This window comes from Miscanthus floridulus, chromosome 2 (assembly GCF_019320115.1).
Source record: "Miscanthus floridulus cultivar M001 chromosome 2, ASM1932011v1, whole genome shotgun sequence".
NCBI lineage: Eukaryota > Viridiplantae > Streptophyta > Magnoliopsida > Poales > Poaceae > Miscanthus > Miscanthus floridulus.
In genome coordinates this window covers 139104768-139240376 of record NC_089581.1, presented here as the reverse complement: position 1 = coordinate 139240376, position 135609 = coordinate 139104768, and the positions used below count along the sequence as shown (strand labels likewise).

At 45.8% G+C, this 135609-nt stretch overlaps 3 protein-coding genes, 1 long non-coding RNA gene and 1 pseudogene across 4 annotated transcripts; 1 reads left to right on the top strand and 4 right to left on the bottom strand.

The window, feature by feature from the left end:
- The first annotated feature begins 29053 nt into the window (after positions 1 to 29053).
- On the top strand, positions 29054 to 33068 carry LOC136539856 (U4/U6 small nuclear ribonucleoprotein PRP4-like protein). The gene is made up of 5 exons (XM_066531850.1): positions 29054 to 29904; positions 30835 to 31288; positions 31475 to 31672; positions 31756 to 31837; positions 32621 to 33068. The coding sequence occupies exons 1-5, from the start codon at positions 29165 to 29167 to the stop codon at positions 32713 to 32715; spliced, it is 1569 nt and encodes a 522-aa protein (XP_066387947.1). The 5' UTR covers positions 29054 to 29164; the 3' UTR covers positions 32716 to 33068.
- A 3189-nt stretch (positions 33069 to 36257) lies between these two features.
- Positions 36258 to 39590, bottom strand: LOC136539854 (uncharacterized). Its single transcript, XM_066531849.1, has 5 exons — positions 39018 to 39590; positions 38866 to 38937; positions 38247 to 38332; positions 37509 to 37586; positions 36258 to 37343 (listed from the first exon to the last, which is right to left on the bottom strand). Exons 1-5 carry the CDS (start codon positions 39260 to 39262, stop codon positions 36823 to 36825), a joined length of 1002 nt encoding a protein of 333 aa, XP_066387946.1. The 5' UTR covers positions 39263 to 39590; the 3' UTR covers positions 36258 to 36822.
- A 4766-nt stretch (positions 39591 to 44356) lies between these two features.
- On the bottom strand, positions 44357 to 75971 carry LOC136539853 (uncharacterized). Its single transcript, XR_010779776.1, has 3 exons — positions 75785 to 75971; positions 74778 to 74847; positions 44357 to 44553 (listed from the first exon to the last, which is right to left on the bottom strand). It is a non-coding gene; the product is annotated as an uncharacterized lncRNA (long non-coding RNA).
- A 22799-nt stretch (positions 75972 to 98770) lies between these two features.
- Positions 98771 to 107572, bottom strand: LOC136531111 (monocopper oxidase-like protein SKU5). Its single transcript, XM_066523830.1, has 14 exons — positions 107234 to 107572; positions 106633 to 107152; positions 106178 to 106544; positions 105719 to 106084; positions 105573 to 105651; positions 104647 to 104837; positions 101973 to 102069; positions 101001 to 101092; positions 100733 to 100906; positions 100203 to 100684; positions 100057 to 100127; positions 99691 to 99780; positions 99435 to 99602; positions 98771 to 99234 (listed from the first exon to the last, which is right to left on the bottom strand). Exons 1-13 carry the CDS (start codon positions 107366 to 107368, stop codon positions 99471 to 99473), a joined length of 2796 nt encoding a protein of 931 aa, XP_066379927.1. The 5' UTR covers positions 107369 to 107572; the 3' UTR covers positions 98771 to 99234; positions 99435 to 99470.
- A 2698-nt stretch (positions 107573 to 110270) lies between these two features.
- LOC136531103 (indole-2-monooxygenase-like) lies at positions 110271 to 112129 on the bottom strand (annotated as a pseudogene).
- Between the last annotated feature and the right edge of the window lie 23480 nt (positions 112130 to 135609).

Here is a 135609-nt window from a genome sequence, read left to right as displayed (position 1 = left end):
CTTGCTGATGTTGCCCAAAGCACTACGAATCTAGATGCCATTACCAAATTTATTACTTCAATTGACTAAACAGCACCAGTATGCTAGAAGAACCTAGTCAGCCACTATATCTCCCCAAATTTCGAAAACTAAATACTCAAACATCAAATCAAATATTCAAAACATCCAGTAAATTGTTGCTTCATTCTCAAACATAATGTGTAGTTGTTACCTCGGCCTAGACGCAGCAGGTTCCAAGTGAGGAGGTAGCGGCTGCAGCCCGTCTACGGCAACGGCGCCTCAGGCATGTTCACGAGCTCATGCTGGTTGGCCTCGTAGTCCACCACTCTGCACTCAAGGACATAGCCCGCATTGTGAAGAGCCCAGTAGGCCGCAGCTGTGAAGAGCCGGTGTAGTGTGAAGAGCCCGCAGCTGGGTGCCGTAGCCGGTGCGCGTGCCGAGAACCGCGGTCGGGCGGGTTGCGGCGGCGAGAGCGGCCGCCGTGGTCGGCAGGCGGGCGGGGGAGGAGGATGAGAAGGGGAGGGTCAGGGATCTAGGCCGCTACGTCGGGAGAGGTCCGATGGTGGTGCGGAGAGGGGGCGTGGGCGTCGGGACAGGTCTGGGAGGAGGCGTCGGCGGGGCGGCGGGAAAAAAGGGCAGCCTGACAGCGTCGGAGGAAGAAGAGAGCGCCCGACGTTAGGTTTTCACCCGTGTGCCCGTATTTATACTGAGGACTATTTCTAGGGACGGTTCTTGATCCAGCCGCCCCTACAAATGCATTTGTAGGGGCGGTTCCTGATCTAGCCGCCCCTACATTTGTAGGGGCGATTCGTGATCCAACCGCCCCTACAAATATTTTCTATTTTTTAAAATTATTAATTCTGTATTTTTTATATCACAAAAACATAAAGTAATATAAAAACAATTATATATATGTACAAATATAATATTTTATATTATTCTATATATGCAGAAATATATATAAAACAATTGTAGTCAAAGCAATATAGAAAACAAAAAAGAAATAAAAATTAAAAATTTGAATTTTAAAATTTTAACTACAATTTTATGACATTAAATGAAATAAATTGAAAATATTGTAAACATAAAAGTTGTATAACTCATCAACATGTACAACTTTTGTTTTGGTCATCTTGTCGTGTTACTTTGTTTTAACGATTCAAAATTTGAAATTCAAATAATTTTAACTTGAAACAATATTTTGAAAGTGTAAATGATTTCATATGAAAAACTCATGAATACCAAAGTTGTAGAACTCGTCAATATGTACAACTTTTATTTTGATCATATTTTTGTTTGACCAAATTTGAACAGTTGAAATTTTGAATTTCAATAAATAACAACTTCAAATAAGATTTTGAAACCTTAAATGATTTCAACAATAAAAGTTATGAACATAAAAGCTATTGAACACATCACTATCTACAACTTTTGTTTTGGTCACTTTTTCATGTGATAAAGTATTAGTAAACATTGTTCACAAATTCACATATGACTCATAGTTTCATGAACTATACGAGAAATATGTTGATTTGTCAACAATGTTTACTATCACTTTATCAGATGAAGAAATGATCAAAATAAAAATTGTAGATCTTGATGAGTTATACAACTTTGGTATTCATCACTTTTTCAGCTGAAATCATTTAATGGTTGAAAATCTCGTTCGAACTTGTTATTTTTTTAAATTTGAAAATTTGAAGTGCTCAAACTTTGTCAAATGAAAAGAATGACAAAATCGATGCACTAACTTGATAGGGCAAGATTTTAAAAAATTTTAGGAAAAAAGCATCATATTTGGAGTTAGTATGAGGAAGAGAGACTAGTTACAAATTTTACCCAGAGATTAAAAAGAAAAATCACAACTGTTTATGATGATCAATGATGAACAAGTGTGATTTCTCTTTTTAATCTGTGGCTGAAACTTGTAACTAGTTTTTCTTCCTCATACTAACTCCAAATGTGATGGTTTTTTTCCTAAAATTTTCTAAAATCATGCTCTATCATTTTAGTCAAGTCATCTATCTTTGTCACTAATTTTGAACAATTCAAATTTTAAATTTCAGAAAATGATAACTTTTAACCTGATTTTCAAACACTAAAAGATTTCAACTGTAAAGGTGATGAATACCAAAGTTGTATAACTCGTCAAGATCTTCTACTTTTATTTTGGTCATTTCTTCATTTCATAAAGTGTTAAGTGATTTCATAAAGTTTTAGTAGTAATAGAGTGGATGTTCAAATAGAGTCATCTAGATGTTGTAAAGGGTAGTCTCACACACATACATAAATGTAGTCTCACACATATACAAAATATGTAGTCTTACACACGTACATAAATATATAGTCTCACACGCATGCATCAATGAATTCTTACAAACACACACTTACACAAACACTCCACGTTCAACAACTAGCTAACCCATTGTAACGACTTTTCTCTTGACACCTTTCCGTTCCCATGGCATTATGTCTTTGGGGAGGTTCTTTTTCATAACACTGATCTTCTTAGGAAAGTCTGTGAATAGCGGCATCCCATCATAGTTATTGTAAGCTTCAACATCATCCACGCCATCAACTCCAATAATATGTTGTTTCCCGGAGGCAACCACGTGCTTTGTCTTCTTCTTTGGGGGAGGTTACTTTATGGGTCAGACATATAGAAAACTTGTGCGACGCATGAAGCGAGCACCCAAGGGTCATCTTGGTAGCCTAGATTCTCGAGGTCCAGGACTCTCAATCCAATCTCGTTCAGTTGGTGTTGTTTGATCTAGCGGCATCGAAACAGGGCCACCGTTATATCCCTTCCATAGTCAAGTTCACATATCTCTTCAATGATGCCAAAGTATTGGATCTTTCGCCCCAATCCATCGAGAGCCTCTATTCGAACGTCGCTGTTTTAGTTCACATATTTACTATCCTTTGCGTGGGTATAGTACGTATACCCATTGATGTTATAAGCATTCCAAGATGTCACTTGTCTCGATGGCCCGTCCGCCAACCTACTGATGGTAATAGAGTCTATGGTTTGTTCAACCGGTATGTTTTGGTCCTTCAACCATGTAGTTAGTCGTTGCTTGTGTTGTTTCATGACCCAATCATTCGAACGGCCATTTCTCTCCGCCATAATGATAGCCAAGTGTTCATCAATGTACGGTTGCATCAGTTGTGTACTCTGCAAGACAATGTAATGCGTCTGACTCACCTCTTTGTAATCATGGTCGATGAACACTTTTCTACCACTGGTGCCCTTCCCAGCCAGCCTACCCTTGTAACGAGAATCGGGTTTACCAATCCCTTTCTATACTTTTAGGTACTCTTGACAGCACTCGATGACTTCTTAAGTATTGTAACCCTCTATCATGGAGCTCTCTAGGTATGCTCGATTGTGCACGTATCAACTTAGAACCGACATGAACCGCTCGTAGGACCACATTTCATGAAAGTAGCAAGGGCCCAACGCCTGTATCTGATGAACCATGTGAATCATGAGATGTGGCATTATATCAAAAAAGTAGGACATAAACACATCTCCAGTTGGTTTTGTGTCTCCACCACAAATTCATGTAGGTCACTCAGTTCTTGCTTGCCGATCGTCTTTTGTGGGATCTTTGAAAAGAAGTAGAACATGCGGGTGATGGCCATTTTTAAGAACTCTGGCTTTATAGCCCTGATTATAATAGGTAGAAACACTGTCAGCATCACATGGCAATCGTGAGCCTTACAGTGTGTTATTGACAAGTCATTCATCGACACTAGCTTCTTCACATTTACTGAAAACCCAGTTGGGACTTTGATCCCCCTCAAGAAAGTGCATATAGTTCTCTTCTCGTCTGGTGTTAGGTTGAAGCACGTCACGGGCAGAGTGTATTTTTTATTAGTCTCAGGTACCGGGTGAAGTTGTGGCATCACGTTTAGCTGCACCATGTTTTTCTATGCTTTCAGACCATCCTTTGACTTGCCTGTGTCCATCAAGGTAGCATTGAGACTCTCAAAGACATTCTTCTACTAGTGCATAGCATCAATGGCATGGGGACCTCCAACTCTGGCCAATAAGGCAGATACTGAAAGAAGATCGATTGTTTCTTGAAAGGTACGCCTTCGATAGGAGGTGTGATTCTATCTTTGTTCATCCCATCTGGATTCTTCTTTCCATAGACGACGCATATGTTTTTTACCATTCTGTACACGTGTTCTCCATTATGACGTCTCTCCGGAGGGGGTTCAATCTCTGGGGCGTTGTCATAAAATCTAAAGAATAATTTGCAGCGGTACTTGTGACTTGTCTTTAAGAAGCGTTGGTTCCTTAGGTAAACTATCTTCTTGGATGCATCTAGGTACTCCCATGTAGTACCATCCAAGCAAACCAAGCATTTCGTCTTTCCTTTGATCTGTCTAGATAAAGCAAACAGCGTGAGATAGTCATTGGTAGTAACAAATATTATTGCTCTATATATGAAGTCCTCCTTTCGAAACGCATCATACATCTGCTCCCCATGCCTCTATAGCCTCTCCATTTCTTGCATCAAAGACTCGAGGAACATGTCTATATCAATGCCTGGTTGTTTAGGACCAGAAATAAGAATAGTGAGGAGAAGTTACTTTCTCTTCTAACACAACCATGTTGAGATGGTGTACATGGTCAAGATCACTAGCCATGTGCTATGGTCGCTCATCCTCTCATTGAAGGGATTCATTCCATCGGTGCTCAAGCCAAACCGTACATTCCTTGGGTCATCGTTGAATTCTTTGTGCTTCTCATCAAACCTTTGTCACTGACTACAATCAGCCGGGTGTGCAATCTTATCATCATCCCCCTTGTGCTCATCATCCCACCATGTCATGAGTGTGGCTTCTTTAGGGTTTAGGAAGATACGTCTTAAGTGGTCGGTCACTAGCAGGTATCACATTACCAAGGCAGGAATTCTTCTCTGCTTTGCATCATTGCCTAATGGAGTGTCCTCTAGGGGCTGAGATTCTTGTATCACCTTTTCTGTACCCTTCTTATTCCTCTTTTTCCCTGTGGAGGCGTTGTCCCCACCGCAAAGGTCATTGTTCTTGTACCGGCTGGCCCCACACCGGAGACATTTATCCAGTGACTTGAACGTTTCGCTACGAAAAAGTATACAATGGTTGGGGCATGCATGGATTTTTTTCAACCCCATTGTCAATGGACTTATGACCTTCTTCGCTTGGTATGTGTTGGCGGGAACTGAGTTTGGTTGTGGCAGCACCCATAACAGGAGATGCTATAGATCATTAAAACTACAGTCTGACTAGCCGTACTTAGCCTTCAGGATGAACAGCTCAAGCACAAAACATAGCAATGTCTAATGTGTCGGACAACCCTTTTCAACACCATACACAGTCTCCTTCGATGCTTTTGTCACCCTTTCTAAATTTTCTAGACTTTTCGGGCTATTTAGTAAAATCTCTGGTCCAAGTGCTTGAATCATGTCCTCTAAATCGTCTTCATCCCCGACACGTGCTCTACCATCATTATTAGCACCACCTTCGTCGTTACCATCCCAACCACCAGCATCACCACCTTGTTAATTGCCAAACTTAAAATCCAATCGTGCATCAAGCTCTGCTGAATATTGGGACAATGATTCTATGGTTTCGTCGTCGTATTCCTCCTTATCCTCGTCGTTAACAATAACCGTTTCACCACGATGAATCCACACTGTGTAATCCTCAACAAATCCCCGCATAATCAAATATGATCTGATGATAGTCATATCTGTCTATACCATACGGTTCTTACAATCTTTACGGGGGCAAATAATTATATCCTTATTCTCTTTCAATGTCGTTGCATACTTCTTTGCGGCTTCAATAAATTTATCCACCTCTTCACGGAAACCTGCCTTGAACCTTAACGAACCATAAATCCAAGAGTTCCTGTACTCCATCTTTTATAATAACAACAAAACAAACATTAAAGGACTACTTATTCAGATATATATAAAAATGAATCAAATTAATAATTACTTGAGAATAATTGTATATACTTCAGATATATATGAATATAAATCTAATATAATTACATGAAGCATACAAACACACCATGGTAGAGGAAAATTAATTAATTGCCCATTTATCCATAAATAATTAAAATACATATTTATTAATTACAATAAATAATTTCGAAGACAACAATTAGCAACAATTATACTTTACCCAATATCTTTCATACAAACCCTAGTCCAATTTCATCAAATATAAATTTACAAAAACGAAATTAATAAAAAAACCAAACCATAGATCTAGATCCACATGTATATGAAACATCCATAAAACTAACTAATTGTTCACTAAAATCAAGAAATATGGACCAAATAAGGGTATGATCTTGTTTCTCTCCCTAATTTACCCTAGTACATTTAAAAATTGGATCTAATTTGCTTCATAAGTAGCTCAAGCACCATAGAAGAGAGAGAAAAATAAAACTCTAATTACTCACTAACAAACCATTAAAACTTTAAAAAAAAGGTGTGGAATAACATTTTCTTACCTTCTACAACCTCTCCATAAAAGGATTTAAGACCAAAACCTTTCCCCTTAGTAGAGCAATTTTTAGGAGGTGACCAAGGCCTTCCCATCTTTCTTTTACGGGTTGGAGTGAGTGACCCGAGGAGAAAGAAGGTGATGCAGCTGTATTATATCTGGGTCATTTGTAGGGGCGGCTGGTGATTGAGCCGCCTCTACAAATCGGAGCTATATATACGGGGGCATTTGTAGGGGCGCCTCAATCACCAGCCACCCCAACAAATAGTAACTCCAGGGGCGGCTGGTGATTGAGCCGCCCCTACAAATCAGACCCCATTTGTAGGGGCGGCTCGTATCACCAGCCGCTCCAGCTGTTCTATTTGTTAGGGCGGCTTTATCACCAGCCGCCCCTACAAAAAATTCGAACCGTTGCTAAAAATCGTTTTTTACGTAGTGTCATGAATTTTGATGGAACCAATTCATTTCTCATGCATATTATTAGTTTGTGAAAAATGAGACGACGATGGATCCACCCATTCTATTTCACAAATCAAATAAAAAAAGTAAGAAACGAGAAGACGATAGACCACGTCCTTGCTCGAAACAAACACGCCCACAAGGAGTGGGTGCGACCCAACAATATGCCGTGATGGTTGTGTCACAACTTGGGGCGTGCCAATTGATCGATCGATATGATCAACTTGCATGCTTATCATTTTTATGGTTAAAAACGCATCACTATTGTTGAGTACAGCAGTACATTGCCGCTGGTCCACCAATTATAAAAAGCTACTAGTCTACAGCTAGAGAAATTGAGAACGACAAATACTACTATTAACCCGTGAGCCCTGCACCGCTGCACACCCTAGATAGGCCTACATCGCAGGATTTATTTGTCTGCTATTTCACGCAAGATTCCAGAGTTGGGACAATTATCTCGGCTGATCACAAGTCCGATTCGATGAAACCAGATCGCTAGGTGTTCTTGTGCTAAATTAAGCTCATCAAGTCATGATAATGTGACGTCTGTGTTCAGTTATGCATATCATCCGAGATGGACATGGACTCCGGGGTGCACCGGAGGGTGGTGCTCACGATGTTGCAGATGCAGGCCACCTCGACGCCGTTCCTGGGCTACGGCTCGCTCAACGCAGACAATGCTGAGTGCGGATCCAGTTGCGTCGGCAGACCCGGTGCGCCGTATCTGCCAGCGAGTCGACCGTGTGCAACGTACTATCAATGCCCGTCCACACCGTCTTAGGTGGCGCGGCTTTTCATCAAATTAAACATAATATATAGGTGAGAACATTCTATGATATTTTGTATCATGCATGTACGGTAGATCGTGTCCTCGTTCTTGTGAATCGAAGGAGACCACAATAATTATGTTACTTATTATGTATGTTAAGAATGAAAATTTGATATGTAGCAAATATATGTTCGTTTGTTGTAACGGGAGAAACCGAGATTTAATAAACGAGTATAGGTAATGCTCCCCCTATATATTGTAATTCTAATCTCTCGTGAAGTTGCTGATGTATTCCTTCCCAACATTTTAGAAACTGGTTCGTCTGCTAATGATTATGGTAGAAGTCTGTATTGACTTTCTATATGGCCGGTCCTTATGGAGAACTATTGCACTGGTGCTTGCTTATAGCTCAAGGACACGCTTGTTTATTTAGACCGAGCTAGATAACAAACTGCTCTAGATTTCAGTTCACATTTGGACGAGGCGCGTTCAGAAACGCGCTTCACCCGCTGACAAGCTGGCCCCGCGACGGGACCGGAGGCTCCTCTTGCCAGCTATTCCAAATGTTCGAAGGCCAGCCGGCGAACGACATGTGGCCGTCTCTGCAACAGGGGAAAAAGAGAGCGACAGGCACAACATGACTAGTCCACTAGCAGTCTTTAGCCCGAATGTGCGGAACAGCAAGGTCGTCACAACGTGCAGCCTGAGCCGATGAAGCCTGTCATCGAACCATCCAACGGGGGTGGGATACCGAGTGACGAGATGACCCCGAGCCAAGTTGCCGAATCCACGACAGGCTGGGTAAGCGGGATGCCTCACAGATGCTCAGAGCATGTAGTCCCTCGAAGGATTGGCCGGGACTACGCTCAAGCTTAAACGTTTTGAGCTCATCAAGGACGCTACCTGCTCAAGAAGTCATGATGGATTCCCTCATGTCCTTAGACGAACGTGAGATAGGAGTTTTCCACTCCAGCCGAGCGAGCGGTCGATGCACAAAAAGATCCCCTCACCACCATGCCGAGGATGGCTCGGGAGGCCGTGAGGGGCTCGGGGACACCTGTTGAGTACCAAATATAGGGGTAAATTAAACCCCCGGCCCCAAATTAGTGACATGATAGTCCGATTACCCCCCTAACTGATTCTTCTAATCAGCCAGGGGCTTGAGGGCTACACCCATCAAGTGCGCTCATGCGCACCCTCTAGCCCATTGATGCATGGCCATTCAGGCCTCATCAAAGGACCCATCCCTTGAAGAGAACCTAGGTGTTAAGTCCCCCGTTTGGGTCACCTACGCCCGGGGGCTCGGCTCGGCCAAGGAGGCTCCTGACCCTAGGGGACGACTGCTAAGAAAGCGCCGTCAGATATGTCCTGGCCTTAACTCAAATCAGTCTCCAATCCCGTTTGACGCCAAGAATATACCCCTAAATCTGTCAGGCTTTGCAGAGCTGTAGGCATCAAGCCCTGTCAGGGCCATTTTTCTCCATTTCCGTGAGGTCGTGTCGGCCACTCCCAGCGCAGGGTCATGCCAGGGCGTGACACGTCATGACAAGGGCTTCTATGCGCATGCAATGTGAACAACTCCTGGGCCGCGTGGCAACCTTCCTTTGCATGCGAGTGGGATCCTGGCGTACAAATGAAGCCACGAGAAGGTGACCCCAGGGAAGGCATAATGGCAGCAGAGAGCACCTGATGGCCAGCTCTAGGCATCGACAGAAGATGTTAGGGGGCAGTTGGGACATTGTCGGGCCCCCGCTACAAGACAAAGGATGACGCCCACTAGGGAAGTCAAAGCTTAGGACTCGAAACCCTAAGAAAACCCCTCGTATCGAACGCGGACACGTAGATATGATCTTCTTATCAAAACCGAATAGAACGTGGATGTGGGGCCTTTCTTATGGAGGTCAGGAGGATGATTTGAACATGGACCTAAAGAGGTATTGAGCAGGGACTTGCTAGTGACCGGACGTCCGATCCGGGTGCTAGCATCCGGACGCTGCCCACACAAGGAGCGAGCCAGCGCTAGCATGTCGGGCTCGCAACGAGCACGCCAATAGTGGGCCCATGCCACCCCTGGACGTCGTCCGTGCTGCCGGTCACTTCCCTTGCGCATCCATGCGTAACATCCGATCTACTTTTGAAACATCCAGATGCAATAGTTGCAACATACAAAAGAAGATAGATGAAACAACAAGTGCATGAAACACTCGCTAAAAAGCCTGAAACCACTTGAAAACCATTGCAAACATGCGCAATATCCAGTTGAAACACTTGAAAACATACGTATGAAGCACCTGAAAGCATTGAAACATATGCTTGCAACATGCATGTATATATGAATCAATATCCAGATCTACTTTTGCAACATCGAAATGAAACACCTACAACAATCGTCTTGAACAGATAAAACATTTCGAATATACACTTGAAATATACGTGTATAGCCATTATAACATTGCAGCATCTCGATCTACTTTTACAACATCTATTTCAAACACTTGAAACATACATATGAAACAACTAAAACATTTGAAACATAGTGATAAGATCCTAACATATAGGTATGTTAAGCCTTGGGTCCAATGGTTCTCGAACGAAGAAGACCCCCCGACCGACCCCTTCAGGATCGCTCGGGGGCTCAGAGGCTATTCCCATCGGGCACGCTCGCGCGCATCCTCTGGCAAAGAGACTCAACCAAGCCTAACTTGACTGCAGCTTCCGCCTAGGGCTCGAGGGCTTCCCCGAGCCTTGGGCTCCCGATCTACGGCACGACCAAGTGAAAAGCTCTAGTTTGGTTTTGGTGAATTGATGAAACCCTAAGTGCTAACCTAGTTTATCAAAGTGATTATGAGATAGGTAGCACCACTCCAAGTAATGAAGCAAATGAAGATCATGATGGCATGGTGATGATCAAGTGCTTGGACTTAGAAAAGAAGGGAAAGAAAAACAAAAAAAGCTCAAGGCAAAGGTGAAATTGATAGGAGCTTTTTGTTTTAGTGATCAAGACACTTAGAGAGTGTGATCACATTTAGGATCGATAGTCATACTATTAAGAGGGGTGAAACTTGTATCGAAATGCGGTTATCAAAGTGCCACTAGATGCTCTAACTCATTGCATATGCATTTAGGATCTAGTAGAAAGCTAACACCCTTGAAAATATTTATGAAAATATGCTAACACATGTGCACAAGGTCATACACTTGGTGGTTAGCTCATTTGAGCAAGGGTGAAAAAGTTGGTGAAATGAAGGAGGTGATAGTCACTAAGAAATAGTGACCAGACACTGGGGTCCTACGTCCGATCAGTGGCGTACAGTGAAGGCCGCCCTCAGTCTCTTGACTAGACATAGGCGATAGGACTCTGGCTGAACACTGTTTAGCGTCCGGTCGTGCTAATGTGGTGGCGCATAGAGGAGACAGTGAGTGACCGGACGCTGGGTGAGTCCGGTCACAAATGGAACCTTACTAGAAATGACCGGACACCAGTGATGGTGCGTTCGATCACTTTGAGCAGCACGTCCAGTCACAACTTAAATGTACTGATGATCGTTGAGATCGGACGATCAGCGTTTAAAGTAGGGGACATGTGGTAAAGATCTGAGGACCAGACGCTAGGGTCCTGCGTTCGATCGATACGACCGGCGTGTCTGGTCGCCCTGATTTTTTAGGGAACGGAGAGCCAAGGGCTCTATTCGTGAGGGCTCTCTATTTAAGCCCCATGGCCAGCTCAAGCTCACTCTCTTGGCCATTTGCATTGACATAGCAACCTTGTGAGCTTAGCCAAAACCGTCCCACTCATCTCCATCATTGATTCATAATCTTTGTGAGATTGGAAGAGAATCCAAGTGCATTGCTTGAGTGATTGCATCTAGAGGCACTTGGTGTTTATGTTTCGCTACCGGATTTGCTTGTTACTCTTGGTGGTTGCCACCACCTACACGGCTTGGAGCAACGGAGGAGGATTGGCACGAGTTGGTGATTATTCGTGGCCATCTCCCGGTGATTGTGAGGGGACTTGTGCCTTCCCTGGTGGAGCGCCGAAAGGTAACCCTAGTGCATTGCTCGTGTCATTGAGTTACCTCACCTGTGGATAGTGTCAGGTTCATAAATCCGGGGTCCCTCGGGGATCGCCTTCTATGCCAAGGCTCGGCCCAAGAGTCTAAAAACAATAGGGCAAAGGGGCGATCCAGCAACCGACCGGAAGGCCAGGCCCAAGAAGAGCAATGCCCGCTCGTCAGCTACTTTGGCCCACCTCTCCGACTGGAGCGCTCAATTCGGCCTTTAGCCGCCTTCGGGCGGCCTCTCCGATCGAAAGGCCTGCCCCGAGCCCTACTTCTGACTCTGACCCCATGTCCCTCCAACCGGGGCTCGTAGGAACCCTGCTCACCGCTCTTCTCTGACCAGCGCACTCAGAGCCGACTGGAGCCATCCGACCAGGGACACAGGCTCGGTAGGAACTAGAAGACGTGCGGAGAAAGGCAAGGCAAAGCTCATAAGTCAAAACCACTGTACCAGGGACCATACCCTGCACAGAACGGTACTCTGTAGCCACCTAACACAAACAGTATTGTAGGCGTCGACATCTCCCTCTATAGTATTGTAGGGGCCGCTAAAACTCCCATACGGTAAGACCCCCCGCGTGTCTCTGGACATCAATAGCGGTATGGGTACCAGGATTTACCGTACCGAGTGAACATAGCATGACTCCTCACACGCCTCTAGGCATCAAACAATATTTACAGGTACCGACGTCCACCATCCCTAAAAAAGGTAGCACGACCTCTCATGTGCATCTGACATTCTACAGCAACAACAACAGTATTGTAGGCGCCTACCACTATCTTGTACCCACCGGTGTGGGCAACAAGGCTCGATAGGCGTGGGCAACAAGGTTCGGCAGCATACGTACCCTCACCCTCTCACTTGTAAAGCCATCCCTTTCATCTATAAAAGGGGGTGCGCTTCCTCCAATAAGGGGGACCGATTCTAGTAGGCCAGAGTTCCTTAGATCGATAGCTCACAACCATAGAACCACCAGGTTTGGACCTCAAGCACCCGCTTGAACACTTAGCTCATAGCGAAGTTCTTGTCACTCTCGGCCCTTCCGGTCAAAGTCGACTAAACCTCTTGTACACCCCATCTTTCTCCCTCTTGTTTGTAACCCCACTACAAACTTTGAGCACCTGGGCTCAGGAATAAAGTCACCGACTGGACGTAGCGCACGTTGCCCGAACCAGTATAAATCCCGTGTCATTGAGTGCTAGGCCACCTCCGATCACAACGTACAGCAAAACTACAAATATTCACTAGTTGGTCACTTTCTGCACCGACAGTTGGCGCCGTCCGTGGGGAAGACGTTGTACGTTCAACACTTTTTGGTCATCGGATGGCCCATTTTTCTACCACCCCTGCCGTGGCGGGCTTGGGCGATATGATTCGCTTTGGCTCATTAGAGTTTCTCGCACTCTCGCCCGTGGGGATGTGGGTTCCACCCATCTTCGAGCCATCCCAAGCCTTCCTCTTTGGAAGCCTAGACTTTGTCACCGACCGACTCGGCGTACTCCACCTCCGCGAGGAGACTCGCGACCTGGCACCCGTCCTCCACCGACTCCGGGACGCATGACTTCGACGACGTGGCATCTGTGCTTCATTTTGAGCAAACTCTCTGCTTAAATCTCACTATAAGTAATATGCGTACTACCATTCGCTCTTTATTTACTATCTCCAACCAATCACCCCGAGGAAATGTACCGCCCATGCCACAAACACCGTATGATCGGTTCCCCTATGGCCTCACGTCCTCCGTGGACGCATATGCTCGGGGGCTCCAAACGATGCTGGCACCATCCCCCCTCACGTCTGAGTTCATGGGAATGGTAGGCTGCGCTCCTACCATTTCCCACGAACTCCTGGATGGTGAGGGCGAGAGCGACGGTTCTAGCATCGATGACATGGCGCCCTACCACCATCCGTCCCGAGAGTGCGCTATGGCGAACGCTCCGGGACAGCCACCGATGGTTGTAGAGTCTGCGTAAACTCACACCCCTCTAGACCCGCATGTAGGGGCCCTCGCATCTACGCAAGCACACGCCGAGGAATTACGACAATGATGGTAGAACCAGCTGCCACCTGTGCTGGCGCCGTCAGTACAGCCCGTTGCGCCCCATGTGCATAGCCCGACGGGTGGCACCCGGGGTCACGCCTGTCAGGTCCAACATGGCATCATTAATGAGGGGAACGATCTCCCTCAATTCACTCGGGCTGGCCAGAACATTACCGCTGTGGCAATGCTTCTGTGCGGCATTCCCGAGCCCATCGACCCCCAGGAGCAGGCAGTCTACCGGAACCTCTGGGTTCTAGTAGAAGCTGCCACCGTCCAACAGGCGGAAAGCTCCGCATCGTGACTCTGAACCGCACCCTCTCTCCCCATCGGAGGGGACGAGGACGCACCAGACGGATCGCTCCATTCGCTCACCGCCACAGCCGTCAGGCCCAGCTCGGGGTGCGGTAGTCGCACCACGGTCCAACCTAGCACCTGCTCCACACCAACCGCCGGTACACGAGTGGCCCAATCTACACCAGGACGCCCCCAGCGTCATCGGCAACCGGTGTCAGGCTCGACACGATAACGATGTCCACCATATGGCAACAAGTGACACAGACCCCGGCCAAACCATCGAGGCAACTGGTGAAACGCACCCTAGGCACGGTCACTGGCCAGACGACCGGAGCCCCAGCCCTGAGGGCCCGGGGCCATGGGCCTTTAGCCGGCGTATCCAAAGAGCACCGTTCTCGCAGCGTTTCCGGCCGCCCACCAACATCACCAAATACACTGGGGAGACCAACCCAGGCATTTGGCTCGAAGACTTCTGGCTCACCTATCGGGTCGGAGGAGTGGATGATGACTATTTCATCATTCAATACCTTCCCATTTGCGTGGGGGAACATGTTCGGGCATGGCTTAAATTCCTTCCACACGACAGCATCTACAACTAGGTGGACCTCAGGAGGGTCTTCGTCAGGAATTTCTAGGGGACGTACGTCTGCCCGGGAAACTCCTAGGATCTCAAGAGCTGCCAATAGGAGCCCAATGAGTCCCTGCGGGATTACATCTATAGGTTCTCCCAACGATGCAACTCCCTCCCCGATGTCGTCGACGTAGACGTCATCAGCGCGTTCCTCTCTAGGATGAACTGCGAGTCCCTAATCCACAAGCTGGGCTGCTTGAAACCTCGTACCACCCACGACCTGCTCGACGTCACCACCAACCACGCCTCTAGCAAGGAGGCGGTCGGAGCGGTCTTCAGCAGAGGCCAGGATAAGGTCAAAGCCAAGCGCATGGACCAGGACGAAGGCCCCTCCACGTAGAGGGGCAAGAAAAACAAAAAAGATCGATGCCGGTCGGATAGCTCCACGCTGGTCGCCGTGGTAGATCGCATGGCCAAGTAGCCCCGACAGGGACTGCCTGACCACTTCAACAAACTCATGCATGCACCAACCACACCTACCCCATCAAGCACCTCTACAAGGAATGCGAGCTCCTCAAACGCTTCCTCCGACAAGCCGGCTGGCCAAAGGAGGGAGACGGCAAAGAGGCAGCACCCAAGAAGGGGGGTGCAGCAGGCAAGGATGGAGATGGCTTCCCCAAGCCTAAAGAGTGCATCATGATCTTCGGTAGATCCAACACCATCTAGTCCAAGCACCAGCACAAGGTTCGCTATAGAGAGGCATGCGCCGCCGAGATGGCCATCCCCTCCTTCCTCAGCTGGTCGGAATCTCCGATCACCTTCAATCAGAGGGATCATCCCTCCCATATCGCAACACTAGGATGCTACCTGCTAGTCGTCGACCCCATCGTCCGCAAAAAGCGCCTTACCAAGGTGCTGATGGACGGAGGCAATGGCCTCAACATCCTATACGTCGACACCCTCGATGCCATGCGCATCCCCCGATCAGAGCTCCACCTGACGGGCTCCCCCTTTCATAGGGTAATCCCGGGGGTATAGGCATACCCGCTCGGATAGATCGATCTATCTATCATGTTCGGCAGCCGGACCAACTTCCGCTTGGAGATCCTCACCTTCGAGGTGGTGGACTTTCTAGGGTCCTACCATGCCATCTTGGGGCGGCCATGCTACGCAAGGTTCATGGTGATCCCCAACTACACCTACCTCAAGCTGAAGATGTCGGGACCAAACGACGTCATCACTGTGAGTAGCGCCTTTTTGCACGCCCTCACATGCAACCGTGAGTACTATGAGCTCGCCACCATGGTTGTCAACTCGTCCGAGCTCCCATAGCTCGGGGAGTCATCGGCTGCGGCAGTCCTAGACTACAACAAACCAACTTCCTCGACGGCCTTCCATCCGCTCAAAGAAGCCAAGGTAGTGGGAATCGACCCCGCAGACCCAACCAAGACGGTATGGGTCAGGACCCAGCTCCCAACCAAATAGGAATGCGAGCTCGTTGACTTCCTATGCGACAATCTCGATGTCTTCGCATGGCAGCCCTCTGACATGCCAAGGATACCATGGGGGGTCACCGAGCACGTGTTGCGCCTTATCCTAGGCTCAAAGCCCACCAAGCAGCGTTTGCGTCGCTTCGATGACGAGAGGCGTAGGGCCATAGGTGAGAGATTGCCAAACTCCTGGTAGTAAGATTTATCAGAGAGGTATTCCACTCTGACTGGCTTGCCAATTCTGTTCTTGTCAAAAAGAAGACTGGGAAGTGGAGGATGTGTGTTGATTATATTGGGCTCAACAAGGTGTGCCCAAAGGATCACTTTCCTTTGCCACGCATAGACCAGATAATTGACTCTACCTCGGGTTGCAAGATCCTCTCCTTTCTAGATGCCTACTCAGGCTACCACCAGATCGCAATGAAAGAATCCGATCAGCTCACAACCTCGTTCATCACCCCGTATGGTTCATACTGCTATGTGACCATGCCCTTCGGCCTAAAGAATGCTGGCACCACCTACCAAAGGTGCATGCAGTAATGCTTCACCGACCAAATCGACCCGCTCGATCAGCCTCATCAAGTTGAGCGGCCAAAACCGACAATTGCCGTCTATGTTGATGACATAGTGGTCAAAATAGCCAAAGCTCGCGACCTGATCGCAGACCTGGTCGCGACATTCGCGAACCTCCGAAGGTTCAACATCAAGCTAAACCTCGAGAAATGTACTTTTGGGGTCCCGAAGGGGAAGCTGCTCGGATACATCGTGTCCGAACGAGGCATCGAGGCCAACCCTGAAAAGATCATGGCCATCTCCAACATGGGCCCCATACGCAACGTCAAGGGCATACAAAGGCTCACCGGCTGTCTGGCTGCCCTAAGACGCTTCATCTCCTAGCTCGGCAAGGGGGATGCCACTCTACAAGCTCCTCAAAAGGACTTACGCCTTCATTTGGACGGAGGAAGCCCAGCAGGCTCTCAAAAGCTTCAAAACGTCCCTAACATTAGCCCCAATCCTCGTCGCTCCCAAATGGGGGAACCCCTCCTCCTTTACATCGCGGCAAGTAACCATGTGGTGAGTGCCGCCCAGGTTGTCGATAGGGAGGAGCCGAGACACTAGCTCAAGATACAGCAACCCATATACTTTGTCGGAGAAGTACTTACCGACCCCAAGGTCTGGTACCCCCAAATGCAGAAACTCCTATACGCAGCGGGATGAATCTCCAAGTGGGCGCTTGAACTCATGGGCCATGACATTAGGTATACCCCCTGCACCGCTATTAAGTCTCAAGCTCTCATGAACTTTGTCGTTGAATGGATGGAAGTCCAGCTACCGACCCTAGATGTCATCCACGAGTACTGGACAATGTACTTCGACGGGTTAGTAATGGCGTCCTGCTCAGGAGCTGGAGTGGTTCTGATCTCCCCGGATGGAAGTAGGCTCCGTTATGCCATCCACCTCCACTTTTTGGCTTCAAACAACGCTGCGGAATATGAGGCCCTTATCAACGGGCTCCACATCACCATCGAGCTCGGTGCCACGTGACTCTACGTCCGTGGTGCCTTAGAACTAGTCGTTGATCAGGTCATGAAGGAGTCCTCCTGCAAAATCCCCCTCATGATAGCATACTGCCAAGAGGTGTGCAAGCTCGAGGACAAATTCTAGGGAATCAAACTGCATCACATCGCTCGAAGGGACAACGATGTCATTGATTTCCTCGTGAAACTGGCTACCAGGCGGGATCCATCCCCAAGCGGGGTCTTCATCAACGACATCCATGAGTCGTCCACCCAAATTCTGGAAGGTCCGACCTGGACACACCTCAATTCCTAGCCGGTGCTCGGGGGCTCCGACCCCGACGCCCAGCCAGCACCCGGGGGCTCTGACCCTAGTACCTCTACGTCACCCGCAAACATCACCGTACTAGCACTCGATCAAACTGACTAGCAAGTACCGCTACTCGCCTACCTCCTCCAGGAGGTTCTCCCACCTGAAAGGACTAAAGCCCGATGAATTGCTCAATGTGCCAAGACCTTTGTCGTGCTTGATAACAAACTCTACAAACAGAGTCCGTCAGGGGTACTCATGAAGTGTGTCCCCACCAGCTGGGGAAGCAGATCCTCCTCGAGGTCCATGCTAGGATCTGTGGACATCACGTGGCCCCAAGATCTCTGGTAAGAAAAACCTTTTGTCAAGGTTTTTACTGGTCCACCGTGCTACAAGATGTAGAGGAGGTCATCCGCAGGTGCGAAGGATGCCAGTTCTATGCTCGGCAAACCCATTTATCGGCGTAGGAGCTCCAAACCATCCCAATCACCTGGCCATTTGCGGTGTGGGGTCTCAACATGGTGGGACCCCTCAAGAAGGGCCTGGGCGGCTTCACTCACCTACTCGTAGCGGTTGACAAATTCACCAAGTGGATAGAGGCCAAACCCATCACCAACATCCGGTCAGAGTAGGCAGTCAAATTCTTCCTCGACATCATCTACTGGTTCGATGTTCCTAACTGTATCATCACTGACCACGGGACTAACTTCACTGGAAAAAAGTTCCTAGACTTCAGTGATGGATACGGTATCAGGATCGACTAGGCTTCGGTTGGACATCCATGAACTAACGGTCAGGTTGAACGTGCCAATGGCATGGTCCTCCAAGGACTTAAGTCACGCATCTTCAATTGACTCAATAAGTACATTGGGCGATGGGTAGTAGAAGTTCTAGCGATCCTCTGGAGCCTAAGAATGACCCCAAACTTATCCATGAGATTCACACCCTTCTTCCTAGCCTACGAAGCTGAGGCAGTGTTGCCCTTCGACCTTGACCACGGCGCACCAAGAGTAAAGGCTTTCAACCACGACTGAGCCACCGAGGCTCAACAAGACGTGGTCGACCTACTCAAAGAGGCCAGTGAAACGACCATTATCCACTCTGCTCACTACCAACAAACCCTCCATAGGTACCATGAAAGGAAGATCAGGGGAAGGATACTCAAAGTCGACGATCTCATACTCCGGAGGACCCAATCAATGAAGGAAAAACACAAGCACTCTCCACCATGGGAAGGGCCCTATATGGTGATCGAAGTAATCCAACCAGGCACCTACCGATTGGAGGACAACAATGGCAATGCTCTCATCAACACTTAAAACATTAAACAGCTACATCATTTTTACCCTAAATTTGGTCTAACCGCCTTTTTTTAAAACACATGCTCCTATAAGAGCACCTCGGCCCGAACACTTTCAGCCCGGGTTGCTCGGGGGCTCCACTAGGATACACTACTATCATTATGCTTAATGACTACCTCCGTGTTTTGTTTACCTATGGTAGAATTCATTCCTACCCAACTAACGGGATAGTTTGTTCTTAGTTTTGCTTTACGTAGCTTTGCTTTAAAAACATTCCAACCGATCGCACTCCGCCTTTCCCTACGGTTACGAGCAACCGAGCCTCGCAGGCCACGCCTTGGGCTCCCAAGGTCGTGGCCTATGGGACAAATGGGCAGGTACAAGAAAGAAAGAATAAAAAACAAAATTATGCTAAGGGAAAACTAAGGAGCGAAAGGGAATAGGCCCCCCCCGAATGGAGCAATTCCATCATAGAAAACAAAAACCGACGGTAGTCATTAAACACACAGTAATATTTACACGGGGCTCCCCCACAAACTTCACTTTTACATTTTCTACTACTACAAATACTACTGCGACCGCAAGGGATCCGCTCGGTTCTGCTCCCTCGGCTTCGTCAAGCGCAACGAGTAGGAAGCGAAGGGACGCCCCATGTAGGCCATGCCGACTCCATCACGAACGACGAGCGTGGGTCCCGGTCGGACATTTCCGACTAAAGCTCTCTGAACCTCGTCACTCAGGTCATCAAGGTGAGCATGCATTCATTAATGCAAAAACTGTTCACATAAGGACTCACCCACGATTGACAAGCGTAGGCCCCGGTCAGACTTCTCCGACTGAAGCTTTTCAAACCTTGTCACTTTAGCCATCAAGGTGAGCAGTACCGAACCCCTCTATTTCCTTATAAATCATTTTATACATCCATACGCGCATCTCATTCCATACGCCCGCGCCTCTCGGACAATTCGGGCCCTGAACCGCCTGGGGGCTCGGAAACTAAGCATCGCACGTGCAGCAAAATGCATCAGAACACTCCATGTTGCGTCATGAAGTGGCAGTTGCCTCATTCGACATGAGTAACCAGCAGAGCCAGGGGAGAAAACTGTAGATGAGCACCATGCAGCCCTAGCCCAGTCTGGCAGACCGGGTCATCTCAACCTTCTTGTTCGATCATGAACCTCTCGCTAGGCCCACAGAATCTCCATCGAGGGGAGGTCGTTAGGCCACCCGGGTCGGTCTCCGGAATGACCTAGGCATCTACCAGGTTGTAGGTAAAGGAGTAGTGGAATGTCACAAGAGGGCTTTGCCGATCCTGTCATGAACGATGGACCTAGATTCTGCTCGATCACACCCATTAGCGAACTCACCGAGCTAGTCTTCGAGCCCAAGCGATCAGGACAAGCAACAAAACTTAGCCCCTCCGGTTTGGGAGGAACCAGATGGGGTAACGCACACAACTCACATCGACCCCTACGAAGGCCCGACAGGGCTCGAGGGCTCAAGACAAACGCTAAGGAAGCGACCTCGAACTCGCCAGATCCACGACTACGACTCGCCCGATCCCATGGCGCGCACCGATGCCAGGATCCGCGAGCACCGCCTTGTCCGATCTTTAACTAACTAACTACGCTTCATCTACACTCCAAAGACCCTAGGACCATGACTCCGAACTCGCGTCGATAGGATCTATGACATCTAGCTATGGCTTGGGACCGCGACTCTGAACTCATGTAATGGCTTCACTTCCGACTGTGCTCCAAAAAACCTTGGGACCGTGACTCCGAACTCGCGTAACGGCTGCACTTCCGACTGCGCTCCAAAAATCTAAGGACCACGACTCCAAACTCGCATGAAAACTAACTGAACTAACCACCTCAGCCACCCAGGTTGCGCCGAGGCCGGGATCCATGACTTTGGCCTGCTCGGTCCCACGGCGCGCACCGACTCTAGGACCCACAGTCTCGGTCTCATCCAACCCCTAAACTAACTATTTAGAAACCACGGCATGCATCGATGCCAGGGTTTGTCCAAACTAACTCCCTCACCTGATCCCATGGTGCGCATCTACGCTAGGATCAGTGAGCTCTCTCATGACCAAACTAACTGCCTCACCCGATCCCACGGCGCGCATCGACGCTAGGATCAGTGAGCTCCCTCATGACCGAACTTATTGCCTCACCCGATCCCACGACACGCATCGACGCCAGGATCCGTGAGATCTGTCTCATCCGAAACTAACTCGCTCACTCGATCCCATGGCGCGCATCGACACCAAGATCAGTGAGCTCTATCTTGTCCGAAACTAACTACCTCGCTCGATCCCACGGCGCGCATCAATGCTAGGATCAATGAGCTTTGTCTCGACCAAAACCCTTGACTGACTCCCTCGCTCGATCCCATGGCGCGCACCAACATCGGGATCCACAAGCTCCCTCTCACCCAATCTCTCAAAACAAACTAAAAAACCACCTCGGCTGCACAACGACGCCTTGGGCGACAAAATTCCATCTTAGACTAAAAACACACACACACGGCCACCAGAACAACACCCCCAGATGGTTTTACCTGAAGTGCCTAGGGGCTTAGGGGCTACACCCGTGGGTGCGCTCGCACGCACCCATCGGCAAAACAAAAAATCCCCTAAACGATTCGACCTGAATCGCTTGAGGGCTCAGGGGCTTCTGTCGGGTTCATAAACCGAGGCTCCCTCGGGGGCTGGCTTCTACACCAAGGCTCGGCCCAAGAGTATAAAAACAATAGGGCAAAGGGGTGATCTAGCAATCGACTGGAAGGCCAGGCCCAAGAAGAGCAACGCCCGCTCATCAGCTACTTTGGCCCACCTCTCCGACCGGAGCGCTCAATTTGGGCTTCAGCAGCCTCCGGACGGCCTTTCCGATCGAAAGGCCTGCCCTGAGTCCTACTTCTGACTCCGACCTCGCGTCCCTCCGACCAGGGCTCATAGGAACCCTACTCACCGCTCTTCTCCGACCGGCGCACTCAGAGCCGACTAGAGCCATCTGACCGGGGACGCCCGCTCGGTAGGAACCAGAAGACATGCGGAGAAAGGCAAGGCAAAGCTCACAAGTCAAAACCACTATACTAGGGACCATAGCCTACATAGAATAGTACTCTGCAGCCACCTGACATAAACAGTATTGTAGGCGCTGATATCTCCCTCTACAGTATTATAGGGGCCGCTAAAACTCCCATACGGTAAGACCCCCCGCGTGTCTCTGGACATCGATAGCGGTATGGGCACCAGGATTTACCATACCGGGTGAACATAGCGCGACTCCTCACACGCCTCTAGGCATCAAACAGTATTTATAGGTACCGACATCCACCATCCCTGAAAAAGCTAGCACAACCTCCCGTGTGCATCTAACATTCTATAGCGACAACAATAGTATTGTAGGCGCCTACCACTATCTTATACCCGCCGGTGTGAGCAACAAGGCTCAATAGGCGTGGGCAACAAGGCTCGATAGCATACGTACCCTCACCCTCTCACTTGTAAAGCCATCCCTTTCATCTATAAAAGGGGGTGTGCTTTCTCCAACAAGGGGGACCGATTCCAGTAGGCCAGAGTTCCTTAGATCGATAGCTCACAACCACAGAACCACCAGGTTCGGACCTCAAGTACCCGCTTGAACACTTAGCTCATAGTGAAGTTCCTGTCACTCTCGGCCCTTCCAGTTGGAGCCGACTGGACCTCTTGTACACCCCATCTTTCTCCCTCTCATTTGTAACCCTAGTGCAAACTTCGAGCACCTAGGCTCAGGAATAAAGTCACCAACCGACCCCAACTAGATGTAGGGCACGTTGCTCGAACCAGTATAAATCCTATGTCATTAAGTGCTAGGCCATCTCCGATCACAACGTATAGCAAAACTACAAATATTCACTAGTTGGTCACTTTCTGCACCAACAGATAGGTTCTTACGATGTCCAATTGTGTGGATGAGGTTCGTGCAACACCTCTTTGGCGCCAAACCACCAAGTGTTGGTCGACACAACGGGGACATAGCGTGTTGGTAAGCACGTGAACCTTGGGAGAAAATTAGTTGTTTCTTGCCCTTTGGTATTCTCCCGATGATTGATTTAGTGTTCATCTTGTGATTGGTTCACTCCTCTACACGGCGATATAATCACCCTACTCACTCATTTATATTCTCGTAAACTAGTTGTAGCAAGCTCTTTGGTGTAGTTAGAATTGAGAGCTTGCTTTGTTGTTTTGAGTTCATCTAGTGGAGCTCTTTAGTATAGCAAGTGTGAGAGCTCTTAGTGAGTAGTGACTTAGCAAATTGAGTGTGTAGTGATCATAGTAACTAGAATTATTGGCTAGGTGTCTTGCAACCCTTATAGAGCTAGAGTAAGTTTGCATATCGCTATTTGTTATAATAATCAAATTACTTTAGTTGGTTTATAGATTTTTAAATAGGCTATTCACCCCCTCTAGCCATATTAGGACCTTTCAAGTGATATCGGAGCCGTGGTCATCGTTTGATTGAAGGCTTAACAACCTCGATGTCAAATTATGGCTCAAGTTGTGTTCAACCATGTGGGGGACAAACCACCATTCTTTGATGGCATATGCTATGATTATTAGAAGAGAAAGATGAAGATGTATGTTGGTTCAATCAATGATCAAGTATGGCTTGTGACCGAGAGTGACTATGCTATCATTGATCCTGACAATCTCACCAACCAAGACTAGACCAACAAGCAATGCAATACAATGGCTCTTAATACCATATACAATGCCATTGATTCCAAGGTGTTTGATCAAATCAAGGATTGTGAGAGAGCTAATGAGGTGTGGAAGAGATTAGAGGAAACATATGAGGGCACACCAGAGGTGAAGAGTGCCAAGTTGTATATTCTCAAGGACAAGTTGACAAGCTTCAAGATGAAGGAAGATGAGAGTATTCTAGAGATGTTTCATCGATTGCAAGTGATTGTTAATGATTTGAAGGCATTGGGAGAGAAGATCAAGAATGATGATGTCTCTTATCGGTTCTTGATGTGCTTACCTTCAAGATTTGAGATGTTGAGATTACTTATCATAAGAGGAGGATTGAAGAAGATTACCCCTAATCAACTACTAGGTGAGGTCATGACACAAAAGACATACCATGTGGAAAGAGAAGGGGTCGACAAGGATGACAAGAAGGAAGACAAAGACAAGAAGAAGAAGAGTGTAGCATTCAAGGCTAGCTCATTATCCAAGAACAAGGGCAAGTCCAAGAAAGAATCAAGTGATGATGATGATCTTAGTGACATTGATGATGAGGCCATGGCTCTATTTGTGCGCAAGATGGGCAAATTCATGAAGAAGAAGGGATATGGTGCAAGAAAGAGAAGAGATCACATCAAAAGCAAAGAATATGTGAGAAGATGCTACAATTGCAAGAGCCCCGATCATGTTGTAGTGGATTGTCCCTACAATAGTGACAATGATGAGGATGAGAAGAAGAAGCACAAGAAGGACAAGAAGGAAAAGAAGGAGAAGGAGAAGAGAATGACCTTCCAAAAGAAGAAGGGTGGAGGCTAAGTGGTTACTTGAGATGGTGATGGCTCTTTGGATAGTGATGACTCTAGTGACGATGGCAAGAAATCTATCAAGAAAGCACTAGCAAGTATCACCATCAACAATAAGCCCTCCATCTTCGACACTCCATCGATATGCCTCATGGGAAAGCCTACCAAGGTAAAATATGATGTGAGTGATAATGATAAATGTGAAAGTGATGCTTGTAGGAGTGATGATGATGATGAGGAGTACACCAAGGAGGAGCTCATGGACATGTGTGAGCAAGTGCACATTTGCTTTGAGATGAAGAGAAAGGAGTGCAAAGAATTGCACAAGAAAGTCAAATTTCTTAAGCAATCTCTTGATGAGCTCAAAGCCACTCATGAGAGGCAATTAGAAGCCCATGAGAAGTTTGGCAAAGCTCACTCTAAGCTTGAAAAGGATCACTGCTCTCTCATTGTGCAAGTCAAAATGGAGTAAGCCAAGAAGTAGCAAGTGACTGTGTCTTGTGATGTGGGACTAACATGTGATATTTTTTATAAATATTTTTATAAGCCTAATGTTGTTACTCACACTAACCCTTCTTGTTGCACTTCTACTTCTACTTCACCTTTGAGTGATGGTTTCACTTGTGATGCCTCACTAATGGTGGAAAATGAGACCCTCAAGAAGGAGGTGAATGAGCTTACTCATGCCTTAGGCAATACCTATGGTGGAGATGCCCGCTTGCTAAAGTGCTTGGGTAGCCAAATGTTTTCTCTTAACAAAGAGGGATTAGGCTATAACCCCAAGAAAGGCAAGGCGGCCTTTATCACTCCCAAAGCTAGCTTTGTGAAGGGCAATGGTCAATTTTGCAAAAGATGCAAGCAAGTTGGGCATATAGAGCAATATTGCAAGACTAATAAGAATAAGCAACCTTATGTATCCTCAATTAGATTTGATTCTTGTTACATGCTTGTTAAGGGTGCCAATGGTGTAAAGGCTAAGTTCATTGGTACACCAATTGTGGGCCCAAAGAAGAAGGTCATTTGGGTACCAAAGACCTTGGTAACTAACCTTTAAGGACCCAAGCAAGTTTGGGTATCTAAAAGAAATTGATCTTCTTTTGTAGGTCAATTATAAAGCCGAAGGAAGGCATTGGGTGCTTGATAGTGGGTGCACACAATACATGATCGGTGATCCAAGAATGTTTAATTCAATTAATGAAAATAAGAGCAATGTGTTTGATAGTATCACATTTGGTGACAATGGCAAAGGTAAGGTCAAATGGTTTGGTAAGATTACAATATCTAATGACTTGGGCATTTCTAATATGCTACTAGTAGAGAGCTTGAACTTCAATCTATTATCGGTAGCTCAATTGTGTGATTTTGGTTTCAAGTGTATATTTGGTGTGGATGATGTAGAGATCATAAGTGTAGATGACTCTAACCTGATATTCAAAGGATTTAGATATGAGAATTTATACTTGGTTGATTTCAATGCTAGAGAAGCTCAATTGTCAACATGTTTGATCACTAAGTCTAGCATGGATTGGTTATGGCATAGAATGCTTGGTCATATTGGAATGAAACATTTGAACAAATTGATCAAGCATGACTCTATTTGTGGGGGCTATCTATTTGGGGAACAGAGAGCCAACGGCTCTATTCGTGGGGGCTCTCTATTTAAGCCCCATAACTGGCTCAAGCTCACTCTCTTGGCTATTTGCATTGACATAGCAACCTTGTGAGCTTAGCCAAAGCCCTCCCACTCATCTCCATCATCGATTCATAATCTTTGTGAGATTGGAAGAGAATCCAAGTGCATTGCTTGAGTGATTGTCTCTAGAGGCACTTGGTGTTTGTGTTTCACTACCGGATTTGCTTGTTACTCTTGGTGGTTGCCACCACCTAGATGGCTTGGAGCAGCGGAGGAGGATTGGCATGAGTTGATGATTGTTCGTGGCCATCCCTTGGTGATTGTGAGGGGACTTGTGCCTTCCCTGGCGGAACGCCGAAAGGTAACCCTAGTGGATTGCTCATATCATTGAGTTACCTCACTTGTGGATAGGTTGTTGCAGTGTCCAATTATGTGGACGAGGTTCATACAACACCTCTTAGCCACCGAACCCCCAAGTATTGGTCGACACAACAGAGACGTAGCGTGTTGGCAAGCACGTGAACATCGGGAGAAAATTGGTTGTTTCTTGCCCTTTGGTATTCTCTCGGTAATTGATTTAGTGTTCATCTTGTGATTGGTTCACTCCTCTACACGGTGGTATAATCACCCTACTTACTCATTTATATTCTCGCAAATTAGTTGTAGCAAGCTCTTTAGTGTAGTTAGAATTGAGAGCTTGTTTTGTTGTTTTGAGTTTATCTAGTGGAGCTCTTTAGTGTAGCAAGTGTGAGAGTTTTTAGTGAGTAGTGACTTAGCAAATTGAGTGTCTAGTGATCATAGTAACTAGAATTGTTGGATAGGTGACTTGCAACCCTTGTAGAGTTAGAACAAGTTTGTATATCGCTATTTGTTATACTAATCAAATTGCTCTAGTTGGTTTGTAGATTTTTAAATAGGCTATTCACCCCCTCTAGCCATATTAGGACATTTCACCAAGTCCTGACCTTGGCTCCTGTCCGGCTAACGATGCCAGCCAAGGCCTGGGCACAAGGAGACGAGTCCTAGGCTACCGATGCCCAGGGGCTCCTGGCGCCACTCCCTAGGCGTGCCCCTGCCAATTGCTCCTCCTATAGGGTCATGTCCGGGCATGACATAAGAAGACAAAAGCTTCCTGCGGTCTCCGGGGGCTCGGGGGACTTTCGGGACTGCATGTCAGCTCCTGGAGACGACCTCTTTCGCCACCAAGAAGACTTCAGAAGGTCTCACCCAGGGCAGACCGGTCCAAGCCGACATAACCTGACACGCAGAATGTCAGAACAGAGCAGACGGATGACATCTAGGCTTCTTCGACTCCAAGACACCTCGATGGTCCATGGCGCACCGCTGCAAGCCCCTCCTAGACACCGACGCACGTAGACCATAGACTAGAACTCCCCAACCGCTTTGTACCCATCCTATCTCATTATATAAGGGATAAGGTCAGACCTAGATGGGAGAGAAGGCGAGTTCGATCACCAAACACTCCATTCTATTCTATCTGCCTTCGCTCTGGACCGAGAGCAGGGCAACCCAGAGAAGGGCACCGAGAGCTCCTCCTCCACCGCATCCCGTCGTCTCCTTCCTCTTCGATGAGGGGGGACTCCACCGGCGACGAGGCAATAGGATTAGCACCGAACTAACTCCCTACCAAACTTCTCTTCCTCTATACTCGGTTGTAACCCTCCAGATTTTGGGTGCTCTTGAGTATAATGATCATCAGATGCTGGACGTAGGGATTGAATTGGCCTGAACTAGGATAAATCGTTGCGTCTTCTCTCCGTGATTCTTGTGTTTTTGAGTCCACCCGAGCCACCGGAGATCCCGTACTTTGACACCGACTCGAACAACATGTTTGTAGTGGTTTCGACCCTACGACATATAGGCTTTCAACATGTCTGAAAACGCCTGAAAACAATAAAAAAACACAGCATTATCGCGCGGCCACGACCTACCTGGTGGAGAACTACGGTGGCACATGCCTCTACTTCTTGCCGACAAAGCGAGGTACATAGAGGCACAGGCCCAAACGCAGGCGCATGCCTTCCCTGCCTTCCCTTCCGCAATGAGCGTGGTGGACAAGGGCGCGACGCTGGATTATGGTGCGCCGCGGGTGCACGGAACAACGAGGGAAGGGGTCGGGTGCCTCGCGAGAAAGAACAACGCTAGAAGGGCCGGGCATAAGGGAGATATGTCAGAACAAACATTTCATGCTGGGAGGGAGCGAGGAAAAGAGAGCACCCTGCTACTGGACCTAGTGGCGACGGGATCGGCCAAAGGTGCGGTGCGACTAGGGGCTTAGAACAGGTGAGGAGAACATCACAGTCGAAGTGGAGAATTTTTTTACAAAAAGGGTGGTCCGCTGCACAGGAGGAGACAAGACTGGGACGGACGCCCATGGGCTCTGGCCGAGCGTTCCTGGTATTGAGACCATCAGCCTGTTTATTTAGTCGTGGCTTATCGTAAACGATCATAAATTTTGAGCTGAAACGGTATTTTTCTCTCTTAACTTAAGACGTCGGTCTTTCTAGGTGCGGAGAAGAAAAAAAGAGGGTGCGGCCCGCCCGTCAATCGTCCTCCGTCGGCACCGCAAAGCCCGTCTTCGTGACCGCCACCGCTTCCCACGTCAAAACCCTAACCCTAAACCATCATCGCGGGAGCCCTCGCCCATGGAGAACCCCAGGCCCCAGCCCCCGGTCCCCACTCCTCCCATGGCTCCGCTCCCGGTCCCCGTCCACCCGCCAATCGCTCCCATCCCCGTCCCTCCGCCCCGCGCGCCCGCCGCCGCCGCCGCTGCTTCCATGGCCTCCACCTCGACCTCCTCGGCCGCGGGCGGAGGCGAGGCCGAGTACGAGGTCTCCGACGACCACCGTGCCGCGCGGGAGCGCCACGAGCGCGCGGTGCAGGAGCTCCTCCAGCGGCGCCGCGCCTACGCCATGGCCGTGCCCACCAACGACTCCGCCGTGCGGGCCCGCCTCCGCCGCCTCGGCGAGCCCATCACGCTCTTCGGCGAGCGTGAGATGGAGCGCCGCGACCGCCTCCGAGCCCTCATGGTCCGGCTCGAGGCCGATGGCCAGGTCGACCGTCTCCTCCGCGCGCAGGAGGACGACCAGGCCGCGCGTGCCGGGGAGGAGGAGGATGAGCAGATCCAGTACCCCTTCTTCACCGAGGGCACGCAGGAGCTTCTCAAGGCGCGCGTCGACATTGCACATTACTCGCTGCCCCGTGCCAAGGCCAGGATCGAGAGGGCCAAGCGCCGCCACGAGGATCCCGATGAGGACCCAGAGGCAGAGGCCGAATTCGTCGTGAAGCAGGCTGGGGAGTTTGTCCTCGAGTGCAGCGAGATTGGAGATGATCGCCCTCTCACCGGCTGTTCCTTCTCTCGTGATGCATCAATGCTGGCCACAAGGTACTTCCTCTTAATCATACGGAATTACATTGCTTTGTTCTTGTATGTCAACAAATGCTGTGAGGCAAGGATGCAGAGAACTGTTACCTATTAATTGTATTATGTGATTTCAGTTGTTAATTCTGGGTCTGGCAATAAGTCTGATCATTTTGACTAAGCATATCATAATAAGGGGTATTCAATATAGAAAAAGCTTTTACGTTGTGGACAATGATAGAAAATAATCTGAACTGCTGTAGTTTTTTGTTGGGAGTCCATGTTTAGTCAATTTATTATACTTTGTTGCATGGGTTCATGCACTTGTGCAGTCCTGCTTGAGCTTAATTGCGATGAGTTTTTCACCACAAGCGAACTGCAACTAGTAAGTTCAGATATGACATTCGAAAATGTCATCATCTGGTCACTTGGGAATTAACTAAATTAGCTGTATTTTAGATTTTGTGTCTGAAATCACTGGGCTGCTAGGAAGCCAGGATCAGATTTGCTTCTCTTCTAGTTGATAGAGAATGTCCAACATATTATCAATCCCATATTCTCATCTGGGGTTGGTTGGAACTTGTATCACTACCTAATGCACATAATCACCCCTATCCTGAAGAACCCTGGTAGAACATAAAGCTGAAGTTAGACATCTGTACTTTGGCTTTATTCAGGATTATTAAAATAACAGCAACAAGACCATCTTCAGCGATATTCACTTAGTCGTTAATTTAAATTAGTTAGTAGTTCATGTGCACAATAAATAAGATTGTTAACTGAAGTTAAACAACTTATCTATGTTACCAATATCATGTGCAACTAGTTGCTTTTTAAATGTCATGATAGCTATCATATCTTTACATTTGTTTTGAACTTTAACATGGAAGATTATGTTCTTGTACTCTTGCTTCCTTTTCAGGAAATAACCATTTGCTTATCCGCATTGTGTAGTTCCTGGAGTGGAATAATCAAAGTATGGAGCATGCCACAATTAACTAAGGTTGCAACCCTGAAAGGTCACATAGAACGTGCAAGTGATGTTGCCTTCTCTCCTGCTGATGACTGCTTAGCAACAGCTTCAGCTGATAGAACTGCAAAATTATGGAAACCAGATGGGTCACTTTTGATGTCTTTTGATGGCCACCTTGATCGTCTTGCTCGCCTTGCTTTTCATCCATCTGGAAAGTACCTTGGTACAGCTAGCTTTGACAAGACTTGGAGATTGTGGGACATCAATACTGGAAAGGAGCTGCTACTCCAAGAAGGGCACAGCAGAAGTGTGTATGGAGTTAGCTTTCACCCTGATGGTTCTTTGGTAGCATCTTGTGGTCTTGATGCATATGCTCGAGTATGGGATCTGAGATCAGGAAGATTGTTCTTTGCCCTTAAGGGCCATGTGAAACCTGTAAGTTCTTTCTTTTCTTCTGTTAAGTTTCTTTTCTTTTCTTTTTTTCCTTTTGCAGCATGGAACGATGGAACTTTAAAAGTACCTTCACAGTATTTTGTATGGGATTATACGTATGTTGTTGTGGAGCTGTAATTGTCTAGTGAACACCTCATTTGTATGACTTAATTTCATTTTCTATTTCAGGTCCTAGGAGTCAGCTTCTCTCCTAATGGTTATCTGGTTGCAACTGGAAGTGAAGATAATTTCTGTCGAATATGGGATTTGAGGAAAAGGCAAATGTTGTACTCTATACCAGCTCATAAGAGTCTTATTTCACATGTAAAATTTGAACCCCAAGAAGGGTATTATTTAGCGACTTGTTCCTACGACACCAAAGCAGCGGTAAGTTTTATGTAATTTATTTAATGTGTTTTCTTTATTATTCCCTCATTAGCCAGTTGTTCTCATGCATTCTATGTTTTCAGCTGTGGTCAGCTCGGGATTACAAACCAATCAAAAGTTTGGTGGGCCACGAGTCAAAGGTTACTAGTTTGGATATTAGTGGAGGTGAGATATTACTTATGGTTTTCTTTGTCCCTGTGTATATTATTACATTATTATAAATTCAGAAACCTTATTTAGGAGTAATCAATTCTGCCCCTCATCTGGTTCTGAAAATCAAGTTGGGTTATTAATAATTGAAATTGTTATTTCTGATTGTTCACTTAGTTTCTAGTTTCTTAACTAGCAGTGGCAATTTGAATGGGTATGCTATTGTATATTACTTCGCTAGGATTATTTTTTGTTGTGTGATAAGTAGAGTCGCGAGAGTACCATCTTGTAAACTTTATTGTGTACATTTAGGATCTTCAGATGTGGTGCTTTCTAATCATTTACATCTTTATTATGCCTTGCTTATCCTTTTGTCCCTTCTGCTGGACTTTCAATCTTCAGAAAATTCATTGTGTTACTTTGTATACTAGGTAATACTCCCTCCGTCCCAAAATAAATAACTTTATAAGGTTTAAAATTTGTCCCAAAAAGAATAACATTCTACAAAAACATGGGAACACTGCCTCCTAATGCGGAAGCTAATCATTAGTGCATGCAAACGATAACTGCCAAATCCAGGAGATACCCTCTAGGAAAGGAAATGAGATGAGGGTACATAAGTCTTTTGCCAGCGTCCTTAATCTGTCTAGAAAGTATATTTCGGGACAGAGGGAGTATATCTGATACCATTGACATGTTGGTGACCCTTTTTTTCTGTGTGATGTTTTTGTGAAATTCATACATAAGCTTAACATGTTTATAAACTTCTAATTGATAATGTATCTGTGGCTAATGCAGATGGACAGAAGATTGTGAGTGTGTCGCATGATCGTACAATAAAAATTTGGTCATGCAGAAGTATCACACAAGATAATGCAATGGAGTTGGATTGAGACATTGGCTTCATTGTTGTTAGCCCAGCTCTCTATCCATCAGTTATAAATAGATGTTCTCCATTTTTGCTGATCAGACATTCGAAATAGTCATTTTTGCTATTGCAGAGAGCTATTCCATAACATGTATAAACCCTTGGCTGAGAAATATGTTCAGCTTGCCGGTATGCCTTGTCATATGCTAACATGAATGGATCCCAGATAATAACAAACCATGTTATCCCACTGAAATGGTGAAGCCTCTCGCAGGCTTGCAGTAAACGACATCTTTATCCCTTTTTTGTCATTCACTGTGATAAGTTACTAGTGAGTTACCTTTGTACTAGAACTAGTATTAATGAGTAAAGAGGTGCAAATGATTATTGCAAATTTTGAGTTTCTGCATGGATATTCTAATAATTCTGGATGTTGAGCCAATGAACTCGAGGTCTGCTAGCTGGGATGTTTTATCCTGTTGCTCGTTTAGTTGACCGGTGGATGTCTAGTGGATATTGGAGAGTCGAAAGCTCGAATCTCTTACTGGACTGTTTTAAATCTTTTACTTGGAAATAATTATGAACTGGACCATTTTGTACTACTAAAAGCCCTTCAGGGTTGTCTCATTTTTTTTTTGAGTATTTGCAGCAGGCTGCCTAACACGCCCCCCCTACTCTATGTTGCAACGACAACAACGAAGCATTTAAATCCTAAATAAGTTGGGGTAGGCTAGAATTAAAATCCAGCAGAAGCAATTAAAGTTTAGGCACATAAATAACTGTTTTTCAAGCACTCCTATTTAAGGCTAAGTCTTTGGGTATATTCTATCCTTTCAAGTCTTCTTTTATTGTCTCTACTCAAGTCAACTTCGGTCTTTCTCTGTCTCTCTTCACGTTACTATCCTGACTTAGAATTTCACTACGCACCGGTGCCTCTGGAGGTCTCCGTTGGACATGTCCAGACCATCTCAACCGGTGTTGGATAAGTTTTTCTTTAATTGGTGTTACCCCTAATCTATCACGTATATCATCATTCCGAACTCGATCCCTTCTTGTATGACCGCAAATCCAACGTAACATACGCATTTTCATGACACTTATCTGTTGAACATGTCGTCTTTTCGTAGACCAACATTCTGCAGCATACAACATAGCAGGTCTAATCGTCGTTCTATAAAACTTGCCTTTTAGCTTCTGTGGTACCCTTTTGTCACATAGGACACCAGATGCTTGGCGCCACTTCATCCCCCTACTATGATTCTATGGCTAACATCTTCATCAATATCGTCGTCTCTCTGTAGCATTGATCCTAAATATCGAAAGGTATCCTTCCTAGGCACTACTTGACCTTCTAAACTAATATCTTCCTCCTTCTGGGTAGTAGTGTCGAAGTCTTATCTCATATACTCAGTTTTAGTTCTACTGAGTCTAAAACCTTTGGACTCCAAAGTCTCCCGCCATAACTCCAGTTCTGATTCACTCCTATCCGGTTTTTATCAACTAGCACTACATCGTCCGCAAAAAGCATACACCAAGGAATGTCTCCTTGTATGTCCCTCGTGACCTCATCCATCACTAAGGCAAACATATAAGGGTTCAAAGCTGATCTTTGATGTAGTCCTATCCTAATCGAAAAATCATTCGTGTCTCCATCACTTGTTCGAACACTAGTCACAACATTGTTGTATATATCATTAATGAGCTCGACGTATTTCGTTGGGACTTTATGTTTGTCCAAAGCCCACCACATAACATTCATTGGTATTTTATCATAAAACTTCTCCAAGTCAATAAAAACCATTTGTAGGTCCTTTTTCTTCTCCCTATACCGCTCCATAACTTGTCTTATTAAGAAAATGACTTACATGGTTGACCTTCCGGATATGAAACCAAATTGGTTCATAGAGATCTGCGTTATTTCTCTCAAGCGATGCTCGATAACTCTCTCACATAGCTTCATAGTATTGTTCATCAACTTAATTCTTCGGTAATTAGTACAACTTTAAATATCTTCTTTATTCTTGTAGATCGGTACCAATATACTTCTCCTCCACTCGTCAGACATCTTGTTCGATCGAAAAATATGGTTGAACAGTTTGGTTAGCCATACTATAGCTATGTCCCCGAGGCATCTCCACACCTCGATTGTGATACCATCCGGTCCCATCGTCTTACCCCCTTTCATCCTTTTTAACGTCTCTCTGACCTTAGATTCTTGGATTCTCCGCACAAAGCGCCTATTGGTGTCATCAAAAGAGTTATCCAACTGAAAGGTCGTGTCTGTATTCTCACCATTGAACAATTTGTCAAAATACTCTTGCCATCGATGTCGGATCTCATCCTCATTCACTAAGAGATGCTCTCTTTCATCGTTAATGCACTTAACTTGGTTGAAGTCCATCGTCTTTCTCTCACGAACCCTAGTCATCCTATAAATGTTCTTCTCTCCTTTCTTCGTACTCAAATGTTGGTAAAGATCCTCGTAAGAGCATCTCCAAGAGTTCTCTAAAACTTACTTTCTAAATTATCAATTGTAGTCATTTGCATAAAAATCGTTTTATATATATTTTCATTCTCCAATAATTTTTTTTATATTTTGTGTGCATTTTAGAGAGTTATTGTATTTTTTTTATCTTTGGCTAGCGAGAAATTCAGAATGAAAGATAGTTATGTTTAGATAATCATCTGTTGGAGAGTATTTTTTTTATAAAAAATCTCTATTCCTGCCAATTAGGAAGGGATTAGTTGGCTACCCAATTCTTACACACGCTATCCGTTGTTGGCTAACTATACCCATACCTAAATCACGGCTAAAGTAGCCTCGTATGTGTGATTTTTCTAAAAAAACAGAAAGAGTAAGAACTTAATGAAAATATTGAACATATAGAATACAAAATACAAATCAACTCATCTAATTTAGGTATATATTATTTCATATCTCCCCCCTAGAAAGTACTAGGCCCTAGAAAATAAAGGGGCTATCAAAACAAACAAACGAGGGGCTGTTTTAGTGGAGATGCTCTTAAAGGCACATCTCTCAAGAAAACAAAGGTGCTATATAATAAACAAATAAATAGGAGCATGTTTTAGGTATACCGCTGGAAATGCTCCTCTGACCTCTGCCTGCTAGGTAGGTTACCGTGCCTTAGCTCTAGGGCTGGTTTAGATTGAAGTTAGGAATCAGTAGTTGGCACTGTAGCACTTTTGTTTGTATTTAACAATTATTGTTCAATTATGGCTTAACTAGGCTCAAAAGATTCGTCTCGTAATTTACAATCAAACTGTGTAATTAGTTATTTTTTCATCTACATTTAATACTCTATGCATGTATCCAAAGATTTGATGTGATAGAGAAAGTGAAAAAACTTGCAATCTAAACAAGGCCCTAAGATCTTTACAAAATTTCAAGTTCGTACGATAAATTGAATACATTTAATCCAGAATAATAAAAAAAAAGATCAAATAAATGCCTTCAACTTGCTCACAGCTCAAATTTCTGTACCTAGGGACGGACAGCTCAAAAATTTCGTGAAGCTAGAGAACACTTAAAAGTCTCATGCTTACATGTGCATGGTAATATAGTTATTTTATTTTGAAAAGTAAGATTTGGACAGCACATTAAATCAAATACAAACATTTAACTTGAGGGTGCAAAATAAATCAAGACGACACCACAAATCCACCAAGTCATTCTTACATAGGTATAGTCAAAGGGAAAAAAAAATAACAGCATTGGATAACATCCTAGAGTAAACATATTGCAGCAACCTAGAGCGATATAACCAAAGTACAATACGAGCAACGAGGATCATTTTTCTTCCACTCTGGTGAAGCACTTCCACTTGGCTTGGCATGCCATGTGTATCCAGCAAGCTCTTTCCCCAACTGAGCTTGCCTTTCGAACCAGGGCCACATATCCTCTCTGGGTCCAATAATTAACATCCAACCAATAATCCTTTTCATCTGCTACCACATCACAAAAACCGTTTCACAGAGGTAGATGGCACAAACGAGCACCAACCATTGCAGGCTCATCCCACGGCATACGTATGATAGGACAGGAAGCTCAGTCGGAGCTTGCATTGGCAACTGGCAACCTTCTCCACTTATCCGCATTCTCAACTCCAGATCTTTACTTCGGTTTGGGCAGTGCACCATAACTTCCTCGAGCTGCAGACAGCCCCAGCGCATGTGCAAACATTCTTTTAGCTGCTCCAGTCTGCTCTTTCTTCAAGCTTTCAGCAGTAACAGCTCTAGCATTAGTTGTGTGGCACCTTTGGTTTGATGGAGTTTGATACGAGTTACTACCAGCTGAGTTTGGCTTCCCATTTCGAACTGCTTCTCTATTATCTGGTGTAACCGGGCAGAAGTTGTTCCTGCTATGTGTTGGAATATTTTTCCCATTCAACAGCTGTTTTCCTCTGCTTTCTGTGGAGGCAACTGTCTCTGTGGTATTTTGAACCTTTTGACCGAGTGCATGGGCAATCATCCGTTGAGCAACAACAGGAACCTGTCTACATTTCATATGTGACCTATCATTTCCCTTGGCATCATCCCCAGAGAAGATACGCTCACGAGCAGCTCGATAAGCAGCTTCCCTCTCCTTCAATGATGCTGCTGGAAGTACTGCTGGCTGCTTCAGAGGTTTCAGGTCTGAAAGATAAGGACAAACTGGTTACTGGTTGTACTTTTCATTTTTCAAACCCGCATGCTTCTATGTAAATTTATACGTTGAGATCCATGCAAATAATGTTTACCAAATTCCTATATGTAACCACAAGACTTCTGGATGAAAGGCAGAGTTCATATCCTGCATACCTGTATTGTCTTTCAGATGCGAGTTTTTAACAGAAACAGCTTCTTGGACAACATCTGCCTTCTGAGGTTTTTGAAAATCTGATTGAAGAATCACAACTTGTTACACAGGAGTGAGTACATGAGACCTTACACTGATATGCATAATAGTGGTTATAATAACATTACAAGGTGGTGATGTATTCAGAGTTTTCGGGGGCGACAATAGTTAGGCATCAAAACAAGTATGTCCTCTGAAGTATCAGAATATGTCCATACAAATAGCGAAAAGCACATATGCTGCAAGTGAACCAGATAATACGTATGTATTGGCTAACCACCCATGTAAAGCCCGCAAGAACATGGGTGTAGATTTATTTCTACAACCAGTTTTTTTTTTTACATCTCCTATTGCCAAATCTTGCTTACAAAGATATATATTGCTCATCTACAGCCCCTTATAGGTAGATTAAGACACTAAGGTGCCGTTTGGATCCCAAGAGATTTTGAGAATCCGGATAAAAAGAATCCCAACAGTTTTATGGGATTTCGAGATTCTAAAAGTCTGTGAGTTAAAATCCATTATAATCTAGCCCGTTTGAATAAGAATATAGGATTATGAGATTTTTTTTTCTATCCGGATTCTTAAAATTTGGAGGATCCAAACAGAGCCTAAGTATGTCCAAATACTAGATGCACATGATACGACAGATAAAATACCCCTCTTTATTTTATTATAAATGGGCAGAAAAAATGACTCACCTGTATCATTTCTGGTTAGCACAACAGACGTCAAATCATCACTGCAATCAAACTTCCATAACATATCACTAACAAGGACAGATGGGCTGCAACAAACGAGATAACTAATTCAGCCTAAAGGGAAAATACAACAGCTAAGTATTTACTCAATCAATAAGATATAGCATAGCTTTTGAGATAAATATAGTATAGAAAGAAAAGAGCAGGTGAGAGCAGCAACAAAAGGTAAATCCAACATGAAGAAAGCAAGAATTAATTAGGGTGCAACTGGCGTGGTCAGATTCAGATGTAGAGAAAAGAAGTGACCATATCTATTAATACCTCCAAACAGAATATCATACTACAAGGGATTACATATATCGAAATGCAACTTGCAAAGTTGTGTCTGAGTGTGTAGATGAATTGGCTGTAATTTGATTTCTCCTGCATTCATCCAAGCATCAAATGCTGGTTGAAAGATACTTGAAATATACTAACATTGTGGTACAATGGGGGTTCTGCTCTAATGTTAGAACATAGTCTATATAACAGAACAGCAAAGGCATAAAGATGACAGGCAACAAGTCAAGAAAACATGACATGGAGAGAGATTTTATTGGAAGCAAGCTTGGCAACATACATGGCTGTTTCAGGGCAGCGCTGGAGGACTAAATGTCGATCCTCGCCTTCACCAACCGATTCATGAGCGAACCTAGGTAGAAGCAGGCAAATTAGCTGTTAGTCACAGCACAGACACACAACATCACCCCAATTAAGCTAGCAGAGGTGTACCCATAAATTTCAGCAAGGCGATGCAAGAGAAGGCGGTGGTAGGCCCCGGCAGGCTGGAGCTCTATAGTATCCGCCGCGTCGTCGTCCTCTTCAAGGTCGCCGTCGCCGTCGCCGTCGCGGCAGTGCAGCTGCTGGAGGGCTGCGATGAGGGACTCCTCGGTGGAGAGGATGAGGTGCTTGCTGTGCAGGTTGTCCTTGATGAGCGAGGCCAGCTCCTCAACCATGGCGAACTGAGTGGTAGCCATCTCCCGATTGGATTGCCGACGGAAGCAGCGAGCCAATTCGATCTGCCAAGAGCCGAACGGCGGAAGTGCTGCTGAGGAAAGCCTAGCCTAGCCCTAGCCTAGCACAGCCGCAACTCCGACTGGGGAGGGGAGGCGGGCTGCTGAGGCTGGAAGAGGAGAGGATTCGTCGGAAAACCCTGGGCTGAAGCAAGCATCAATTAGCTAGGGCATGGACGCCGTCGCCGTGGAGGGAGCGGGGATTCAGCAACAGGTGTAGTAGGCCATGGGGTATCCGTACAGGTGTGGAGTCGGAACTTGGGTCCAACTCAATTTGGAATTGGAAGTGCAATTGGAACTTGGGTCCAACGCATGGAGGAGTTTATAAAGAAATTTTTTTCATTCATCGTACCTCACTTTTTTTTTTATAGTATGGACCACATTCTTTCTTCCCAAGCATATGTAGCTTCCGTAAGCCACTATACAAGTGTAGAGCATCTACTTTTTTTATTTGATCGTACATAGCACTTGGGGCTACCGGTGAAAAAGTAGCGTTGGGGAAACCCTCAGATCACGCTCTCTGTTCTCTTCTCCTCACTTTGTTTTAACGGTGAGGCTAGCGCTCCAATGTCTGGTTCAAGGCCCACGTCCCGCGCCTACTCCTTTCCGCACGTCTCATCCGCTCGGAATCTGCGCCGCTCGAATGACTCGCCCCCACTCACGCAGCCCGTCCCCATGTGGGTCCATGTCGTCCGAACATCACCAGCATCGAGAAGAGGAGGAGACACCGAGGCGAGACAGCTGAAGGCGAGAAAAGAAATGCAATACCCAATCTACTTTTGAAACATTCAAATGAAACTTTTGCAACGTACGTTCAAAAATAGTTGAAACACTTGCAACGTACATCTGAACACTTATAAAAACACCTGAAAAATACTTGAAAAGCCGTTGCAAAATATGTACAACATACAGATAAAACACATGCAACATATGTGCGAAACACGTGCAATATCCAGATAAACACACTTGCAACATAGTATGGAAAAACAACTAAAATATTGGAAACAAAAGCTTATAACATACGTGTACAACCATTGCAATATATGTAACATCCCGATCTACTTTTGCAACATCCACATAAAACACTTGCAATATTCAGATGAAACATCCAAAACACTTGAAATATACTCTTGCAACATGCATTTCCAGCGCGCAATGTCACCTTGCTGCTTGGACAAATCACGGAGCTCGACGCCACCGCAGCGCATGGAGCTCGCCGATGCGCCTCTGGGGCGAGGACTTGCTCGGTGGCCTGGGTGAGCACCTGCGCAAGGCGCGCGAGCACCCCTGGGCGAGCACCTGCTCTGCACCCTAGGCTAGCGCACATCGGGCGTGGCGGAGGATGGACTTGGCACGGCAGGGGATGGAGGCGCCACAGGGGATGGCGATAGCGGCGCGCCAAAGTGGTCTAGCAGGGTTGGCGGCTGAGGCGCAGGCGGTCAAGCGCCGCGCCTGGCTAGGGCAGCGTTCGAGTGTTAGAGACGATAGGCGAGCGGATAGGAGCAAGTGAGCGAATAGGGGGTACGTGGATGAGGTGATTTTTTTTATTTTGAAATGGAGGAGCGAGGGGTCTTGGGCTGACCACGCGTGGCCCACCAACGGTGCGTCTGCACGCCCGCATCCTAGCATTATCGTTGTTTTAAATTGAAAAGTTAGATGAGTTAAGTTGTGAATACTTTCAAGCTAGGAAGTAGGATAAGGGCATGTTTAGAAATGTTCTGTTCTATTCTTTTTCCACTTTCAACTTCGTCGGTCAATTAGAACAGCTCCATAAACTTCGCTCGTGGCAAAATACATAGTTGGAGACCAAATCTATACTTTTTTCAGAACTCCTCAAGAAGTACTCAAAAACTCAAAATTTGTAACTTTCTTGTGAACTTGCTAGAAAATTATGCACCACGACTAGAAGATGATATACGGAGACTACAAAGAGGAGTACAAAGTTGCAGCACTGTTCAATGCAATAAAAAAGGTTAATTAGAGTCGTGTGTTGAATGCATCTGCAAAGGGTAGGTGTTCGGACTGAAAAGCCTAGTGCCAATGGAACACAAAAGGCTTCTACACAAGTTGCAATGGTGAAATAAAGTAACGTAGAAAGGTCTTGTTTAGTTACTTCTTCTCAAGTTTATTTTTTGTTTTATCGAATATTTAGACATATATATAGAGTATTAAATATAAGCTAAAAAATAATTAATTACACAATTTACGACTAATTTGCAAGACGAATCTTTTAAGTCTAATTAGTTCATAATTTGACAATACAGTAACACATGTGCTAATGACAGATTAATTAGACTTAATAAATTCGTCTCGTGGATTACTGACGGATTCTGTAATTTATTTTTTTATTAGCAACGGAACACCTCATACGACACCCAATATGGTACCTCAAAACTTTACATCCTGAATTTAAACAATGTCAAAGTGTGCACTACGTGCATACTCCGTAGTCCGTACTAACACCATACGAAGTCCATACGCAATCCACAGTTCATACATAATCTACAGGCCCATAGAATAAACTAAGAACTCCCATCCTTAGTCATCACCGTCACCATCGTACAACAATTCGCCGTCGTCATCCTAATCCTCCACGTCCTCCGCTTGCTTGGTTGTATCCTGCCTTTTTTCCCTAGGCACTCTGCCTCCGTCCGATCTGCTGCTTGAGAATCAAATTTGTAGTCGAAGTCGTCGATCATAATCTTTTCTCTACAGGTCCTGTTTACTTATCTTGTAAACCGTACTATTTTAATAAATAAATAATATTTTTTTTTCTTAACAAATCAGCCAAACACTTTTAGTATCGTGGCTTTTCAGCATAGTACCCTGCCTGGACCGACCACTCTGTGCTCATCCACCTTCCTTTTCCCTTCCGCGAGCTCAGCGGCGTGGTCACTAGTAGACTAGTAGTACGTGCTTCACCTGCATGGAAGCCAAGAACAACTTTTTTTTGTTATGTACACACAGAAAACCAATACGTGAATCTAAAATTCATTCGTTGAAAACTCAACATGAATTCTAGGAAGGCCACCAACAAGATCCTTCATTGTCTCCATTACGGCTTGTTGCGCCTCAACCTTTCTCCATAACTCTGCTTTCTTGTCCTCTCGATCTTGCCCTGCTCTTTTGTCTTCTTCTTTCAGCAATGCACTTAGCATTCTCACGTTGCTTCTTGCGATTCTTAATGAAAGCCGCAGCGAGACCAGCGTAACATTGTAACCTCGCCTCAACCATTTCTTTGCCCTAGTAATCCTCGCAGTCACATTTTCTAGTTCTTTGCTCAAAGACAATATCAATTTTATGTGGCAAACACAATAATAACATAGAAACTTTAAAGGGATTGTAAACATGACTAACCTCATCGTGACCAACCATATGGCCACAATAGTGACCTACGCCAAGCTCCGAAGGTACAAGGCCATAGTTGGTTGGCACTCGACATGTTCCCAACACGGTGGTCTCTACTACCACCTTCTCCTCCCCTTTCATAAGCCAGTTTAGTCCCTGTCACATTGGATGTTCAGATGCTAATTAGAAGGACTAGACATAAACTAATTATAAAATTAATTGTACGGAGGGAGACTAATTTATGAGACGAATCTATTAAGCCTAATTAATCCATCATTAGCATATGTTACTGTAGCACCACATTGTCAAATCATGGACTAATTATGTTTAATAGACTAGTCTCATAAATTAGTCTTCATTTATGCAATTAGTTTTATAATTAATCTATGTTTAATACTTCAAATTAGTGTCTACACATCCGATGTGACAGGGACTAAAAATTAGTCACTGGAACCAAACGGGCCGGTTCACAAAGGAGCTAGGAGCTGTTCGGCTAATGGTTTTTACGGCTGATAAGCCGGCTGTATCTGTTTTGTTTTGTAAGAGAAACATTGTAGCATAGCTAATAAGACGGGCTAATAAGTTTAAGCGAACATCGCAAAAGCAGAAGGCTAAAAGAACAAAATCGGCTCTGTCGCGATTGTGTTCTTTATAGGGCACATCTCATATCTACTAGAAAAGATCGCGGCAACGTATGGCCAGTGGACGTGCCCATTGTATTATAGATGGTCCTTGTTTTGTGTACAAATAAAATCATGTGAAAACAGCAATTTTCTTACTTGATCAATGATTTAATATAAATATGGGACTATCATATACTCTCTGAATGCAGGGGCCTGATAAAACTATCCATATTAATAACTTCAGTAAAGGAAGGTGGAGTAGGGTGTTTTTAGGGTATTGGGGAGAATATATGCCTGTTTAAATGGAACTTATGAGTAAATCATGATTATTTGGTTCAACATTTTTCAGTCTGGGGCATATAACATAGAGAATATGAGGTTCTGATACTGGAACATGAGATGTTTCAGTGCAATTAACATCATTAGAAGGTTAGGATACCTGGCGACTAATCAATTTCAAATCTCTTAATAGGAATCCTGCTTATGCCATTAAGATGTATTAAGGACACATTTTGGAGAATTGAGTAACATAATACATAATATATTGGACACACATTATATCAAATACTTGGTGTGCATAAACTTTTGATTCTAAACAGGAAAAGAGCTGAGCAACCTAATCAAGCATGAGGTGGATCGGTTTCTTTCTAAAATTGTGTATCTACATCCAGTGGAACGTATTCTGTTCTAGCTCCAGCACTCTATGGCTGTCGTGGGCACCGTGGCCGGATCACCGTTCTTGCTGTCTAACAACGCCATCCTTCACTGCTTACGCAGTCGAGCACAGACTCTGGTGCACCTGTGACACCGACTGCAACATGAACTGGGCACGCTTGCCATTGAAGATGGTGTTGAGGAACCCTGCCATAGCAACAGCTCCTGGCACCTTGATGCCGCCATGGCCGGTGGGGTCGGCGACGTGGTGGACGCGGCAAGCCGCGTCGGGCAGGAGCTATTCCTGCTTCAGTTGCACTCCGTGGACCATGCTGGCCTTGAGGGTCACTGCCAATGGCTGCTGTAGCTGGTGGTGGCGGCATCCCTCGTCACGATCGCTGCCAGCACCGTCCTGCCAAGGAGCTTCGCCATGGCGGTGGTGCAGTCATCGTCGGTGCTGCTCTAGGGCATGTGGTTCATGGTTATGGGCACCGTGGCTCGGTCGGCAGTCTACCTGTGCGGCATGGTGTGCACGCGTGTGCGGTTGTGGTGCAGGAGTGCCTGCGTCCGTCTCAGCACTGCCCGAGATAGCTCGGCCAGGCAGCCGACGGCAACCTTGATCCATGGCAGCTGTAACAAACGAACAAAAAAAATAGTTGTGTTCTGTTCACGGAAGCATGTGGTCTGATTAAAAATCACTGATATGCTATCAAGAAAGTATCTAGTGACATGAAAAAACTTCACACAAAGAAAACGTGTTCATGTGTAAGAAACACATATATGGTATCAAGTATGTATATGATTATCTGAATGAGGAGCTTCCTACAACTGTTAGGCCCTGATTATAAAACTCAATCTGCACTCGAATATAGGATAGTAAATGATTCTAAGTTCAAGAATTCTAAGTTCGGAATGTTGTAGTCCAGAAAGTAGTCAGTCCAGAAAGAAGAGATAGATAGTGTCTAGTGTCTACCTTACCTACTTATCTGTCCTAATACATGTATATGACTTGACTGTCATTTAAAACACCAAAATTAACTTAGTAAATTTAAATCATTGATCATCACACTCACATTAAGTCATCACAGCAAGATCTTAGTTAATTTAAATCACAAGTCACAAGCAATAGATTACAAATCAGAATTGTCGGTGTTTCGAATAAACACCGGCTAGTAAATTTATAATTGATGCGCGTTAGGCCCAGATGGTGCGCTAAAGGACACAAGGTTTATACTAGTTCGGGCTGAATGTCCCTACGTCCAGTCTGTTGCTGCTTGTGTTATTAGCACTGAAAAAAGGTTCGTAACAGGGGGTACAAACGATCGAGAGAGGGACTGGTCCCAAGTCTCTGATGGAATGGTCAAAAGGGTTGTCGAGAGCTTAGGTCGCTGCTCAGCTGTCTGTGAAGTGTTGTGTGTTTAACTTATGCCTCAAGAGTCGATCCCCTTAGTGGGGGGCCCTGCCCTCCCTTTTATAGACCAAGGGGAAGCAGGGGTTACAGATGGGAGAAAGGAGAAAAACCAGAGGCCAAGAAGCTCCTCCGAAGGTGTTGAGCCCTCCTTTTCTACTGAGTCAGCCTTGCTGACACGGCTAGACGGTGTCAGGGAGTGGCACGTTCGCTGGGTGCCCATGTCCTGGCGATGCCATGCCCTTACCAGATCAACAAGTGGCCGCGTCCCATCCCACCCCTCCGGGCGGCGTGTCGGACAAGGGTGTTGGCCTGTGGCCCTATGGGGAGCGGACGGCGCGGTGATAGTATGTCCATCACCGTAGATGGCGCGAGTCTCTCCCTAGACCATAGTGGTTGTCGTATGCCTGTGTTAGTATCCGCACCCAGGGGCTGATGGCGACGCCTACAACACTATGGGACAAAAGTCAGTGCCTACAACACTATTTGAGCATTGTTAGGTTGGAAAGGGCTTAAAGCGCCCGTCCACATCGTATCCTGACAGTAGCTTCCCACAGGCGTGTAGGGCATGGTCCTTGGTATGGCGGTTGACTCGAATATCCTGTCGTACTCTGTGCTTGTCAGCATGAAGGTGCAGGGTGCAGTCATCGGGCGAGGCGGAGCCAGCCCTCAGCCATCGGTCGGGACGGAGCCTGTCTTCAGATGTCGGGCGAGGCGGAGCCCACCCTCGGATGTCGGGTGAGGCGGAGCCAGCCCTCGAGGGTCGGGCGAGGCAGAGCCAGCCCTTGGGGGTCGGGCGAGGCGGAGCCAATCTTTCATCGTTCGAGCAAGAAGCGTAGTAGCATTCTTGTCTGATCGGAAGCGTCAACGTTCGATGGTTATTAGTTCCACCTCATTGGGTACCCCGGTATTAGGTCCCCTATAGTAGCCCCCGAGCCCTTGGGTGATTCGAGCAGAATCGCTCGAGGGGTATTTTGATTTGCTAGAGGGTGCACGCGAGCGCACCCGAAGGGTGTAGCCCCCGGGTGATTTGGGTAGAATCACCCAGGGGGGTGCTTCGGACCCATCGCGGGTAAGGTTATGAGGTTTGGCTTCGTCAACCAGAAAGCTTTAAGGGAATCCTGGTGTCCCGTTCATGGGGATTTTGTCTAGGGTCAGCCTGGCTAGGGCTCGACTTCGGATCAAGGCCCTACTGTCGCTCGTGTACCTGGGTCCCAGTTGCTTACAGGCCCTTCCTCTGTTGGGTTAGTCATCGAGACTGTTGGGCCGATCCCTAGACGTTCCAGGCACAGGTGGGCCAGAGAAGAAGCATTCTGACCCATATCCCCTCTATGGGAAAGGAGTCTGGTCCGCTTGGGAAGGTGAACCATCCAGCACAGTTTTGGTGGGAAATGATAGGGATCGCGGGCGCGTATCCCATGAGGTGATGCGGTGGTGCGCATGGTAGGCTCAGAGATTGAGGTGGATAGTTCTTCTTCTTGCATCCGTCGCCCCTATAAAACCACGGGGTTCGCCCCTAGGGTTCCATATTCTGCCTCCTCGCCTTCGCGTCTGACTCTTCTACCATCAATCGCCTTAGCCTCCTGTGTCCGTACTGCCGCCATTGTCAGCCTCGCATCCGCATTATAGCTGCCATCAAGCTCGCGCCTGTGTCACAGCCATCGTCGAGCTCGCTCCCACCTTTTTTCCCGACGCCTCAATGGAGCTATGGGGCAGATCCGACATTACCCCTCGGTGTTTGGAGGGCCTCGTCCGCCGTGGCCTCCTCCGCCTGTTGGCCAGCGCTGAGGGGTGGCTGCTGCCTGGTGATGAGGACAAGCCATCACCGCCCAATGGGTATGTCGTGTCCTTTGCTATCTTCCATGAGTGGGGATTCACCATACCTACGCATAGATTTCTTCGGGGGCTGTTGGATTACTACCAAGTGGAGTTGCAGCATCTTACTCCTAATGGGGTCCAACATATGGTGGCATTTGTTGCCCTGTGTGAAGGTTTCCTGGGGATCAATCCCCACTTCGATTTGTGGTGGCACTTCTTCACCGTCAGCCTGTCGAAGAGGCGGGTTGGGGGGAAGGAGGTGAGTGTGCCGATGGGATGTGCCAGCATTCATCTACGCCATACCCGGGCAAATGGCTACCCATTGATGCGTCTGTCGACCTCCAACAAGGGGTGGCATTCACAGTGGTTTTATATCAGGGATGACGTGAATGCCCCCTTGCCGAAGTATTTAGGGTGCCTCATCGAAGAGGCCCCGGAGTCGTGGAAGTGGGGCGTCCTGACTAAGGAGAAGAAGCACATCACTGACCTTCTTGCTGCCCTCCACGCTCTGAAGGACCGGGGCGTGAAGGGGTTGAGGATCATTGGCACCTACCATGCGAGGAGGGTGGTGCCACTAATGGCGCGCGCGCTTCCCCTGCACCGAATGGTGCCTGGAGTGTCGTTTGTAGGGACAGTGCTCATCGATGAAGCGCTTCCTCCCTCCGAGGTGGCACAGCGCATCAAGGAGGCGATGGAGCCTTCAAAGGACTCCACCAATGTCGTCCTCGATCATGTGTATCCGGTGCTGGGGCATCCCCTAATGCTGCCGAAACTGGGTTTTTTTTGACTTCGTAAGCTTTCTTTCCCCATGCTTCTCTTTTCTCTTGAATTTCTGACCCCTTGATGCTAACTTTGGGATGGCGGGACCAGCTGAGGAGACTTTCCTTCAAGGAGAGTCTAGCCCTGGTGCCGAAGGACCGGGTCCTGGCGGTGGTGAATCGCACCAAGGCCGAGTGAGACAAGAGGACAAGGGAACTCAAGAAGAAGGAGATGATACGGAAGCAGCAGGCACGAGATCAAGGAGAGGAGGTAAGCAGTGATGACAATGACGATGATGACAACGACGACGATGATGAGGTAGCTGCCGACGTGGATTGGGACATCCTAGAGGACGAGGACACACTGACAAGTGCCCACCCATCCATGCAGGGGCCCTTCCTGTTCCACATAGAGGGAAGCGAGTCCGTGAGGTCGGCCGAGGTGGGCCAAACCTCCAGCCCGTCCTCGGGGCCGACGGGAGCCGGAGAGTTCGCTGCTTCACGTAGGGTGCCAGTGGAGGATCGATGGGCGGGTGGTGCTGTCGCCCTGCTCGAGGCATTGACGGAGAGGGGCGGCTCTGTTGTTGCACCCTTGGAGATAAGGGAGATGAGCTCCCCTGCCCAGAACCAGGGGGCAGGCTCAAAGTAGGCCCACCTAGACAAGTCAGGGGGGGGGGTCTGGGGGTTCATCCTCAAAACGTTCCCACCACCCAAAGGTGCCAGAGTAAGCCACTAATTCCCCTATTTTTCCTCCTTTTTATTTTCCCGCTTTGACCTTACGCCCTTTACCTTCGTGTAGATTCTTGTGGATGGGCTATTCTCTAGGGCTGGTGCCTAAGAAGAGCCTTGCCCTCCAGGTAGGATGGATCGCGCTGCCGACATCGCCCCTGTTTCGAGCAGGAGCGGCGCTGACACTGTGGCCTCAGTGGCCGATCCGGCGGTGCCCGCGCCCTCGGTGGTTGCCGAGCAAGCGGCGTCTTCCATGGCGGGCGCGACCCTGCCAGCCGAGAGTCCAGTATTGCCGGTAGATGTGGTCATGACTATGCCCAGCCAGGAGCTACCGGACGTAGCCATGGTGGCGTCCGAGGGGCCGGCATAGTTCATGCCTCCGATGGCTCAAACGACGGCGTTCGACGCGGGCTGGACGGAGAGGGACGCGGTCGAACGGTCCCCAACCTCGATGAGCTAGGTGCATCCGGATGCGGTCACAATGGCATCCATGGGAGCAGCGTAGTCCGTGCCACCGGAGACCCAGGCAGTGGTGCCCGCGACCGCGGTAAGCCCGGTGGGGCCGGACATCGCCATGGCGGCGCCCGAGGGAGCGGCGCAATCCGCGGCGCCCGAGGTGGGCCCAATGGAGGAGGACATGGTCGAAGGGTCTTCGGGCATGGTGATGGTGGTGGGGAGGACCAGAAGGGAGACGCCTTTGGCCCTGTTGTCAGGAGGCAACCGCTCCCCCACATGGGGCGAGCCACTGCTTCAGTGGATGGCCGCTCAGGACCCAACATCGGTTCTTTTTTCGCTTGACGATGCTGCCAAGAGCTTGGAGCTGGTAAATCTTGACTTTAGGTTCTCAACTGTGAGAGATGCCTTGAGCCAAGCCAGTGGTGCCCTACGCAAAATCATCATTCCTACTGGCCGAGTATCCGCTTGATCTTCTCCCTCGTTTTCTTCTTTCTTCACGTATTTTTGTGTTTTCGTGTTTTTTGATACCGGTCTACTTTTCAGTGTATTGTTGCTCATAGCTGGAACAAGTCCTGGTTCCTCCATGAGCAAAAGGCGGAATGGGACCGCCTTACCAAGGAGGCCCAGCTATGAGGAGATGTGGGAGCGTAGCTGGCTGCCGCCCAGCAGCGGGAGGCCAAGGCGCATCGGGATGCGGAAGAGATCCATGGGATGTTCGAGGACTTGTCAGCAAGGGTGAAACTGGATGGGGAGGAGGCTGCCAGGATCCAAAAGGAGCAGGATGAGCTGCTCCAGAAGGACGCCGCGGCCAGTGAGCAGGCCGTCGAGCTCCTGGCAGAGCTAGAGATGGAGCGGGACCTCAAGCTGAAGGCTGAGGAGAGGTCCATGGTGTTGCAGCAGAGGGTGGACCAGGATGCCGAGGTGATCGCCCGGTTGCATGAGGAGTGGGACGAGCTATGCCGGACCGAGAAAAGACTTCGTTCGGAGCACGACACAGCCCATGAGGATCGCAACCAAGCCATCCAGGAGCACGACGAGGAGCATCAGGTGGTTGACTCCCTCTGGGTAGATCTTGGAGCCACGGTGAACCAAAGGTTGGACGCCAAGAACATTGCTGCCAGGCTAGACAAGGAGCTTACTAAAGTGTGAGGGATCCTTCAGACCAAGAGTGACGAGCATGACCTTCTACAAGCCGCTATCGGGGTGGTCATTGATGCCCTGAGGGTGGCGTAGCCGGTGGAAACCAGCTCGCTCGCGGCTCATGCCATGGGTATCACGGCGTGGGTGGGCCAACTTGAGGAGGACGCCTTTCACGCTGGGATCACCCAAGCCTTCGCTGTCGCCCATTCCCATTATGATCGGGAGATCAACCTGGAGGTAATGAGCCAAGGCTTCGCGCCTGTCTATGAAGATGCTGAGCTAGACGAGATGGAGAAGGTGGTGACTCCCCTTGCGCGGGACCTAGCGAACAGGCTGAAAGAATTAGTTCTCCCTCCGTGGAAGTAGTTAGTTGAATAAGTTTGATAAACACTTATCTATAATATGTCAACAAGTGTCGGTACTTTTGTGTCCTAAAAACAGATTTGTGGCTTTTGTTTCGCAATTTGGTTTCGTTTGTTTGGTCTTACCTTCTTCTCTTTTTGCGATGAAAAGAGATTTACACGATCGACCCTTCCATTTGTTAAGACCGTAGGGCCCGAGGTGCTTAGGGGAAATTTTGATTGTGCTGGTGAGCAAAATTACCGTAGTCGTCTAGGCGTAGGCCTTTTGTAGTCTTACCAATCTATTCCCCCAAACTTTGCTGCTAGTCTTGGTGTGAGGAAGAGGTCTTCTGTAAAAACTTTTTTGAAAAAGGAAAGGAGGTACCCATACCTTTATTAGCCCCCAAGTGAGATCCGACCCCTTGTGGTTGCTGGGGTTGGATGTTACTAGAGACCAAAGCGAGGGAAGCAAACTTATGTTTTGTATTCACATGTTCCCCTTACTTGGCGATCGCTGCATGACCGTACGTTCGGTCTCATTGATGGTCCAGCCTTCCTCGAGCCCCCACACATGGTGGGGATTTAGTCAAGGGTCGGCTCGTTTTGTGACTGTCACCCCATCAATGGTTTTTCGCAACTAGAGGGGTTAAGGCGACGTCACTTGCCTCGATGGCTCGAGTGATGCGCTTTATGAGCTTGCTAATAGGGATGTTTGGACGAAATCCGATCCCATTGCTTTGCGACAGAGTCAGCAAAGCCCTCGGGTGGCATTCCATTGCTCCTTGCCCTGCCTCCCAATAAATTCTCCCTCAATGGGGTTTCTATAGGCTCGGCGAGGGGCTGGATTGAACTAGAAAGTTGAGATGACCCTATCCGCCTCAACACGGGTTAGGCAAAGGCCGCCGAGGCTCATCTATGTTTTCTCCCCTAGCTCTTGTTCGACGTAGGGTAGCTCTGGACCCTTCGCGGGTCAGCCTTCGAACCTCAGTCTCTCGGTCCGGCTCAAACCCCCAAGCCCTTTAGGGTCTGATAGGGGTCGGCCATGTTTTCACGCATTACCCTATCCTCAGTTTCTACAATCGGAGGGGCTGAGTTGACGACACTTGCCTCAATGGCTCGAGTGTCGCACTCAATGAGCTCGCCATCGGGTATGTTTGTGTGAAATCCGGGTCCATCATTCGCTGACGGGGTCAGTAGAGCCCTCATGTGGCATTTCACTATTTCTTAACCCACCTCCCGGTAGATGCCCAAGCCGTTCGATAGGCTTAGGTGGCCCGTTGGCCTCTCCTCAATGGAGATTCTGTGGGTTTGGCTCGGGGTTAGAATCGAATGAGAAAGGTCAAGACGTCCCAGTTCGCTTCTAAGTGGGGTCGGGCAAGGCCACTAGGGCTCATCTCTGTTTTTCTCCTCTTGCTCTGTTTGATGCAAGATGGCCTCAAGCCCTTTGTGGGCCAGCCTTCGAACCTCGGTTGATCGCCGCTCATATTGAATGAGGTAGCTGCCACTTCGTGATGCGACACGAAGCGTTGAGATGCAGAGATTTGCATATGCAATGCTTGGATGTATGTTTTTAATGTATCACTAAATTGAAACGAAAGTGGGGTTTGGTAATGTTACCTTTGTGATATGAGCGATGGGAAGCTCCTACTAGATGTGTCTATGCTGGGTTTGGGCCCGATGTTTGTGACGAGGTTGGCATAACCTGCATAAGAGTCGCTATTTTTTTTGTTTTTGTCTCTCGGCGGTAATTCGAGCCGCCCGATTGATTTAGTCGACCTGATAGCTTCTCCTCGAAGGAGGTTCTATAGGGGGACCCCTCCAAACCCTTCTCAGGAAGGCGAGAGTCAAGGCTTGCAGTGTGGTTAACTGTGAGTTTGATTTATGCTGGTGAACAAAAAACATTGTAGCCATCGAGACGTAGGGTCTGGCAGTTCGTCCAGTTGTATTCAAAGTTTTATACCCACACACCGCGTGTCCGGTTTTAAACATAAGGAGGGGTCGGGTGAAGAGGGCGATAGACACCCTCGATAGCCCCCAAGCAATGTCCATGCCTTTACTGTTGCTAGGGTCAAAGGCTCGGTAAAGAAATTAACACTCAAAGTAAGTAAACAGAGGTGTTTATCTTTCAATGGTCAATCATTCGTTGTTTTGCCTGGGCCACCCGATCGACCTAGGTGGCCTGTTGGGCTCCCCCTAGAGGGGGGTTGTGTTGTTGGGTCGTTCCACAGTCCTATCTGGGGAAGCGAAGAGTTGCCTGCATGTGAGCGTGCCCTGGTTCTTGCGCCTATGGTGCATTAGTGGCAGGCCACGCCTAGGCGATGTTTCGTCTGACCAGGCGACATCTTGTCAACTAGAGTGTGTCCCTCCAGCTTCATCGCGTCCCCTTAGATTTCTGTTAGCATTGATTTTGCATTTGCATTGAATAGGGGAAGGCAGGGAGTTTTTTGTCCCAACCTTTCGCCTTTCCTTAACTGCTGAGCCCCTTCTTTAAATGTGGGGGGAAGAGGAATTCTCATCCCACCTCCTCGCCAGCCTCTAAGCCACCACCTATTCTCCTTCCTTTCCATCGAATGCATCGGTTCCTAAGTAAGAGAGGGTAATGCCAGGGAGAAAAACTCACAGATCCACTCGTTAATCTGGAGCGTGATGTCGAGCTAGAGGTAATCCAACATAGATGAGATGGTGCGAGCCGCCCTTGCTATGGAGGGACCACCACTGCCGAAGGAGGAGGGGCACTAGAGGGTGCCGAGCATTGTCGACTTTGTCATCGTTCATTGCGGCCTTCCTTCAACGGGAGGCGCCTCCTGCCCCTACGCCGTTGTCAGGGTTGCGTCTGATGATGATGGCGTAGTCCCTAGATGCCCCAACGGAGGCGCCGCTGTTGGGGTTGCGGCTGATGACGATGGCGTAGTCCCTGGGCGCCCCGACAGAGGGGCACCACAGTCACCGGCGTGGTGCTCGACGTTGCAGATGACGGCGCCTTGGAGGATCCCATGAAGCGATAGGACATCACCGATAGAGAGCGTGGTGCGGCGGCCGCAGTAGACGAACTGGCCCGTGTACATGGCCGAACATTGCCGATGGAGAGCGTGGCGTGGCGGCCACAGTAGTACTTGTAGCAAAGCTAGGTAGAGACTGTAATTGAATAAGTTTGTGGGGGAGCCCCCGAGTGAACAGTCCTTTGAATTTTAAGAGTACATTAGTCCTTTTTGCGATGAAATCACTTTGTAAGAGGCAAATTTGTGCAAAGAATGAACAAATTTTCATCTTTTGTTACGACAAACAGTTTTTTAGCTTCCTCTTTTTGTAGAAGAGGTTTTGGTGCTCTCCAACCCTTCCCATGGCTCAAGTTGCAAAAAACTAGGAGTGCGGGTGAACTAATTTTGATTACGCTGGTGAGCAAGGAGGTCGTAGCTGCTAGGGTGTGGGTTTCCTGCAGCCCTACTAGTTGTACTCAGAATTTGCTCCCGAAATCCTAGCCCTTAGGACTTGTTATAGGAAGAGTGGAAAACTTAGAGAATGTTTGCAAAGGTAACATAGGAAGTGTTTGCAAGATAAACGTACTTGTATCATTTGTATCAGCCCCCGAGTGAGGTCCGCCCCCTCACAATTTGCGGGGGTCGGATGTCACTAAAGATCAAGGATTTGTAAAGATAAGAACTAATAAGAAGTATGCATTTATTTAAGGGTAAAAATGACGTAGCTGCTCGATATTCTAGACTTTGGAGAAGACCTCGTTGTTGATGGTTTTCAACTTGTAGGTGCCTGGGCAGAGTACTTCCGTGATGACGTACGGCCCCTCCCAGGGTGGGGAGAGCTTATGGCGGTCCTTGTTGCTCTACACGAGGCAGAGGACAAGGTCCCTGTCGATGGGGAACCCTATGCCCCCCCATAGACCATACTATAGGGAAGTGGGCCTTGGTAACAAGGCCCACAGCCCAATCACCAAGAAGAACACGGAGCAAAGCAACATGCAAGACTAAAACTCCAATTCGGACTATACAAGGAAAGGTGCCCGAAGCATAGCTTAGGACTCTGACCTTGTATCCGAGTAGAACACAAACAACTCCTCTCAACACCTGGACTATAAAGGGCTGGTGAGGATATCCCTTGTAAAGAACTGAACACACCCAATACTCAAAGCAACACGACACAAATAGGCTAACGCCAAACTAGACGTAAGGTTATTACTCGACCAAGTCGAGGGCCCGAACCAGTATAAATCGTGAGTCTCTTTGCGTAACCACCGAGTTCCACTATTTGTCGAAGCCCAAACAACTGTCCCAGGTACCCACGTGGCAGGCTATCGGTGGTAAAACATCGACAGCTGGCGCGCCAGGTAGGGGCTTTCGATGAATTTTTTCTCGAGAGCTCGACGGACCTCGACCTCAAGATGGCTTTTCCGGTGGGAACAACCTTCATCTTCGGATCCTGGATCTATGAGGCTAACGGCGATGGCAAGCTACATACCCATCTCCAAGAAGAAAAAGAACTCAACGACAAAGTTGAATATGAACTCGCCGAGAAGATGACGAAACTTTCAATTTCGGATCCAACTTGGAATGAAGAAGAAAGCGGATACGAAACCAACTTTGAGATAGAGATACAACCCGACTCCAAGACAATCTTCATAGCGAAAGAGCCAAGCCTAATTGGACTCGGAGATGCGATGACAATCGTGAAGGAATACAACCCATATGACTCCAAAAAGAACTCGGGAACATATGGACTATACAACACGTCATCAATCTACCAACACTTTACCCAAGACAAGATGAACTCAGCAAGAAAAATACTCCTAGAGGGAGCACAAGAAGGGATGATCATGATAGTTACCTCACAAGACTGTGTGGTGCATTGGCTGGGTTCTTTCACCTCAAGCAAAGCCCAAACTAGCACATACATTGAAGAACTACCTTATCAAGAGGGAAAAGAACTCAGATCCAGCTCAGAAACTACCGACAGCTCAACCAAACGAAGGATGAAGCACCATATAAGAAGAGCTCAGAAGAAGTACATTGTATACATGGTGGAGCAGTTAAAACAACCTTTGGAACCACCACAGATACCAGATATAAAATCTTCAGACGAATCAGAAGGCAACATCTCACCGGATGAGAAAAGCGACAGCAACGAAAATAATGAGCAAAGGCTAGCAAGACTAAAGAAGAATAAATTGAAGGCTAGAAGAAGGAATAGGGCTAAACAAAGGAAGCGAATCTAGAATAAGTACAAGGCGGAACTAACGGAATACAACAGAAAGAAGGCGGAAAGAGAAGCCGCAAAAAGTACAAAAAGGGAAAGAATTGAAGAATTAACAAAGGAGTTGCACACCCTCATGAATAACGGAAAAACAAAGGAAGATCAGAAGAAAGAAGTCGGGGGATCAGAAAACAACCCGGCGAAGAAGTTCCACAAGAGCCACAAGGAGAGCAACCACCCAAAAAATCAAGTTTTCAAAGGCTAGGACCAGTAGAGAGTGCTGATGTTAATGGAAGGCAGGAACATTACTCAAAGCAACAAGAAAGAGGCAAACCAGAATTGAGCCAACACTTCCAAGAAATATCAAGAAGATTTGACAAAGAAGATGACTACAGAGAGTCCGAGTTAAAAGAAGATAGGTCTTATTACAGAAGGGCAAGATCGCCAGACTATGGAAGAACGAAACCATACGACAGATTCCCTTGTTTCGCAGGAAGACTACAAACATTAAAGCTACCACACAAATTTAATCCAGCAAATCATTCCAAGTATGATGGCAAAGTAGAATCAAGACAATGGCTAAGAGTTTATTCCCAATCTATTGAGTTAGCCGGAGGAGATGATGACATCAAGGCTCTATTTTTCCCAATGGCCCTCAAAGCAATGCCACTACAATGGTTTGACAAATTGAGGCCAATATCAATAAGATATTGGGAAGACTTGCAATAAGCGTTCTGCAACAACTTTGCAGGCATTATTACCCATCCAATGACCGCAGCCGAGTAAAAAGGAGTAAGGCAAAGGAGAGGAGAAAGTCTAAGGGAATACTATAGAAGATTCAGAGAATTCAGGGCTCCAGTCCATGACATTATCGATAGAGAAGTGATAGAAGCCTTTGTGGAAGGAATCTTAGCAAACTGGCAAAAAAGACTATTTCAATGAGAACCCAAGAACAAATGAAGATTTCAAGAGGGTTGTTGAAAAGCTGATTTCATTAGAAGAAAGAACTCGGCATTGGTTTGCTAGGGACAACCTAGAAAATAGAAGACCTGATTACAGACAGCAAGACAAATGGCCGAGACAGGACAACATGGTGGCAACCACAGACAACAAGAGAAGATACAATGACAACAGCAATGGCGACAATTACAATGGCAACTACAACAATAACAACAACAGTAACAACAGTGGGTACAACAGTAATAGCAACTATCGGAGCAACAACTACTAAGGAAGAGCACCGGAAAACATAGAGAACATGCCATGTCACATACACCCAGGAACCAGACACAAGTTAGTTGAATGCAGCACTTTTCAGCGGCAATTCATGAAGAGAGAAAACAGGAATCAAAACAACTCGGAGCAAAAGCAAGAAGAATCCAAGATGGAGGAAAAGAAAGCTGAAGGAGATTATCTAGAATCCAAACACCAATTAACAGTTATATTTTCAGGTGTTCCTAACATACGAAGCAAAAGACAAGAAAAACTAGCTCACAGAGCCATCATGGCAGCTGAACCAGCCACCCCAAGATATCTAGATTGGTCAGAGTACCCCATCCACTTCATAAGAGAAGACCAATGGACTAGTACAGCAAACGCAGGATGCTACCTGCTGTACTGGGTCCAACTATCACAGGAGTGGCAGTAACTAAAGTACTCATCGATGGAGGAGCTGGGCTCAACATAATTTTTGTAGATACTCTCAGAAGGATGAATCTGGATTGTGAAGGACTAATAACACCAACAAGCACACCATTCTATGGAATAGTACCTGGCAGAGTAGCTATGCCACTCGGACAGATAACCCTACCAGTCACCTTTGGCACACCAGACAAATACCGGACGGAATTCATCAAATTCGAAGTTGCAGACTTTGAATCATGCTACCACGCAATACTTGGGAGACCAGCTTTAACAAAATACATGGCAGTGCCACACTATCCATACCTACTACTCAAGATGCCAACAACAAAGGGCATATTATCATTGAAAGGAGATCTAAAGAAAGCACATGATTGCGACGTACAAGCAGTACAAATATCCAAAAGATTACAAGACATAAAGGAAGGAAAGGAGATTGCAATACTAGCCAACGAAATGAACCCGGATGAGATTCAAATACCAGCTAAGAAGCCAAGCGACTTTGCACCACCAAAAGAAGCCACTACCAAGACTATTGACTTGTTGACTGGTGACCCAGAGAAGACGGCAATCATCAGTGCAAATCTCGATCCCAAATAGGAACTCGCGCTCACCAACTTTCTTTGGGACAACAAAGATATCTTCGCTTGGAAGCCGGCCGACATGCCAGGGGTCCCAAGAAAGTTGGCTGAGCACATAATTGATGTGAACAAAGGGTCCAAACCTATTAAGCAGAAGCTATGAAGATTCGCTCTAGACAGAAAAGCAGCAATCAAAAAAGAGATCACCAAGCTCATGGCAGCAGGATTCATCAGAGAAATAATCAACCCGGATTGGCTTGCCAACCCGGTCCTAGTTGAGAAGAAGAATTCAAAAGAATGGCGCATGTGCATTGACTACACAGACCTCAACAAACATTGCTCAAAAGATCCATATGTTCCACCAAGGATTGATCAAATCATCGACTCAACAGTAGGATCAACTCTATTATCCTTTCTGGATTGCTATTCAGGCTATCATCAAATATCTCTAAGAGAAGAAGACCAAAGTAAGACATCGTTCATTACACCATTTGGGGCATATTGCTACAAATCAATGCCTTTTGGGCTAAAGAATGTAGGAGCAACATATCAAAGAGCAATTCAAACTTGTTTGGAGAATCAAGTTGGAAGGAACACAGAAGCATACATTGACGATGTGGTAATCAAGACAAAAGAACTCGGATCATTGATAGAAGACCTCAAGGAGACTTTCAAGAATCTAAAAGCATGGCAGTGAAAGCTAAACCCCACAAAGTGTGTTTTTGGGGTCCCATCAGGACAACTACTTAGATTTCTAGTCAGCAACCGAGGAATTGAAGCAAGTACAAAGCAGGTTAAAGCCATCATGGATATGAAACCTCCAAAGAAAGTTAAAGACATACAGAAGCTTACAGGATGCATGGCAGCACTCAACAGATTCATCTCTCGACTAGGAGAAAAAGGGCTACCTTTTTTCAAATTATTGAAAAAGACAGGAAATTTTGAATGGACAGAAGAGGCAGAAGAAGCATTCCAAAAGTTAAAAGAATACCTGGCATCATCACTAGTAATGACACCACCAAAAGGCAAAGAGGACATGATGCTATACATTACAGCAACCAAGAGCGTTGTCAGCACAGCAATTGTGGTTGAGAGAGAAGAACCTGGACATGCTTACAAAGTGCAGAGACCAGTCTATTACATAAGCGAAGTACTAACAGAATAAAAAGTGAGATACCCACACATGCAAAAACTACTTTATGCAGTGTTGATATCATCAAGAAAGCTGAGACATTATTTCCATGAACACAAGATTATAGTGGTAACCAATTTTCCACTTCAAGACATTCTATGCAACAAAGATGCAACAGGTCGGATATCAAAATGGGCAGTAGAACTTAGTGCTCTCAACCTAGACTTCAAACCAAGAATAACAATCAAATCTCAAGCATTATCCGACTTCATTGCTGAATGGATAGAAATCAGTCAAAAAGAACCTAAACCAATACTTGATCATTGGAAAATGTATTTTAACGGTTCCCTAAAGTTAGGAGGAGCTAGAGCAGGAGTGCTATTCATATCACAAGAAGGAAGACAATTAAAGTATGTGCTACAAATACTTTGGCAGGCAACTAACAATGAAGCAGAATATGAGGCATTAATACATGGTCTAAGAGTTGCAAGCTCACTTGGAATCAAAAGGCTACTTGTCTATGGTGATTCAGCTATAGTAATCAATCAAGTCAACAAGGATTGGGATTGTACAAAAGACAATATGGATGCATACTATGCAGAAGTCAGAAAATTAGAGAAAATTTTCCAAGGGCTCAAAATCCATCATGTACTAAGGGATTCCAACATTGCAGCAGATGTGCTAGCCAAACTGGGATCAGATAGAGCAAAAGTACCACCTAGTATATTTGTAGAAGAACTCACAGCCCAATCTATCAAACAACCTAGGAACACAGAAAATGAGAAGGAGACAACAGATCCAATGGAAATAGATCAAGCAGAAGAACCAGACCAATCAAGACAGATCATGGTCATACAAAATGATTGGAGACAAACATACATTGATTTTATCAAAGAGAAGAAACTACCCGAAGACAAAGCAGAAGCAACCCGGGTTATACGAAGAGGCAAAAACTATGTTCTGGTGGGAGACAAACTATACAAAAGAGCAGCATCATCTGGAGTATTGCTTAAATGTGTTCCAACAGATAAAGGAAATGAAATCTTGGATGAAATCCACTCAGGATGTTGTGGAAATCATGCAGCCTCTAGGACACTGGTCGGGAAAGCATTCAGAACCAGGTTCTATTGGCCAATAGCACTCAAAGATGTAGAAGAACTCATCAAAACATGCAAGAATTGCCAAATGTTTGCCAGACAATCACATGTGCCCGCTCATAATTTGATATGCATACCACCAGCTTGGCCGTTCTCATGCTGGGGGCTAGATCAGGTAGACCACTCAAAAAAGCAAAAGGAGGCTTCGAATACATATTTGTGGCAATCGACAAATTTACAAAGTGGATTGAATATAAACCTTTGGTCAAATACAGTGCAAAAAGGTAGTAGAATTCATACAAGACATCATGCATAGGTTCAGCATGCCCAACAGAATAATCACAGATCTTGGTTCACCATTTACAGCAAGAGAATTTCAATACTAGGCAAAAGATTATGGGCTAGAAATCGACTTTGCATTAGTAGCACACCCACAGGCTAATGGACAAGTTGAAAGAGCAAATGGACTCATATTACAAGGCTTAAAACCAAGATTATATGAAGATTTGAAAGATTATGGTGGACAATGGATCGACGAACTACCAAAAGTAGTATGGGGTTTAAGAACCCAGATCAGCAGAGCCACCGGCTACTCACCTTTCTTTCTGGTCTATGGATCAAAAGTAGTACTACCAACCGACTTGATATGGCTATCTCCAAGAATAGAACAATACGAAGAAGGTGAAGCCAAAGAAACAAGGTGGTTATAAATTGATTCAATAGAAGAAATAAGAGACAGTGCAATAATCCAAAATGCAAGATATCAGCAAGGACTACGAAGACATTATGACAAAAGTACTCAGCCCCAATCACTAAAGCCAGGGGACTTAGTATTACGACTAATCCAGAAGAAAGATGGACGACACAAACTACTCAGTCCATGGGAAGGACCCTTCATCATGAAAAACACAATAGGACCCGGCACATACGAGTTAATGACTCCAGATGAAATACCAGTGAAGAATACTTGGCATATCAGCCAACTCCAAAGATTCTACAATTAGTACAACATATTGTACTCAAGCTTCAAGAGAAATAAAGCAGAAATTCTTCAAGAAGAATGACTTCAGATATAAGCCCTGTTGAACCGACAAACCAACCTGTAATTAGATTGGGGATAAAAGGGGCATCCCTGTTAACAGCCAACCCGGAAATGGTTGCGCTACATGGGCAATTTTGTCACTCAACCATATGGAGATGGTTTGACTGATGGCCAACGGCCAAATAGCTTCTTGGGTAAGGAGACCCAAGCTAGCATTTGTCACTCTACCATAAAAAGAGATGGTACGGCTGACAGCCCTGTCCAACAGACAGAACCAACCCGTAATCAAGTTGGGGGAAAAAGGGGAAGCCCTATAGATAGCTCAACTCGGAAATAGTTGTTGCTATACGGGCACAATCGCTTACCCCAAGAGCTGGTACGATTGCTTACTTACCCTGCAAATAGCCAACCCAGAAATGGTTGTGCTATATGGGTCTGATCGCTTACCTCAAGAGCTGGTACGATCGTTTACTACGCCCAACAAGCGGCGCTATCTACAAAAACAACTCGGTCGCCTACCCCAAGAGCGATACGATCGACTACCTTGCCCAACAAGCAGGCATCTACAAATATACAACTCGGTCGGCTACCCCAAGAGCGGTACGATCGACAACTTCACCCAACAAGGGGCACAATCAACAAAGAAAACTCGATCGCCTACCCTAAGAATGGTACAATCGACTACTTCACCCCAAGAGCGGTACAATCACTCCAACAACTCGGTCGCCTACCCCAAGAGCGGTATAATTGACTACTTCACCCAAAGAGCAGCACAATCACTCCAACAACTCGGTCACCTACCTCAAGAGCGATACGATCGACTACTTCGCCCAGCAAGCGGCATCTACAAATTTACAACTCGGTCGCCTACCCTAAGGGCAGTACGATTGACAAACTTCGCCCAACAAGTAGTCAACTTGGCTACATATTCCAAGAACAGCATGACCAACTGCCTCGGCCCAAGAGCAGTCGAAACAATTATACAATCTGGCAAGAATGGCCGACCAACTCGCCCCAAAAGCGGCAGGAAACAACCCTACAAGGATGGCTATCTACTCAAGAAAGCAGTATGATCAAATCCCACGCCCAAAAGGGTGGCAAAAAACAACTCTACAAACCAGATATCAACATGCAGTCGATTATTGTTATCCAAAGAGCGACAAAACTAGTCACACAAAGTAGAAGGACTACTCAGAAATTACACAAATGCAGTAAAAGAAAGACAGGTCAAAGCCTGCTCATAGCAGTCAAAGACAGATTCAAAAGCAGGGCAAAGCCTGATCATATTCACAGAAACAAGTATATATTACAAGAAACCACAAGTTCATTACTCAAAATGTCTAAGGAGCTAGAGGCGCAGCAGGAAGCACATTCATCTGTTCCAAGATTTGGTCTGATAGACCACTAAGCTCTACTTTGGCCTCCTCCCACTGTCTTGAAAACTCAGCCATTACAGAAGCTTCAGTAATCCGCTCAAGAGGGGCATCAGGAGCAACAACCCGGACATATGAAACCACATTGTTGATGCATCGGTGAAAGCCACCCCTTACAAAATCATAAAACCGGGAAGAAAGCACCGGTATTATGCCTCCAAGGCCCAGATCTCTGTCTTCTCGCTGATAGACTGAAGCAATGATTGGAGCGACGATAGCATAAAGAGCCCAGAATTGCTCATGGGTAGCCTTCAACTTCGCCTGCAGATCTCAAGCAGATTTTATGGCCTGAACAAGATCTCGATCAGCGCCAGATCGTATCAATTTTGCCTAAGCAAGAATATCTTGGGTTTCTTTCAGTTTTAAATCAGCAAGGGTACTTACAGACCCAGCTTGATTTTGTGAAGTACGGAGGGTGTCAGTCATCACCTCCCTATCCTTCAACCAGGCTTCTTTTTCACGAGCAAGAACTAAAAGGAAGCAAATCAACAACTCAGAAGAGAAAAAAAGAGCAAAACCAAGGGAAAATAGTCGATCAACAAAAGATCAACTTACCAGCCAGTTTCTCCTTCAAGTCAGAATTCTCAGCCTGAGCGGAGTTACACGCCTTCAAAGCCTCAAGCACCTTGGCATTAAGGGTGGCCTCCATCAGAGCACGCTGCTCCTTCTCATAAGTCAGGACAACTTTAGCCTGAGCCAGCTCATCTTCCTTTCTTTTCAAATTAGCCTCAGCAATGGCAGTAAATTGTGCCTCATGAGGACTGAACAAGACATCCTGATCTTGAAGTAAAGTCTGCAAAGCAAAAATATGTGAGACAGAAGTAGAAGAAACCAATATCAAAAGTCAAAAAAGAACTTGGATACCTTGAGCTCGGCGCCATAAGCACCATAAAAGGTTTCCTAAGAAGAAACCAACTTGGCCAACCATTCAACTTGGCCAAGCTGAGCCATTTCCTCTCCTGAAAGAGTTAGCAGAAGAGTACTCAGCCCAGATGCTGACAGCCGATAAGCATTAGCAGCAAAAGCAGGGGGAGGGTAGTTATTAGAACCCTCACCCACTGCCGCATCAACCCGAGCTACAGCCTCGAGAGTATCTAGAAGAGATGACCTAGACGGCAGACGAGCAGCAGCAAAAATCCTCGAAGGGCTATCCACAACTCGGCGTTCCTCATGGGAGGACACCAGGGCTCCAACATCCTGCTCCTCAACATGTGGCTCAACAGGAGCAGCACAAGGAGGAGAAGCTACAAAAAAAGAATTTGTTCAACAAAAAAGAGACTAAACAAAAGGCAAAAGCACAAAACAAAAAAGAAGCTGACCAGCAGCAGAATCTTGCAAATTATCCCCAGCATCAAGAGCCAGGGAGGAAGAAATACCTTCTGAAGGCCTGCATTTGAAAAAGAACCCAGGTTAATCAGAGATAGAAGCAAAAATTATCAGGACAAAGAGAAAAGAAGCCGGAGCTTACTTAATAACCTTCTTGAAGCTACCTACCACCCCCGAGAAGCCAAGATTCGGGAGTGGCACATTGAACAAATCATCCTCAACCACCTCAAAGGAGGGGATTGGGATGGCCTCCGGGACAGAAGCAGAAGCAATTGTCACATTTGGGACACAAGGAGCCCGTGCACGACTACAGAAAAAAGAACTCAGTCAGAGCAAATCTTACAAAACACAAGGGCACTCGAGAAGTAAAAACTTATGGATGAAGATTAAGGGGGACTTCATCATCAGTCACCTCCTCATCAATAGCGACAGACTGACCATCTATTAGAAGACAAGAAGAACTCGGATGAATACACAAAAGCAAGACAAATCAAAAGACAAAGCCAGGAAAACAACCCGAGAAAGGCTCAACACTAGCTCACCTATGAGAATATTACTTGTTGGAGGATGTTGATGAGCTGAATGTCGCCTCTTGGGCAATGACTGCTTAGAAGCAGCCTCAGTCCGCCGCTTCCTAGATAACATGATATATTGAGCAATCCAAGGATCAGGAACATACTCAACATAAGAGTGTTGACCCTCAAATAAGCCAGTAGACAACCTGGTGGAAGAAGAACCCAGCCTGGTGGCAGCAACTACCACAGGACCGGCAACAACATCATCATCTTCATCTCCTTCTTCGGCGGCCTCTTCAACAGCAGCCCCACCACCTCCAGCAACAGCTATCTCAAGCTTAAAAGCTTGGCCAAAACCCTACGATAAGAGATCAGGCAAAGTCAACAACAGATGCAAATTATAAACATTAAAAAAGAACTCGGCGGATCATACACATACCGCGGGAGGAGGATGAGCAGCATCATATTCATCAACCCGGACAAGCATCACAGAAACACCCCCAGAATACACCCTAGACGTTCAAGAATCATCTCCTTAGTCAACTCAGCATCAGCAACAAGCCAAGAAGGATCTGAGGGACCAGTATATTCAAAACCATAATGCACCCTCTGCATAAGAGGCTTCACCCAGCGACGCAAAAAACTAGAAACTATGCAGTTACCAGTTAAGCTCAACTGCTGCAAAACCTTAACTCGGGTGAGTATAGGCTTGAGGGCAGTAGTTTTAGCAGCAGAAAGCTTATCCTTCCAAATAGGAAGAGGACTCAGAGTCACAGAAAGATCAGAAGAAAAAGGAGCCAGTTTTGGGACATAAAACCATTTTTCAGCCCAATCTTTAACAGAATCAGAAAGAGTAAGAGAAGGAAAAGTCACCCCTTGACGGGTTTGGATGAGGCAGCAACCAAAGAAAGGAGGATTCTTAGAATCAGAGAGCCGCATGCGAAAGAAGTAGCAGAAAAGAAGAAGACAAGGTGGAATTCCAAGAAAAACTTCACAAAAATGTGTGAAGGCAGATAGAAAAAGAACCCCGTTTGGGGTAAGATGGTGAACTTGAATCTAATAAGATTCAATAAATTCTAACAAGAAATCAGATGGGGGATAATAGAGCCCCACCCGCACAAAAAGAATAAAAAGAATAGATTGATCAAGAGAAGGAGACGGAATCAAATGCTCACTAGGGGAAGAGAAATTAGAAAGAAATTTCTCTTGGATGAGCCCATGGGCAATGAGCAAGTCCAGCTCCGCCTCCTACGTCATCGGTTTCGAGAACTACTTTTGCATCCGCCTCATGGCCATGAACTCAGGATTGTCAATTTGCTTGAGAGTTTTCTCCTCGTCAACAAACTCACCCTTGCCCTTGTTCTTCTTCACCATCAATCGAAAGCAAGGGCTAAATGTAGTAGCAGCAGCAGCAAGAGATTTGAGGCGGTAGATGCAATGCTAGGGTTTTTCTCAGCAACAAGGATTGGGGAATTTTTCACCACAAAGGCAAGTGGAGCAACAGTAACAAGGCAATCATTTTTATAAAGGGAAAAATACACGGCCCACGCAACCCAAGTGAAAACGGTTACCAAAAATTACCGTTCCGCAATAAATGACATGCACAACGGAAAAAGAAAGTAATGGTCTGTTCAGATCTCAACGGTCAGATGCCAAAACCGTTCACAAGGAAGCAACATAGAAAAAGGATACAACAAGTCAGTAACAATACTACACTACAGCCAAAGCATGCAGATAAAGAGAAGAACTCGGATACAGTAATAGACAACTCGGCCTCCAGCAAAAACCATTTTATTAATTATTTATTTGACTGGAAGAACATGGAGATTACAACAGAGTACAAGATTTGATAAATTCAACAAAGAAAGCAAAGGAGATCATTCTAGAGTGGCAGCAAAGAACCTAGTGAAATTCGAGGTTGCAACCCTCTGCACCAAGATTCGATATAACTAGCAGAATAAACACAACCTAGATACATCACAACTATAGAGGATGAAGCAAATCCTGGGTTATGAACAGGGAGGCAACCACGTTCTGGACGAGCACACTGATATAGTTACCTCCAAACCAAGACCAGCAAACGACAAAGACCAAAGGAGTACAAATCAAGAACCTTCTACCGGCTTCTTCTCAACAGAGAAGAACCTGGAGAAGGCTCAGGGGCTACAACTACCCACCACAGAAAAGCACATTTTTAATTTTTTGACCCTCTAGCTTTTTTATACCAAAAAACAAGAGGCTCGGGGGCTACACTCAATGAGTGCAATTTTTTGCAAAATTACACTCGCTGCACTCAAAGGAAAAGAACTCGGAGGACATCAAGACAGAAAGACCCTCTAGTTTTTTGTGCCAAATAGCCAGAGGCTCGGGGGCTGCACTCAATGAGTGCACTTTTTTCAGCAAAAGTGCACATGAGTCAGAAGAAGAATCAAAGAAGACCATCTCAAGATTTCACTTCAAGAAGAACCTGGATTAAATCTACAACAACTCAGCCCTTAAAGCTCAATCATGAAATGCTCGGGGGCTTGTTAATGGGGAACCCTACAGGCCCCCCATAGACCATACTATAGGGAAGTGGGCCTTGGTAACAAGGCCCACAGCCCAATCGCCAAGAAGAACACGGAGCAAAGCAACGTGCAAGACCAAAACTCCAATTTGGACTATACAAGGAAAGGTGCCCGAAGCATAGCTTAGGACTCTGACCTTGTATCCGAGTAGAACACAAACAACTCCTCTCAGCACCTGGACTATAAAGGGCTGGTGAGGATATCCCTTGTAAAGAACTGAACACATCCAATATTCAAAGCAACACGACGCAAACAGGCTAACGCCAAACTGGACGTAAGGTTATTACTCGACCAAGTCGAGGGCCTGAACCAGTATAAATCGTGAGTCTCTTTGCGTAACCGCCAAGTTCCACTATTTATCGAAGCCCGAACAACTATCCCGGGTACCCTCATGGTAGGCTATTGGTGGTAAAACATCGACAGTCCCCGACGTTGAAGGCTCGGTCCCGCACCCGTCGGCCATGGTACCGTCGCAACGCCTGCTAGTATTTGGCTGAACGGAGGAGGGCAATGTTGCGGGCTTCGTCTAGGTGGCCCATGGCGTCTTGGTGGGATGCCTCAGCCCCCTGTTCGTCATATGCTCTGATTCTTGGTGCTCCATAGTTAAGGTCCGTTGGGAGAATGGCCTCAGAACCATAGACCATGAAGAAAGGTGTGTAGCTCGTGGCCCGGCTGGGAGTTGTCCTTAGGCTCCAGAGCACCGTCGGGAGCTTAGTGACCTAGCACGTGCTGAACTTGTTCAACCGTTGAAAATCCTAGGCTTGAGGCCCTGTAGGAGCATGCCGTTTGCGCGCTCGACCTGCCCGTTCATCCGGGGGTGCGCGACGGCCGCCCAATCGATCCAGATGTGTTGTTCATCGCAGAATTGAATGAATTTCCTGCCAATGAACTGCATGCCATTGTCTATGATGATGGAGTTTGGTACTCCAAAGCGATGGATGATGTCGAGGAAGAACAGTATGGCTTGCTCGAATTTGATCGTGGAGATCGGTCGAGCTTCGATCCATTTCGTAAACTTGTCTATGGTGACAAGCAGGTGGGTGAAGCCCCAGGGTGCCTTTTTGAGTGGCCCAATCTGGTCGAGCCCCCAGTCTACGAAGGGCCATGTGATGGGGATCATCTGGAGTGCCTAGGCTGGGAGGTGAGTCTGCCGAGCATAGTACTGACACCCTTCGCAGGTGTGTACGATTTGCTCGGCATCAGTTACTGTAGTGGGCCAGTAAAAGCCCTATCGGAATGCGTTTCCAACCAAGGTCCTCGACGTGGCATGGTGACCGCAGACCCCACTGCGGATGTTGCTCAGCAAAAATCTTCCCTGTTCACTAGGGATGTAGAGCTGCAGGATCCCGGTGTGGCTTCGTCTGTAGAGTTTGCCCTTTATAAGAACGAAGGACTTGGCGCGACATGTGAGCCGTCGGGCTTCTGTCTTGTCCATCAATAGTGTGTCGCGGAGGAGGTAGTCGAGGTAGGGCGTTCTCCAGTCGTCTAGAGGGTTGGGCTCTGGAGCCAGACCCTCTTCAAGCTCCATGACCTCAGGGTCGGATGGAGCAATCGGTGGGTCAGCCCTCAGGGCCAGATCAGATGGGCCATCCTTGGCCCGCTCTAACCCTTCGTAGCGCACCGAGGATTTGTGTTGATCGCTAGCAAAGATGCCCATTGACACTGGCTCTCGACCGGACGCCGCCTTCATGAGTGCGTCGACCGCCTCGTTGAGGCGCCTCAGGACATGATTAAGTTCGAGGCCGTCGAACTTGTCCTCTAGACGTTGGACTTCTTGGCAGTACGCAGCCATCTTGGCATTATGGCAGCTGGACTCCTTCATGACTTGGTTAACGACCAGCTGAGAGTCACCCTAAATGTCGAGGCCTCGGATGCCCAGCTCGATGGCGATGCGTAGGCCGTTAATGAGTGCCTCGTATTCGGCCACATTATTTGATGAGGGAAAATGGAGCCGAACCATGTACCTCATGCGGACCCTGAGGGGTGATACGAAGACCAGCCCCACATCGGCGCCCTTCTTCATCAGTGACCCATTGAAATACATCATCCAACACTCTTGATCAATGACCACTGGTGGCATCTGGACCTCGGTCCACTCCACGATGAAGTCAGCCAGCACCTAGGACTTGATCGCCCTTTGGGGGGCATACCCGATGCCTTGATCCATCAGCTCGAGTGCCCACTTTGTGGTTCTTCCTATGGCGTCCTATCTATGGACAACCTCACCAAGGGGGAACGACGTCACTACTGTCACAGGGTGTGACTCGAAGTAATGGCATAGCTTCCTTTTGGTGATGAGGATGGTGTATAGGAGCTTCTGGATTTAGGAGTAGCAGGTTTTGGAGTCAGATAGTACCTCGCTGATGAAGTACATCGGACGCTGTACCTTGAGGGCATGCCCCTCTTCTTCCTGTTCTACTACTAAGGCAGCGCTAACCACCTGCGTGGTGGCCTCTATGTATAGTAAGAGGGATTCTCTATCGCTTAGAGGGACTAGGACCGGGGGTTTTGTTAGAAGTAGCTTGACCATGTCAAGCACCTCCTGGGCCTCGGCTATCCACTCAAAGCGGTCGACTTTCTTCAGGAGTCAATAAAGGGGGAGTCCTCGTTCACCGAGGCATGAGATGAATCGGCTGAGGGCGGCGAGGCACCCTGTGACCCGTTGAACCCCCTTTATGTTCTAGATCGGACCCATCCTTGTGATGGCTGAGATTTTCTTAGGGTTGGCTTCGATGCCATGCTCAGAGATGATGAAGCCGAGCAGCATGCCCCTCGGGACCCCAAAAACATATTTCTCGGGATTGAGTTTGATGCAATTTGCCTGGAGTTTCACAAAGGTTTGCTCAAGATTGGCGACAAGGCAGTCAGCCCATTTGGACTTAACTACGATGTCGTCGATGTAGGCCACAACGGTCCACCCAATGAGGTCCCCAAAGCAATTGAGCATACAGCGCTGGTAAGTGGCCCCAGCGCTTTTTAGATCGAACGACATTAAGACGTAGCAGAACGATCCAAAGGGGGTGATAAAAGATGTCGCGAGTTGGTCAGACTCTTTCATTGTGATTTGGTGGTAGCTGGAGTACACGTCAAGGAAGCAGAGGGTTTCGCACCCTGAGGTGGAATTGACTATTTGGTCGATGTGTGGTAAAGGAAATTGGTCTTTTGGGCATGCCTTGTTGAGACCCATGTAGTCGACACACATCCTCCATTTCCTGCTCTTTTTTCGTACAAGAATGGGATTTGCTAACCACTCTGGGTGGTGTACTTCCCTGATGAATCTGGTGGCAAGTAGTTTTGCTATCTCTTCACCGATGGCCATGCGCTTTTCCTCATCGAAGCAGCACAGGCATTGCTTCACCGGCTTGGAGCCTGGGTGAATTTTCAAGGTATGCTCGGTGACCTCCCTCGGGATGCCTGGCATATCCGAGGGTTTCTACGCAAAGATGTCTTTGCTATCGTGGAGGAAGTTGATGAGCGCGCTTTCCTATTTAGAGGAGAGCGCGGTACCTATGTGTACCATTTTACCCTCGGAGCTGCTGGGGTCTATGAGGACCTCTTTGGAGCCCCTTGCCGATTCGAATGACCCGACCGATTTCTTTGTGTCAGGCACTTCTTCGATGACCTCCTCCCTAAGGGCGGCGAGTTCACCAGAGGCGACGATTGCTGTGGCGTGGCTGCAGCACTCGACTTCGCACTCATAGGCCCATTGGAAGGAGGTGCCGACGGTGATGACCCCGTGTGGGCCCGATATCTTTAGCTTGAGGTATGTGTAGTTGGGGTCGTCCCAAGATGGCGTGGAAGGTTTCGGGGAACCCTACCACATCGAAGGTGAGGGTCTCAGTCCTGTAATTGGACTGATCCCCAAAGGTAATGGGCAGATCAATTTGTCCGAGTGGCGTGGCCTACTTTCTAGGGATGGCACCGTGGAAAGGCGCTCAGACTAGGCAGAGGCGCATTTGGTCAACGCCCATCACATCGAGCGTCTTCGCGTACATGATGTTGAGGCCGCTGCCTCCATCCATCAGAACTTTGGTGAGGCACTTTGGGCCGATAATCAGGTCAACGACAAGCGGATACCTTCCTGGATGTGGGATGGCATTCGGATGGTCGGTCCGATCGAAGGTTATGGCGGACTCCGACCACCGGAGGAAGAGAGGGGTGGCCGGTTGGGCCATGTAGACTTGGCGGCGTGTGACCTTCTGACGACGTTTGGAGTCGGAGGCCATTGATCCTCCGAAGATCATGAGGCAACCGTTCGGCGTTGGAAAGTCGTCATCCTTCTCGGCGTCATTGGTGGCGGGGGCAGGTTCCTTCCCCTGCTCCCCCTTGTTGGCGCTTTAGGCCAAGAACTTGCACATGAGGCTGTAGTCCTTGAGAAGATGCTTTACGGGGAAGGTGTGGTTCGGGCACGACCCCTCGAGCATTTTCTTGAAGTGGTTTGGAGCGCCCTCTGCGGGCTTCCGACCACCCTTGCGGTCAGCAGTAGGCATGAGTGGGTCCTCATGCCATTGCTTCTTGTTTTTCCTTTTGGCAGAATGATTGGAGGTGACTTCGTAGGCACCCTCATCCTGCATTGCCTTGCCCTCGAGGCAATCAAAGATCGCTCCGACCGCCTCCCCTCCTAAGGCGTGGCTGGTGGCGATGTCTAGGAGCTCCTTGGTGGTTCACGGACCCTTGCATCCCAGCTTGTGGACCAGAGACTTGCAGGTTGTCCTGGAGAGGAAGGCTCCTATCACATCGGCATTGACGATGTTAGGGAGCTTGTTGCACTGTCGGGAGAAGCACCAGATGTACTCGTAGAGGGTTTCGCCGGCCTTCTGGCGATAGTTCTTGAGGTCCTAGGGGTTTCTAGGACGTTTGTACATGCCCTGGAAGTTCCCCACAAAGATCTCCCTCAGGTCCACCCAACCCTGGATGGCATCGGACAGAAGGTGCTCCAACCACGCTCGTGCTGAATCGGTGAGGAACAGTGGAAGGTTGCGGATAATGAAGTTGTCATTATCCGCACCACCGGCTTGACACACAAGCCGATAGTCTTCAAGCCAAAGTCTGGGGTTTGTCTCCCCAGAGTACTTAGGGATGTTGGTAGGTGGTCGATACCTTGGTGGGAATGCCGCATTGAGGATGTGACGGCTGAAGGCCTGAGGGCCTGGCAGGCCGGGGCTCGGGCTTTGGTCCTCGCCGCTGTCGTAGCGTCCGCCACGTCGAGGATGATAGCCGCGGTGGGCCCGTTCCCTCGGGTCACTGTAGGTGCGCCTATGGGCATCGATGGTGCTGTGCGCATCGTGGTTGTGGCCAAGACATTGATGTACTAGGATCGCAGCGCGCTGCCCGCTACCTTGTGGCGCTTGGTGGACCGACGCGTCCCCGGTGGGACGCACCGAGGGGGTACGCTGGCTGGCATCAGGCTCATGTCACTGAGACATCGAGCTTTCCGCCTGTTGTGCTGCCGCACGCTCAAGTAGCGTGCGAATCTCATGGTGGACCCGACGATCCTCGGGCGTCGCGGCCTCTGGAAGGCCATGAAGCAGGGCCGTCGCGGCGGCGATGTTCTGGCTTGCACAAGCAAAGTAGGGAAGGGTTTCATCATCGGTGATGATCCTTTGGTTCACGTCGTGGGCCACGGCGCATGCGTGCCCTCCATCTCCGTGGCACCTAATCTCCTCGTCGATCTTTTCATACTCCCGAACAAGCTGTTGTCCGGCCTCGTCAATTTCCCTCTTTTGGGCTTTTAGCTGCTCCACCCCTACGTGAGGTGAGGTGGCTGCTCCCCCTTTGGCTCCATCACCGAGGTTGCCTACCGGGGTGCCCTCCTCCTCGGAGGTGCTTTCGATGTGTCTCTCAGAGGTTTTCGTCATGAAGCATTCCCGGGAGGGATGATGGCTCCCCCTACTGGAGTCAGAACCAGAGTCCGACCCCAGGCCTTCTGTGAGGAGGCCATGGAGGGATTCAGTGACGCTTTTGATCATTCCCATGAACTCGTTGTTCGTGGGAAACGGGATCGCGCGCTAGGCCACAAGGTGGCTTACGGTCGCCGCGGCATTATGGAGACCGAACAAAAACGCCGTCGAGGCGCACCAAGTGGAGCATTCCGGAGAGAGGGTGATGCGGCATGGGGCCTCCCTAGATGGCTGGGGTCCAAGGGAGACGCCCGGCTAGCCCTCAAGCCTCTGGTAGCTAAAGTTGGCGGATGGAGAAGACTGGACGGCCGCGTGGGCTAGCGCCAACTCTCCTCCCAGTGTGATAATGAAGTCCAGGTCACCGAAACACATGTGTGCGCCTAGGACCTAGTTGATTACATGGTTAGCCATCCGAGGCTTGATTTGGAATGCACAAAGGTCCCCTACCTGGCGCGCCAACTATCGGTGTTTTGAACAAACACCGGCTAGTAAATTTATAATTGATGCATGTTGGGCCCAGATGGTGCGCTAAAGGACACAAGGTTTATACTAGTTTGGGCTGAATGTCTCTACATCCAGTCTGTTGCTGCTTGTGTTATTAGCACCGAAAAAAGGTTCATAATAGGGGGTACAAACGATCGAGAGAGGGACTGGTCCTAAGTCTCTGATGGAATGGTCGAAAGGGTTGCCGAGAGCTTAGGTCGTTGCTCAGCTGTCTGTGAAGTGTTGTGTGTTTAACTTATGCCTCAAGAGTTGATCCCCTTAGTGGGGGCCCTACCCTCCCTTTTATAGACCAAGGGGGGAGCAAGGGTTACAAATGGGAGAAATGAGAAAAACCAGGGGCCAAGAAGCCCCTCCGAAGGTGTTGAGCCCTCCTTTTCCATGGAGTCAGCCTTGCTGACATGGCCAGACGGTGTCAGGGAGTGGCACGTTCGCTAGGTGCCCGTGTCCTGGTGACACCATGACCTTACCGGATCAGCAAGTGGCCGCGTCCCGTCCTGCCCCTCCGGGCGGCGTGTCGGACAAGGGTGTTGGCCTGTGGCCCTGTGGGGAGCGGATGGCGCGGTGGCAGTACATCTGTCACCGTAGATGGCGCGAGTCTCTCCCTAGACCGTACTGGTTGTCGTATGCCTGTGTTAGTATCCGCACCCGGGGGCTGATGGCGGCGCCTACAACACTGTGGGACAAAAGTCGGTGCCTACAACACTATTTTAGCACTGTTAGGTTGGAAAGGGCTTAAAGCGCCCGTCCCATCGTATTCTGACGGTACCTTCCCACAGGCGTGCAGGGCATGGTCCTTGATATGGCGGTTGACTCGAATGTCCTATCGTACCTTGTGCTTGTCAGCATGAAGGTTCAGGGTGCAGTCATCGGGCGAGGCGGAGCCAGCCCTTGGGGGTCGGGCGAGGCGGAGCCAATCTTCCGTCGTTCGGACAAGACGCGTAGTAGCGTTCTTGTCTGATTAGAAGCGTCAACATTCGATGGTTATTAGTTCCACCTCATTGGGTACCCCGGTATTAGATCCCCGACAAGAGTATTTCTCATTAGACAGTAGAAGCATAGCATGCAAGAAACTCACAGTTAGAACTTAGAATGGAGTACTGGGTAAGCTATAAGGCAAGAATTTATCATGCCCGTACACCTATCTCGCAATGTAGCACTACAAGGTATGCAATATCTAACTTACACAATAAAAAAATTAAACATTAAGTTCTCAGCAATATACAATACAAAATCATGTTTGACAAGAGTCAGAGATATGACATACAGCAGCAGCAAACCAAATTGCAGGAAGCAACCATCAAGCAGTACTGCAGTGGGCACTTTATCATTGCATCCTATTGTATATCCAAGTTAGGTGTAGATCAAATTGTAGAAAGGAGTAGCAGGCGTAATCATGAAACCACAATATACCAAAATTGCACCTATTTAATTAAATATTTATCTGAATTAGTATAGACCACCTTAAAACTTTAGGAAAAAATAAATAGTAGAGAAACATATGAGTTGGGATAAGAACACACAGATCACTGATACTCTATATACTATTAGACAGATATTTTTTCCACAACTAATTCAACCAATTAGCATACTAGATTTATTCAACCATGTGTTGGGATAGCATTTATTAAACCTTAATGCCTACTTCTAATGCAGTTCAGAGGCAAGGATAATTCTTGTTTAGCTCAGTTCAAGCATATGTAATGGCTGGACAAATTTGAGGTTCAGAATCAATTGGGACATGGTTACTGGCATGAAAATTACAGACGTGCAACGGTATTAAAAAGATCACTTCTGAATTTGAGCTTTCTAGATTCTAACTAAAACAGTCCATGAAACAAACATCAGAATGTGCATATGCAGCAAGATAGGTCACATCCTCATTCACTAAACTACAGTATCCAGACAAACATGACTATTGTATCCAGGCACACATACACGTCTAACTCAGGAATAACAATTCATCTCTTGCCCTTAGATGCCAATCGATAGATCATCTCCATGCACACAGACAGTGACGAAGCCAGAAAAAAAATTTAGGAGGGGCTGAACAAAAGAATAGAGGTTTTTTTATCTTCTCTTAACCTTAGCCCCTCCTACCTAATACATATATGCATAAAATTTTAAAAGATGGCTTAGGGGGGCTCCACGTGCCTAGGATCGGTAGGGGGCTAGAGCCCCCCTAGCCCCACTGCTGGCTTCATCACTACGCACAGAAGCATCTCACGATGGCTCAAATCTAACACAAAAATTAATGGCTAGAGAAGAAGGCACCTCATCTAGGAGCGGGCGAAGGGGTGAGGTCAGAGGAGGAAGGCCTCCCGTCGACTGTAAATCGACGTCGCCTCAGGCCCCTTCGGTCTGAGAACCAACCCACTGAGGGACACCCGAGTGCGGTTGCAGCTGACCAAGGGACAAGCCGCTGATGCCGCGTTCGCTACAGTCTGGAAGGTGGATGGAGCCCCCCACCCGCGTCGGGGTGGACGCAACCGCCGTGTCTGCGCCCGCCGCCCGCTACGGGGTGGCCGGAGCCGCCATGCTCGCACAGCCGGCCGCGCCGGGGTCGCAGGGGCAGCTGGGCCCCCCACTCGCGCCGGGATGGCTAGGAACGCGGCGCCCGCTCCGGAAGGAGGAGGGAGGTGCGGGGGCGGCAGAGGGCAGCAGGAGCCTGTCTGGAGGAGAGGACCGCGCTGGGGAGAGGCTGAGTCGCTCGCTAACGGGATCACGACAATTCGCGACCATCCAGGTTAACTGCTTAACGGGTGATAGACCCGCTGCGCCCCGATCGGATGGTCCATATCGCGTCTAGGCCAGATCCGATGGATAACAGGTTTACGGGCGACACGGCCCTATCCGTTAGCCCGCTTTTGGTGCCGAATCGTATTTAGAGATACGCTCTTTCCCAAGTAGATTTTTCTTAATATACACATACTCTATCCCTATTGTGTCCTTTATGGCCCCGTTCGGATGGTATGGTTCTAGAGGAATTTGGATGGTTTGAAGGAATTTTGGAGGAATTTGTGAGAGGAAAACACTGTTCTGGATAAAAAAAGAAGCGGATCAAGCCAGGTTTAGCGTGCCCTTAAACCTGGCTTGATCCGCTTCTTTTTTCATCCGAAACAGTGTTTTCCTCTCACAAATTCCTCCAGATTCATTCAGATTCCTCTAGATTTCTCCAGAATTCCTCCAAGAGAACGGGGCTATATATATATATTATCATATAGAAAAAATTATAAATCGTATTCAGAACCACCACGCGCCACTAATAAATCGGTTCAGAGCTTTTCGGTGTAGGGCACGGCCCGTCATGAGCTTACACTGCATCCTTGTCCGTAAACCTTTCTGCGTTCATGATCGATCGATCGATCCATCGCTGCTGTGTACAAGGCCCGCGAACCGTGACTCACGACTCGCCCTCTCGGCCTCGCGACTCGCCTAGCGTCGCTGCCGCAGCCCCCCACTTTCCACCACCTATGGTCCTCCTCTCTTCTCCGACGAGACATCGGCAGAAAAAAATAGGGATCCATCGTTTTTAATAATTTTTTTAGTAGATCGAGTTCTTAGGGTTAGGGTCTCTCTATGCCAAGTTTGTTGGTATTGGAGATTTATCTCCTCCTCCTCCGGCAACGGCGCGGGGTAGGGTGGAATCGTCTTCTCCGTGATGGTGCTTTTGAAGATGAGGACGACAACTACGGCGTCAACAACTTTATCGGCACGATGACATGGAGACTTTTCTTTCCGGACGGCGACATCAAGGCGGAGATGATATCGCCGCCATAAATAATTTTCTCCGATATCTTCTCCGTTTTGTTGTGGTTAGATCTGACCACGATGAAGGACTAGAGAGAATAAATTTCACATCAGGCTTTCTCATTCTTCGATGGCAGAAAGAATAAGTTTCTCAACTCTGCAGGAATGTTGGTCGTCATTCGTTAGGTATTTGTTCTCAGGGCATTTGTCGAGTGTTTGCCTGTGTGGTTATTTATACGAAGTGTCATACATGTTTGGATTTGAGATCTTGAGTTATTCAGAACGTAGATATAATTTAGATGAAAATCAGTTTACGAGTGCTCGTAATATATTGATGTAAGCAGCTTTTATCTATTACCGTTCCTCTTTCGTCTAAAAAAAAATCCATCGCTGCTGTGTGCTCCTCTGTTAAGCACGTCCTACCCGGCTCAAGTTTACAGTGGTTTTATGTGCGGCATGCACAGTCTAAAAAAATCCATCGCTGCTGTGCGAAGCGAAGCATGGGCAGCTCAGCTTTTGCATTTACTCCGGCCATAAAACGCCTTGCAATCACGCAGCTGTCTTTAACGCCGCTGCAGCTGCACGAACTGCACCGCACTGGGACTACAGGGCCTCAGTGCTGACCTCATTTCGGGTACTCATGCACAGAGGTTGTCGCTTATGGGATGCATTCCATTGCATTTGAGTACTGCTTGTAAAAGTATACTAAGGGATGTAAGCAGACTATATATTGACGTGGAGAAAAAAAAAGAGAAAAAAAGGAGAAAAAACATGTCTAAACCGACTTAGGCATAAGAACCCAAATCTTGTGAGAGAGATAAGTATGTCATATATTAATTTAAAGAGACAACTACTATATGAGTGAGCTAAGAGATGACTGTAAGAATCATATATAGCTAGCAGTGGGCTGTATTATTAGCCTTGCTCTAATACTCCCTACGTCCCAGTATATAAGGCGTAACCACGTCTAGTTCAAAGACCAAGAAACATATTTAATTCTCTCTTTCAACACTAGTATTAGATATACCTAGGGATGAAAACGGTACGGATATTTTCCGACTGTATTCGAAACCGAATCCGTATAGAGGGGTTGAGATCTGTCCGTATCCGAGTCCGGATATCCAACATCCGATACCGTATCCGTATCTGAATACTCAAATCGCATATTTATGATGTCGATATCCAATCGTATCCTATCCGACATAGTTGACACTATCCGTATTCAAATCCGAATCCGGACAGAAATATGAAAACAAATGTAATATCGGTGATATCCGTCCGTATCTGATCCATTTTCATCCCTAGATATACCTGTGTTTAAAAAGAACACGTCTTATATTATGGGACATAAATAAAAATGGTTATGTCTATATATTAGGACGGAGGGAGCAACCGTCCATCTAAAAGTGACAAAGAATCTCATTCCACCTGTTAATTACTCCCCCGTTTTAAATTATAAATTGCTTTGATTTTTTTACATTAATATAGTAGACAATAAGACATACTTCATATGCCCCAAATTATAAGACGTTTTGGCATTTCTAAATTCATAACTTCTACGATGTATCTAGACATAATATATATCTAAGTGCAAAGTTATGAATCTAAAAAAGTCACATCGTCTTATAATTTGGAACAGATGAAGTATGTTACATCTAGATATGTAGCAAAATTATCTATACCTAATAATAAAGAGGTAAAATTTCTCTTTACCTATTTTTTGTTCGGCAATCCCTTAACTAACTTTGTGAATATGGAAAACCGCCTATAGCTCTTCTATTTATATAACTAGGAATCTTAATCTAATTACATCTCTCCGATTTTGGGTAAATAAGAATCTTAATCCAAATATGAAAAATATAATAATATAGACAACTAGAAATCTTAATCCAATTAGATTTCTCCAACTCCGAGTAACCGGGATAGGAATCTTAATCCAAATGCAAATCCTAATCCAACTAGATTTCTCCGATTTCAGGCCATCCCTTAGATAACTTTGTGAATATGGAAAGCCGCCTATAGCCCTTCTCTTTATATAACTAGGAATCCTAGTCCAACTAGATCTCTCAGATTTCGGGTGTGAAAGCATCTAGGTCCCTAGTTGGGTTTCTATGATTAATGACGACACGAGATTACTATGACTAACGTTTGTTTTGCAGAAGCAATTTTAGTTAGGTCATGGTAATGGAAATTGATTGGGCAATCATGGTTGTCATGCCCCTGTCGATGGAAATCGTTTCGGTTTTCAAAGGATAGACGACAAGGCTAAGGACGGACTAGTTCTAAGTGTCATTTGGTGTTGGAGAGACACTTAGAGTAGTTTAGAACTTTGTTTTTCCTTTGGCCATACTATTAAGAGGGGTATGGACTAGTAGCTTGACCTAGGTAAATCAAGTGGGTTAGGTGTGGTGCACACTTGTTAAACCTAGCACTAGGTAGCTCAGGAATAGCCCTAAGATCAATTGGATTCAACTTCATTCACATATGATTTCGAGTTGGAAGTGAATGGAGGGTCAAATGACTGACCAGACGCTGGAGGGTGAGTCCAGTCAGTTCATTTGATCAACTACAATCGTTTGGTTCTGACTGGATGTTGAGTGGAGGAGCACCGGACGCTGGGGTGCTTGCGTCCGGTCAACTCCAGAGAGGTTCTAGAAAGGCTTTTGCTTGACCGGACGCGTCCGGTAGGTACTGATCGGACGCTAGGGTGCCTGCATCCGGTCGACTCTAGTAAGGTTCCAGAAATGGTTTTTCTTGATCGGACGCGTCCGGTTGGTGCTGACCAGACGCTGGTTAGAGTCCGGTCAGAACTTAACAGCTCTTTCTGACACAGTGGCGGCATAACTGACCGGAGCGTTCGGTCACCCTAATTGGAGCATCTGGTCAGCCGTAGAGTGATGACTCAGCCTCCAAACATTATGTTTTGAATGAGGGGGTATAAATACTTACTCCACTCGTCCAAGGGAGGTCTCTTGCCCATTTGTTTAGCTGAGAAGCACCTTTGGAGTGGAAGGGAGAGCAAGAGCCTAGTGAGGTGATTGAGATTTAAGAATCCAAGGTTAAGGACCTCATTAGTGCATAGAGAGTAGCAAGTGTGCATCCACTTTTCTCGTTAGGCTTATCTTGGTCAAGTGAGAGTTTGTGCTTGTTACTCTTGGTGATCGCCATCACCTAGACGGCTTGGTGGTGGTTGGGAGCTTGGTGATCATCCGATAGAGCTTATGGATGACCCAAGTCACGTTGTGAGCAGTTATGGGCGATTCACCATGATGGAGTGTCAAAGAATCAACCCGTAGAGAGCACTTGATCCTTGCGTGGATCAAGGGGGAGCTACACCCTTGAGCGGTGCTCCAACGAGGACTAGTGGGGAGTGGCGACTCTCCGATACCTTAGGAAAACATCGCCGTGTTCCTTTCCCTCTCTTTACTTTGAGCATTTACATTTGAGCAATTCATTTTATGTCTTTACACTCCTAGAATTGCCATGCTATAGTAGGATTGGAACCTAGGGTGCAAAACTTTTGTGTGATAGAATAATAGCAACTCATTCTAGGCACAAGGGGTGAAGTAGGCTAAGTGTAGGACTTAATTATTGAAAAAATTAGAATTAGCCCAATTCACCCCCCTCTTGGGCGTCTTGATCCTTTCAATTGGTATCAGAGCCTCATGCTCCCTAAATTAGGTTTAACCGCCTAAAGCAAGATGTTCCACGAGGATGGACCCCCTCCTATCTTTGAGGGAGATGATTTTCCTTATTGAAAAACTTGCATGGAAGCATACCTTGAGGCTTTAAATGTTGGAGTTCTTAGAGCCGCCTCACAAGGCTTTCCAAAACCTAAGGATCCCGCCAACCTTCAAGGCGATGAGGTTAACTACGAGAAGTGGAATGCAAAGGCTAAAAACACCCTCTTTAGAGGCCTTTGCAAGGATGTCTTTAACCGTGTGCGGAACCATAAAGATGCCCATGCACTATGGTTGGACATTTGTGCGCTCCATGAAGGAACCAAGAGTGAGCGTGAAGAACGCTATCATCTTGTGATGAAAAAGCTTAATTCATTTGAGATGCCTCCTAGAGAAAGTGCCAATGAGATGTACTCATGCTTGAATGTTCTTGTAGAGGAAGTCAATGGGCTTGGACTCACACAAATGCAATCTTCTGATGTTGTGAGAAAGATCTTGAGTGTCCTCCCCATTGACAAATGTGGGCATATTGTGATGGTGCTTCATCAAGGTGATCTTTCCATCATTATACCAACTCAAATATTGGGGAAGATCAATGCACATGAGATGTACATGCACATCACTCCACAAGATGGCTCTTCTTCCACCAAGAAGAAAGATTTGGCATTTAAGGCTAGCCAAGAGAAGAGGGGCAAAGCAAGAATTGATCATGATTCCTCAAGTGAAGATGAGATTGATGATGCAAGTCTTGCTCTCATGGTGAGAAGAATCGTCAAGATATTAAAGAAGCTTAACAAGAATGGTATCAAGTTTGATGGCAAGAAGAAGAAATGCTTCACTAGTAGTATAAGGAAGCCCATCTCTGAAATGGATTGCTATAATTATGGAGAACTTGGTCATCTAGCTCATCAATGCCCCAAACTCAAGAAAGACAAGTACAAGAAGAAGTACAAGGGCAAGAAAGATGACTCAAGTGATGAAGATGATGATGAGAAGAAGAAGAACAATCCATACAAGAAAAAGGATGGCAAGAAGAAGGAATTTTATAAGAAGAAGAAGAATGACAAGGCATACATTGTTAGTGATTGGCTCACAGACATTGAATTATCAAGTGTCTTATCCGATGATGAAAGTGAGAATGAGAAGGAGAATGTGGCCGCTATTGTGATTGATTCTTCACTATCTTCATCGACACCGCCGCCATCATCCTCTACACACCTATGCCTTATGTCCAAGGGTGAACAAAAGGTACAAAATGATGATGATAGTAGTAGTGATGATAATGCTAGCAATGATGAAAGTGGTAGTGATAGTGATGAAGAATTTGAATCACCTTCTTATGATGATCTTGTCAAGTTGCTAAATCAATATACTAAAATTATTAAAAAGACAAGAGCTAAAAATGAAAAGCTAGAACTTGAGAAGGACTCACTCTTAGCAAAGTATAACATAGCCAAAAAAGCTAGTGTTGAGCTTAGAGAAGAAAATAAAATTGTGTCATCTAAACTCAAGGTGCTCAAAACCTCTAAAAAGGAGCTTAGAGAAAAATATGATAAACTTGAGGGGATACATAATGAGCTTATCACTAGTTACAATTTGCTAAAAGAAGAGTACACCAATCTCAAGATTAATCATGACAATCTTGTTATTTCTCATGAGTTATTATCAAATGAGCCACATGATGCTACTAACAATGTTGCTAAGATTGATATAGCTACATCATATGCTGACTTGATTGTTGAGAGCATTGAGCAAGGTTCTAGTAGCAAAGGCAAGAAAGTGGTTGAGTCCGACAACTATGATGATTATGTCAAGCTCAAGAATAAGAATGAAAAGCTTAAGAAAGATCTTGAAAAGCTATCAACCACCAATACAATTGTGACAGAGAATCTTGACAAAGATTATGATATGGCTCTTGAGAATGAGATGCTTAAAGAAGAAAATAAGAGACTCAAGATTGAGAAGAATCATGATGAACTTAGAGAAGAAAACAAGAAGCTCAAGTTAGAGAAAGAGCATCTCAAGACCGGTTTGAGCAAGTTTACAAGAGGCCAATATCTCCAAAGTGAGCTACTCATGAACACCGTGATGAAGATAGATAGAAGTGGTATTGGGTACTTGGCAAATCAAGAGAAGAAAGCCCAAGCTCAATATCAACAACAATACAAGTCAAAGCCCAAGCCAAAGAGATGTTTTGAGTGTGGATAAGAATGTCACTTTGCTCATGAGTGTCAAACTCTACCACCACAACCCTTGCCCAAGCATGCTAGACCCTTTGCCTTCAATGCTCACTACATGCTTAGAAAGGATTCTAGTGGAAAGATGAAAGTCATATTCTTAGGTTCATCCAACAAGAATAGGCCTAAGCAAATTTGGGTTGCAAAGTCACTAGTTGAGAAAGTCAAGGGCCCTCATCAGGTTTGGGTCCCTAAACAACAAGTTTGATCTCTTATGTGTAGGTGAACTACAAGACCAGTGAAAGTCATTGGGTTATTGATAGTAGTTGCACTCAACATATGACCAATGATCCTCGTATGTTCACCTCACTAGATGAAGAAGTTGATGGTCAAGAAAGGATTACATTTGGTGATAATTCAAAGGGCAAAGTTCAAGGATTGGGCAAAATTATAATATCAAACGATCATTCAATATCAAATGTCCTATATGTTGCTTCATTGAGTTTCAACTTGCTATCCATTGGTCAATTGTGTAATCTTAACTTTCAATGTTTGTTTACTAAGAAGGAAGTGGTTGTGTTAAAGAAATATAATGATCAAGTTATATTCAAGGGGTTTAGATACAACAACCTATATCTAGTGGATTTCACCTCCGAAGATACAAACTTGAAGACATGCTTATTCACCAAAACATCACTTGGGTGGATATGGCATAGAAGACTTGCATATGTTGGGATGAGCTCACTCAAGAAGTTAATGAAGAATGAATTAGGGAGAGGTTTGAAGGATGTGAAATTTGAGAAGGACAAGCTTTGTAGTGCATGTCAAGCCGGCAAGCAAGTTGCAAACACTCATCTAACCAAAGCTTACATGTCAACAACAAGACTACTAGAGCTTCTCCACATGGATCTATTTGGACCTACAACTTACAAGAGTTTGGGAGGCAATCTCTATTGTCTTGTGATAGTTGATGACTACTCTAGATATACTTGGTTGCTCTTCCTTCATGACAAGACCGAAGTGGCCGCATGTTTCAAGAAGTTTGCCAAGAGAGCACAAAATGAATTTGAAGTGAAGCTCAAGAATATAAGAAGTGACAATGGAAAAGAATTTGACAACACAAACATTGAAGCATATTGTGATGAAGTTGGGATCAAGCATGAGGTCTCTGCAATATACACTTCTCAATAAAATGGTGTAGTAGAGAGAAAGAACCGGACACTTATCGCTCTTGCAAGAACAATGCTTGATGAGTACAATACACCTGAAGCTCTATGGGTGGAAGCTATCAACACCGCATATTTTGCATCCAATCGCATATTTCTTCAAAAGTTTCTTGGCAAGACCCCTTATGAGTTGCTCAATGAGAAGAAGCCAGACGTCTTATTCTTTTGGGTGTTTGGTTGCAAATGCTACATCTACAAGAAGCAGCAACACCTAGGGAAGTTCCAAAGACGTTGTGATATTGATTTTCTTATTGGTTACTCATCAAAGTCCAAAGCATATCGAGTATTTAATCATGCCACCGGCTTGGTTGAAGAAACATATGATGTGAAATTTGATGAATCTAACGGCTCCTAAGGAGCACATGAGAATCTTGATGATGTAGGTGATGAACCATTGAGGGAGGCCATGAAGAACATTTCGGTTGGAGGCATCAAGCCCAAAGATGATGAAGATGATGTACAAGTGATTGATCCACCCTCTTCATCAAATGTGCCACAAGATGATGATAAAGATGGGAGAGTAGAAAATAAAGACACTCATATCTCCCGTGATCAAATGGTGGCGCAAGCTCAAGATGTTGATGCTCCACAACCTCCCCCTCAAGTGGTTGATAGAAGAAATTCACCCCTACTACAAGCACATCCACAAGATCTCATCATAGGGAGTCCTTCAAAGGGTGTAATGACACGCTCTCAAAAACTTGCTTCATTTATTGAACATCACTCATTTATTTCTTGCATTGAGCCTAAAAATATAGAAGAAAATCTTCAAGATCCGGATTGGATAAATGCCATGCATGAAGAGTTGAACAACTTCACTCAAAATGAAGTTTAGCCACTTGAAGAGCGACCACAAGATGCAAGAGTCATTGGAACAAAGTGGGTGTTCCACAATAAGCAAGATGATCAAGGCATTGTTGTGAGGAACAAGGCAAGGCTAGTTGCAAAGGGGTTCTCTTAAGTTGAAGGGTTGGATTTTGGAGAGACCTTTGCACCGGTTGCAAGACTTGAAGCCATTCGTATCCTTCTTGCATATGCTTCCCATCATGAAATGAAATTATATCAAATAGATGTTAAAAGTGTATTTTTAAATGGTTTCATAAATAAACTAGTCTATGTTGATCAACCTCCCGGGTTTAAAATACCCTAGATATCCTAATCATGTCTATAGGTTATCCAAGGCGGTATATGGGCTTAAGCAAGCCCTAAGAGCTTGGTATGAGCGCCTTCGGGATTTCCTCATTGAGAAGGGTTTTACCATTGGAAAGGTCGATACCACACTATTCACCAAGAAACTTGATGGAGAGATCTTCATTTGTCAAGTATATATTGATGATATCATATTTGACTAATCAAATGAAGATTATTGCAAAGACTTTGGTGAATTGATGTCAAAGGAGTTCGAGTAGTCTATTGATTAAAAAGCTTACATTCTTTCTTGGTTTTCAAGTCAAGCAAATGAGAGAGGAGATTTTCATCTCTCAAGAAAAATATACCACTCATCTAGCATATTTGTTGAACCCAACTGTCTATATATGCACTGATCTGTTAGGTACGTTGATCAATTTTCTCGAAGCCTGAGTGCTGAATACAAACAATATGGTGTAGACGTGCAATGCCAGGTACGTACGTATATAACAGTAATGTCGCCCTCTTAATTACTGTTTTTCAATCTGTAATGTCGATCATTCACTACGGGATACTGTGTATTTACCGAGTGTGAGTAACACTCGGCAAATAGTGCTACACACTCGGCAAACTCTTTACCGAGTGCCACACTCGGTAAAGTGGACTCGGCAAACAACGACTCGGTGAAGTTATTTTACCGAGTGTCTAATATCGGCACACTCGGAGAAGATAGTTACCGAGTGCTACAATGACACTCGGTAAACAATTATGACTTGACGGTCGTCAGCCTCCAAACTAATCCGTTAACGGCGACGTTTACCGAGTGTCACTAGCAGCACTCGGTAAATAAATTAGCATTTCGTGATTAAAACAATTCCGCAAATAAATTTTTTGAATAATGTTTACCGAGTGTAGCTCCTAACACTCGGTAAAATAATAACCATTTTCGTGATTAAAACAATTCCGCAAATAGTCTTCAGGAATAATGTTTACCGAGTGTTCCCACTCGGTAAAAAGTAGTCAAATATTTCCGAGTGGGGAAGCGGCACTCGGTACAAAATGGCACCCTCGGCAAAATTCACAGAATCAGAACCAATTTGGTTCTGTTCGCTGTTTTACCGAGTGCTACACTCGGTAAAACTGACAGAATCTCTGTTTTACCGAGTGCTACACTCGGTAAAATATGTCCACAGAATTTTTTTTTGTTTGTTTCAGTGCATATCTAGTCACAATAAGCAACAAAATCACAGGAAATTATAATAACATGACAGATATGCAATATATATCACATATATGTCCACAAATGTCACATTCACTCACAATAACAAACATATGTCGACAAGCACCATGCAAAGTCCACAAACACCATCAACATATGTCCAAAGTCCACAAAGTTCAACCAAGTCCACAGTTCAACATACAAAACTATCAAACAAGGTCGGATGGCCTGTCACATGGTCGGAGGCCTGCGGAGAAACGGAGTCAAGTCCAGGTCTTGATCACCCTGCATATCGTTGTTCGATCCAGCTGTAGAAGGTCCCTAGAATGAGATTGCACATGTGAGTTATCTAGGATCAAAGCAAATTCTAAGGTCTAAGCTTATGGTAGGTCAAACTAAGGTATAAGTCGAAGGTAGCTCTATATGACACGAAAGTGAAGAGTGCATCTAAGTGACTCACAGGAGTGCCGTCGCGCGGAGGTGGAGGCACCAACGGTATCATCGGCGGCGGCGGAGGCGGTGGAGGCTTGGCCCATGCTCTGAGAAAAACAGGCCATGTACTCGTACCAGTCCTTGTGCGCCTGCTGGAAGGCCTCAAGCTAGGTCTGCACTCGCGCCCTCTCCTAGTGCCAACTCGGCCTGGTGCGACAGCTCGAGGGCCTGAAGCTAGCTCTGTGAGGCCTGCTGTGACTCCTGCAGGGCTTCAATCTGGGCCTACAATTATTTATCACATAGTTAGAATGCAAATAAAGAACGAGTAGAAAATGAATGGACAACGAATGCAACAGAACTAACCTAGGAGTGCTACCACCTGGGGCTGTGAGCGTGGGCGTATGGCCGGACTCGAACTCGTGCTCCGGGCTCTAATCTGGGCGAGTGTCTGAGTGTTGGCTGTGTCTATGGTGCTTGTTGCCCATATAGTACCGCCCGTGTGGCTTACCTGGTCCCAACCTCATGACGATGTCACCCTCGAGGTCAGCGGTGCTCAGGATCAAATTCTGACCCATGGATCTCTCTCGCCATCGCCGTGTACTCGCTGAGGCGCCTGTGCACGCTCGGGTTGCTGTATGCCTCGGGCGGGTCCTCCGGGTTGTAGACGAGGTCGGGGTCCTTTGCCTTGCCCTTGTGTGCCAAGGCATATGCCTTGAACGAGGCGCACTCCTGGCCGGGGTGGAACCGCGTCTGCAGGAAGAAGCACAACAATAAGATATTATGCATTCAGAAGTTAGCATAGCAACAACGAAATGAAATCCGCGTACATATCTGGCTGCATATTCCTTGAGGGTAGTGGGGCCTTGTTTGTGCGAGGAACCCTGCATCATCGCACGGCAACGTGAGCGTACGGCGTGATATTGCTCGTACTCCTCACTCAACCACTTGTCCACAATGGCCTCCCAGCAGTTGTCCATCCCCGCACACCAAGCAGGAGGCACCTGCACGTACACGAGCACATGACAAATCATAAATCAATTTCAGTGCAATTAATCGCAGACTGATGTAATCTCATGTTTACCGTCAAGTATTGCTCCTTAGTCAGGGGCAGGTGCACTGCCTGCGCTCTGGTGACTCTGTGTCCTCTGTGGCCATGGTAAATTCTTCTGCACAGGAGCTTTGTCTCGTAGAAGAGGTCCTGCACTCGGTGAACACAGACTCTGTTCACCACGTCATCCGCGTCCTCCCTACGTACTCCCTCCGCCAAGGTGTAGTAATCCTACAAGCAAATACAGTCAGTAATATACAATTAATGTGATGTTATTATCAGCATAGTGCGATGAACATGTACCCACAGCTCTTTCATCACCCGGTCGGCCTTGCTGTTATAACACCTGCCAGCTCGATCAGTCTGATCGCTGGCGGCGTGCCAGTGGGACCACTTCATGGCGGGCTGCACAACACCATCGATCCTCACCATCCCAGGGGTAGTTTGCCCTGCACAGAAGACCCAGGATCCCGTTTACTCGGCGAGAGTGACTCCCTGGGATCACCATTTCCCAATCCCTCCACAAAGTTATTGAGATTGAATATTAGTTTCTGTTATAACTTAAAAACCTGTGAAGTAGTGTTAACATGCAAAAATTACTTACTTAGTTCCAGAGGGTCGAATCACTGGCCGTCTCTGTATGGGTAAGTCTAGGAGGCGCGACGACCCTCGCAGCCAAACCGTAGGCACCCCATTTTCCTCTGCCAGCAAGTCGGCATCCTCCTCGCGCTCAGCCCGCTCAGGCCTCATCCTCCCTCCGTGCCTCCTCCACCGCCTCCGCTATCTCCTCCCTGGTCTCCTCCTCCTCATCCTCCTCCATGGCCGCTACTGAACTCGTCGTCGTCGTCCTATGGAGGAGGTGTCGGCTCTCGACGCCCTCGTCGTCGCCGTCCTCCTCCTCCACCCTAGGCTCCTCCTCCACCCTGGGCTCCACCTCCACCCTGGGCTCCACCTCCCTGGGCATGCCCTCGTCAGTCGTCCTCCTCCTCCTCCCTGGGCACGCCCTCCACCCTCAGTCTGTGCACGCCCTCGTCCTCCACCCTGGCTGGACCCCTCGCCACCAGCCAGTAAGGTCATAACCGACCTAATCTTCCTGATTCCACCGCCCACCATCAATCACCTACAACAAAAGGAATAAACTATCAGTACGCATATACAAAAGTAAATGTATCATACATGTATAAAAGAGATGCAAAATAAGTAAATGTATCATACATGTATAAAAGAGATGCAAAATAAGTAAATGTATCATACATGTATAAAATTGCCATAAGTACTACAGATCTTACATGTACTAGAAATAATCATCAAGATCATCGATAGGTGGGCCAAAAATCTCATCATCGCTATTGTCGACGTAATTATGATCGTCTCTCAAAGTCTCATCACTAGCGACACTGCCTGAATGGTGTTGCTCAAGTAATAACAAGTCCTTCGCGTTGTGAACCTCCTCTCCATCATTCCCTGTCAACAATGACCGTATCATTGTCTACTTCCATTGCGAGATCTACATCTAAGACAATCTCAAAACTCCCTTCTAATCCTTCTTCTTGAAAGAACTCTCCGTCATATGTGTTTGCATCGATGTTATAATCATCATCGTTTGGGACGGGTACTTTACCATGCGGCGATACCTTGTACACAACATCATACGCCTTAAGACGGTCTTTGGTTTGGCACGGGTATGAGAGATAATAAACTTGCGTGGCCTATTGGGCCACAATGTACACGTCGTCTCCTAGCAAGACGGATGACTTTAGAACTTCGACTAACCCAAGCTCAGGGGTCTTTATCACTTCTTTGGGATCAAACCAATGGCATTTGAATATGACAGGACGAAGAGGTACACAACCAGGAAACTTGAGTTTGTATATTTCTTCAATTATTCCATAGTAGTCCAACCCATCTGTGCCTGGCGTGAAAACACCGGTATTTGTGGTTCTTCGATTCGGCCTGACTCTGCTCGTGCCGAGTTGTGTGAAAGCGATATCCATTGACATCGTACACAGAGAATGACTTGACCCTAAATTCAAATCCATTGGCAACTTGCCTCAACTCGGCACTCATAGACACGTCAGTTTTGGCCTGCTAGTTCAAGTAGGATGATTCAGTTATATATTTGTCGAGTTGAGAGTTAAGTACAAACAACCAATGAAATTGAACAGTACCTCCTCCTTGAACCAACAAATAAAAGTGGGATTTCGTTCTCCCGCGCCATGTCTTAGAAGGGTTTCAACTTCCGCTTCGGTGGGTTCCCTCCGTGATGGACGATGGTAGAGGAGAACAAATTTGCTTGTAACGGCCGTTAACAAGAGGGTTGGATGGGTGCATGCGAAATATTGACAAGAAAAGAAACAAGTTTGTGTAAAACTTATGCAATGTACGGGCCAACCTCTTCAAGGTTCCGCAACACATACAGCTGGATAGAGCGCCACTCTTCTAGGCTCAACATCTTCAAGGTAGGTTCACTTGCACTTCCGAGTTGCCCTCGGAAAAGGCTGAGGGTCGACTGATTGTCGGCAGCATTGTAACGAGGGGGTGGATTATGCACGTTAGGAAGGTTGTCGGCATAGTATCTTGTTGTGAAGTATGACACCTCCTCCACAACGGATGCCTCTGCACAGGAAGCTTCAATTTTGCATTTATTTTTGCATTTTGTTCTAAGAACCTTTAGGCATCGCTCAATTGGATAGCACCAACGGGCATGCACAGGGCCCCCCATTTTTGCCTCATATGGTAGGTGCAAGAGCAAATGTTGCATCGGATTGAAGAAGCCGGGGGGAAAGATCTTCTCCAACTTGCAGAGCAACACCGGGGCCATTCTTTCCATTTCTTCAATCTCGGTCCGAGATATCTCCTTAGCACATAGCTTGCGGAAGAACATGCTCAACTCTGCCATCACTCGCCAGATGTGATCAGAGAAATAGCCACGAACCATCACCGGAAGAAGGCGTTCAATCCATATGTGGTAATCATGACTCTTGAGCCCTGTGATTCGCATGGTACTTAAGTTCACACCCCTCCTCCAATTCGCTGCATACCCGTCAGGGAACATCAACGATTGGAACCATTGAAGAACTTCTTTCTTTTGGGCCCTCGTTAGGACAAAGTCGGCCTTAGGCTTCTTCCATGACTTCCCGCGTAAGGGAGGCAACATGTTTAGCTTTGGTCTATCGCACAGCGTTGCTTGATCCAATCTAGCCTTGACATTGTCCTTTGACTTTTCCCAGTCCATGATTGTGTGAAGGACCGCCTCGGCGAAATTCTTTTCAGTGTGCATTACATCAATGTTATGTGGAAGAAGGAGGTCCTTAAAGTAAGGAAGCTTCCACAAGCATGACTTGTGTGTCCAGGCATGCTCTTTTCCGTATCCCACGAAGCCCCCCTTTTCATTGTCGACCACAAGACCATCTAACATCTCAAGAACCTGGGCACCTGTCATCATTTCCGGTGCAGAGTCTTCCACTGTGACACCTTTTCGAAAGTTCTTCTTGTCTCTCCTGAATGGGTGGTCAAGAGGGAGGAATTGTCGATGTTTGTCAAACGAAGAAAACTTGCCCCCCTTCTCCAACCGAAAGAACTCCACAGCTGACTTGCATATCGGGCATGGCATCTTCGTGTGAACACACCAGCCACAAAATAACCCATAAGCCAGGAAGTCATGCATGGAATAATGGTACCAAATATGCATTCTGAAGTTTGTCTTTGTGAATCGGTCGTATGTCACTACCCCTTCGTCCCATGCACGGACCAAATCGTCTATCAAAGGCTCCATGTACACACTCATATTAGCCCCCGGGTGTCCTGGAATTATAAGTGACAAGAAAATATTTTGCCGTTGAAAGGCGACGCCAGGTGGGAGGTTGAGAGGGATGATGAATACGGGCCAACATGTGTATGGTGAAGAACCCATTCCATAAGGATTGAATCCATCAGTTGCCAGTGCAATGCGTACATTACGAGCCTCGTCAGCTTTGTCGGTATGCTTCCGATCGAAGCTTTTCCATGATTCACCATCGGACGGATGTATCATCTTGTCAGTGTATCGGCGTCCAGTTTTGTGCCACGTCATCTGTTTTGCGGATTCCTCGCTCATGAAAAGCCGTTGGATCCTCGGTATGAAAGGAAGGTACCTCAGGATCTTTGCGCCGACTTTTGTTTGCGTCTTCCGACCATCACCAGATTCTAACTCAATGTACCTAGATGCCTTACACTTCGGACAGTACTTATCGTCAGCATGTTCTCCCCTGAATAAGATGCATCCGTTCGGACAAGCATGTATCTGCTCGTACGACATCTTGAGTGCACGAAGGATTTTATTTGACTCATACGTGTTCTTTGGCAGAACGTGATCATCCGGAAGTAGGGTGCCAACTACTGTCAACAGTTGATCGAAGGATTCTCTACTCCAGCTAAACTGGGACTTCACAGCCATTAGACGTGCAATGGCATCCAGTTTAGAAACATTGGTGCGCCCGTGAAGGGGTTGTTGTGCCGCATCCAACATGGCGTAAAACGCCTTTGCAGTTTGCTCTGGCTCCTGCTCTGCACTTCCTTCATCGAAAGCCATGTCATGGTCATTTAACATTTCTGCCACCCCGGCTTCAGAATCAAACTCCTCGATCCGTTGTCTCACGACCTCTTCTCTCGCACGATGGCGTTCACCATGCATGGTCCACCGGGTATAGTTCTCTACAAATCCATTGTTGACAAGATCTTTACTCATCTCCTCATATGTTTTCATTGCCTTGTTCTTACACTTCCTACAGGGACACCAGGCATGTCGCCGTCCGTTTGCAAATGCCTTCGTCATGAAATCATTGGCCTTCTCAATCCATTCATTTGTGTATTGACCCCTCTTCTGATAGCCCGTGTACATCCACTGACGGTCATCCATCCTAACATATAGACGATATTGCAGTTTAGAGCAATAGAGTAGTAGTGCTAGAGAAAAACCATATGAGATGATAAAGAGACATTCATGTTCTTGGTCGATTCACATAGAAGATGTTTGCTAGATTGGATGATGAGATTTTACCTAAGGTTGAAAGGCCGCTATGTCACTTGTAGATGGAGGAATACATGGAACCAATTTTTTTGTAGCCACAACCATCACTAGCAAGATTTGTTCAAAAAGATTTGTACAGTATATATTATTTCTCTCCTTGCTTCACAACCATCAAGGCTATTGTGCAGGCATCACTATCAAAAAGATTTGTTCATATGGTCTCGTAGCCCATCATTTTTGTTCAAAAAGATTTGTACAGTATATATTATTTCTCTCCTTGCTTCACAACCAGATAATGGTGGGGGTTCCTTTTCTCAAATTGTTTCCTTGACTTTCCAAGGTTTTTTTTTGCCTCCTGATCACCTATAATTTCCAAGCTTATAACAAGGTGTGGGTACATTGGTCACTGGGATTTTAGGTGAAAGGCCTTCCAAGTTTTCAAGTACCATATTGCAGACAGAGCTAACTTGTATATATCGGACACAAATACAAGCTCAAAGTATTGATTGCTGTATAACAAACAATTGTCTACAGATAAATAGAATGAGATGGTTCTTCCATAACACTTCTAGCAACTGGTATTGACAAGCAAGCTATGATCAGTCCGAAGCATCCTTTTTACAATATGGCAACTACTGTTCAGCAGCATATATTGGAATATTTATCCGAAAACTAGACATGTCATGCAATCCAGTTGGAAGCTTTTGTGGCTAACACAGCACAGGTTTCAGTTCCGAGCTTTCAGCCAAGCATTGTTGGTTAACTATCTGGAAGTTACATTTAGCTTATTACTTTAGCATTCAGCAAAAAACAACTAATGCAGGAAAGAACAGACAATAAATATACAGCAAGCACTCACTCGCTATTATAACCTGAAACCTATGACCTGAATACAAACCGACATTGGTAGCAGAGTCAGACTACAAAAACAGAGTTCATTGCAATTCTGGGAACACCATAGATAGCATTTCATACTGACTTGAATGCAAACCAGCATAGTCCGGGAAACTTAGAAAACTACATTAATTAGGATAACTGGCTACTGGCATATATGTAACCTAGTACATGATGTCTCAGCTTCCTTGCAGTATTAATTGGACAAAAAGTCTAAGAAGCAGGGGACAAAAGGAGTAACACGGCTACACTCATGCTCAAGAGTGCCGAGAGCGCACACCTCTTTACTGTCCATGTCATATGAGATGAGTTGCCAGTTCCAATATTGAACAATGAACACCAAATTTCTGTCTGGATGAATGGCAACTACGCTGTACTCAGTGCCGGATTCGCCAAGCTTCCCGAACAAATGCATATAGTCATAACTCGAAAAAGGAAAATATGGTGACTTAGGGCATTTACCGGTGGCGGCGGCGGTGGAGGACCGCCCGGTGGCGGCGGTGGTGGAGGGGAGGAGGCGGCCGCGGCGCGGCAGTCCCGCGGTGGCGGCGGGTGGCCGCCCTCCCCCGGTGGCGGCGGCTGTGGGGGACCGCCCGGTGGCGGCGGTGGTGGAGGGGAGGAGGCAGCCGCGGCGGTGGGGAGGCGCCGGCGACAGCGGGGAGGCGCTGGCGACGGCGTGGAGGGGAGGAGGCAGGCCGCTGCTGCTTGGGGCCCACCCCACCCCACCTCGCGGGAACGGGAGCGAAGGAGGGAGCACGGGGCGGCGTCGGCGGAGGGGATCGTCGTCCGGTGCGCCGGTGCCGCTGTCTCTCTCTCCGTCTCTCCAGTGGCGGCGGCTGTGGGGGACCGCCCGGTGGCGGCGGTGGTGGAAGGGGAGGAGGCGGATGCGGCGGTGTGTGTGTGTGTGTCTGTGCACGATTTGAGGGAGGAACGGCTTAGTGTTGAATGCTTCTGTTTACCGAGTGCCTAGATGTACGGCACTCGGTAAACTCAAGCACCGCAGCCCAATGACATGTGGGCCTGGTACATGTTTACCGAGTGCCCAGATCTACGGCACTCGGTAAACAGAAGCATGGCAGCCCACTGTGCCAGACAGGTGGGCCGTGGCTAACCTTTACCGAGTGTTTGAGGTCACACTCGGTAAAAGTATCCATTATTTCATGCAAAACAAAAAAGAAAAAATGCCAATTTAATCCTAAAATTCACCAAACTTTCACATGAACTATTTCATGTCATCTATTTACTATCTAAAAAATTCCAAGTTCAAATCATAATGTTGAATTTCACTCTTAATAGAAATCCTACTCGTCAATGTGAATGTTTAACGTCTCTTTGGGAGATGTACCGGTTCGGCAGCGACGAATGTAAAAATACTTCCGAAACGTTATGAAAATTTTTCTATAACATAGATGTATGCTTCAATGTTAATTCTTCCAATCTCGTGATTTATCGAGTTCGATTTTAATTATTACAATTAAATTTACACGATATGTACCTAATTTTCATAAAGAATGAAAAGTTTGTGAAATATAGTAAATAAATCGAAATAAACACCATATTTTGGAATGGAGTACTAAATATCATATGTGGATAGAGGAAAAAGAATGAAGGAAAAACAAGAAATTTGGTTGAATTTTACCGAGTGCTGCGCCAATACACTCGGTAAAAGATAGTGTTTACCGAGTGTTGTGCACTTACACTCGGTAAAACTTTACGCTTAATGGGCGGAGCTGTTGTTACCGTGATATTTGCCGAGTGTATGCTCATAACACTCGGTAAACATGTCATGCCGTGACGCCGTTTGGCCCACGGTTGCTATCCTAGGTGACGTGGCACCTCAATACCGAGTGGTTGTTTTTACCGAGTGTGCCCGTTCGGTAAACTTGTAGTTTTCCCGAGTGTCTTAATTTACCGAGTGTGCTGACTCGGTAAAGCGGTCCACTACCGGGTGTTTATGTTTTCCGAGTGTTGGCACTCGGTAAATAATGTTTTCCGAGTGCCCCGACTTTTGACACTCGGTAATTGTCGGGGCACTCGGTAACTACACAGTCTCCGGTAGTGATTTTTGTGTGTGTGTGTGTTATATATTTATGACCTCTCATGGTTGTGAATTGTGATCCAGATCCCCCTGTATGTTGCTACAAAGATGTCGCTTGCGAAGGGTGCTTCTCCGTTCATACCATCGCCAGAGGAGTACGCCAGAGCCGCTCTTCGTTGCATTGGCTACGAGGCGAGGTGCGTCCCGTACTGGCGCCACTCGGTTCAGTGGTTCTTGGCGTCTCTAATGCCAGATGCTGCTCTGAATCACTGGCGCCTCCAAACTGGCATCCGGTAAAGAAATGAGATGAAAGCTCAGGCTCTGCTCGGAGAAAAAGAATGCAGTTAGATTGTTGTACAGATCGAGAGCAAATGGAGCGATGCGTTTAAACTGTGCTCTGTTTGGAATCCTAGCTGGTAGTAAAACCCAATAATTGGAGTATAGTCTTGCAAACAGTAGTACAGTCAGTCCAGTGAACTACGTAGAACTCTACTAGTGTGATATGTTGAGTGGAAACATACCGTCTTGAAGTATTCGTTGTTTATCTGAAATGCAAATATTGCTACATGGATCTATTTTAGCTAAGCGCCGTGGAACTGGTGATTAGATCATTCATTAAGTTATCTGTCAGCTTCATTTTATATATACTAGCGTAGGAATATAAGCTGCTTTATACAATCATACACGAGATGCCCACCTCACATATAGGAGGAAGCTAAGGACATGTACAACCCACGAACAAAATGTTGTTCAAGTTATTGTCAACTCATGCACAACAGCTAAACAACAACTTATATAATGGATTGTCTATTTAATTGCCAACAAACTGTTTAATACTTGAGTGCAACTATGATATGATTAGCTATGAATAAGATCTCTGTGTAGTACCATCTTGCTCTTTTTTTTTAAAGAGATCAAGAATAAATAAGATCAGTTGACAGGTCTCACACATGACAATAATTAAAAAAAATAACTCGAAGCTAGGTAGATAACACAAGTAAAATTGTGCAGGTAATCAAACACAAGTAAAATTGCAGTAGGAGATCTGGATAAGGGGTTGAGCAGGTAAATGATCAAGCCCTAGGTGGGATACAGCACCATCTGTGGCCCTCCATACTGTCGTAGCCGGCAATCGTGGCATTTAGACGGATCAAGGTGTTTTTGTGTTCACATGCTTTTGTCGGTGTCTTGGACCTACTCCAACACATTCCCCCGTCCCCACATGCCACAGCGATGCCGAATTGTCGACGGTGCCGGCACTTGGCTTCCTACAGTGTTCAGCAGCAGTGCTGCAACTTTCTGGTACAGTGCTTTGCTGAGAGCAAAGAAACACGAGAGAGAGAGAGAGAGAGAGAGAGAGTAAAGAGGCACAGCTGCTGCAGCGGCTGCTGCTTCTAGCTGGTTTTTATTTACTGATTTATTAAGCAAACTCATCAGTTCGGTAGAGTCAATAATAGCATACAAAAGCTTCATCTGACTCGCTCTAGCACGCAAGATGGTTTTGCTTGGAGCTCAGAATTTATGGAGGTCCATCTATGATGGGAGTTTTCAACCAAAAAAATCAGGTACCTGACATATAGGGGAAATGATATAATATAGAAGTATAGCATAATGGTTGTTGATAGGTCCCTGAGGTCAGCCAAAGGGAAACAATTGTTGTTTAGAATTGCAAGAAGTGTAAAACGCGTGAGGGCAAGGAAAGGGCACTTCTTCCTTTGTTGTCCCCATAGTTGCAAGCACCAGTTGCAGCTGCAAGCATCCTGATGCACATCCAGTGATGTACATCAAGACAGCACATGCCCGGCAAAATTTACTTTCTCGCACGATGAGAAACAAGCAGCCAGCAGGTTTGCGGCGGCCATGCCTTAGCCTTGCTATTGCGCTGCTGCTCTCCTTTTCCAGCTCGTGCACCGAGAAGGAGACCTCCCTGCTCCGGTCCCTCTCCGGGCTCTCGCGGGACGGTGGTCTCGCCCTGTCCTTTACCCTCTGGCCTCTGCAGGTGCTCCACAACGTCTCCAGCACCTTTTCACCGGTTCTTTTCCCTCCAACACATGAGAGAGGGCCACAAACCTGGTGGCGCTTAATGCGAATAACAACAGGATGTGATTTTGAGGGTATAAATACCTTAGCACTGCTCCATCCCAGTTCTATGGTGGAACCAGAGCTGTCAGTGGAAGTGTTTGGTTACCAGGTTCGCTCCAGCTGCTAGAATCAGTACTATGAATAAATGGTCAACGTCAATGATATGAAGGCGTTATCGCTTGAATACCATCATGTACAAATAAGTAGTGTTTGAGTGTTTGTTATTAATTCCTTTTCCTCGACACTTGCAGTTTAACTATTTTCAATGGGGAATATCATTATTTTCCAGATATAATTGTGCATGAAAACAATCAAGCATGACAATCTGAGAAGCAATAGGAATTCAGGCAATTTATTTATTATTGTACAGCTGTTTCTGCAGGAACTATGAAACGCTGAACCGAACGAATTGTAGAGATCAGCCATCATCGTCAAACATGGCACTCACTAGACAGGGCTCTTAAGCATATATGCACAGAGGGAAAATGGAAAATTGACTGTGAAAACATACAATGGATGGGACAAATTTCAGTTTATTAAAACTGATATTTGCTTCAAGATACGAACAAAGTTGGGGAAGCAATTCTAATCATCTATGTCAATTGGATTCATTCTGACCAAGCACCAGCTGAGTAATCAATCACAAATTCATGACACAATAGGATGCTAGTTGTGTATACTGTTCGTTTACAATGTGCTAGTGACTTGATGTAATGCTAGCTAGAAAATAAAAACTGGGTGTTGACTAGTGAATGAGTTATACCAGGAACATGGCGGAAGTCACCTCTGCAGCTTAAGGTGCAAGCGACAAGGACAATCTGCCTCTGTACAATTTTTGCTCCTTGTCTTGACAAATCTTCAGGGAGCACAGGACTATGAAAAGGGGAAATTTTCAAAAGATCCATCTATGCAGGATGTCAGGAAGGGTTGGGAATGAGTCAAAGTGGCTATGTCAGCTTTGCATCTAAAGCCTTGATCATCAAGGCTATCTTGACCTGCTTGAATGCTGCATTCCCTCAGCTCTTTCTATGTCAATTTCCCCCTGCAAAATTACACAAGATTCAGTCCTTGAGTCTAAATCAGAATTAAGGTACAAACAGAATAAGAAAAATTGAATGGAAGAAGAAAAGAATATTCCTAAATCACAAAAAATAATCATTTGTGGAAGAGAAATATTTTACTGCACTGAATACAAATATGAGTGTTGCATCAAGAGCTACTGAAAAAGAACAAATGCTGTACCATTTCATCAGGAACTCTATTAGGTCCGTTAGCATCTTAGATTCCTTGTCTAATTGGTTCTCTTCTCTTATGCAGAGAATCCATCACTGACCCTTCAGGCTGCTGACCAGTTCTATCAGATGGGTCCAGGCTGCTTAGACCCCAGGTATACATGACAAACATCCGCACCTGTTACCAGCAAAATCAATATGCTTTATTGATCATGGAGACAACCAGAATGATATAATGATCAAATTTGGACCAAACTATTCTTTACCTTATCCCAATTTCGCTGAGCACGTCGTTTGCTCAGAATTTTCAGCATTCTGGTATCCTCATCATGAAGCTTCTTTATCCTTGCTTCGCACTGAAAAACGATGTGTTAATAACACGAGCAATTGCATAACTTTTATTTTATTTTCTTGCTATGATAAACAGACAGCTCATGGTTATTCCTTTGTTTCAGTGCCACAGAATGAGCGTGAATAACAACCAAATGGACAGTGGACGTGAAGGAACCAAATAAAAGGGCAAAGGGATGCAAAGATGCAGAAATCAAAGTTGGACTATTTAGTTTTATTGGCACAAAATGAAAAACGTTGGAAAGGTTTTCAGACAGCAAAACCAATTTGGCAAGACTTACTTGAGCCATGAGGCAGAGACAAATAGCCACACTGAAGGCATAAAGGCCACCAATGCTTGCGAGTACACTAACTGCAGATAACTGTCTCCATTAGATGCTACAAATGTAAAATCTGTGCATAAAGGACATTGCTTCATGAGACTCACCTGGGCCTACTACACTCTCATTGCTGATCTCCACAATGTAGTCTGAGAGATAACTTATGTAAAGAGTAGTATTCACCACTCCATCCCTGGGGTTCTGCAGGGACGAATTCAAGCTGCCGACATCAGAAAACGTAGATCCTTGAGTAAAGTCCTGAACCAGTGGCTGCAAGAGCCTCAGGTTACCAAGATTGTTGTATATCTGAGGGAACAACTGGATCTTCAGAACATTGGAATCTCTTCCCCTAAACGTCTTCAACTTGCCATCATCAGCATAACCGTCAGAGTTCATCGTACCACTGACAAAGCTCATGTGCTGGTTGTTGCCATGTTGCCTTGCGGTCAGGTTGAACTGGAAACCAACAGCGCTTGCTGGCTGCCCTGGCATGTCGACAAATTGCCAGGACACGTAGTGGTCTCTCGGAGGGATCCGGCATCCATTGCACCTGAGCGTAATGGATGGCCCCTGGCTTGTGTTTGTGCAGCTGTAGGTGAACAGTGCTGGCAGGGGAATCACCCTGAAATCCATGAACCCTGGTGTCCCCATTGCTACCGTCGAAGGAGCAACTGCTTGAGTGCAGGACATGCTGGAGACGGTTGTGATGTGGAACTCGAGATCGTTCACGAAAGACAGCAGGTCTGGAGTGTTGGCTGGCTTGACTCGATGCATCTCAAGGCTGCGCCTTTTGATGGCTTGATACAGGAGCCTGTAATAATCTGAGAATAAGTTAGATATGGTAACTAATAAAATCAAGCAGAGGAGCTGATTAATTTGTAAAAAGGTCTATGAGCAGAAATTACACAGTCAATAATCCAGTGAAGATGATCAAGCTAGCGACTGCAAATGTGCCACCCAACTCGGTTTTCCTTTTCCTTAGTACTTGCTGATCCCCCTGGACATTTTCAGGAGCCAAAACAATGCGACTCAGGGTAAACTTTTTCAGTTTCCAACATGAGAATGAACATCAATGAATGGAGCAATAATGTATGATCCTGTTTACTGGAGCTCACTCTCAGTCCAGAGACCTAGGTTCGAGCCCTGCATCATCTTAATTAAAAAAACGGGGGTGCGGTCTGCTCCTTCCCGTCAAGGTTTTTTTGGCTTTTTTTATTTATGTATGATCCTGTTGTAGGATGAGTGTTTATAATCTGGTCCGGCAGGATTACAAGGGAGTTTGTGCGTTCAGATTCAGCTGAGAATTATTGCAATTACATGTAATAAACTATACAGTCAGAAGGAACAGCAGGGTCATACATTTGTGTAGTAGGTAGGAAATTCGAGATGTCCAATTGACCAAGCAAGTAAAATTTTCAATAAATTCAAAGACAACCCGCGTCATGGAAATGAAGCTATGCAAGTTGGAAGTTTCAGTTAACTTAGGGCGATCGGTAGCTCCCATAAATCATCATTGATGAAACCAAAGAGTGTTGACTGAAACAAAGATAGCAGTTCCACGTTGATCAAACTAAAATCACTTGTTCCTCGGTTGCTGGCATGTAAACTCCAGTTTTATACAGTATAATATAAAATGGTTTCATAAAACTCTCAACACAGAGAAGCTAATCCATAATTTATTGTAACCTTCTGATGCCAATAATGTTGCAACTAGTCACCTAGCGAAGACACGTGGATCTATAAACCTTGCAAAATCCAAACTACAAGACTTACTCGAACTACAATGCAATTCCTAAGCGCATTGATTCGTTTCTGGTTAAATTTGTACAGAATCGGCATGAAATTAGCACAGCAAACAAGAGGAATAGGGAACGGACCGTCCAGTGGCTGTTGTCGAAGAGGCAGTCGAGGCGGCTGACCCAGTACCGGGCCCGGAACAGCCTCTTCTCCCCGCGGGGATCCCGGCCGGCGAACCTGACCGCGGCGCAGAAGGCGATCCAGCAGAGGAGTGACGCGAGGGTTGCCTCGAGGATCACGGCCTGGGACTGGGTGAGGCGGCGGATGGCATAGATCGAGAGCACCGGCTCCAGGAAATAGAGGCTGTGGTTCCGCGGCGCGCCCACGGAGCCCACCTGCCAGTCTGCCCACCCGCCGCCCGTCATCGGGGCGCAGCTGGCGGTGCCGTTGCCGCTGAGGTGGTAGTAGCACCCCGGATCGCAGGCGCAGAGGGTGGCGTTGTACGCGAACATGAGCGCCGCCGCACAGGCCGCCATGGCTGTGGGTGATCGATCCCTCTCCCTGGTAGTGGTAGACCAGACCACCAGCTGCCGAAGCTGCGCTGCACAGAAGAGAGCTTCGTTGGGCTCTCTTCAGGGTTTAATTAGGCAGCTTTGCTTGCTTGCTTACTCAGCTCAATTAAGAGGAGCTGTGTTCTAAGCTTCCACTTCACTAGTATTTTTTTAGTTGAAAAACAACCTTCTTTACCCTTTCTAGCGAAAATCATGTGCCGAAAAGAGATGCTGAGCAAATTAATAAACATGTGTGTTGGATCCCTCATCCATGGATGTCACTGTCAGTCAGTCAGCAGCTGATTTTCTTGGCTGTCTGGGGAAGGCTTCAGCATCTCAGCTTCCTTTTAATATGATTATTGAGATCGATAGTTGATTACAGACAATCCATTCGGGTCAAGTCTTAATTCTTAAGCATTGCCATTCCTGTAGGTGAATGATTGAGCAGAGTAGCTCTGGCCTCTGGCAGACCCTCAGCTCACTAAAATTCAACGAGAAATTTCAAAGGAATTCCATTGAATTCAGGTGGGTCTCCTTTCAGCTGGTGAACTAGTACCAACAAACAATGGTACTGTAGTATTTACCTGTAGCATTCAAAGTCACGACACGACGGAGTAGAAGAAAAGAACGAACGGAACGAACATCAGCAGCTAGCTGGCCCTTGGAGTTCAATTTTGATATTTTGACCACCAACCACGTCCACGTGCTGTCAAATAATTGAATTTGAGTCGGGATTTTACTATAGACACATCTCTATCGCAGCAGGCAGATTGAGAACGGCAGTCACCAGTAGGATTTGCATTGTACTAGCATTCCACTATGCATCATAGCTAGACTATCTAGAGTATGTTTGGTTGCTAGCTACAATTTGTCACACTTCACCTTAGACCTAGTTTGGTGTTTTCTCTGGGGTGCTTCGGCTGTGGCTCCCAACATTCTGTGTGTCACTGTCCTTTACCGTAGGATATTGAACTAGAAAGAGGAGCCGGAGGAGCCACATATTTTGGAGCTGCTCCCTGACTCCGCCACAATATATGGAGGAGCCGGAGGTAAGAGAAGCCTCTCCAAACGGGCCCTTAGGTAAGTTTGATCAAATTGAAAGTGTTTGGTTAGCGATTAAACTTAGGCAAGATTTTTGGGGCTCCACATGTCAGTTAAAAAATGTGACAAGATTCCCTTAGACATGATAAAGTGTGGCTTCCAATTTAATAGCCACACTTTCTATGGCTTACCACACTTGGCTAAGGTTAGTTGTGGCATATTATGGCTAGGATATAAATAGCCACCTATTAAGCAAGATTGTTTGGATCAAAAAAATAGGTAGAATAACCAATCATTGGATTCTACAAAATATATAATTTTATACAAGATTTATAATATGTTGTAAAGATTGAAACCTATGATATTAATTAATATTATAATTAGCTTTTTTTTTAAAACTTAAGTGGACTTATTAACTTCAAATAATATTGACACATCACAATCATTTGAAAAGCCATTTATATTAATTATATCTTGTAGGATCGTAGGATTATATTATGTAGGATCATAGATTCTATGGAAGATCCTACCAATATCATGGAATCATACGGAACTCAATTATAGTATTAGGATAGGGATTAGGGATAATATAATATAAAATTTAAAATACATGATAAGATCATTATCGTTTCGGTTTGGTATTATGGTATCCTAAGCTTCTAGGATCCAGATTGGAATCCTAACAACCTTCAACCTTGGCAATAAGTACAACATAGTGGTCTTAATTAACAAGTCAAATTACATACAAAACATGAAAACAATCAACTCACCCGGCAACACCAAGCACATTATTTACCTACACTTCTGGAGGAAAAAAAAAAATCTTACTCCACTTCTGCAAATCTCCCGCTTTTGGGAGTTGCATCAAACCACAAGAGCGTAACCAAATCAAGAATCAGAGTTCTCAAAAAATAATCTAACATCATCCATACTGCCTTTCATGTCCATTGTAACAGTGTCCCCCTACTGACTTCAATAGACAACTTATGGTGGGGGTTGAATCATCACGACCAAAGGGCAAAGCACGCCAACAAAACCAGGAGAGAAACCGTTTTCCCCCATTGTGGAATTGGGGCAGCTTCTGAGTATTGGAATCTATGTGATTGTTCTCTGCAAAGAAAAAAAAATCAAGGCCATGTTCTATGTAAGAACAGGTAGAATTAAGTAAACTTGTGCTTGTGGTGCAAACTCTATAACATGTACGAAGTCACAGGAAGCTCACTTCTGTAGACTTGAGAGTGCACCACAGAAAATTGCGTTATCTGGAAGAGTGCTGCTGTTGTCCTCTGGGTTAACCACATTTATGTACACTTCTTGACCCAAGTACCAGGTGTCAAGGTTCTGAACACGCAAGTTCCATATGCCTGCATTGTCCAGAAACACAAGAATAGCTGTCCAAGCTCCAGGGAATACCTGCAATCAAGTAGACAGTCCCAATCAAAGGCATGCTAATCTAAGGATTATACAGCAACACAAAGATGCATCGCAAAGTGGACAATACAGATCATATTTACAATGTTTAACTGTTTATAGATTACAGAAGAATGAAACAGAGATTCATCCCCAAAGCAAAAATTAAGTCTGTTTAGGTCAAGTTGGTCCCTTTCTGTTCTAGTTATGGGCGCGTTCCTACTCTAACACCTAAGGCAGTGTATGTGTGTGTACTTGGGGTTCTACCCTTCTCTTCTTTAATATAAAGACACACAGCTCTCCTGTGTGTTCGAGAAAAAAATCAGGATAGAAAAATTACATGTACCTGCCTAAATTATTGTGATTGTTTACCATCAGGGTTTGCACCTTGTTAGGGAAATTGCTAGAGAAAAGGAACCCATTAACTATCTAAATTCATATCATAGCCATATCCTTACTGAAATAGCATCAAACTAAAGACCAAATAATTTATTTTAACCACTACAGGATATATATACCTTCGTCAGTCATACATATGCAAATAACTTAGTTAATAGTATTGCCTGTGTAGCTGCTACCTGACATTCCAACTAATGTTGGAATACAAACTAAAAGATGGGCTGTTTTAAGTTACGGCGTATCCGCTTAATATTTGAGCATGTTTACTGATCATACTGCAACTAATGCAGTGGTTAACTTGGATGTCTAGAAAGACGATGAAACAGTGAATTGCAGTACCTGGATTGTAGAGCGTGCAACACCATCCCATTTGTTATAGGTGCCTCGACTATTTTCTGTCCATAAACCATAATCCATCCTGAGAAAACAACCGTGAGAATCCAAGCAGATATGGATAAAGAAGAGGAGTGTGGTTTCTGCATTACCCAACAACAAAGAATGCATAGCCATCCAAGTGGTAGCTCTGCACATTTGTGGCATTATTTTGGAATATAATCTCCATGAAGCCCTTATAGGTGCCATTTATAATAGATGTGTCAACTTTTGGTAGTCGGTTCATAGGATGATTAGGAAAATCCAATTTGAAGACCCCAGGGACATTAAATATTTGTGCAAGTACCAAAGGGGTTGAGGGCGCAATGTAAGAAATCTCATTGAGAGTAGAGCGCAGTTTTCCATCTATGAGCTCAGGTGCTCTACTCTGCAACAGGTACACATTTGTCACAGTAATGTCACCATAATGGAATGAGCCCTGTGGATTGGGGCGGGCACCGCTAGCTGTAACATTCCATCTGAAAAAGGACAATGGTTGAAGGATGCATTATATGTGAGCAACACCATCTACAATGCACGGGATAGGAATAATGCAAAATCAACAGGAATACCTGATGGATCTTGCTTGGTTTATAGAGAACGCCGTGTCATACTGATCGTTCGGGGGATCTGGAAGAGGACCAGAGGCTGGACCCTGGGAGTTAGAGTAATGGAGAATAGCAACACCGGTCAACTTATCCACAACGGCCGCATCAACGAAGCGTGCGCTTGCAACAACATAGTAATCAGAGCTGGCATTCTGGTCCATGGTGACCAAGAAGGAGTAGGACTGGCCAACATGGATGTCCAAGTTGGTGTAGTTCTGCTGCGAGGTGTAGGAGCCTTCGGTCTCAACAAGGAGCAGGTTGTGGTTCTGGATCCTGAAATTGAGGCTTGTTGAGACCCCAACATTGTGTACCCGAAACCTGTAAGTTTTCCCTGAAATGACAATCAAGACGATACTATTGATTTCACCCCCACTGCATCTAGTAGTCTGGCAAATGGAAATTCAAATTGCAATGCAAACCTGGCTCGACATTGATCCTCTCATAGACAATCCCTGGTGGAACCACGGATTCGTTGTACTGATAGGGCCCCAACCCATTGATAAGCACGCCGTCTGGGGCGCCCAGCAGGGTGCCGCCGTCCAGCGCTCTCCTGAGCTCCTTGTGCCCACGGTTATACCAGTCACCAATGAAGAGCGTGATGTCCCCGTCGGGAAAGCCGAAGGGGATGGGTATGACGTCGCGGTTGTTGATGGTGATGGCGCCGTAGCCCCCGGCGGCGCGGTGCAGCGGCGTGGAGGGGAAGTAGAAGAAGCTGCCGACCTGGTCCTTGACCTGGAACGTGTAGGTCCAGTTCCAGCCGGCGGGGATGGCGCAGTTGGTGCCGAGCACGCCGTCCTGCCACGCCGTCTTGCGCTGCTGCACGCCGTTCCAGGTGAGCAGCAGCGGCTCGTCCAGCGCGTTGCGGACGTTCACCACCACGTTCCAGTTGGTGGTCACGTTCAGGGGAGGGCCCGGGAACTGGCCGTTGATGCCAATCACCTGGTGCCACTGCCGATGTCAGTGTCGATGCAGCTGTTGCAGGAATGCAAGGGGGGAGAGGGGAGGAGGGACGGGCGGCACCTTCTGCTTGACGCCGAGGGGCTGCGCGGAGACGTAGGAGACCTCCCAGTCGTAGTAGGCGTACGGGTCCCCCGCCCGCGCCCGCGCCGGCGCCAGCGCCGCAGCCAACAGGAGCAGCAAGAGCAGCGGTGGCATTGGCGGCCGGAACTCGGTCGGTCCCGGCGGGCTCCGTCGATCTCGTCCTCAGGATTCGAATCGCTGGCTGGCAGCTAAGCCTCAGCGGACGTCGGGCGCTCGAATCCAGCGAACGCCAGTCGAATCAGTCTGAAGCTGAAGTGGAGATCGGGGAGAGGCGGAGAGCGGCAAGCAGAGCAAAGCGGAGCGAGCACCCAGCACAGCAGAGGGAAAAGTCTGGGAGAGGGGAGGCGGCGGAAAAGAAGCTGCTGGTCGGCGTGTCCTTCGGCCTTTGCCCGCACTGGAAAAGAACAACGTTCGAGTTGCCCTTTTCCGCTCGGGCTCGGCCCAGTCTAATGGTTGGCTGGGCCCACTTGTGAAGGCCCATCATTTTCTGCTAGCCCGTAATAAGAACGAATTGGACTCGCTCCATTTACAACTGCTCGTCGCTCTCTCAAAGGATAAAGAGCGAACACACAACTTCTCGAAAGGAAAAAGTCACAGCGAAAATCTGTTTTTCCTCCATAAACTCTAAAACTAGGTAAACCATCTCTTCGAACTTTTAAAACCATTTGTTTTACCTCCTGACCAGTTATAAGTGGGTTTTCAAAGGCGATTTTATTATTTTCTTTTTTTATATATTTCGGATAAAACTTTGAAAAATCATAGTAAATCACAGAAAAATCATAAAATAGAAAATCTAATTTTGTTGGATTTACATGAGTATATCTACATAGTGAACATATAATATGGTACTACCTCCGTCCCAGAAAGAATGCAACTATGGGTTGTGTGCCACGTAAAGTGTCTACCTTTGAACACGTTTTTAGTAAATAGTATTCACATTTATGACTCCAAATTAATTTATTATAAAAATATATTTCGTAATTAACCTAATGATATTTATGTAATATTATAAATATTTATACTTTTTTTATCTATAATTGGTCAAAGTTGATATACTAACACGTGATATTGTTCCAAAATTGCATTCTTTTGAGGACGGGGGAGTATGCTTTAGTACAAATTTTTTGTTGTAGCTTCGGATCTATACTTTTCTATAATTAATTCATAGCTACAGTTTCTATGATCCAATTGAGTATGAAATTTTTACTATAGTTCAAGCATACAGTAATTAGCCCACCATAAAAGTTTCACTATAATTGGGCCATAGAAATTGCAGCTGTGAATTAATTACAAAAAACATAGATCTAAAACTATAGCAAAAAAAAGTATACTAAAGCATACCATATTATATGTTCACTACATAGATTTACTCATGTGGAGTAAAACAAAATTGGATTTTCTATTTTATAATTTTTCTGTGATTTACTATAATTTTTCAAAAATTTAGCCAAAATAAAAAAAAAGACAAAACCGTCTTTAAAAACCACTTATAATCGGTCAGGGAGGTAAAACAAACAGTTTTAAAAGTTCAGGGAGTGGTTTATCCGATTTTAGATTTCAGGATGAAAAAACAGACTTTCACAAAACTTGAGGAACGTAGTGTGGACTTTTTCCTTCTCAAAACACACACACGGCCTGTATGTGAGGAATCAGGAACTGCCAAATTACATTGCAGGCCGCCGACTTCAAGCGCCCCAGTGTTGGATCGACGTGCCTGCACAAGCGCTCGCCGGGCTGCCACGAGCCCACGACCCACGAAAAGTACTACTCCATCTCAAATAAGCCTTCATCTCAACTTTAATTAAAATTTTAAAATTAATATAAACATTTATATATCTAAATAAGTTATTATTTATTAAAAATATAGGCCTGTTTGGTTGGCTGAATTTTGTCTGGCTGGGCCTATGGGATGTACGGTCAAAGTGTTTGGTTGCCTAGAGCCAGAGCCTAGCCCGACGAATGCATCTAGCCCCCCTCAGCCTGCACTGGCTCACGGGAGCAGCGAGAGCGTGGGCGTGGTGGCCAAAGCTTGCACGGGCGATGCAAGCAAGACGACGCAGGAAGTGCTAGGGTCACCTCTCCTTTTCGCGCCATCCATGGTGATATTACTCGCCGCCGCGCCTCCCTTTTTCACCCTGGGTTGCTCTGCGCCCTCTTTCGCTCGACGCTCTCAAGCCCCCAATCATTTCCAGTTCTCTAAGTTCATGAAAATGAATCAAAGTATTGAACATATCAAAAAACTTACGAGCTCTCATAGCTTTGTTCCTCTCTTTAGCATGTATTATGCTGAAATCACCTCCAGTCAGTATGGGTTCTATGTTAACAGAGCAAAAGTAAGATAACTCAGCCAAGAAAGCTAACTTGTTCTCTTCCTGAGCTGTTGCATACGCAATCAGTAAGTTCCACTTTGTTTTCAGTTGCTTATCCCACAAGTTAACTTGAAGCATGTAATCCCCTTATTTAAAAGAACCAACATCATATAGGTCAAGGCGTCAAGCTTAATCCCTACCAAAATACCATCAGACTTTACCTCTAGCAGGATTCCATAACCAAAGGTAATTCTATTGGTAGTCAAATTTTTTAATAACTTATCATCACAATCCTCAACCATATTGGAGCCCAATAAAGTGAAAATCATATTGAGAAACGAGATTGTTCAAGAAAGTAGAAAACCCCTTTTTCATAAGGCCTTTATAGTTCCATATTAAACCATAGTCTCTTGGGTACATGATTGACTCGATTTCTCGAACTGAACATCCCTAAGGGCTTGTTTGGATACACACAAATCCACCCTAATCCACGTGGTTTGGGGTCCCAAACCACGTGGATTAGGGTGGATTTGTGAGTAGCCAAACAATGCTTAAGTGGGAACAGTGTAGTTTGCCAACTTAAAGCGCAATAACAGCTATATATCGTACATGAACTCACTGACATAGAGGATTGACCATATATGACAAACGGTTGGTCACTGCGCGAACGAGTCCGATCATACACGTCACAATAAAAACAGATGAGATTGATGTTGATGGCCTAAGTAATCAAACCGATGAAGCACGAACGTTATGCAGGATGATGATGCATTCATTCTACACACGTACGTTGTCGTGGAACCAAGAGCAGCTTGTGCTTGCGGTGCAGCACGATGCCGAACACCTCGGCCATGTCGACGTCGCGCGCACCCTTCCCCGGCGGCAGCTCCCAGTCGAAGCGATGCACGAGGTTCGCCAGCATGGCCTCGACCGACGCGACGCCGAAGTTCATCCCGGGGCACATCCTGCGCCCGGAGCCGAAGGGCAGGAGCCGTCGGCCCCCCTGAAGTCGACCCCCGCCGCGCTGCCGCCGTCGAGGAACCTCTCGGGGGCGAAGGCCTCCGGGAGCTCCCAGAAGCGCGCGTCCGTGGAGATGGCCCAGGAGTTGACCAGGACGCTCACGCCGGCCGGGACCGCGAACCCGTCGACGCTGCAGCTAGCCATGGTGAAGTGCGCCGTCAGGATCGGCGACGGCGGGTGCAGCCGGAGCGACTCCTTTACCACAGCTCTCAGGTAGGCCATGTCGCGCAGGTTGTCGTCGCTGACGACGGCCCCTTGTCCCTTGGGTACAGCGCTCCGTACCTCGGCTTGCAGTTTCCTCATTACATGTGGGTTCCGCATGAGCTCAGCGACGGGTGAATTCGAGTGCCGCAGCTCCTGTCCCTATTCCCCCGAAGAACACGTCCTGCAAAGATGAGATATTTCATTCTGTCAAACATTTTCATGTATATGTAAATATACATACACATACTGCTACTTACAAGCAGGATAGCTTTCATCTGCTCTCTGGTGAGGCCGTACTCGTGTCGAACGGAGAGCAAAATATGTATGATGTCATCCTCGTCGTCCTTGCTAGGATTACTCGCCGTCGCCGTTGACTCGTGGTCCTCAATAAGCCTGTCCAGCTGCTCGCCCCACCTCCTCCTCAACCTCTCGGATTTGGCGCGGACCGCCCTACTGAGCACGCCGAAGCGAGCAAGGAAGGGGAAGAACTCCTCGACGTTGAAGCCGCCCAGCAGCGGCGAGGTGTCGCTGACGAGCTCCCGGAACAGCTTGTTCCGGCCCTCGCCCCCGAAGGACTTGCCCATCACTGCGCGGCACGCAGGTCGTTGGTGAACGAGCCGAGAAGCTCACCCATGTCCACCGCCGCTCCTGCCGCCGCAGCCTCGACAATCCTGGCCATCACCGCGATCACCTATGCATCACACACACGTCACATATGTATGTCTCCAAGGTTATGTATATATTTCGATCGTACGTAGTCTTACCTCTTGTTCGCGGGCGAGGCGGAGCGCCTGCACCCTCCTGACGGTGAGCAGGCGCGTGGTGATGAGCTTGCCCGCCGCCAGTAGTAGTCCCCGTACGGCACGAAGCCGACGTCGGAGGGCCCGTACATGACCACCTCGGCCACGAGGGAGTAGGGCCGGGACGCGCACACGCGGTCGTGCGTGCGCAGCACCGCCTCGGCCGCGCGCGGCGACGACACGACGAGCACCGGCATGGCGCCGAGGCGGAGGAGCATGACGTCGGAGCCGTGCTTCCTGGCGAGCCTGTGGAGGGAGACGTGCGGGAGCGAGCCCACCAGGTGGAGGTGGCCCGGCCAGGACGGGCAGAGCTGGAGGCGAAGGTGGCGGTAGGAGAAGGTTGTCGTCGTCATCGTCGTCTAGCTGCGCTTGCGCCTGCCTCTTCCTGGCATTGAACGTGGCCAAAGAGTAGCGTGCGAGCAAGACGCAGAAGAGGAGGAGCATCCATGCACCAACGCCAACTGATGCGCTAGGTTTGCCATGGCAATTGATCTCATCAGTGGTTTGGAGCTCGACCTGCGAGGGAATAGTAATAAAGCCGCCATTTAACGTTCCGTCGATGGTTTTTCAGAGCTCCACTAATTTTTATATACAGTATATTGCTCGGGCTAACGCTATGGTAACATTTTGTACATACGCACAGGGTTCAAAATTTCGGCGAAATTTCGGCTGAATTTCACGAAATTCGGTAATTTCGGTGGTGGCCGAAAGAAAACTCCGAAATTTTTTAATATACTAATACATGTGCTATATAACTCTAATCTTATATTTTTCTATTGTTTATATTGCATATTCTTCTATTTAATAGATATGTAGTCATAAATCATACTAATATTTGTTTAGATCCAAAAAAAATTTAGAAAAAACATACTTCATGTACTAATCTCTAAAAAAATTTCGGCGAAATTTCGGCCGAATTTCGCGAAATTCGGTAATTTCAGTGGTGGCCGAAATTTTGGCAATACCGAAATTTAAAACCTTGCATACGCATCAAAACAATAAAAAAACAAAAAAACATCTTGTCACGTAATTGATCAAGTCATTGTCATCACGAGGAATCTTTGAAACAAAAATCATTTTCCAGACAAACTATTACGGTTCACACGGTTGCTATCAAGTATCAAGTGCCTTCTTGTGCACGCCACCTTGCCTCCTACTGTTCTACAAGTCTGATAGTGTGAGGGGAAGTTCGGTGGACACATGCAGGTCCTGTCCATCTTGCGTGCAACCCCTTGCCAATGTTGACGTGTCACCGGCAACTGATCGAAGTGCATGTCCGGCGCAAGGGGCAGTTCGCTGTAGTGCCTTTCTCCGCGTATCAAGGGCTCAAGGTGTCTAGGTACGACATAGGAGCTGCACCTTACGTATTCGCCCCCCCCCCCCCCCCCCCCCCCCCCAAAAAAAGCCGCACCTCCCGTAACGTCTGTTTTTTATGAGACGCGTGGCAGTCATCAAAGCCATGGTCTCACAGGTGGTGGTTTGCAACGTGCACGCAATTTTGTTTCTCCGTTTGGTTTCTGAGACTTGCTAAAATTTAGGTGGCTGAATTTTAGTTTACTTTCATGTGACGATTATTATATATATTCTATATTAAAAATTATAACTTCAGTTCATTGCAATTATGTAATTATAATCTGAAATTTTTGGTTCCGAGAATAAAAAAACCTGTTAGACAAAACCACAAATCCGATAAAATATGATCTGCGTTGGCACAAAAGACAACTAGCAATTTTCAATTGTTTTTATAGTTAGACAAAAACCAAAATTTGATATGTTACAATACAAATACAAATAAAAGTTCACATAAGTTACAATTTATATTGTACTAATTGGTTTTCAAATCATCTTACAATTTAGACAACTGAAATGTAGTAGAAGTGGATTTGATTTGATGTGACCTTCAAGAATCAAGATCACACTTTAACTACTATAATATTGTGTCTTACTTCCTCTGTAATTGTTTTTGGTTGATTGGACGAGAGGGATGCGATGACGTTAGATTTTTGACACCGCTAGCACCCGTCCCACTTAATTGTCATCCATAAAGCCCACCTATTATATATTGTCTTTATATCTTTAACTATTTCTCCGGGAGGAGCATCCATGCACCAACGCCAACTGATGTCCTAGGTTTGCCATGGCAATTGATCTCATCAGTGGTTTGGAGCTCGACCTGCGAGGGAAAAGTAATAAAGCCGCCGTTTAATGTTCCGTCGATGGTTTTCCAGGGCTCCATTAATTTTTATATACAGTATATTGCTCGGGTCAATGCTACGGTAACATTTTGTACATACGCATCAAAACAATCAAAAAACAATACAACAACTTGTCACGTTATTGATCAAGTCATTGTCATCATGAGGAATCTTTGAAACAAAAATCATTTTCCAGACAAACTATTATGGTTCACACGGTTGCTATCAAGTATCAAGTGCCTTCTTGTGCACGCCGCCTTGCCTCCTACTGTTCTACATGTCTGATAGTGTGAGGGGAAGTTCGGTGGACACATGCAGGTCCTGTCCATCTTGCGTGCAACCCCTTGCCAATGTTGACGCGTCACCGGCAACTGATCGAAGTGCATGTCCGGCGCAAGGGGCATTTCGCTGCAGTGCCTTTCTCCACGCATCAAGGGCTCAAGGTGTCTAGGTACCACATAGGAGCTGCACCTCACTTATTCACACCCCCCCCCCCCCCCCCCCCCCCAAAAAAAAAGCCACACCTCCCGTAACGTCTGTTTTTTTTTAGACGCGTGGCAGTCGTCAAAGCCATGGTCTCACAGGTGGTGGTTCGCAACGTGTACGCAATTTTGTTTCTCCGTTTGGTTTCTGAGACTTGCTAAAATTTAGGTGGCTGAATTTTAGTTTACTTTCATGTGACGATTATTATATATATTCTATATTAAAAATTATAACTTCAGTTCATTGCAATTATGTAATCATAATCTGAATTTTTTTTCCGAGAATAAAAAAACCTGTTAGACAAAACCACAAATCCGATAAAATCTGATCTGCGTTGGCACAAAAGACAACTAGCAATTTTCAATTGTTTTTATAGTTAGACAAAAACCAAAATTTGATATGTTACAATACAAATACAAATAAAAGTTCGCATAAGTTACAATTTATATTGTACTAATTGGTTTTGAAATCATCTTACAATTTAGACAACTGAAATGTAGTAGAAGTGGATTTGATTTGATGTGACCTTCAATAATCAAGATCACACTTTAACTACTATAATATTTTCTCTTACTTCCTCTGTAATTGTTTTTGGTTGATTGGAGGGGAGGGATGCGATGACATTAGATTTTTGACACCGCTAGCACCCGTCCCACTTAATTGTCATCCATAAAGCCCACCTATTATATATTGTCTTTATATCTTTAACTATTTCTCCAGGAGGAGCATCCATGCACCAACGCCAACTGATGTGCTAGGTTTGCCATGGCAATTGATCTCATCAGTGGTTTGGAGCTCGACCTGCGAGGGAATAGTAATAAAGCCGCCGTTTAACGTTCCGTCGATGGTTTTTCTGGGCTCCATTAATTTTTATATACAATATATTGCTCGGGCTAACGCTACGGTAACATTTTGTACATACGCATCAAAACAATCAAAAAACAATAAAACATCTTGTCACGTTATTGATCAAGTCATTGTCATCACGAGGAATATTCGAAACAAAAATCATTTTCCAGACAAACTATTATGGTTCACACGGTTGCTATCAAGTATCAAGTGCCTTCTTGTGCACGCCGCCTTGCCTCCTACTGTTCTACATGTCTGATAGTGTGAGGGGAAGTTCGGTGGACACATGCAGGTCCTGTCCATCTTGCGTGCAACCCCTTGCCAATGTTGACGCGTCACCGGCAAATGATCGAAGTGCATGTCCGGCGCAAGGGGCATTTCGCTGCAGTGCCTTTCTCCACGCATCAAGGGCTCAAGGTGTCTAGGTACCACATAGGAGCTGCACCTCACTTATTCACCCCCCCCCCCCCCCCCCCCCCCCCCCCCCCCCCCCCCCCCAAAAAAAAGCCATACCTCCCGTAACGTCTGTTTTTTTAGACGCGTGGCAGTCATCAAAGCCATGGTCTCACAGGTGGTGGTTTGCAACGTGTACGCAATTTTGTTTCTCCGTTTGGTTTCTGAGACTTGCTAAAATTTAGGTGGCTGAATGTTTGTTGACTTTCATGTGACGATTATTATATATACTCTATATTAAAAATTATAACTTCAGTAAATTGCAATTATGTAATTATAATCTGAAATTTTTGGTTCCGAGAATAAAAAAACCTGTTAGACAAAACCACAAATCCGATAAAATCTGATCTGCGTTGGCACAAAAGACAACTAGCAATTTTCAATTGTTTTTATAGTTAGACAAAAACCAAAATTTGATATGTTACAATACAAATACAAATAAAAGTTCACATAAGTTACAATTTATATTGTACTAATTGGTTTTGAAATCATCTTACAATTTAGACAACTGAAATGTAGTAGAAGTGGATTTGATTTGATGTGACCTTCAATAATCAAGATCACACTTTAACTACTATAATATTTTCTCTTACTTCCTCTGTAATTGTTTTTGGTTGATTGGAGGGGAGGGATGCGATGACGTTAGATTTTTGACACCGCTAGCACCCGTCCCACTTAATTGTCATCCATAAAGCCCACCTATTATATATTGTCTTTATATCTTTAACTATTTCTCCAGGAGGAGCATCCATGCACCAACGCCAACTGATGTGCTAGGTTTGCCATGGCAATTGATCTCATCAGTGCTTTGGAGCTCGACCTGCGAGAGAATAGTAACAAAGCCGCCATTTAACGTTCCGTCGAAGGTTTTCCGGGGCTCCATTAATTTTTATATACAGTATATTGCTCGGGCTAACGCTACGGTAACATTTTGTACATACGCATCAAAACAATAAAAAAAACAATAAAACATCTTGTCACGTTATTGATCAAGTCATTGTCATCACGAGGAATCTTTGAAACAAAAATCATTTTCCAGACAAACTATTATGGTTCACATGGTTGCTATCAAATATCAAGTGCCTTCTTGTGCATGCCGCCTTGCCTCCTACTGTTCTACATGTCTGATAGTGTGAGGGGAAGTTCGGTGGACACATGCAGGTCCTCTCCGTCTTGCGTGCAACCCCTTGCCAATGTTGACGCATCACCGGCAACTGATCGAAGTGCATGTCCGGCGCAAGGGGCAGTTCGCTGCAGTGCCTTTCTCCGCGCATCAAGGGCTCAAGGTGTCTAGGTACCACATAGGAGCTGCACCTTACTTATTCGCACCCCCCCCCCCCCCCCCAAAAAGCCACACCTCCCGTAACGTCTGTTTTTTTTAGACGCGTGGCAGTCGTCAAAGCCATGGTCTCACAGGTGGTGGTTCGCAACGTGTACGCAATTTTGTTTCTCCGTTTGGTTTCTGAGACTTGCTAAAATTTAGGTGGCTGAATTTTAGTTTACTTTCATGTGACGATTATTATATATATTCTATATTAAAAATTATAACTTCAGTTCATTGCAATTATGTAATTATAATGTGAAATTTTTGGTTCCAAGAATAAAAAAACCTGTTAGACAAAACCACAAATCCGATAAAATCTGATCTGCGTTGGCACAAAAGACAACTAGCAATTTTCAATTGTTTTTATAGTTAGACAAAAACCAAAATTTGATATGTTACAATACAAATACAAATAAAAGTTCACATAAGTTACAATTTATATTGTACTAATTAGTTTTGAAATCATCTTACAATTTAGACAACTGAAATGTAGTAGAAGTGGATTTGATTTGATGTGACCTTCAATAATCAAGATCACACTTTAACTACTATAATATTTTCTCTTACTTCCTCTGTAATTGTTTTTGGTTGATTGGAGGGGAGGGATGCGATGACGTTAGATTTTTGACACCGCTAGCACCCGTCCCACTTAATTGTCATCCATAAAGCCCACCTATTATATATTGTCTTTATATCTTTAACTATTTCTCCAGGAGGAGCATCCATGCACCAACGCCAACTGATGTGCTAGGTTTGCCATGGCAATTGATCTCATCAGTGGTTTGGAGCTCGACCTACGAGGGAATAGTAATAAAGCCGCCGTTTAACGTTCGTCGATGGTTTTCCTGGGCTCCATTAATTTTTATATACAATATATTGCTCGGGCTAACGCTACGGTAACATTTTGTACATATGCATCAAAACAATCAAAAAACAATAAAACATCTTGTCACGTTATTGATCAAGTCATTGTCATCACGAGGAATCTTTGAAACAAAAATCATTTTCGAGACAAACTATTATGGTTCACACGGTTGCTATCAAGTATCAAGTGCCTTCTTGTGCACGCCACCTTGCCTCCTACTATTCTACATGTCTGATAGTGTGAGGGGAAGTTCGGTGGACACATGCAGGCCCTGTCCATCTTGCGTGCAACCCCTTGCCAATGTTGACGCGTCACCGGCAACTGATCGAAGTGCATGTCCGGTGCAAGGGGCAGTTCGCTGCAGTGCCTTTCTCCGCGCATCAAGGGCTCAAGGTGTCTAGGTACCACATAGGAGCTGCACCTTACTTATTCGCTCCCCCCCCAACCCCCCCCAAAAAAAAAATCTACACCTCCTGTAACGTCTGTTTTTTTTAGACGCGTGGCAGTCGTCAAAGCCATGGTCTCACAGGTGGTGGTTTGCAACGTGTACGCAATTTTGTTTCTCCGTTTGGTTTCTGAGACTTGCTAAAATTTAGGTGGCTGAATTTTAGTTTACTTTCATGTGACGATTATTATATATATTCTATATTAAAAATTATAACTTCAGTTCATTGCAATTATGTAATTATAATCTGAAATTTTCGGTTCCGAGAATAAAAAAACCTGATAGACAAAACCACAAATCCGATAAAATCTGATCTGCGTTGGCACAAAAGACAACTAGCAATTTTCAATTGTTTTTATAGTTAAACAAAAACCAAAATTTGATATGTTACAATACAAATACAAATAAAAGTTCACATATGTTACAATTTATATTGTACTAATTGGTTTTGAAATCATCGATGTGCGGAGCAAGCAGACGCGGAGAGGGAAAAGCTTGGACCTTTCACCTCCTCCCCTGCTTCTTGCTGCAGCTTGATGCACCCATGCACCAGGAACATAGCAGCATCCTCCTCCCCTGCTTGCGAGACGTGAGCCTACCCACCGCGGCGTGAAGGAAGGCGATAGTCCTTGGCCCAGTGGCCGGACCTACCAAAATTGTTGCAGGTGTCATCCCAGGTCACCTTGCACTTGCCGGTGGCGCTGCCATCGGCGCCTTGAAAGTGCAATCAAGCCCTAATTGTGGGTTTTGATGAAAATGACCACACAATTAGAGCAATAATAAGATTTATCGAGATGATAAGCAGGGAATTCATGTTTGAGGATGCTACAAGAAACTGAGGAGCCCCCAATTACAAATGTAGATGGCTTCAAACTAAAAGGAGGTTTAAATTCTTATATATTTTGAATTTGAGTATAGGAAAAGCCGTACTATAAAGGGGGACATAATGCTTAATCTAATATGTGCTACCAAGTGCTCAAACATACACATGCATCCTCAGATTCATAGCCAAGACAGTCTACACTTCACTCTTACCTTTGCTGTCTTGTGTGGTGCGGCACTGCCACACTTGAGCCGTGGCACTGCCATGACTTAAGCGACCGTTGGGGGCTGGGGGTATTTATACCCTTCTCCTTCCTCCCCAGCGGCTCTCTGTCTCTTCTTCCTCACTTCAGCACGCCTAAAATAGTGCAGGAGCTCTCTCTCTCTCCCTCCATTGTTGACTTGAAGCCCCCAAGCAAATCCATTGATTTCCATATCAATCCTTGAGGGAAAAAGGTCCAAAACTCGATTAGAGAGCAGCTCCATTGATTCCGCAACACTAAAGAGCACTTATTTCATGTGTTTGGCCAGCGGTTGTGTTTGTTACTTTTGGAGCTTGGCTCATAGCTGGCTAGAGCGTCGTCTATGGAGCTTGCCAACTTGTGTGGCAGCCCCGGGAGGTTTGTAACCATCTCTTAAAGCTAGTAAACTCACCCCTCATCTCAAGAGTTAAGTCTCTTGATTTGAGAATGAGGAAGGGTTGGAAAGCCCTAAGCCTTAGTGGCTAACCTCAACAACGTGGAAGTAGGCAAGCCTTGGTGGCGAGTCAAACCACGGGATAAATCATTGTGTCACTTGTGCTTGATTTACATTACTTGCATGACATATTGTGGTTGAGGTGATTTCTAGGGTTTCTATTTGATCTACTTATGTGTGATGTTCCTACCACTTCTAGTTCTTGATCTATGATTGTCATACCTACAGTAAGCTAGGAAATTTCTCCGATCTAAGTTTTTGTTTATAGATTTTGAACTGTGATTCGAAGTTATCTGCAGGTACGGCAGTGCCGCTGTTCTAGCCCGGCAGTGCTGCAGTCCGACAGTGCCGCCCTCTAGAGCAGCAGTGTCACGGGGTGAATTTAATAAAAGTTTGAGTGTTTGTTTTGATAGGCCTATTCACCCCCTCTAGGCCAACCAGAGATCCTACAAGTGGTATTAGAGCAGGTTATCTCATATACACTTCACCGCGTGAGGTGTGAAGCTTAGAGGAGGAACTAGTGGCGTGAAGTGGGTGGATGTCGACATGGACAACAGCGAGCTATGCGCGTCGACATCAAGCAACACCACACTACCACATCTTGAGGCTACCGATGCCGAAGGAGCTCTCAATGAGAATGAGAGAAGAAGAAGGAAGAAGGCAAGAAAGCTAAAAAAAGAAGCAAGAGAGAAGAAGGAAGGGCAACGGTTAGAGGAGAAGAAGCAAAGGAAAGAAGAAAGAAGGCTCAAGAGAGAAGCAAGAAGAAAAAGAAGAGAAGCTAGGAAGAAGGAAGAAGAAGAAAAGGCAATAGGTGCATCATCAAGCATGTCAAGTAGTTCTGAAGATGGAGATGATGATGAGTCATACCAAGTGTCAAAGGGGAGCAAGAAGGAGAAGAAAGAAAAGGGCAAGGCCAACAACAACAAATATGCCATCGTATCCTTTAACTATTCTTCTATTCCTATGACTAATCATGATCGGAGGTCTTTCATCAATATGCTCGTGGGCAAGGTACCTCATTTCATTGGGACTAACTTTGCCAAGTGGAAGCACTTGATGAGAGCCTATCTTATAGGTCTTCACCCTGGCATTTGAGAGATTATTTGTAATAGATTTGAGCCACTGGTTGATCCCAAGAACCCAACACTAGAAGAGATGAGAATCATTCACCTCAATGGTCAAGCCACAAGTGTGTTGCTTAGTGCATTGGATGGTGATGAGTACAATAGAGTGATTGGAGTTGATGTTGCCAAGCAAATATGGTACACTTTGCACGGGTTGACAAAGTGAGAAAGGCAAGAATTGATTTGTTGATGTCAAAGCTCAACCGGTTTGTGATTTTGGATAGAGAGCCACAAGAGATGTTTGATAGGTTGATGACAATGGTGGGCAAGATTAGAGGCTATGGTTGTGATGAGCTAGATGATCACAAAGTTGTCAAGATATGTTGGAAGCTTATTCACCTAGAAATGAGACCGTAGTCACTCTAATTAGAGACAAGAAGAAGTTTGAGTACTTCACACCAAATGATATACTTGGGAGGATCTTGACCTTTGACATGCAAAGAGAAGAAGCAAATGAGAGGAATAAACTTAGAGAATTGCAAGCAAAGTTAGAGGGCATCAAGATCAAAGATGTAGCTCTCAAGGCCAACAAATCAAGCAAACAAGGCTCTACAAGCAAGTCCAAGATCAATCAATAGGCTTCAACTAGCAAGCCCAAAGCAAGCAAGTTCAAGAAAGAGTAGAGACCACATCATATTCAAGTGAAAGTGAAAATGATGATGATCAATATGAAAAAGTTGATGATGTTGCTCTCTTTATAAAGAAGTATCACAAGGGGTTAAAGAAGCAAGGCTACAAGGTAGTGAAGAGAAGCTTTCCAAACAAGAAAAAGAGAACATGCTACAATTGTGGAAGCTCCGATCACTTCATTGCCAAGTGTCCATATGAGATCAAGGACAACAAATACAAGAAGGACAAGAAAGAGGAGAAGGCCGACCATAGAAAGAGCAAGAAATGCATGGGAAAGGCTCACATTGGGCATGAATGGGACTCAACTAAAGAGAGCACAAATGAAGAGGATGAGAAGCTTGTAACTATTGCTATTCATAAGTCATCCCCCATACCAAGGCTCTTCAACGACATGTCCGATGATGACTACTACTCCCCTCACATTTGTCTTATGGCAAAGCGTGAGAAGGTAAACTCCAAATCAAAGGCCAAATCTCCTCCACCTCCTAGTGATATCTCTAGTAGTGATATTAGTGATAGCTCTAGTGATGATGAATCTAGTGATGAAGAAATAAACATAATAACTAAAAATTTGGATGAAAAGACCAAATTATTCATCACTAAGCTAATGGAGGATTTAGAGAGTGTCCAAGCCGAGCTAGAATCTATAGAAGAGACTCTTATCCAACAAGAGGATCTGTACATTGCTAGCAAAGAAGCTCTTGTATTAGAGAGAAGTGAGGTAGAATCCTTGCACAAGGCCTTGGCCAAAGAGTAAGAGGATCATGCTATTACAAAGAAAGCAAATAAAGCTCTCAAGAAAAAGTATTGTGACTTAGATGAAAAGCACAAAGAACTTAAGATTCAATATAGCATTCTTTGGGATAGCAACTCACATCTCACTAAGGCAAAGAAAACATGTACTCCCTCTACTAGTCAAGGGTGTGGAAAATGTTTTAATCTTGATTTGAATGCTTATTCCACTAACCTTGTAAATATGGAAGCTATGAGAAAGGAGATTGCTAGTGTCAATGAAGTCATTGGAAAAGGGTGGATAAGTGTGACCCAATCCAATGACAAGAAGGTTGATGAATCAAAAGGGTCACAATTCAAGCAAGGAAGACATCCTTCAATCAAGCATGGGCTCGGTCACACAAAAGAAGCTAAGACAAATGGAAGAAGGATAGTGAATGGCTATGAATATGTGCAGTTTGAGAGAAAGGGCAAAATTAGTATAGATCAGCCTGCATAGACCGCGGCAGTGCATCATCCTAGAGCGGCAGTGCCGCAGTGAAGGGCGGCAGTGCCACACCCTGCAAAAATGGGAAGGCTACCAATTATGTTCCTAATCAAACTAAGCCCAAGAAGAAGGTGTACCGGGAGAAACATGTTTTCTAGAAGCCTAAGGAATCAGTGTGGGCCACCAAGAATAAGCATGCCTACCAACCGAAGACTTGCACCTCGACAAAGCTTGACATCATGCTTTGTTTTGAGGAACAACAACAGTGGGAAAGTGATGGCAAAATATGTTGGAAAGGAAACCAACATATATAGAAATACTTATATTTGGGTTCCTAAGATTCTTGTGACTAACATACAAGGCCCCAAATCAAATTGGGGACCTAAATCTAGCAACTAAACTTGTTTTGTAGGCATACTCCTCCGGTGAATCAAGTTGGGTGCTTGATAGTGGATGTACAAATCATATGACCGGAGAAAGGAGTATGTTCTCATCATATTCCCCGATGACGCACTCAAATGAAAATATTGTCTTTGGAGACAATTCAAAGGGGGATATGATTGGTCTCGGTAAAGTTGCTATAACCCTTGAGCATTCAATTATAAATATATTACATGTTGATTCGTTGAGTTACAATTTGTTGTCCGTTTCTCAATTGTGTGAGATGGGCTACAATTGTCTCTTTTCAGATAAGGGTGTGGAAGTCTTTAGAAGAGAGGATTCCTCTATTGTCTTTATGGGTCAATTAAAGAACAAGCTTTACTTAGTTGATTTCAACAAAAGTAAAGCTAAACTTGAGACTTATTTAGTGGCAAAATCTAGCATGGGTTGGCTTTGGCATCGTCGACTAGCCCATGTTGGGATGAAAACTTAGCCAAACTTCTAAAAGATGAACACATCCTTAGACTAACAAATGTTCACTTTGAGAAAGATAAGATTTGTAGCGCTTGTCAAGCCGGAAAGCAAGTTGGAGCACCTCACCCACCAAAGAGCATCATGACCATCAAGCAACCATTGGAGCTAATACATATGGATCTCTTTGGACCGGTCGCCTACCTAAGTATTAGGGGTAATAAATATGGTCTTGTTATTGTTGATGACTATTCCTATTTTACTTGGATATTTTTCTTGTATGACAAGTGCCAAGTTCAAGAGAAGGTGAAGATATTTATTAGAAGAGCTCAAAAGGAGTTCGGTCTTCCCATCAAGAAAGTGAGAAGCGACAATAGGACTGAATTCAAGAATACTCTAGTTGAGGAGTTTCTTGATGAAGAGGGCATCAAGTATGAGTTTTCAACTCCATACACCCCTCAACAAAATGGTGTAGTAGAGAGAAAGAACCGTACACATCGCTTGCCATGCCATCAACCGCCTCTACCTACACAAGAAGTTGAAGAAAACTTCATATGAGCTTCTAACCGGTAACATGCCTAAGGTATCTTACTTTAGAGTATTTGGGTGCAAGTGTTTCATACTTAACAAGAAACCCAAAACCTCTAAGTTTGAACCTAAAGTTGATGAAGGTTTTCTTCTTGGTTATGGATCAAATGAGCATGTCTACCATGTCTTCAACAAAACCTCTGGGAGAGTTGAGATTGCGGGAGACATGACATTTGATGAATTTAATGGCTCTCAAGTAGAGTAAATTGATTCAAGTGTTGTAGAAAAGGAGGATCCACCATGTGAAGCAATCAAGCTATTAGCAATTGGTGATATTTGACCACAAGAAGATGAAGCCACTGAAGTGGAGGTTCCTCAAGTTGCTGCTGCACCAATTTCCGCTGATGTACCTGATGCTACACCAGTGTTCGCCTAAACGGATTAAACAACCATTTAAACGGCCAGCAAACGGTAAACGGTGGTAAACTATTTTGTTTAGGGGGTAAACGGAAATTAAACGGTTGACCGTTTAAACGGTAAAAAAACAGAAAAAACGGCCTAAACGGAACGGAGATAAACAGCATTAAACGGGCTAAACAGCTATTTAAACGACCGTTTAGGCGAACACGAGGTAAATCTAGTTCAGTTTTGTATGGATAAATTTGTATACTTAAGTTTATTATATTTATAAATGCGTACACTTGATATGTTACATGCATAAATATCTATATTTGGTTCTTTTCACATGCATAAATATATATACATACCAAAATAATTGATTTTTACTCGGATAAATATGTATAAATGCTAGAATACTTAATTTTTTACATGCACATATATAATTATATGTATTTTTAAGTACAAAATCGTTTAGACCATTTAACTTCGTTTAAACACCGTGTAAACAGCCTAAACGCTAAACGAAGGGCGACCGTGTAAAGATCGTTTATCGTTTAGGAAAACATTGTGCTACACTGCAGCAAACACCTGCTGCAACTCCAGAGCGCGGCAGTGCCGCACTTGAGGGCGATAGTGCCATACCTACACAGTCAGCAGCAGCTGATTCGACTCCAGCTCATGGACAAAACCTACAACCCATATTTGAGCAAGATAATGATGAAGATCCAGAAGATGAATAAGAGGCCACTGAGCATCCAAGGCTAAGGCAAACAATACAATGAGAATCATCCCGTTGATAACATCCTTGGGAGTCTTCGAAAGGGGGTAACAACTCGTTCACATTTAGTAAACTTTTGTCAATATTACTCATTTGTTTCCTCTTTGGAGCCTCTTAAGGCAGAACAAGCACTTGGAGACCTAGATTGGGTGATGGCCATGCAAGAAGAGCTCAATAACTTCGAAAGAAACCAAGTGTCGACTTTGGTGGAACGACCCAATACCAATGTCATTGGCACCAAGTGGGTCTTCCACAACAAGCAAGATGAGAATGGAGTGGTGACAAGGAATAAGGCAAAGTTGGTTGCTCAAGGTTTCACTCAAGTATAGGGCTTGGACTTTGAAGAAACATATGCACCAGTGGCAAAACCTGAAGCAATTCGAATGCTTTTAGCCTATGTCGCTCATCACAACTTCAAGCTATATCAAATGGATGTGAAGAGTGTATTTCTCAATGGCCCAATTCAATAACTTGTCTATGTTGAGTAACCACTAGGCTTTGAAGATCACAAGTTTTCCAACCATGTCTACAAACTCCAAAAGGCGCTCTATGGGCTTAAGCAAGCATCAAGAGCATGGTATGAATGCCTTAAGAAATTCTTGCTTAAAGAAGGCTTTGAAATAGGCAAAGCCGATCCTACCCTTTTCACTCACAAAGTTGGCAAAGATATATTTGTGTGCCAAATATATATCGATGACATAATATTTGGTAGTACTAATCATTCTTTTTGTGAGAAATTTAGTAGGGTCATGACTAAGAGATTTGAGATGTCCATGATGGGTGAATTGAAGTTGTTCCTTGAATTTCAAATCAAGCAAGTGAAGGATAAAACTTTCATTAGCCAAACAAAGTACACCCATGATATGCTCAAGAAGTTTGATATGGTGAATGCCAAGCCTATCAAAACTTCCATGCCAACCAATGGACATCTAGATCTCAATGATGAAGGAAAAGCCGTGGATACTAAGGTATATTGCTCTATTATCGGCTCTCTACTTTATTTGTGCGCATCTAGGCCCAATATTATGCTTAGTGTGTGCATGTGTGCTAGATTTCAAGCTAACTCGAAAGAGTGTCACTTAGTGGTCATTAAAAGAATCTTAAGATATTTAGTACACACTCCTAACCTTGGCTTGTGGTATCCTAAGGGCTCTAGGTTTGATCTACTTGGGTATTCGGATTCTGATTATGCCAGTTGTAAAGTAGATCGAAAAAGCACTTCGGGGATATATCAATTCCCTAGACAGTCCCTAGTGTCTTGGAGTTCTAAAAAGCAAAATTATGTAGCCCTTTCCACTGCCGAGGCCGAGTATGTTGTAGCCGGTGCATGTTGTGCTCAACTACTTTGGATGAGGCAAATCTTTTAAGATTTCGGATGTCACTTAACTAAAATCCCACACTTGTGTGACAACAAAAGTGCCATAAAGTTAGCCAATAATCCCGTAAGCCACTCAAGAACTAAGCATATAGACATCCGACATCATTTCTTGAGAGACCACGAAGCCAAAGGAGATATCAAAATTCGCCATGTGAGCACCGAAAAGCAACTAGCCGATATCTTCACTAAGCCTCTTGATGAATCAAGGTTTTGTACTTTGCATAGTGAGCTAAATATACTTGATTCTCGTAACATGGTTTAAACTATAGCACACCTTGATTCATGAACTAGCATGGATAGGAGAAATGAATTGCAAAAGTATAAATATTGTGCTTAAAATGATTTATCATAAGAAACAAGTGCATCATGATCATTGTTTGTATTGATTAATTGCTGCTGATCATGGTGTGCTTGAGATCTGTGTCCATTTCCTATATGTATATAGCTATTTAGTTAGTAGCTAAATCTTACTGTTCTGGGGAGTGCGGCTGTGCCGCGCCTACCTTGCGGCAGTGCCGCGTGTGCACTACGGCAGTGCCGCACTTTGAATTTCAATCAAAATTTAGCTCATGACAGCAGTTACCATGGGAGCCCATTTACTCTTCTTATTTCACCTGGCCCTAGGGTAACTCTCTTCATTCTCAACTGCAGCTGCCGCCTCTCTCTCTCCTTTCTCTCCCTCTCGCGCACATCGCCGTCGCATCGACGCCCTACATCGCTGCAACCTCCGGCAGTGCCACGCCGTGCTGCTGGTCTTCCTCGTCGTCGCTAGCAGCCGCTGTAGCTCATGGATGGAGCCGTTTCATCTCTTTCCTCCTCAATCCGCGTAAACCAAGGTGAAACCCTAAATCCTTCCCGATCTATGCAATGTGTCGATTCTAGTTGTCTTGAATGGTTGATTGGAAGGTATATAGTAGTTTGGATGGTGATTGAGGATTAATTGAAGTAGAAATCATGATTTAACTTTGGAACCAAACTGACTGCTGTGGAAGTGCCGCACCCTCAGTGCGGCAGTGCCGCACCTCTATGGCAAAGATGGCAATGCTATACTCCTGGTTCGATGGTTGACTCACTTTATCTATTTCACTCAGCACCCAATGCTAAGATTCATGATTACTAGGGTTTCTCTCAATCATATCTAGATAAATTGATGACATAGACATGCATATGCTTTCTGAGATTGTATAGTGGGCTGAGAGTTAAATTATGAAGTAAGTTCAGTAAACAAGAAGATGCAAAGTGTAGTCTTGGTGAAACAGCTGGTGCGGCAGTGCTGCACATCTGGGGGTAGTACTTAATTAGCTGCTTCTCACGCTTGCATGTTGACTCTTCTTGATTACTTAACTTGCTTTATAGGGTAACTCCTACTCTCCATTTATACAGTTTCTCATTTTGATCTATATTTTTGCGTAGATGGCCTCTGGAGGCGATGATGATCGAAGGGCGAAGAGGAAGATGACATAGCCTCGGGATAACTAGATGCCTCGTCGTGGTCGTGGTAGGACCACAGGGGGCAGCAGCAGTGCAACAGGCAGAGATGTTTCCAAAGACAGGGGGAGGAGAGATCAGATGATCCAGGAGAAGGAGAACCTGGAGAGGGCTGGCCGCACCATTCCTCCAGGTGCTTGCCCAGATACTCTAGCTCATCTTGAGGAGTTTTTCAGGAACTACATCAGAGAGTATTCTAAGGATGTAGTCATGAGGCGTCATGTTAACACATGTGCTCATCCCATGCTCAACTATGAGGGAAAGCTAAAGATGGTGGAGGAAGCACGTGAGAACAATCCCTATGAGCAGCCAAAGGATTTGAAGATAGACTACATGTTTTGGAATGAGTTTCACTCCAACTTCTATGCATCTGTAAACTTCAACTCCAAGAAATCCAAAGTTGTTAAGATACAGTATGTTGATTGGGAAGAGATGAAGGCAAAGAATGAGCCAGAATTCATTAAGGTGATCAAGGCTTGTGAGTTGTTTGGCCTCACTAATATTATGAGCTTCATATATAATTGGAATGAGGAAGTGCTAGCCCAGTTCCTTGTCACTTTCTTCTATAACATCTACACTGATGAGATTCACTGGATGACTGAGGGACGACATTATAGAGTTGATTTTGTGACTTTCAGCCGGATCCTTGGTTTTGGAGAGGAGGAGCAGGGCTTCACTTATATTCATGATGAGGCTAGAGCTAAGATCCATGATATTGCCTATATATGGATTGACAGGAGAAGTGTAGATGTGAAGGTCAGTGGTCTAAAGAGCTATTATTACATTCTGAATAATTTGATCAGGCACACTATCAATCCCAAGGATGGAGCAACTTCTGATCTTAATGGATATGTGAGGAATATACTTGCTAGATTTGCTCCTAGAGGTGACAGGTTTAATGTCCCTCGCTTCATGTGGCGTGAGCTGAGGAACGCCATGGAGGATGGGAGAAAGGGGATACCCTATGCTCCCTATCTCATGTTTATGATTGAGAGGGTCACTGGCTAGAGATATGAGAAAGATGGTCTTCACACCGTCTACAAAATTGAGAAGACCCAAGGGGCAGGTGCTAGTAGGGCAGTGGGACGCTCTCCATCAGTTGAGGACGTGCCTGAGTCATCTCGCTCTAGGCCTCGCAAGGAAAAGAAGATGGAGAAATTTGGGAAGTGGATCAAGGCCATCTTCACCACATGCACTTATGCAGCGAGGACCGCATATCAGGACCGGTTGGAGAACTATGAATCCAATTGAGAGGCTAGAGAGTGTGCAGGGCTACAACTTCTTTCTCTAGTTCAGTCACCGCTGAGGTTTGATGACCTCCCTAGTCTTTCTGAGATAGATTCTGAAGATGAGGAGGAGTAGGAGGAGTAGGAGCAGCCAGAGCTTGATCCACACACCAGTTTGAGATCCACCTTGTAGTCCATGAGGAGGAGCACTAGGCGTGAGCGCCATATTTTGACCACTCATCGCCAAGGGAGGGCGGTGGTGTCTTCTTCCTCCTCCGACGACGATGATGATGATGATGGTGGAGAGGAGGACGTTGCAGGTGCTAGTAGAGCTGCTGGTGGGAATGATGTCGATTAGGACACCATCCAAGAGGATGAGGAGTGAGTGTTGGTCTTTCTTCTTTTCTTCTCTTTTTGGTGCTTTATGACAAAGGGAGAGAAAATTAGAGGGGTCAACAACTTTTTTGCGCAATGGAGGTTGCTGCAGCTAGAGTTATGTTCGTATCCATTTAGAGTAGTCTTCGTTAGGTGAGAGTTTGAGAGTCTATTAGAAACTCTATTTATGTAATAATGCTACTTAAGTACTTTATATATGTATGTGATATGGACATATATTAATCTATGCTGTCATTTGTGATATAATTGTGCTAGAATGTATATCTTTATATGTATCACATGCTGTGTGGTGTCTGTTCTGATCTGTGCTGTTACAGCAAGTGCGGCAGTGCCGTACCCAGCTACAATAGCAAACCATGTTATGCATAAACTGTCATTTGCATCACGTTTTACATACCTGACACAGTATGCAGCACCCCTCAGGAGCATGGATGTAGGGGGAGCCCCATCACTTTCATTAAAATATAAATCTTGGCTTCTTATGGTAATTTGATAATTCAATTCTCTATTCACACATTTAGGGGGAGGCTCTACACCCATGGCTTAAAAAATCTTAGTATTTATTTTATATCTTTTGTAAGCTCTAATTGGGTTGTCATTAATCACCAAAAAGGGGGAGATTGAAAGTGCAATCAAGCCCTAATTGTGGGTTTTGGTGATAATGACCACGCAATTAGAGAACTAATAAGATTCATCGAGATGACAAGCAGGGAATTCATGTTCGAGGATGCTACACGAAATGAAGGAGCCCCCAATTACAAATATAGATGGCTTCAAACTCAAAGGAGATTTAAATTCTTTTATATTTTGAATTTGAGTATAGGAAAAGCCGTACTATAAAGGGGGACATAATGCTTAATCTAATATGTGCTACCAAGTGCTCAAACATACACATGCATCCTTAGATTCATAGCCAAGACAGTCTACACTTCACTCTTACCCTTGCTGTCTTGCGTGGTGCGGCACTACCGCACTTGAGCCGCAGCACTGCCATGACTTAAGTTACCGTTGGGGGCTGGGGGTATTTATACCCTTTCCCTTCCTCCTCAACGGCTCTCTGCCTCTTCTTCCTCACTTCAGCATGCCCAAAACAGAGCAAGAGCACTCTCCCCCTCCCTCCATTGTTGACCTGAAGCCCCCAAGCAAATCCATTGATTTCCCCATCAATTCTTGAGGAAAAAGGGTCGAAAACTCGATTAGAGAGTAGCTCCATTGATTCCCCAACTCTAAAGAGCACTTGGTGCACGTTTTGGTTGGCGATTGTGTTTGTTACTCTTGGAGCTTGGCTCCTAGCCGGCTAGAGCGTCGTCTGTGGAGCTTGCCAACTTGTATGGCAGCTCCGAGAGGTTTGTAACCATCTCTTGAAGCTAGTAAACTCACCTCTCATCTCAAGAGTTAAGTCTCTTGATTTGAGAACGAGGAAGGGTTGGAAAACCCTAAGCCTTAGTGGCTAACCTCAATAACGTGGAGGTAGGCAAGCCTTGGTGGCGAGCCGAACCACGGGATAAATCATTGTGTCACTTGTACTTAATTTACATTACTTGCATGACATATTGTGGTTAAGCTGATTTCTAGAGTTTCTAGTCGATCTACTTGTGTGTGGTGTTCCTACCACTTCTAGCTCTTGATCTGTGATTGTCATACCTGCAGTAAGCTAGGAAATTTCTCCGATCTAAGTTTTTGTTCATGGATTTTGAACTGTGATTCGAAGTTGTCTGCAGGTGCGGCAGTACCGCTGGGTGAATTTGATAAAAGTTTGAGTGTTTGTTTTGACAAGCCTATTCACCCCTCCTTTAGGCCAACCAAAGATCGTACACACCTACCTGACCCTGGGCCCCCTTCTCCTCCTTCTTCTTCTTGCCACCACGTGGACGCCGGCGACGTTCCTTGGAGGAGCCAGATGGTCTGGATCCTTCTCCTTCTTCTTCTCGAAGGTGTGTCACTGCTCCATCGTGTACAGTAGCTTGCCTCCGGCAACTCTCGGCTCAGTGTGAGGCCCCTCCTCGCTGTTCTACACAGCCTTGAGCCTCCCCGTCACGTCCTCGACGGTGAGCTGCTCAAAGTTGAGGAGCGTCTCGATCGACATGATGATCTACACGTACTTCCTCGGCACGCAGCGGAAGAATTTTTCCCCCGCACGCTCCTCCGTGAGGTCGGTGTCACCATTGCGCACCATCTGCTCCATCAGGTTGGTCAGCCAAACAGTGAAGTCCTTGACTTGCTCATCGGGCTAAAAGACGAGGCCTTCTCACTCCCGTCGGAGGTGCTGCAGCGTTGCACGGCGCACTCGATCCCCGCTGATGCGTGCCACGGCAATCAACTCCCACGCTAGCTTCGTCGTGGCCTTGTTGGTGATGGAAGCGCCAAGCTCGGTGGGGACGACAGCGCACAACGCCTCCAGCGCCTGGCGATCATCGTCTTAGTCAACGCTGCCAACGTGGACCCCTCCCACAGCCACCGAGCCTGCAGCTTGACCTTCATCAGCAAGCTCCACTCATGGTAGTTCAACTTGGTGAGCATCGGCCATGGCGTCCCTGCCCCGAAGTCGTGGTAGACCATCTACAGCACCGGCGAGCGCCCGCGATGACCCCGATGCCACTCTGGTAATGGCGACTAATGGCGGCGCACGATCAGCTTGCGTGATCCTTCGGCTGGCTTCGGCTCCTGGTCCATCTCAGCGCGCTGCGCCATGGCTGCAGCCACCGCGGCCTGGGCCGCAGCCGTTACCTGCCTAGCCGTCTTGGCCGCCACCGCAGCCGCTGCCTCTGCGGCAGCATGGCATGGTCGTCGGCTTCTTTGGCGCCAGCCCTGGTGCCGGCAGCAGCGCGTGCTCTCACGATTTGGCTAGCGGTGGACATGGCACACTGCTCACTCAAGAACCCTAGGCTCCGATACCAATTGTTGGCCTGATTGGATCTCAGATTCAGATCTGGAAACTATCAGAGGGCAGCTTAGCCCTTTGCCGCTTAGATTGAATGAAAATACAATGGCTTAGTTTTTTTACAAAGACACTCCCTTTCCCTTTATAGGCAGGGGGACTCCCATTTGCTACAGCCTATTCTAACCACTAAAGTGGATGCTGAGCATATTCATAACACTAGGCTTGGAAGCTAAGGAAAATAAAAATACAATAAAAGTAAGATACAAATGCTTTGGCTCTAGGCTTATCTATCATTAGTCAATTGCGTATCTGACTACATTCGGCATCCTAACTCCAAGTCCAAGCTTCTCGCGATGCACACATAATTTGTTGAGAAAAATTTTCGCTCTTTATTATTATATATAGGTACAGACAATGATTTATCAAATACATCAAATATTATTTTTTATGAAACTATTTTTGACAAATATAGTAGTGTCATTTTCAAAAACTTCAAACTCAAGTCATTATACATGCAATAATACAAAAGGTAATATGTACTGAAAGTAAAGTAATTAATCTAAGACACAACTTCAAAACGTCAAATATCTGTAACGAGAGAGACAGCTTGAGGCTTGAGCCTGACCCATGCGTACGTTTTCATGAAAAATGGAGTTCACCTACTGTTATCCCCCTGCTAAAAAAAGAATCGTTGAAATATATGGTCAGTACGTATCATCGGTTCTAATTTTGTGAGATATTCCCTTCGTACCTAAATAAATCATCCTCTAGAGTTGTCTAAATCAAACATTTTCATATTTAACTGAATTTATTAAAAAAGAGCATAAATGTTGATAGAATGAAACTATGTATTGAGTTAGTTATTTCATCTATGTTTTATTGTATTTTATTTAACATGGCGTTCGATCTTATACACTAAAAAAAAGTGCCATTCTTAGAAACATGTCGGGTACCAGTATTAGGAATACCTGGAACAAGAAAGCTAATGGCCGCGAACGCTAACTCGCCCGGATGGTCAAGAGCGTATTTTGGTCTTGCACGACCCCGAAGGTATGGGCTCCGTCCCTTCCGACCCCAAGGGTGCAGGCTCCGTGTCGCCCGACCCCGAGGGCGCGGGCTCCATCACGCCCGACCCCGAGGGTGCGGGCTCTGTGTCGCCCGACCCCGAGGGCGCGGGCTCTACCACGCCTGACCCCGAGGGCGCGGGCTCCGTCTCGTCCAATCCCGAGGGCGCGGGCTCCGTCTCGCCAGACACCTCGGGCGCGGGCTCCATCATGTCTGACCCCGAGGGTGCGGGCTCCGTCTCGCCCGACCCCTCGGACGCGGACTTCGCCTTGCCAGACCCCTCGAAGGGGGATTCTGTCTCGCCCGACGGAGGTTCGTACCGCCTCCAACCACTACGGGTCTAAGAGTACGAACCCAGGGTCAAACTTCTAACACCAGAAAGGGAGTAAGCGCGTCTCAACGTGACCCGCGGCCACGACGGGTCATACCTGAGGACTCGCGTCACCAACAGTGTCGGGCGTGCCGACGCTATGCTACCTAATCCTCGTACGACTTCCGACAAGGGTAGCTGCTAACCATGCCGCCCGCCGGGACGGAATGGAGCGCCATGACCGGCTGACGACGGCCACGTATAGCGCCAGTGATGAATAGGGTCGCGACGTGGAGCCATTCCCGTCATCATCTACAAGATCGACGGGACCCGCGTAAAGGAGATGAAGGGCGCCGCGACCCCGGAGGCCTTCTTCCTCCTCGCTTTTCTCTCTCTCTCTCTCTCTCTCTCTCTCTCTCTCTCTCGTGTAACATGCGCCTTCCCCCTTCAACTATAAAAGGGGAAGCAGGACGCCCCACGAAGGGCATGGCTCAACGCTGAACGGCGGAACGAGTTCAAGTAGACTCAACTCCATTCGATCCTTCCATCAGAGACTTGGGACCTTTTCCCTCTCTCGCCCATTTGTAACCCCTTCTACAAATAAGTGTCGGTAATACGAGCAGCATTAGACTGGACGTAGGGACATTCCGCCCGTACCAGTATAAACCCTTGTGTCCTCCGAGCACACCATCCGGGCCAGACGCGCAAACACAAATTTACTAGTTGGCGGTTCGAAACACCAAAAATTGCCTTAGGCCTTGTTTAATTGTACTTCAATCTATCCTAATCCACATGTATTGAGATAGATTAGGGTGGAAAATTAATTAGTTTTTACACTCCGAACACTTGTGGATTGGAGTGGATTAAAGTGCAGCTCAACAAAGCCCTAGGCATTAGCAGTCTCAGCCTCGGTCATGAGTTTTCTAGGTCCTAGAGCCAAAAATAAAACTTGGGGGCTCTTGGTCTAAAATAAGCACTCACAATCTCAACTTGTAGTGACTAGGTACAAAATAATAGACCGGAGAATAATCTGTAGGCCAATGAAATGGTCTATTATTAGAAAATTTACAAAATCAAAATTTAGTTTAACTCATGTATGGTTATGATGAGTATGTTGTCGATGCACAATAATTCTGGTCCAAGGTCTAACGGATTCGTTATATTTCTTACTTATTTTCCGTGATTCACTGTTACATGTCCGACAACAGGGAGCGACGGCAGAGAAGAAAGAGAAAGCAAAGTGCTGGGAACCGCCGAACCGCCTGAACGATGATTGTACATCTCGCCTGAAAGCAAAGAGAAAGCCATATGTACATCTCGCCTTGCTAGATGGGCTAACTCATGTACATATGGCTACTTGGAGAGCACAAGCACCCATGTGCGTCTGTTGACCTCCTGAACGATGATTGTAACTTTTCGCATGGTTAATTGAAGCTCTCTTTACCCCGTAAAAAAATGTGTATGTTCTCTAACGGATAGATTCTCAATTAAGAATGTAGAAATTACAGTAAGGAGAAGGGGCCTATCACCTACGGTGCTTGCTTTAGCTTTGTGTGCACTGGCGCCTTGTTATCGCTAAGTCGCTCGTTTGCACAAAGTCACATCTCACGAAGATG

Coding starts and splice junctions, on each gene's coding strand:
- LOC136539856 (XM_066531850.1), top strand. CDS start 29,165: ATGGAGAACCCCAGGCCCCAGCCCCCGGTCCCCACTCCTCCCATGGCT. Junction 29,905..30,834: donor GCATCAATGCTGGCCACAAG/GTACTTCCTCTT, acceptor CGCATTGTGTAG/TTCCTGGAGTGGAATAATCA. Junction 31,673..31,755: donor CCTACGACACCAAAGCAGCG/GTAAGTTTTATG, acceptor CTATGTTTTCAG/CTGTGGTCAGCTCGGGATTA.
- LOC136539854 (XM_066531849.1), bottom strand. CDS start 39,262: ATGGCTACCACTCAGTTCGCCATGGTTGAGGAGCTGGCCTCGCTCATC. Junction 38,333..38,865: donor CGCTGCCCTGAAACAGCCAT/GTATGTTGCCAA, acceptor CGTTTGTTGCAG/CCCATCTGTCCTTGTTAGTG. Junction 37,344..37,508: donor GCATCTGAAAGACAATACAG/GTATGCAGGATA, acceptor CTTATCTTTCAG/ACCTGAAACCTCTGAAGCAG.
- LOC136531111 (XM_066523830.1), bottom strand. CDS start 107,368: ATGCCACCGCTGCTCTTGCTGCTCCTGTTGGCTGCGGCGCTGGCGCCG. Junction 107,153..107,233: donor CCCTCGGCGTCAAGCAGAAG/GTGCCGCCCGTC, acceptor CAGTGGCACCAG/GTGATTGGCATCAACGGCCA. Junction 99,781..100,056: donor GTCTCTGCCTCATGGCTCAA/GTAAGTCTTGCC, acceptor ATCGTTTTTCAG/TGCGAAGCAAGGATAAAGAA.